Raw genomic sequence first — 144179 nt, 5'->3', positions numbered from 1 at the left:
CAGAATACAGCAACTCGGCCTAAAGGTAAAGCCTACTCCCCTGATCAATATCCATCAGGATCCGTTACGTATGGTAATTCATAACATGGTTTCCCATAGCATATCCCTACAAAAGGACACTGTAATTGGTTTGGCTATGGATTCGGAATACTACACATTTGGATTCCAAAATGATGTTATTGGAATAATTCCTGATGAATACCTGACAGAGGAACAAACAGTGGAGCAACATTTTTCCTCAACCCCTGAGGGGTTATTTAACATCCACTCTGTTTATCCTTTCAGCTCTGAAGAAGGTACATGCCACATTGAAGAATCATCATTGGTTTTCAACCATGAGGTCGATGAAAAAGAGTATGAATCGTACCAGCAAGGAAAGGATAAGGTATGCTATACCCAGAACGATTTAACTAGTGAGCTTGAAGAAGCTTACGAGTTAAGTCAGCCTGAGATTTTCCCAGAATTTCAGAAGCGGGTTGAAGAACAAATCTCCATGGCTGACGCATGCTCCGACGAGTCGAAGCGTCAACGGCTAAAGGAGCTCTTCGCAGAGTTCCAGGAGATGTTCGCAAAGGATTCTTATGACTGTGGGGAAACAGACCTACACGTTACAAGAATCCAGACAGATCCCGATGCACCCCCTGTTTTTGTCAAACAATACCGACTTCCGCTGGCGGCTTACGAGTCACTATCGGAAATCGTCAAAAACTTGGAGGAGAGGGGTATCATCCGTCCAGTACACAGTTCATTCAATCATCCGATACTTGGAGTCCTCAAACCTAACGGTCAATTTCGTCTCTGCTCGGACCTAAGACAGTTGAACAAACGTGTTTATATGTCCGGATGGCCCGTGCCATATATTGACCAGTGTTTGGCACAAATACAAGGATCCAAAATCTTCACTGCCCTTGACTGTGCACAAGGATATTGGACGATTAAGGTAGATGAAAGGGATCAGTACAAACTGGCCTTTACATTTGGCAAACGACAGTATGCATGGACCCGACTGCCCTTCGGGTACATAAATGCAGGCCATGAGTTTGCAGTGTTCATGCATAAGGCAATGCCTGATGCCACTGAACGAGGTACCTTGTCATATGTGGATGACATCCTGATAAAAAGTACAACTTTTGAGGAACATATTCAGGAGTTGAGGCATGTACTAACCCAGCTGAGGAAAGCAGGTGTAAAACTTTCTTTGCAAAAGGCTCAATGGTGCCGGAACAAGGTTAATTTCCTAGGTCATGAAGTCACTGCGGATGGAATTAACCCACAGAAAAAGAAGGTGGAAGCAGTGACTAATACAAAATCTCCTACAAATCTCAAAGAGTTGAGATCATTCCTGGGCATTCACGTAAGTTCATAGATAATTATGCCGAAATTACAAAACCTCTTTTACAGTTGCTAAAGAAAGGAGTAAAATGGGAATGGAGTGAGCGTCATGAGCAAGCTTTAACCGAGCTCAAGGCCAAACTTATCCAGGCTCCATGCCTTGCTTATCCAGAAGGGGGAAAACCTTTCTTTGTGGAAACAGGTTTCACTGATAAAAGCATAAGTGCAGTTCTTTTCCAAAAACAGGAAAACCGAAACAAGATCATCGCCTATGCCAGCAAGTCCTTGTCACCGGTTGAGGTAAAATTCAATGATTGTGAGAAAGCATTATTGTCAACTGTGTGGGCTTTGCAATATTTTAGGAGTTTCATTCAAGGCGAAAGGATCATTGTGGAGACCGCACATCAGCCACTGCAATACTTGCAGAGTGATCGTATAAGAGATGGAAACTTGTCAAACAGCAGGATAACCGCCTGGACAATGTCCTTAATGGGATGGCCATTGGAAATCAGGTACAAACAAAATAATAAAAACCCAGTTGCTCAAGGATTAGCAGACCTCCATGACTGTATCCATACGGAACGTAAAAGTGAATCAACGGAAAATGATTTCCTGGATGAACAATCATCATCACCATATAAATCCTATGAAGAGGAGTATTGCAAATTGTTATCATGTGTGTACGTAGACGGCTGCTCCTTCCATATCGATGAAGGATCCGAACGTACATTGGTTGCAGGTATTGGAGTCGTATGGAATAATACATTCCTGGATGTATCCGTTGGATACAAGATTGGTTCCAAAAGCAGCCAAGTTGCAGAACTTACTGCTGTGTACAAAGCCGTACAAATGGCTATCGAATATGATGTTAAGGAATTTGTAATCATCACAGATTCTGACTATATTCGTAACAGCTTTGTGGAGTACTTTCCCGGATGGAAAAGGTCAGACTGGATGAGAAGTAATAACAAGCCAGTGAAGCATGGTAAGATGTTTTGTAAAATTGATGAGATGATTACCGCCCACAGTCTTACTATTTATTGGAAGAAGGTAAGAGGTCATTCAAAATATCCAGGCATGGATAAAGAGGGGAATGACCTAGCGGATTCCCTTGCCAAGCAAGCAACCATTGATGGAGAAGTCTTTGACGTTGATGACCTCATGGGAACTATCCAAGTGGATGCTATGACAAGGAGTCAGGCCCAAAAGGGAGCTGAAGCCAATGTGGCGCAGTGGAGCCAAAATTCCCCTAGTGAGGATCTCATTGCAAGCCAAAAGGGGGATCCAATTATTGGTCTATTTTATAAGCACATTGAGGATCCACATAACTATCCCATAACCACGGAAGACTGTGTGGGTAAGGAGAAGTTACGAATTTTGATGAAAGGTAAGTCCCAATTCTCATTACAGGATGAACTGCTGATAAGAACCTCTAAGAATGGTATCACGCAATGGATAGTACCTGCAGCATACCGAGGTCTGATGTTACAACATGCACATGATGCCCCAACAGCTGGTCATCGAGGTGAGAAAATAACGTACGAGTTACTACGGGACTACGCTTACTGGCCACATATGCTGCAAGATGTGCGAACATATTGTCAGGGATGTCTAATCTGCCCTCAATTCCAGCCACAAGGACCCACTCATCGGGCACCGCTGATGAAAAGGGGGATGTCCATGCCATGGTCAGACATCCAAATTGACTTCATTGGACCAGTAACAACCTCATCAAGAGGCAACAAGTATATGTTAACCGTAACTTGTCTGTTCACCAAATGGGTGGAATGTTTGCCGTGCAAAACATGCAGTTCAAGCGCATGTGCATCTCTACTCATTAACCATGTATTTTCTAGATTTGGTCTTCCACAGCGCATCGAATCCGATCGTGGAAGTCACTTCACCAGTGAGGTGATGACAAAGATGTGGGAAATCCTGGGGATAAAGAGGAAGCTACATATAGCTTATCGACCAGCCTCTAGTGGTGGAGTAGAACGTTACAACCAGTCCATTGTGAACATCCTGAAAAAGTTTGTCAATGAATCTGGTAAGGACTGGGATGTCAAGTTGCCTTTGGTGCTTATGGCCATCAGAGCCACCCCAAGCACAGCAACTAAACTTTCTCCCTTCGAGATGATCACGGGAAGGAAGATGGTGTTACCCCAGCATTTACTTTACAGGACAACAGACCATAACTTGATCAATGCTACAACGTCGCATCAGTATGTGGAAAATTTACGCAAGCACCTTCAACATGCTTTTGCGTTCGTCCAGAAAAATATAGAGAAAGCCGCAGTGAGTGCTAAGACATACTATGATCTGAAGACTACACAGAAGGAGTATCAATTTTCCGATCGGGTATATCTCTATAACTTCGCTCGGGATCAAGTGAAGGAGAGAAAATTCCTACCTTCCTGGAAAGGTCCCTATGTCATCACTGACAAATTATCTCCAGTGGTCTACAAGATCAAAATCCCTAAGGGGGATGAATTTATTGAAAAATGGGTGCACATTAATCAGCTACGTGTTTGTCATCCCAGTGCACGACTTCGAGAGATTGAAGGAGTTGGATGAAAAGAGGTGAAAAGACTTTATGGTTCCAGCTAAAGACGGAAATAAGGATTGGTATCGTATGAACGGAAAAACGTTATCTGTTATTCTACATCTTTAACGCATACTAACCCATCCTGATGTATGTTTCCTCTGTAACAAAATGTCTCCTAACTCACCTCTGAAACCAGAACTTACTCTGTTCAAGAAAAGAACTTATGCCAATCAGAGGTATATGGTATTAGTAACTCTTTTCTTGCAGGATAAAGTAAAAAAAAATGTATATACTCATATGTGTCATATAATATTTTATAGGCGTAAGATGTCATCAAAGATGATTGCCATTATCTACGTCGTCCTGATCTTGGGGAAGGAGTTCCATGCTGAGCCGATTGCTGTGCCAGGTCCTTCATCGGGGATCATGCTACAAGATACAGCGGGGTTCATCTTGACGAACAAGAGGATATTATCCCAGAAGGTCTACATCAGCCTGGATCCACGCGTTTTCGTCGAAAGGCAATTCAACGTGTCCGAAATCCAGTCCCCGGAAATCCAAGCCTGGTACCAGATGCACATCGGATATTCCCAAGAACGGATTACGCAAATCCTGGAGCAAGCAAGGAAGACTTTGACCAGAGAACAGTTTTCTACAAACCAAAGTGATTCATGTTTTTGCAGTCGTAGCCGCCATAATCTTTGGCGTAGTGGGCACTGTTATTACTACCGGTATGACAGTTGCCGATTCCATCTCCATCAAGATATTGGAACTTGAAATTGATTCATTGAAAAGGAACCTATTAAACATTCACGTGGAGATGGAGAATCAAAACAAACCTTTATCGAACTTATATCCTGTTTTGCAGGATCTATGGGATGGTTGAGTTTGTTGACCATCCAAGTCATGCGTTAGATAAGGTTCTCCAGAAGAACTTTAGTCAAGCTCTGGTTAGAACATTATAAGCCAAGTCTACGCATCGAAGAAGATATATGAAAAGCCCTTTTAAGCATTCCAAATACATTCACATTTTATGGAATATTTTGGAATGAAGGGGGATTTGTTGTGCATTTTCATAAGTGTACAATGTATCTGATGATACCATATTCAATATGGATGATCATTGCCTTTAACAACATGTGATCAGCATGAACCTGAAAAAAACCAAGATGGGTTCGTAGCAAGTTCAATGTGTTAAAAGTGAATATATAGAGAAGACTATACTTTATTATTGTTTAGAGACATGGATTTATCTACACAGGTTTCTCTAAACTTGTCTGTCTGAGGAACAATGGGTGTTTCATGGCTAAACCATGATCTGATAAGAGACGTCCATAAAACACATCTGGTGTGGAACAGATATCTATTCATATATTCGCATATAGATATATTCCTGTGTGCATTTATTTAGCGTTTGAACTTATTAATGATTCATATATACTATGCAATATTGATGTATTATAACCAAATATTATTAATGTATCTTTATATGTCTATATCTCACTGAGAGGGTATATTCTAGGGGATATAAAATGTGTTTAAGTGGAAATTTCTTAAATAGGGTTTATTTTAGAGGAGCTGATGTTATTTCAAACATCATTACTCAATAGCTGAAGACAGTTAAGGTACACAAACCAGAAAAACCATCATTACTCCTATCTGCCCCATAAATTCAGGGATTAGGGAAACTTCTGATACCGCCAGTCAGTCTGAGCAAAGTGTCAGAAAGAGCCCCTCCTAATTGATTTAAGGTGTGAAAGGGCAAAGTTTAAGTAGTAATAAAACAATCTGTATATATGTTAATTCTTAAAATATTCAAAATTGTTATATGATACAACAGTGCCATCAAGTGGTAGATGGGCAGAAGTTTCTTAGGAATGTCAATTAGATGACATCATCCCCATGTTTAACATACGTCACACCCACCTTATCTAATTGGTAATCCCTAATCCAAGAGGGGATGGGCATAGATAAGGATTGGGATATCTGATCCAGTTTTTGGAAGAGCAGGGACTTCTTCAAACATTTCACAAACTTCACAAAAGGAAAAACTTCACAAGGACTTCTTCACAACGGAACTCTTTACAAAGATTTATTCATCAGCATCACTTCACACGTCAGGAACATACCATAGGACGGGACATATCTGAACCTTGGAAAGCTGGGTCCATTCTAAAAGTTCTTTATCCCAAAGCCAGGGGTAATGTATAATCTATTTCATTTGCAGTAATTATAAATCGCTCCAATTGGCATATAGTTGAGACCCCATTATTAGTGGGTCAGTAGTGTTAAAACAATAATTTTATGGGAAATTTTAATGAACGTGCACATCATTAGAATTCTTGTAATATTGCTATCAGAGTGGAATCTCTGATCGGATTTTATTATCCGTAGTTAGGCCAACGGGCGTATTTATAAGATGTCTCTTACTGCCATATTCTTTGATTGAGCATAAGGGATTTTCCACAGATTCATTTCTATTGTTTTGTTGTTATTGTTACATTATAATATTTTAATAATCGGTAATAATTTGATAATAATTTGAATAACATTGTATTGTACTTGGTGTACTAAATTAAGTAAGCCCGGCGTAAACGGCGGAGCATCATTTTGTGGTCAATTTTGATATTATCCTTGTATTCATTTGTATGCCATTTTTACTGCATGTATTTATTTGTAATAAATTATATTTTATATAATTAATTGCGCCCTGTTTCATTATCTGCACAAATTAACTTTAGATCTCATCAATAAAAGAACTGGCGTTTATATGTCCGCCAATAAAAATTTTAATTTTTAATTTTTCATATTTCATAAAAATATGAAATCATAATTTTTATGATTTCATATCTTATATGAAATAAATACCCGACACATAAACATACCGGACACAGTCACACTGTAAGGGGCACGCTCCCACATGTATCCATAAACATACCTGACAGCATCACACTGTAAGGGGCACGCTCCCACATGTATCCATAAACATACCGGGCAGCATCACACTGTAAGGGGCACGCTCCCACATGTATCCATAAACATACCGGACACCGTCACACTGTAAGGGGCACGCTCCCACATGTATCCAGAAACATACCGGACACCGTCACACTGTAAGGGGCTCAGAATAGACAAAGACGACCCTATCTGGGAAGGGTTTCTATCAATCACCATAATAAAGCCTGCTCGGGCTAATAACGACGCTTGTCCCAGATTAAAAAACGTAACTTTTACTGTCATTAGTTAAAATGCTTTCCTAAATATAAGTGATTGCGGCAAAACTAAGATTGCTGCATCTGCAGTGACAGTCGGGCGTGTCCTCCCCGGGCCTTCACATGCTGGACCTCTGCTCAGCAGACCAGTGCAGCACTGTCCTCTATGTAGCGCTTTGTGGCAGACAGTGATTCCTCAGGAACAGCTTCGCTGGTGATTTGCTGCACTGGTCGCCAGAACAGACACGGACATAGGAGTCTGAAACACTAAACGCTGCCCCCAACATGTTCCGCCAGCGATCCTGGCTTCATCAGGGGCAACGGACAGAACGGAATGGAGACGCCGTCCTCGAACCGTATAAAGACTAACTCTGCACTTACAACAGGCTGGAGGCCGATCACCACATGGAGTGTAGAAGGTGGGGTCACGCCCTCCATTATCCTGCCGGTGGAGAGGTCAGAGTCATGTTGGTGATTTATAGAAACCCTTCCCAGATAGGGTCGTGTCTTTGTCTATTGTGATCGTCCGCCCATGTGCATTGGACCCACTATTCTGTGCAGAGTTCACTGGCCAATGGCTTACGCCTCGCTTGTTCACTGCGGAAGCTGAGCACGTTTTCTCAAAGGAGAACCTACCTATTAACCCACGTGACATCAACACCGGCTGTTAGGTCATTATGTGAGATCACGAGCCTAGAGACGTATGTCCAGCAAGGTCTGGTCTACAGAGGCAGGAGAATCAACATTGTCCCAAATTTACATCAGGAAGATGCGGAACTTATAAAAGGGGGGCAACATCTACTAACAGAAAACTAACTACGAATGCTGCAGTATGTATTGGAGTACGAGAAAGGCGTCTATAGCAGGGGGGGCATACAGCCAGAGAAAGAGATTAAAACATCCGCAGAATTCTCCACCTTCGAGCAGAATCTGCAAAAAAACGGTTACAGACAGAAATAAAAGAAAGGAAACATAGGACATTTTTTAGGGATAGGCGGGATTTTGACACTGGTCAGATAGACCTTGCTAAAAATAACAACTTCCCATCTGACAAAAGGAGAGTGAACTACGGGAATACGCAAGTGTCTAACATCTCGGAATCAGATATCTCTGGCTCTGAAGATCAGCCCCCAGACAATATCCCAACAGACGAGGAGGATATAAACGCTACAACAAATACACCAAAGAAAACCCCTGTACCACAAGGACCCAGTCATAGATATCAACACAGCACGGACCAATACGTCAAGAAATACGGAGTTAGGGGCCACAGGACAAGTAGTGGGAGGAGAACAAATGCCCCCCCTCATCTACCAACATCTGGTTGGTGCCACCCTCTTATGTCTCTGTGCCTGGTATATCGGGTACAGGGACCAGCACTATTACCAGCAGCTCAGTCACAGCAACCCCCTCTTTTGTAGGACAAGGAGGGCAATTGAGAGACAGGGACAAGTGGGCCTACAGTGTCCGAACGTAATGCAATCGGATAAGTCGCAAATTATCAATCTCTCTAGTTTTAGTCTAGAGGATAAACACTTTAAGTTACTCAAAAGAGGTCCCTCGTTCACTCCTACACCCAATTTTTAGGGTTTCTCTTGGGTGAAGGATGTGAACCTTTTTGCAAGGAAATTAGCCGTGCATAAGGGTCACAAACAAAAAGAGAGAGACTGTCGAGCGTTCAAAGATAAAGATGATGAGGCCCTGGTAATCCTAGAATCTCTTGATTGTGAGAACCAACACAACCCTGAATGTATTGAGCCTCCGTTGTCGTCATTTAAACCAGGGTCCAAATTCACACATCGAGACGTTTGTGAACCTGGTGACCAATGATCTTAAGGCCATCAAAACACCTAGATCTCGATCCGGATGAAATAATAGCCCCTGCGGAACTAAGGGACAATAGTGAGCTGGTAATAAAACCGTCCGATCAAGGCACCAATATCGTAATCATGGAGAGACAAATGTAGGAGGACATGGTTAGGGTGTTGCTGAAGGACACACAGACATACAAACAATTAGACATCAACCCCACAGCGCGTTACCTTGAGGAGCTCAGAGTCATCCTGACGGCAGCCAAGAGGGATAATATCATCTCAAAGGACCAATTCTTGTGTAATCCTTGTCCAACCATTGCAACTCTTTACGCAATCCCCGAGATACACAAGCAGAGATGGCCTCTACCAGGTGGACCTATTGTATCTGGGAACAATGGTCTTACTGAAAGTATCAGTCAGTATGTAGATTGTTTTATCTCACCCTTTGTTCCCTCTTTACCGTCCTATATGAGGGACACCAAGGATGTGGTCACCAGACTACAGGAGATCCAGGACCGAGATCACACTTCTCTTGCCAGCCCGGATACTGAGGCATTATACACAAATCTTAGGCCTGACCTGGGATTACAGGCAGTATCCTCCTTTCTATCCACAAAGGGCACTCCCTTTCACGCTCACAGCGAGCTGGTACTTACACTACTACAATTCCTTCTTACACACAATTATTTTTTATTTAATGGCAATTTTTATTTACAGCAAATTGGCACAGCAATGGGCAGTAAGTCTGCACCAAATGATGCAAATTCGTTTTTAGGGTGGTGGGAGAAGACTATTGTCTTCACGGAACATTTTCAACAGTACACTGAGCACATTTTATTTTGGGGGCGCTTCATAGGTGACGTTCTGATTCTGTGGGACGGCACAGTGGCACTTTTTTTTCCACCAATTTGTGAACAGTCTAAACACAAATGATATGGGCATGAAGTTCACCTCAGAGATACATGAACACACTCTAACGTTTCTCGACCTTAGAATCTCCATTGGTCCTGGTGACATCCACACTGAAGTATACCGCAAACCCACGTCTACCAATAATCTTCTGCATTGGCAGAGTCATCACCCTCTGAGAAGAGGAATACACACTGGGCAGTACATTAGGGCAAGTCGCAACTGCTTGGATGACTCTACGTTCCTCAAGGAATGCGATACTTTACTAGAAAGGTTCCATCAAAAGGGGGTATCCTAAAAAGACTCTACATAAAGCCTTTTCCAGAGCTAGGAGCACTAATCGCTCGGACCTACTGAGTCACAAACAAAAAAATGCCACCCCTGCCACCATCAGGTGCATTGGCGCCTTTGATGTACAGCATCGCAGAGTGTTCCAGGTCTTGTAAAAGTCCTGGCACATCTTGCGAGCTGATAATGATCTCAGAGAAGTGCTTATGATTAAACCCAGTATAACCTATCGTAGAGGGAAAAACCTCAAAGACCACCTAGTTCCTAGTTTTTATGAAAAAAGACCCCCCAAAAACGATGTGGCTGAGATCCAATGTGGTGGGCAGTCACCCCTGGGAAGATGCAGCTTCTGTCCATACATTGAAAAGATTAAGGACTTCATCAATCCTGTTGATGATAGAAAATACGAGATCAGACAATTCGATAATTGCCAAACTACGGGAATAGTCTACGTGGCCCAGTGCCCCTGGTCCAAACTGTATGTGGGCGAGACCTCACAAGAATTCCGACGGCGTATCCGCCAACACATAAGCCGTATCAATACCAAATCAGATACTACGATATCCAGGCATGTCAGAACTTTCCATGGGGGAGACCCCAATTGTTTAACATTTTGGGGGTTATGTAAAAGGCCACTAGGTGTCCACGTAGGGGCAATCTTGATAGAATTCTCCTTCAGGAGGAAACTAGGTGGATCTACCGCCTTGAAAGCCTCAGCCCCAAAGGCCTGAATGAAGGCTTCACCTTCTCTTCTTTCTTAGAATAGTTCTCTGCGCAATGTGATTAATCCAACAGAAATACCGCTATGTAGCTGACTGATATAGCGATGCGCTGATGTCAGCACTACAGAACCGGATGTTTGTTACCTGTCTCCCTGCAGCACTTGATTAATATGCTGATGAGGCTCTAGGTGCTATGTGGGCGTAGAATCAGCACCTAGAGGCTCCCTCCACTCGCCCTTTATCCCGCCCAGGTCCCCTGTTCTGCCCACCCAGCTCCTCTTGATTGATGTGACGGTTCGCAGCATCGCTTCCGAAATCCCGCGCCTGCACCATTCACTTCTGCATTCGGCGCAGGCGCAGTGAGTGAAGGCCGCTCTCCTGATGCCGGCTTCCTCACTGTGACGTAGTCGGCGCAGGCGCAGTGAGGAATCCGGCACCGGGAGCGCATCATTCACTCATACAGAAGTGAACGGCACAGGCGCGGGATTTCGCCGGCGATGCTGCGAACCGTCACATCAATTAAGAGGAGCGGGGCGGGCAGAACAGGGGACCTGGGCGGGATAAAGGGTGAGTGGACGGAGCCTCTAGGTGCTGAATTTACGCCCACATAGCACCTAGAGGCTCATCAGCATGTTATACAAGTGCTGCAGGGAGACAGGTAACAAACATCCGGTTCTGTAGTGCTGACATCAGCGCATCGCTAGATCAGTCATCTACATAGCGGTATTTCTGGTGGTAGAAACCCTTTAGGTGAGCTGTAGATAATGAGACGCTGCCAAAATGTAACCCACCTCACTGTCCATGGCACTCTGGACACCACAATAGTACATGTCTAGGACTTTATCAGGTTGAGGACTCATTGTCGGCTGTAAACCAGCCTTTGGACCTTGATTAAATAGATACAAAATCTATTCCCTGAAAATCAGGGTTCTATAGGGAACGGTTCCCCAAACTCCACATATATGCACAGGGTTCTATAAGGTTCTAGGTATTTATGTCAGTAAGCCCCAGACCAATCTGTCGGTTATGATTGAGGATGGGTAACCTGGGGCAGCAGCAGTATTTTGTGCCGGGAGACCAAGTCTGTATGCAGCTATATGACTGTGCGAGACTAAGTCCGCGCGCAGCCGCGTGAAGGTGGAATGACGCGCCTAGAGCCTAAGAGTTGACGCAAGCGCATACACTTTATTGCCCAAGCTGAGAGACCAAGACTGAGCGCAGCCGCACTTGGGCAGAGAAATGAGCCCAAAGTCTAAGGCCTCTTTCACACGGGCGTCATGTTTTTGGCCCGGATAAGATGCGGGTGCGACGCGGGAAAATGTGCGATTTTTCCGTGAGAGTGCAAAACATTGTAATGCGTTTCGCACGTGTGTGAGAAAAATCTGCATGTTTGGTACCCAAACCCGAACCTGGACTTCTTCACAGAATCGGTGTTCTGTAAATTGTATTATTTTCCCTTATAACATGGATATAAGGTAAAATAATAGCATTCTGAATACAGAATATATAGTACAATAGGGCTGAAGGGGTTAAAAAAATAAAAATAGTTTAACTCACCTTAATCCACTTGTTCGCGCAGCCGGCATCTCTTCTGTCTTCTGTTGTGCCTTTTCATAGGTAAATGCATTGATATCCAATTCATTATTGTCAAAATGGATGTTCATTGCCTTTAAGAGCCATGCTCGACTATAGTTGCAATTTTGTATGTCTTGAGTAGGCCAAATTAAGGTCACACAAAGCTTAATGTTATTCTTCTCATGAATATACCAGTCTGAGAAGAAGCCTCCTTGTTTACTTACTTAAATTTATGACGGGAGTAAAAGATAAGCTCTATGCAGCTGGTGATAATTACCTATACAATTAGGCATTTATTAATGAAGCAAAATATATAATATGTATGTATTCATTTATTGAGCCTTAGTTAGTCCTTAGCATAAGACAATCAGTAGGACATATATATATATATATTTGTTTATATTATATTGTTATATGTTACGAAGACAACATGTATCCAGTATATTGTATATATTTCTCATTAGAAGAGTGTCTGTGAAGATGTGTATTTTGTAACAATTAATCACATCTTTGGTATGACAGAGGAGGTACTGATATCTCTGTGAGAAAACAAGCCATTTACGAGCCATAAATGAAGTGTGAGAAACATTCAAAAGAGACGCCTAGAGGTCTCTCTCTAATTGCTACAAGTGTCAGAATTAATCCCTATAGCTTTGAATTAAAGCTTCTAAGGTCAAAATGTATATTCAGACTTACATAAGTTAACCCTTTATACTATGATGCAGATAGCTTATACAGCAGTGCCACCTAGGTACCAGTAGGTGACATTACAACAGTAGCAAAAGTGCATTCTGGGTGAGGTTATGATGTCACATTTTTTTATCAATGGTCACGCCCATCCGACAATGATTGGAAAGTTCCAAACCAGGAAGGTGTGTCTAACTGATAAGTTTGTGATCATAAGCCATACACAGGAGGTGGAAGGTAAGAGAAAGTGAGAAAGAAAGGAGGAAGGAGAGGAGAAGTTGAGGTCTATCAAGATGAAAGCCATGGTGAGATGTGCTATGATGGACCACCCAGCTTTCCTAGGAGCAGAAGTGAGATTCCTACTAGGACTTGGTAAGAGACACAGAAAATGATATTTCATTTTATTAAGACTAATTTGATAGTGTGGGTGAAATTATACCATCTAGATTGGCGAATAAATAAATGATTAAATTAATTGATCATCTCCATATTGAGATGTAGTCTTAGGATATTGTGAGGCTTCATTCTACCTGCAGAAGAATCTAGACTCATAATCTAGCAAAGCATTAAATGATTGCTTATATATATATTTATTGATAGAACATTCTTCGCCAAGCTAAGTGATGGATTCCCACAGGAAGGACTTATATCAAATCCTTCCCATTTAAGATATGGACTAGCAAAATCCTAGATCCCTGTTATTTGTCTTAATAGTCTTACCAAAGTTATATATGTGAAAATAGTCCAGGATGGGGTGGAAGGATACAGTTGTCTCTTCTAAGTTATATCCTTGGATGGATTTGCCCATCTTGAGGTCATGTGATGTGTAGTTGGTTAGAGGGGGACAGAATGTATTTAGCATTCTATATTGATGTCTAGGATTAGACATGCCCATCCTGATATCATGAGGTTTTCTCTGAACAGAAGTAACGTATATAACTTATGTTCATATTTTGATATCCTAACCTATTAATAGCTTTGTTATAATGTGACAAGTTATTTCCACTCACATGTATTGTTAAGCTTGTAATGCTTTATATTAACGCTATATATATTCATTTGCATGTATCATTGTGTTTATTTACTTATATATGTTTATAATCTTGTAACCAATAAATCTGCATCTTTTTATAATACCTGTGTATTATTGTATAATGAAGAACTACATTTTATCATTAACATCATCTCACGTCAAAAAGAACTTATTTATCTGAGGAAATAGTCGGACTCAGATGTGAATTGTATCAATTAGGTTGTCTACAATTCACCAGGTCATGATTTTAAGAATTTATGACAAATTTTAAAAATTTAATTTTTTTATGATTAATTATTTTTATGACCATAATTAATAATTCATAATTGAATTATTACCCACCGACATAAATGGAGGCCCCAGCGAGATCTGATTGATGAGATGACATATTAATGATAAATTGTCATGTATATTGTTGCTGGCATTAGAATGCTACAGCCAGATCACGTTTACAACCCTTAGAAGGGCGTGGTATATACATAGTCATTATTAATGTCCTGGTACTGAAGGGGTTAAGCCCATACCCGAACCGCAGATGAGTTGTTGCAGTAAAGTGTTATTACACGAATGCAACCAGTGCATGACATGTAAATCAACTCAGGAGTTGTTTGTCTATGCTAAACACAATTGATGTTTTTGTATCGCCAGAAATTAATAGTAAATTGTCCCAAGATAGGGAACAGATGTAGGTCTCATTAGCCTAGGCGGTACAGGGTCCGGTTCTAGTCCTTTGTTTGACTCAGGAACCTTCCTATTAATTCCTGGCCAGTTAACTCCCATAGTTGGAGATTTACCCCCATATACAGGGAGGTTAAGTTTAGTAGCTCAGGGCGTTACAGGATAATAGAGGAACTTTATACATAAAGTCTGACCCAATGTTATTGATAAATAGAATCTATAAGAGAACGGTTTTAAACAGGATAATTGCTATGTATGCTAATGTAACCATGCTTTCTTATAGGATCCTAATGTACAATTTGCAATTGCCGCAGATATGATAATCCCCTAAGGGGGGAATTGTTTTTTATCTCACTCTGATTAATTTTTTCAGATTTTTTAGTTTTATTTGTTTGTGAATTATTATTTTTAAGCAGAGTACCTAGAACCTGCTAATTTGTTTTAGTAGTAAAGAGCGCAAAACTGTATTTAAATAGCTCTGTTAACTAACCCTAATTGCCTTAAAAAGTCTCCTAAGGGAGGGGTGAGGAGCGCATTCCTAAGTTTAGATACATGTCAGTGAAGAGGTCAGAGGTCGCAGAGCTGCCCTTCGAGCTGATTTCTTAAGTCAGCCTAATGGAAAGGAAGAGTAAGATTCTCCCAACTCCATTGAATGTAAATTCTTTATCTCATGAAGTGAATAAAGAGTAAAAGAAAAGTTGTTTAATACTTTGCTGACATATAAATGTCCAATAAACGAAGCAAACTGCTTCATTGAAATTAATTATAGCAAGTCAATAAATGATTAATGATATTGATTACTAATCAATTTTTATCCACAGGATCATTAACATAATGTTTGTGTAGAGTTTTATTTCAGTGTTAAAAACGCCAAGAGCTGAACTGAGATTGAAAAATCTAAAATTTGAAGATGGAGACACATCATAAATTTCATATTGATGATTGGTGGTGGTATCGTATGACTGAAAAGATACTGAATAGTTATACTAACCATATTGTTTGTCTATCAATTGTGACTAACTTGTCGTCACTGTATTCCATGTTGATATATGGACGCATATATATTACTCTGTTTCGAGGTAGTCTCAAAGTATTGATTGGGTTATTATCCTAAATAGGCATAACACCTAAAGCTGTATTAGCCTAGCGGAGGAAGAATAGTTATATCTATTCATGGTACCCTGTAGTTTGTTTTTCTTTGAAAAAAAAAAACAAACATAAAAGTCCTCAACTAGCTGCTGGCTAAAGTATGGCATAAGTCAAAGGTCTAAACTAGGCAGGTATATGTTTGATAAAGTTTTTGCTGCGTTGTTGCTCATACTGTCTGTTGTTTTCTTAAGCTTAGATGATGGCCCAAGATGGGATCACGTGTAGATGGAAGGACAGATGGCGGAATCCTAAAAGTCTTTATATCCGGAACCAAGAGAACCTGAGGTCAAGGCTATCCGTGACGCAAGAGACGTCCAGTCGGAGCCAACCCAGATGTATCCAAGATGTATCCAGGAGGGACAAGTGGGCAGAGCCCCAGGAGATTCGACAGCCGCTGCAAAAGTACATCACACCAATGCAACATGACAAAGTATTCGAGATCGCAGACATTAAGATATGATGCCAAGCACCGCTCACTAATTCGAGTTGCCAAGTTGCTGACAAGCCAGGAAGCTATTACTTCAAGGACCAAAGAAAGATCTTAACTAGAGACACATTTCCAGAAAGTCCAGAAAATGACCGAAACGTCTTTCTCTCTACAGTGGTCATAAAAGAAAAGAACGAAACAATTGTATAATATGCGTTCTATGCGTTTATCACTAATACAAGAACGTAACCTACTTGTAGTTTAACTAATCATAAAGTTTGTGCGTTAGACTTGTGTCGTAAAAGTACACACAAAGTTGTGATAAATTTATTCCAAGGTAAAACTTGTGTTCCCCAATCCATAATGATTTGGAGCATTTAGCCCTTTATTGCATTTCAGCCTATTCAACCTTCTAATAACGAAATTGAATATGCTGAAAAGGGGGGATTTGTTGTGCCTTTTCATAGGTAAATGCATTGATATCCAATTCATTATTGTCAAAATGGATGTTCATTGCCTTTAAGAGCCATGCTCGACTATAGTTGCAATTTTGTATGTCTTGAGTAGGCCAAATTAAGGTCACACAAAGCTTAATGTTATTCTTCTCATGAATATACCAGTCTGAGAAGAAGCCTCCTTGTTTACTTACTTAAATTTATGACGGGAGTAAAAGATAAGCTCTATGCAGCTGGTGATAATTACCTATACAATTAGGCATTTATTAATGAAGCAAAATATATAATATGTATGTATTCATTTAATGAGCCTTAGTTAGTCCTTAGCATAAGACAATCAGTAGGACATATATATATTTGTTTATATTATATTGTTATATGTTACGAAGACAACATGTATCCAGTATATTGTATATATTTCTCATTAGAAGAGTGTCTGTGAAGATGTGTATTTTGTAACAATTAATCACATCTTTGGTATGACAGAGGAGGTACTGATATCTCTGTGAGAAAACACGGCCATTTACGAGCCATAAATTAAGTGTGAGAAACATTCAAAAGAGATGCCTAGAGGTCTGTCTCTAATTGCTACAAGTGTCAGAATTAATCCCTATAGCTTTGAATTAAAGCTTCTAAGGTCAAAATGTATATTCAGACTTACATAAGTTAACCCTTTATACTACGATGCAGATAGCTTATACAGCAGTGCCACCTATGTATCAGTAGGTGACATTACAACAGTAGCAAAAGTGCATTCTGGGTAAGGTTATGATGTCACAATTTTTTTATCAATGGTCACGCCCATCCGACAATGATTGGAAAGTTCCAAACCAGGAAGGTGTGTCTAACTGATAAGTTTGTGATCATAAGCCATACACAGGAGGTAGAAGGTAAGAGAAAGTGAGAAAGAAAGGAGGAAGGAGAGGAGAAGTTGAGGTCTATCAAGATGAAAGCCATGGTGAGATGTGCTATGATGGACCACCCAGCTTTCCTAGGAGCAGAAGTGAGATTCCTACTAGGACTTGGTAAGAGACACAGAAAATTATATTTCATTTTATTAAGACTAATTTGATAGTGTGGGTGAAATTATACCATCTAGATTGGCGAATAAATAAATGATTAAATTAATTGATCATCTCCATATTGAGATGTAGTCTTAGGATATTGTGAGGCTTCATTCTACCTGCAGAAGAATCTAGACTCATAATCTAGCAAAGCATTAAATGATTGCTTAGATATATATGTATATTGATAGAACATTCTTCGCCAAGCTAAGTGATGGATTCCCACAGTAAGGATTTATATCAAATCCTTCCCATTTAAGATATGGACTAGCAAAATCCTAGATCCCTGTTATTTGTCTTAATAGTCTTACCAAAGTCATGTATGTGAAAATAGTCCAGGATGGGGCGGAAGGATACAGTTATCTCTTCTAAGTTATATCCTTGGATGGATTTGCCCATCTTGAAGTCATGTGATGTGTAGTTGGTTAGAGGGGGGGCAGAATGTATTTAGCATTCTATAATGATGTCTAGGATTAGACATGCCCGTCCTGATATCATGAGGTTTTCTCTGAACAGAAGTAATGTATATAACTTATGTTCCTACTTTGATATCCTAACCTAATAATAGCTTGGTTATAATGTGACAAGTTATTTCCACTCACATGTATTGTTAAGCTTGTAATGCTTTATATTAACGCTATATATATTCATTTGCATGTATCATTGTGTTTATTTACTTATATATGTTTATAACCTTGTAACCAATAAATCTGCATATTTTTATAATACCTGTGTATTATTGTATAATGAAGAACTACATTTTATCATTAACGTCATCTCACGTCAAAAAGAACTTATTTATCTGAGGAAATAGTCGGACTCAGATGTGAATTGTATCAATTAGGTTGTCTACAATTCACCAGGTCATGATTTTAAGAATTTATGACAAATTTTAAAAATTTAATTTTTTTATGATTAATTATTTTTATGACCATAATTAATAATTCATAATTGAATTATTACCCACCGACACTTCTTCTTTGAGAAATAGGACCTTTGATGACGTCACTGCGCTCATCACATGGTCCATCACATGATCTTTTACCATGGTGATGGATCATGTGACGGACCATGTGATAAGCGTAGTGACGTCACCACAGGTCCTTTTCCTACTGCACAGCAAAGAAGAAGACAGAAGAGAAGCCGGGCTGCGCGATCAAGTGGATTAAGGTGAGTTAAATTATTTTTAATTTTTTTTAACCCCTCCAGTGCTATTGTACTATACATTCTGTAATCAGAATGCTATTATTTTCCCTTATAACCATGTTATAAGGGAAAATAATACAGATCGGGTCCCCATCCTGATCGTCTCCTAGCAACCGTGCGTGAAAATCGCACCGCATCCGCACATGCTTGCGGATGCTTGCGATTTTCACTCAACCCCGTTCACTTCTATGGGGCCTGCGTTGCGTGGAAAACACACAAAGAGGAGCATGCTGTGATTTTCACGCAACGCACAATTGATGCATGAAAATCACCGCTCGTGTGCACAGCCCTATAGAAATGAATGGGTCCGGATTCAGTGCGGGTGCAATGCGTTCACCTCACGCATCGCACCCACGCGGAAATCTCGCCCGTGTGAACGGGGCCTAGGTGTTCACGCAGGCGCACATATCCCATAGTCCACGCTGAAAAACAAAGTGTCGACGCAGTCGCATCCACCCCAAGTCCACGGTGAAGACTAAGTCTGTGCGCAGCCGCATAAAGTTGCAGTGATGCGCCTAGAGCCCAAGTGTTGACGCAGGCGCATACATCTTATAGCTTATGCTGAGAGATGAAGTCTGTGCGCAGGCGCACTGGGGCAGAGAACTGAGCTCAAAATATAAGTGTTCGCGCATGCGCACCGGCTTGTTTTGGGCAATCCAGACTATGTCCGTGCGCAGGCGCACTGGGGGCGAAGCAGCGCGCCCTGAACCTAAGTCTTGGCGCATGCGCGTTGGCATTATCGCTTCGTGTTTCGAGGCACATGCGCACTGGGACAAGCGCCCGTCTGTGAGATTTAAGACTAAGTCTGGGCGCAGGGTAGTGGTGTTGGCAGGAGGTAAGTCCCTGCGCAGGCATTGGCAGCGCACCCTCATCACTAAGTTACACCTATCTATATGACGGCGATATGAGTCACTGTGAACTCTGACCTCTCCACCGGCAGGATAATGGAGGGCGTGACCCCACCTTCTACACTCCATGTGGGGATCGGCCTCCAGCCTGTTGTAAGGGCAGAGTTAGTCTTTATACGGTTCGAGGACGGCGTCTCTATTCCGTTCTGTCCGTTGCCCCTGATGAAGCCAGGATCGCTGGCGGAACATGTTGGGGGCAGCGTTTAGTGTTTCAGACTCCTATGTCCGTGTCTGTTCTGGCGACCAGTGCAGCAAATCACCAGCGAAGCTGTTCCTGAGGAATCACTGTCTGCCACAAAGCGCTACATAGAGGACGGTGCTGCACTGGTCTGCTGAGCAGAGGTCCAGCATGTGAAGGCCCGGGGAGGACACGCCCGACTGTCACTGCAGATGCAGCAATCGGCTCCAGAACTGACAGGGCAGCAGATACTTGTAACTTCGTTTTGCCGCATTCACTTATATTTAGGAAAGCATTTTAACTAATGACAGTAAAAGTTACGTTTTATTATCTGAGACAAGCGTCGTTATTAGTCTGAGCAGGCTTTATTTTGGTGACACTGTAAGGGGCACGCTCCCACATGGATACATAAACATACCGGACACCGTCACACTGTAAGGGGCACGCTCCCACATGTATCCATAAACATACCGGACACCGTCACACTATAAGGGGCACGCTCCCACATGCATCCATAAACATACCGGACAGCGTCACACTGTAAGGGGCACGCTCCCACATGTATCCATAAACATACTGGACAGCGTCACACTGTAAGGGGCACGCTCCCACATGTATCCATAAACATACCGGACACCGTCACACTGTAAGGGGCACGCTCCCACATGTATCCATAAACATACCGGACACCGTCACACTATAAGGGGCACGCTCCCACATGCATCCATAAACATACCGGACAGCGTCACACTGTAAGGGGCACGCTCCCACATGTATCCATAAACATACCGGACACCGTCACACTGTAAGGGGCACGCTCCCACATGTATCCATAAACATACTGGACAGCGTCACACTGTAAGGGGCACGCTCCCACATGTATCCATAAACATACCGGACACCGTCACACTATAAGGGGCACGCTCCCACATGTATCCATAAACATACCGGACACCGTCACACTGTAAGGGGCACGCTCCCACATGTATCCATAAACATACCGGACACCGTCACACTGTAAGGGACACATATCTATCTTCAAACAAATTGCTTAGTGGAATCAGGTTCAGTGCCAAGATGGAAACATTCCTTTCCCTTTATTAGGTGGACAATCCCTTGGCAGCAGATACCTTGTCTATTCCATGGAGGTTCAGGCTGGCCTACATTTTTCCTCCAGTTTCCATGATAATTATGGTATTGATGAAAATCAGGCTAGACCAGACGACAGTACAGCCATCAAACTGTTCGAGCCAGAGAGATCATCGTTCCCAACATGCAGATGAGTCAAGGGTGTTACTGAGACTTCCCCCAGTGTAGACCCTTGATATGTAGGCCACTCAACTATGACAATATCTGGAAAGATTGAGCCTGACAGCCTGAAGGTTGCTAGCCTCGATTTCTGTCTAGAGGCCTCTCTGATGTAGTCATGAAGATTAGTGATGAGCGGCAGGGGCAATATTCGAATTCGCGATATTTCGCGAATATTTTGTAGAATATTCGTCATATATTCGCGAATTCGAGATTATACAGTCAGGTCCATAAATATTGGGACATCGACACAAATCTAACATTTTTGGCTCTATACACCACCACAATGGATTTGAAATGAAACAGACAAGATGTGCTTTACCTGCAGACTGTCAGCTGTAATTTGAGGGGATTTACATCCAAATCAGGTGAACGGTGCAGGAATTACAACAGTTTGCATATGTGCCTCCCACTTGTTAAGGAACCAAAAGTAATGCGACAGAATAATAATCATAAATCAAACTTCCACTTTTTAATACTTGGTTGCAAATCCTTTGCAGTCAATTACAGCCTGAAGCTTGGAACACATAGACATCACCAGACGCTGGGTTTCATCCCTGGTGATGCTCTGCCAGGCCTCTACTGCAACTGTCCTCAGTTCCTGCTTGTTCTTGGGGCATTTTCCCTTCAGTTTTGTCTTCAGCAAGTGAAATGCTCAATCGGATTCAGCTCAGGTGATTGACTTGGCCATTGCATAACATTCCACTTCTTTCCCTTAAAAAACTCTTTGGTTGCTTTTGCAGTATGCTTTGGGTCATTGTCCATCTGCACTGTGAAGCCCTGTCCAATGAGTTCTGAAGCATTTGGCTGAATATGAGCAGATAATATTGTCCGAAACACTTCAGAATACATCCTGCTGCTTTTGTCAGCAGTCACATAATCAATAAATACAAGAGAACCAGTTCCATTGGCAGCCATACATGCCCACGCCATGACACTACCACCACCATGCTTTACTGATGAGGTGGTATGCTTAGGATCATGAGCAGTTCCTTTTCTTCTCCATATTCTTCTCTTCCCATCACTCTGGTACAAGTTGATCTTGGTCTCATCTGTCCATAGGATGTTGTTCCAGAACTGTGAAGGCTTTCTTAGATGTCGTTTGGCAAACTCTAATCTGGCCTTCCTGGTTTTGAGGCTCACCAATGGTTTCCATCTTGTGGTGAACCCTCTGTATTCACTCTGGTGAAGTCTTCTCCTGATTGTTGACTTTGAAACACATACACCTACCTCCTGGAGAGTGTTCTTGATCTGGCTAACTGTTGTGAAGGGTGTTTTCTTCACCACCACAGTTGTTTTCCGTGGTCTTCCAGGTCTTTTGGTGTTGCTGAGCTCACCGGTGCGTTCCTTCTTTTTAAGAATGTTCCAAACAGTTGTTTTGGCCGCGCCTAATGTTTTTGCTATCTCTCTGATGGGTTTGTTGTGTTTTTTCAGCCTAATGATGGCTTCACTGATAGTGACAGCTCTTTGGATCTCATCTTGAGAGTTGTCAGCAACAGATTCCAAATGCAAATAGCAGACTGGAAATGACCTCTGGACCTTTTATCTGCTCATTGTAATTGGGATAATGAGGGAATAACACACACCTGGCCATGGAACAGCTGAGAAGCCAATTGTCCCATTACTTTTGGTCCCTTAACAAGTGGGAGGCACATATGCAAACTGCTGTAATTCCTGCACCGTTCACCTGATTTGGATGTAAATCCCCTCAAATTAAAGCTGACAGTCTGCAGTTAAAGCACATCTTGTTTGTTTCATTTCAAATCCATTGTGGTGGTGTATAGAGCCAAAAATGTTAGAATTGTGTCGATGTCCTAATATTTATGGACCTGACTGTAATCTTGATTGCGAAAATCGGCAATGTATTATTCGCGTAATGCGCGCTAAATACCGGCGTGGGTCACTTATGCTACATTTTTCAAAGCTGGTATAAGTTTCCTGAGACTGGAGAAAATGGTTGACACGGCAGAACATTAGAATAGCTTTATATGCAGATAGAGGGCTCCAATATATTTGCGCTTGAGAATTTTCGGCAATTAACGATGCGCATATTTTTTTGCAATACGTGCAACTTGTGACATCACAGCACTATGTCTGTAGCATGTATGTATGGAACACTGCCTAACACCCTGCACTGGAATCAGCTACACTATAGATCAATCTAACCTACACTGACTATCTCCCCCTAACTATCTGAATTATATATATAAGTTAACTGTCTAATGTAATACAACAGAGCACGGAGCACAGCAATGACACTGCTGTCTCTTCATAACTGCAATAAACTCTAGAAAATAGCTGCTAGGGAGGTTCTTATATAGTAAGGGGTAGGCAACTTTTTTATTGGTTGCTAGGGATGTTGCTAAGCTGTAACAAAGCCTTCTCATTGGCCCACAAGCTAGAAGAAGGGAGGGATGATCACCTGATGTTTACTCTTAAAAAAAAACGAATATCCGTCATTACGAATATATAGCACTATATTCTAAATATTCGCGAATTCTCGAAGTGCCGATATTCGCGATAAAAAGTCGCTTTTCGAATATTCGCGCTAAACACTAATGAAGATCCTGCCACACTTTGGGGATCAATCTACCAAAATTTCATTTTTTCTAACTCATTCAGTTGAGTCAAGAGTATAACTTGGAGACTTCCCCCACTGCAGTTTGTGTGTCTAGGACACTGAACTATGCTGTGAGGAATATGGATTATTATTTAATGTCAGCCATGTTCCCACACCAGCCATCTGCTATCAGATAGCAGAGATAGTGAACTCCACAGGGGGCCCCATGCTTCGAAGCCCAGCCCAATGGCAGATAACTTCTAGCAGGCCACCTTTGTTTACAATTTCTCACCTTAATTCAGATAAGCAAAAAACAAAGAACGGAGCTCATAGTACCGTATATAAAAATAAAATTTTTATTGTGACATGGATTAAAATATAAAATAAAAGGGTATGCCGTTAAAAAGTGAAGTAGAGTAGTAAAAAACGCCATCCTGGCGCTGCACACATATCAAATAGAGAGATGTAATAATAAATGATACTGAATATATCCAGATGTAATATAATAACCAACTATTAAAAAATAGTATATAGCAAGTGTTAGGTGAGTCTGAAATCAAAAAATGGCTGCGCGGCTAAAGGGGAAGGGATTGCATGCAAGTGCTGTGATAACCAAATGGAGGCAATCCACATTAATAACCAGGTATCAAAAATCACCTATATCCAATGCCGTAAGAAACCAAAGAAGACAAAGACTCAACTAAGAAAATGGTGTGTTGTACTAACCAGGATGGCGCTACCCCAAAACGCGCGTCTGGGTACGGTATTCGTCACATATGCCAAGACCCAAAGAGGTTCAGTTTGACAGCCTGAAGTTTGACCAGCCTCTTTAACTATCTTGAAGCCTCTTTGATTAAATCATGAAGACCATACTCTGGTTTGCAATTCATGAAAAGTTCATTTTGATCCCAATTCATTGAAATGAGTCAAGGGTGTATCTGAAGACTTCCTCCAGTGCAAATTGGGTGTCTAAAGCACTCAGCTCTGCCATAACCTCTGAAGACTCAACCGTACAGCCACTATTTCAACCTAATAGTCTCTAAGACATAGTCCAGAAGACTTTGTCTTAGCCAGGTCTCCACTTAAAGGGCTTACACAAGGATCAAGTGAATCTATTCAGCTTGAATTCTATTATGGGGTGGATAGTTCTAAACCACAGATTATCAGCCTCTTAGGCTTCCTGCAAGACAAATTTGGAAAAGGCCTTGTATCAACCTAAAAAAAGTCTACATTTTGCCCATTCTGCAAGTTTATCCTTGTCACAATTGTCCTTGATGAAAAAGTTCCCGAAAGGTTTGGTAAGATGTAGTCTTCCATACTCTGTGTCAAAATAAGACTTGACCTTAGTCCGAAACGTTTTAAGATCATCTCCCTTTGAACCTCTGGAGGAGGGCCTACATAAATACCTAACCTAAAGAGGTTATTTCCCTCTGACCATGACATCTGCCATAAGAACAGGGAGATCCTAGCCTTGTCATCATTGGATCTGTACTTCAAATTCCTTCTTACTCCAAAGGATTGTTCTTTGGTAACTATATTCAGGTCTCCTCCTTCCAGTGTCTGTTATGAGCTTTACTGTAGTGTTGAATATCATCTCCATTCCCTAGATCTTTCCAGATGTCCTGAAATGTATTTAGCCTGGAGTAAAGAGATCAGGAAGGTTGAGGATTTATTACTTCATTTCCAGAAGGAACAATAAGCTCTCGCATGCGCCATAGCTGCCAGGTGCCTGATGTTTCATACAGCAGACACCAGCAGCTAATGTCCGTGACTGGCGGTAACAATGATCTCAGAATTTTAACCCTTCAGATGCTGTGGTCAAACATGAGGATCAGGGGAGCCGGATGCATTGTGCGGCAGCCTCAGTCCTAATGAACTGAAGCTGCCGCATGTTAGCTCCTATTAAGCCCCTGCATGTGGCAGAGCTTCATAGGAATACATTGTAACTCTCATACACCCCAATGTTGGTGAATGAGAGAAGTAATCTGATAATTACTTTTTACAGTTCCCTATGGGAACTATAAAATACTGTAAAAAAAAAAAAAAGGTTAACTTTAAAAAAATAAATAAATCAAAAACAATATCACCCCCTTTCCCAAAAATGTAAAAAAAAAATTGAAACGATAAAAAAAATACATATCATGGGTATCGTCGCATGCGAAAGCGCCTATACTATTAAAATATTAAATATTTTTCAGATATAGCAAAATGGAAAAAAAAGTCTAAAAGGTTGATTAGCCGTTTATGTTGGTCTCTTCATATCCCACAAAAAATTTCATAAAAGGTGATTAAAAAAAATACCCCAGAATGGAATGAATGAAAACTACAGATCATCCCTCAAAAAATGTGCTCTCATACAGCTCCGTACACATAAGCACAAAAAAGTTAGAGAGGTCACAATATGGCGATAAAAAGAAAAAAAATTTTTTTTCAAAGTTTCTTTTTCAGTATTAAAATGCAAGAAAAACTATACATACAGTGAGGAACAGAAGTATTTGAACATCCTGCGATTTTGCAAGTTATCCCATTTAGAAATCATGGAGGGGTCTTAAATTCACGTTGTAGGTGCATTCCCACTCTGAGAGACAGAATTAAAAAAAAAAAAAGAAAAACGGGAAATCACATTGTATGATTTTTAAAGAATTTATTTGTCTTGCACTGCTGAACATAAGTATTTGAACACCTGAGAAACAGCAAGAGTTCTGGTTCTCAAAGACCTGTTACTGTGCCTTTTAAAATTCCACCTCTACTCCACTCATTAATCTAACTTAGTAGCACCTTTCTGGGCTCTTTAAAGACCCCTGTCCACCTCACAGTCAGTCAGACACCAACTACTACCATGGGCAAGACCAAAGACCTGTCAAAAGACACCAGAGACAAAATTGTGGACCTCCACAAGGCTCGAAAGGGCTACGGGGCATTTGCCAAGCAGCTTGGTGAAAATAGATCAACTGTTTGAGCAATTGTTAGAAAAAAGAAGAGGCTAAAGACGACTGTCAGTCTCCCTCGGAGTGGGGCTCCATGCAAGATCTTACCTCGTGGGGTATCACTGATGATAAGAAAAGTGAAAAATCAGCTCAGAACTACAAGGGAGGAGCTGGTTAATGACATGAAGAGAGCTGGGACCACAGTTTCCAAGGTCACTTTCGGTAGAACACTACGCCGTCATGGTTTCAAATCATGCATTGCATGGAAGGTTCCCCTACTCCAGGCCCATCTGAAGTTTGCCAATGACCATCTGGATGATCCAGAGGAGGCATGAGAGAAAGTCCTGTGGTAAGATGATACCAAAGTAGAACTTTTTGTACTAAACTTCACTCGTCGTGTTTAGAGGAAAAAGAAGGATGAGTTGCATCCCTACTGTGAAGCATGTGGATGGTAACATCATGCTTTGGGGGTGCTTTTCTGCAAAAGGGACAGGACGACTGCACTGTATTAAGGAGAGGATGAACAACCGCCTTCACTCAGTCAGAGCATTGAAGATGGGTCATAGCTGGGTCTTTCAGCATGACAACGACCCAAAGCACACAGCCAGGATAACCAAGGAGTGGCTCCGTAAGAAGCATATCAAGGTTCTGAAGTGGCCTAGCCAGTCTCCAGACCTAAATCCAATAGAACATCTTTGGAGGGAGCTGAAACTCTGTGTTGCTCAGCGACAGCCCCGAAACCTGACAGATCTAGAGGAGATCTGTGTGGAGGAGTGGGCCAAAATCCCTGTTGAAGTGTGTGCAAACCTGGTCAAGAACCACAGGAAACGTTTGACCTCTGTAATTGCAAACAAAGGCTTCTGTACCAAAAATTAACACTGATTTTCTCAGGTGTTCAAATACTTATGTTCATCAGTGCAAGACAAATAAATTCTTTAAAAAATCATGCAATGTGATTTACTCAATTTTTTTTTTTAATTCTGTCTCTCAGAGTGGGAATGCACCTACAATGTGAATTTGAGACCCCTCCATGATTTCTAAGTGAGAGAACTTGCAAAATCGCAGGGTGTTCAAATACTTCTGTTCCTCACTGTATGTGGTATTGCCATTATTGTACTGACCTGAAGAATGAAAGTAACAAGTCAGTTTTACCGTATAGGGAACACCGTAAAAACAAAACATAAAACTGTTGCGTAATTGCGTTATTTTTACAATTTCACCCCACATTTTTTTCCCATCTCCCCACAACATTGTTTGCAATATTAAATGGTGGAATTAGAAAATGCAACTTGTCCCACAAAAAAAAAAAAAAATTGCTCATACGGCTATGTAAATGGAAAAATAAAGTCCTGGAAAGGCAGGAAGTAAAAAACGAAAATGCAAAAAACCCTCCGGGGCTGAAAGGGCTAACTTTAAGGTTTAAAATATAAGTCATGAACAGAATATATGTCTTCCTAAGCAGGATTTATCAGAGGTTTTATAGAAGCCGTTATGTGACATCAATTAAGCTTTTTATATCTAAATATACAACCTGAAATGAAAACAATGTCTATGACCCAGTGATATATTGTTACGTTATATTGTTGCCATATGGCTTCTCTCTTGTGTGACTTCACTAATGACCCCTAATTATGGCTTTAGAAAAAAAAAAACATTTTTCTCATTCTGATTGCAGCTTCTCTCATGTGTGATTCCTCTTATGTTTTATAAGACCTGATTTATCATAAAAACATTTCCCACATTCTGAACATGAATATGGCTTTTCCCCAGTGTGAATTCTCTCATGTGAATCAAGAATTGATTTCTGTATAAAACATTTCCCACATTCTGAACATGAATACGGCTTTTCCCCAGTGTGAATTCTCTCATGTGCATCAAGATATGATTTCTGTCTAAAACATTTTCCACATTCTGAACATGAATATGGTTTCTCTCCTGTGTGAAGTCTTTCGTGTTTAACAAGACCTGCTTTCCCTGTAAAACTTTTCCCACATTCTGAACACGAATACGGTTTCTCTCCTGTGTGACATCTCTCATGTCTAACTAAATTTGATTTCTGTGTAAAACATTTCCCACATTCTGAACATGAATATGGCTTCTCTCCTGTGTGACATCTCTCATGTGTAACAAGATGTGATGTTTGTCTAAAACATTTCCCACATTCTGAACATGAATATGGCTTCTCTCCTGTGTGACTTCTCTCATGTATAACAAGATCTAATTTCCGTGTATAACATTTTCCACATTCTGAACATGAATATGGTTTCTCTCCTGTGTGACTTCTCTCATGTGTAACAAGATTTGATTTCACTGTATAACATTTTCCACATTCTGAACATGAATACATTTTCTCTCCTTTGTGATTTCTTCGTTGTGTAGAAAGTCCTGAGCTGTTTGTGGATTCTTTACCACAATGAAACCTTTTAATCCTTTTCTGACTTGTACTTGCAGTAACAATCTGTGATTGGTCAGGAGAAGGTTCCTCATAATTAGGAGGATTATATGACAGATCTGTACTGTGAAGTCCTGGATGTACATTAAGGGTAATGAGGTTTTCTCCTGAAGAGTGCTGCAGGATATCTTCATCTAGTGGTAACATGACATTTTCACATTTCTTACTGGGATTTTCTGTTAAGGTAAAAAATGGAAATTTGTTTTAAAGTTGCAAACTCCAGAGTAGACAAACTTATAACATTCTAATTAGGCTGGAAGTTGGTCCAGCAGGAAGGAGAAGTGTTCATTAATTTGGAATCCATTCCTGACTTTGGCCAAAAAAACTGCACTTGTGATCCCAGCCTTACAAAGCTTCTATAACTTCCTGACAAAGTCCAGGATTCTGGTTTACACCAGGTCATGACTTTTATTACATACAGTAAATAATGACTTAACAAAACAAAAAAATTTGAAAAGCCTGATCATGTCCGGAAACGAGCCCTGCTCTCTGCCAACACATTGTGCCTATCAACGGCAACTAGACATCATTTGAATAAAACAAGGAGCATCATGGTTGGAGCTGGTGAAGTGGGGCCTAATGGTTTGTAGATGGTGAAAGGGGACATCATGGTTGGAGCTGATGAATGTTGTTTCTTTATGTGGAACCTTAAAATCCCCCCTTTTTGGACAGATTATAAGAGCAGCACAGATCAGTCACTGGTTATCTACCAGCAAGTTCACACAGAGCAGATCAGCTGCAGACATTTCTGTGACTGTCCCGCTACCCTGAATGTGGCTTGTAATAATCCATGCACCTGCTGCAGAAACAACCCAATATATGGAAATGTCTACAATAAATGTGCCCTGTGTGAACACGCTCTAATGCAGCTGGAACATTCTGGGACATGCAATTACTGCTAGAAGTCACACGTTCAGTCTGAAGGGGATGAGCAGATAATCGCTGAAGTGATGGACAACATGATCACATTTAGCAATTTAAAGCCGATGCCAGACAAGAATTTTACAACAAATCTTTTCACATTTTATTTAGACACCAACGACTTACATAACACACGCCTGTTCTACATCGATGACAAACAGTCGTACAGGGCGGACATTGCCCATAAACTCCACGTATGATCTACAATATATATACAATGCAGAATACGGATTGTACAAGACGTCTCTGTAGTATAGTCTACTATACCGGCCCGATGGAGGCCAGAAGGACACGCTCTCATCATGTGACTGGAGCCCTATGGATATGACTGACATATAAAGAGCACGTAGCCTCTAATGTAATGTGAGAAGAAACTGTGGAGCTCCTCCATTACATGTCACTGCACACACGTGTATACACTGCACATGACGGCTCTTACCCTGTGATATAAGAGGCTGGTGCTCCTCCATTACATGTCACTGCACACACGTGTATACACTGCACATGACGGCTCTTACCTTGTGATATAAGAGGCTGGTGCTCCTCCATTACATGTCACTGCACACACGTGTATACACTGCACATGACGGCTCTTACCTTGTGATATAAGAGGCTGGTGCTCCTCCATTACATGTCACTGCACACACGTGTATACACTGCACATGACGGCTCTTACCTTGTGATATAAGAGACTAGTGCTCCTCCATTACATGTCACTGCACACACGTGTATACACTGCACATGACGGCTCTTACCCTGTGATATAAGAGGCTGGTGCTCCTCCATTACATGTCACTGCACACACGTGTATACACTGCACATGACGGCTCTTACCCTGTGATATAAGAGGCTGGTGCTCCTCCATTACATGTCACTGCACACACGTGTATACACTGCACATGACGGCTCTTACCCTGTGATATAAGAGGCTGGTGCTCCTCCATTACATGTCACTGCACACACGTGTATACACTGCACATGACGGCTCTTACCTTGGGATATAAGAGGCTGGTGCTCCTCCATTACATGTCACTGCACACACGTGTATACACTGCACATGACGGCTCTTACCCTGTGATATAAGAGGCTGGTGCTCCTCCATTACATGTCACTGCACACACGTGTATACACTGCACATGACGGCTCTTACCTTGTGATATAAGAGGCTGGTTCTCTTCCATTACATGTCACTGCACACACGTGTATACACTGCACATGACGGCTCTTACCTTGTGATATAAGAGGCTGGTGCGCCTCCATTACATGTCACTGCACACACGTGTATACACTGCACATGACGGCTCTTACCTTGTGATATAAGAGGCTGGTGCTCCTCCATTACATGTCACTGCACACACGTGTATACACTGCACATGACGGCTCTTACCTTGTGATATAAGAGGCTGGTGCTCCTCCATTACATGTCACTGCACACACGTGTATACACTGCACATGACGGCTCTTACCTTGTGATATTAGAGGCTGGTGCTCCTCCATTACATGTCACTGCACACACGTGTATACACTGCATATGACGGCTCTTACCTTGTGATATAAGAGGCTGGTGCTCCTCCATTACATGTCACTGCACACACGTGTATACACTGCACATGACGGCACTTACCTTGTGATATAAGAGGCTGGTGCTCCTCCATTACATGTCACTGCACACACGTGTATACACTGCACATGACGGCACTTACCTTGTGATATAAGAGGCTGGTGCTCCTCCATTACATGTCACTGCACACACGTGTATACACTGCACATGACGGCTCTTACCTTGGGATATAAGAGGCTGGTGCTCCTCCATTACATGTCACTGCACACACGTGTAGACACTGCACATGACGGCTCTTACCCTGTGATATAAGAGGCTGGTGCTCCTCCATTACATGTCACTGCACACACGTGTATACACTGCACATGACGGCTCTTACCTTGTGATATAAGAGGCTGGTGCTCCTCCATTACATGTCACTGCACACACGTGTATATACTGCACATGACGGCTCTTACCTTGTGATATAAGAGGCTGGTGCTCCTCCATTACATGTCACTGCACACACGTGTATACACTGCACATGACGGCTCTTACCTTGTGATATAAGAGGCTGGTGCTCCTCCATTACATGTCACTGCACACACGTGTATACACTGCACATGACGGCTCTTACCTTGTGATATAAGAGGCTGGTGCTCCTCCATTACATGTCACTGCACACACGTGTATACACTGCACATGACGGCTCTTACCTTGTGATATTAGAGGCTGGTGCTCCTCCATTACATGTCACTGCACACACGTGTATACACTGCACATGACGGCTCTTACCTTGTGATATAAGAGGCTGGTGCTCCTCCATTACATGTCACTGCACACACGTGTATACACTGCACATGACGGCACTTACCTTGTGATATAAGAGGCTGGTGCTCCTCCATTACATGTCACTGCACACACGTGTATACACTGCACATGACGGCACTTACCTTGTGATATAAGAGGCTGGTGCTCCTCCATTACATGTCACTGCACACACGTGTATACACTGCACATGACGGCTCTTACCTTGTGATAAAAGAGGCTGGTGCTCCTCCATTACATGTCACTGCACACACACGTGTATACACTGCACATGACGGCTCTTACCTTGTGATATAAGAGGCTGGTGCTCCTCCATTACATGTCACTGCACACACATGTATACACTGCACATGACGGCTCTTACCTTGGGATATAAGAGGCTGGTGCTCCTCCATTACATGTCACTGCACACACGTGTAGACACTGCACATGACGGCTCTTACCCTGTGATATAAGAGGCTGGTGCTCCTCCATTACATGTCACTGCACACACGTGTATACACTGCACATGACGGCTCTTACCTTGTGATATAAGAGGCTGGTGCTCCTCCATTACATGTCACTGCACACACGTGTACACACTGCACATGACGGCTCTTACCTTGTGATATAAGAGGCTGGTGCTCCTCCATCATGGCCTCCTTGTACAGGTCCTTGTGTCCTTCTATATACTCCCACTCCTCCATGGAGAAATAGACAGTGACGTCCTGACACCTTATAGGAACCTGACAACACAATGACACCGTCATCACCCAGACCCCTCCAGTGCTGTTACTGGAGAATTTCCCAGCATTCCCAGCAGTGTCACCTCTCCAGTCAGCAGCTCCATCATCTTGTGGGTGAGTTCTAGGATCTTCTGCTCATGTATCAGGGGGTGAGGGGGAGGCTCTGTGATGGGGGGAGGGGTCCTGCTCCGCCCTCCTGACTCCTGGAGATGGATGATGGGAGTCACACAGTCCCCCGATGTCTTCTTCACTATTGTGTACTCCTGTGGATGGAGAGAGACACTTAGGGAATAAACCCTTCAGGGGCCATGTGCTCTCCTCCGGCCCTCTCCTCCTGGTACAACGTGCCTACTTACCTCCTCATGGCTCCTACAACATGACTATTGGTCACTGGTCACATGACACATCACTCACCATATTGGGGGCTGATCTTCAGGTTCTCCGTCACTTGGAAGGTCTGGAGGCCGTTCTCCAGGACCCTGGACTCTTCCTATCACTTCCTATGATGGATTCTCCTCCCCGATGTCTGACTTGTTACAGAATACAATAAAGAGGAGAGAAATCTAGAAAAGTTTACCTCTCCGCTCAGCAGGGAGATGATCTCCAAGGTGAGGTCTAATATTCTTCTGCTGATCTCCTTCCTGTCCATCCTTGGTGGTCATTCAGGAGAAGAGGAGAGAACTGGAGGAGCTGGAGGCTTCTAGTACTGCAGGCGCCTTTATGAGAAGAGGAGAGGAAATCATCCAGGGGACAAGACCAGATGTCACCTCCAGAACCGCACTTCCTGAGCCTGGAGGGGCCCCGCTTCTCAGAGCCCCCACCACATGGATTCCAGGGGCCCCAATATGGAGATTTCTGGTGGCTCCACAGGAGATAAATGTCTGATAGATGCAGGTCCCACCTCTGGGCTGTGCTCAGCTGTGTCCACAACTCCTAGAGAAGAGACTGGAGAGAGCTGAGCTCAGGCCGGGCCCCGCTCCATTCATTCTCCTCCTGGAGGCAGGGGCCCCTCACCAGGACAGTCAGGGGCCAGCGAAGGATGACAACCCCCAGCGAAGGATGACAGGAGAGGAGAAGAAAAGGCGAAGGACCTGGGGTGACGTCACCGTCATGTGATCAGTGCAGGGGGCGGGGCTCAGCAGTGGGGAGGAAAAGAGGTGGTGAAGGACCTGGGGTGACGTCACCGTCATGTGATCCGTGCAGGGGGCGGGGCTCAGGAGAGGAGAAGAGGTGGTGAAGAAGCAGTGATGTTAGTCATGTGACATGAGGGGGCGGAGCTTTCTATGGAGAAGGAACTGTAGGATTGAGTATTTTTTTTTCTCTTTACAGCCAAGGAAATGCTGGGAGTTGTAGTTCTCTGATATCCTATAATAGCAGTCTGGATGTGCTGGGAGTTGTAGTTCCCTCCTCTGTTTTCTGCACATGATTACGGGGGTGGCCATCTTTCCTGATGCTGAGAGCAGCATTTAGAGCTATGATTTATAGCAGCTGCATGGACTATGGGCACAGTAGACAGGAGAGGATTGTGGGCATGCTTTGTGAACTGAGCAGAGGTCATTGTGCAGGGAGGGGGAGGAGGTAAGCTGTGACTCCTATTGTAAATGGTGGATCCTGTGTTATCTATACTGAGGTGTTAGAAATGATAGAATTAGTCTCGCGTTGTATCTCCTCCTTCCATCCGCCCCCTCATACATATTCATGCCTCCTGCACAGCCTCCACTCCTCCTTCCATCTGCCCCCCTCATACATATTCATGCCTCCTGCACAGCCTCCACTCCTTCTTCCATCCGCCCCCCTCATACATATTCATGCCTCCTGCACAGCCTCCACTCCTCCTTCAATCCTCCCCCTCATACATATTCATGCCTCCTGCACAGCCTCCACTCCTTCTTCCATCCGCCCCCTCATACATATTCATGCCTCCTGCACAGCCTCCACTCCTCCTTCCATCCGCCCCCTCATACATATTTATGCCTCCTGCACAGCCTCCACTCCTCCTTCCATCCGCCCCTCATACATATTCATGCCTCCTGCACAGCCTCCACTCCTCCTTCCATCCGCCCCCTCATACATATTCATGCCTCCTGCACAGCCTCCACTCCTCCTTCCATCCGCCCCCTCATACATATTCATGCCTCCTGCACAGCCTCCACTCCTCCTTCCATCCGCCCCCTCATACATATTCATGCCTCCTGCACAGCCTCCACTCCTCCTTCCATCCGCCCCCTCATACATATTCATGCCTCCTGCACAGCCTCCACTCCTCCTTCAATCCTCCCCCTCATACATATTCATGCCTCCTGCACAGCCTCCACTCCTTCTTCCATCCGCCCCCTCATACATATTCATGCCTCCTGCACAGCCTCCACTCCTCCTTCCATCCGCCCCCTCATACATATTCATGCCTCCTGCACAGCCTCCACTCCTCCTTCCATCCGCCCCCTCATACATATTCATGCCTCCTGCACAGCCTCCACTCCTCCTTCCATCCGCCCCCTCATACATATTCATGCCTCCTGCACAGCCTCCACTCCTCCTTCCATCTGCCCCCCTCATACATATTCATGCCTCCTGCACAGCCTCCACTCCTCCTTCCATCCGCCCCCTCATACATATTCATGCCTCCTGCACAGCCTCCACTCCTCCTTCCATCCGCCCCCTCATACATATTCATGCCTCCTGCACAGCCTCCACTCCTCCTTCCATCCGCCCCCTCATACATATTCATGCCTCCTGCACAGCCTCCACTCCTCCTTCCATCCTCCCCCTCATACATATTCATGCCTCCTGCACAGCCTCCACTCCTCCTTCCATCCGCCCCCTCATACATATTCATCCTCCTGCACAGCCTCCACTCCTCCTTCCATCCTCCCCCTCATACATACTCATGCCTCCTGCACAGCCTCCACTCCTCCTTCCATCCTCCCCCTCATACATATTCATGCCTCCTGCACAGCCTCCACTCCTCCTTCAATCCTCCCCCTCATACATATTCATGCCTCCTGCACAGCCTCCACTCCTCCTTCCATCCGCCCCCTCATACATATTCATGCCTCCTGCACAGCCTCCACTCCTCCTTCCATCCGCCCCCTCATACATATTCATCCTTCTGCACAGCCTCCACTCCTCCTTCCATCCGCCCCCTCATACATATTCATGCCTCCTGCACAGCCTCCACTCCTCCTTCCATCCGCCCCCTCATACATATTCATGCCTCCTGCACAGCCTCCACTCCTCCTTCCATCCGCCCCCTCATACATATTCATGCCTCCTGCACAGCCTCCACTCCTCGTTCCATCCTCCCCCTCATACATATTCATGCCTCCTGCACAGCCTCCACTTCTCCTTCCATCCGCCCCCTCATACATATTCATCCTCCTGCACAGCCTCCACTCCTCCTTCCATCCGCCCCCTCATACATATTCATGCCTCCTGCACAGCCTCCACTCCTCCTTCCATCCGCCCCCCTCATACATATTCATGCCTCCTGCACAGCCTCCACTCCTTCCATCCGCCCCCTCATACATATTCATGCCTCCTGCACAGCCTCCACTCCTCCTTCCATCCGCCCCCTCATACAGATTCATGCCTCCTGCACAGCCTCCACTCCTCCTTCCATCCGCGCCCTCATACATATTCATGCCTCCTGCACAGCCTCCACTCCTCCTTCCATCCGCCCCCCTCATACATATTCATGCCTCCTGCACAGCCTCCACTCCCCCTTCCATCCGCCCCCTCATACATATTCATGCCTCCTGCACAGCCTCCACTCCTCCTTCCATCCGCCCCCTCATACATATTCATGCCTCCTGCACAGCCTCCACTCCTCCTTCCATCCGTCCCCTCATACATATTCATGCCTCCTGCACAGCCTCCACTCCTCCTTCCATCCGCCCCCTCATACATATTCATGCCTCCTGCACAGCCTCCACTCCTCCTTCCATCCGCCCCCTCATACATATTCATGCCTCCTGCACAGCCTCCACTCCTCCTTCCATCCTCCCCCTCATACATATTCATGCCTCCTGCACAGCCTCCACTCCTCCTTCCATCCGCCCCCCCTCATACATATTCATGCCTCCTGCACAGCCTCCACTCCTTCCATCCGCCCCCTCATACATATTCATGCCTCCTGCACAGCCTCCACTCCTCCTTCCATCCTCCCCCTCATACATATTCATGCCTCCTGCACAGCCTCCACTCCTCCTTCCATCCGCCCCCTCATACATATTCATCCTTCTGCACAGCCTCCACTCCTCCTTCCATCCTCCCCCTCATACATATTCATGCCTCCTGCACAGCCTCCACTCCTCCTTCCATCCACCCCCTCATACATATTCATGCCTCCTGCACAGCCTCCACTCCTCCTTCCATCCTCCCCCTCATACATATTCATGCCTCCTGCACAGCCTCCACTCCTCCTTCCATCCGCCCCTTAATACATATTCATGCCTCCTGCACAGCCTCCACTCCTTCCATCCGCCCCCTCATACATATTCATGCCTCCTGCACAGCCTCCACTCCTCCTTCCATCTGCCCCCCTCATACATATTCATGCCTCCTGCACAGCCTCCACTCCTCCTTCCATCCGCCCCCTCATACATATTCATGCCTCCTGCACAGCCTCCACTCCTCCTTCCATCCGCCCCCTCATACATATTCATCCTCCTGCACAGCCTCCACTCCTCCTTCCATCCGCCCCCTCATACATATTCATGCCTCCTGCACAGCCTCCACTCCTCCTTCCATCCGCCCCCCTCATACATATTCATGCCTCCTGCACAGCCTCCACTCCTCCTTCCATCCGCCCCCCCTCATACATATTCATGCCTCCTGCACAGCCTCCACTCCTCCTTCCATCCGCCCCCTCATACATATTCATCCTCCTGCACAGCCTCCACTCCTCCTTCCATCCTCCCCCTCATACATATTCATGCCTCCTGCACAGCCTCCACTCCTCCTTCCATCCGCCCCCTCATACATATTCATGCCTCCTGCACAGCCTCTACTCCTCCTTCCATCCGCCCCCTCATACATATTCATGCCTCCTGCACAGCCTCCACTCCTCCTTCCATCCACCCCCTCATACATATTCATGCCTCCTGCACAGCCTCCACTCCTCCTTCCATCCTCCCCCTCATACATATTCATGCCTCCTGCACAGCCTCCACTCCTCCTTCCATCCGCCCCCTCATACATATTCATGCCTCCTGCACAGCCTCTACTCCTCCTTCCATCCGCCCCCTCATACATATTCATGCCTCCTGCACAGCCTCCACTTCTCCTTCCATCCGCCCCCTCATACATATTCATGCCTCCTGCACATCCTCCACTCCTTCCATCCGCCCCCTCATACATATTCATGCCTCCTGCACAGCCTCCACTCCTCCTTCCATCCTCCCCCTCATACATATTCATGCCTCCTGCACAGCCTCCACTCCTCCTTCCATCCGCCACCTCATACATATTCATGCCTCCTGCACAGCCTCCACTCCTTCCATCCGCCCCCTCATACATATTCATCCTCCTGCACAGCCTCCACTCCTCCTTCCATCCACCCCCTCATACATATTCATGCCTCCTGCACAGCCTCCACTCCTCCTTCCATCCTCCCCCTCATACATATTCATGCCTCCTGCACAGCCTCCACTCCTCCTTCCATCTGCCCCCCTCATACATATTCATGCCTCCTGCACAGCCTCCACTCCTCCTTCCATCCACCCCCTCATACATATTCATGCCTCCTGCACAGCCTCCACTCCTCCTTCCATCCACCCCCTCATACATATTCATGCCTCCTGCACAGCCTCCACTCCTCCTTCCATCTGCCCCCCTCATACATATTCATGCCTCCTGCACAGCCTCCACTCCTCCTTCCATCCGCCCCCTCATACAGATTCATGCCTCCTGCACAGCCTCCACTCCTCCTTCCATCCGCCCCCTCATACATATTCATGCCTCCTGCACAGCCTCCACTCCTCCTTCCATCCGCCCCCCTCATACATATTCATGCCTCCTGCACAGCCTCCACTCCTCCTTCCATCCGCCCCCTCATACATATTCATCCTCCTGCACAGCCTCCACTCCTCCTTCCATCCGCCCCCTCATACATATTCATGCCTCCTGCACAGCCTCCACTCCTCCTTCCATCCGCCCCCTCATACATATTCATGCCTCCTGCACAGCCTCCACTCCTCCTTCCATCCGCCCCCTCATACATATTCATGCCTCCTGCACAGCCTCCACTCCTCCTTCCATCCGCCCCCCTCATACATATTCATGCCTCCTGCACAGCCTCCACTCCTTCCATCCGCCCCCTCATACATATTCATGCCTCCTGCACAGCCTCCACTCCTCCTTCCATCCGCCCCCTCATACATATTCATGCCTCCTGCACAGCCTCCACTCCTCCTTCCATCCGCCCCCTCATACAGATTCATGCCTCCTGCACAGCCTCCACTCCTCCTTCCATCCGCCCCCTCATACATATTCATGCCTCCTGCACAGCCTCCACTCCTCCTTCCATCCGCCCCCCTCATACATATTCATGCCTCCTGCACAGCCTCCACTCCTCCTTCCATCTGCCCCCTCATACATATTCATCCTCCTGCACAGCCTCCACTCCTCCTTCCATCCGCCCCCTCATACATATTCATGCCTCCTGCACAGCCTCCACTCCTCCTTCCATCCTCCCCCTCATACATATTCATCCTTCTGCACAGCCTCCACACCTCCTTCCATCCGCCCCCTCATACATATTCATGCCTCCTGCACAGCCTCCACTCCTCCTTCCATCCGCCCCCTCATACATATTCATGCCTCCTGCACAGCCTCCTCTCCTTCCATCCGCCCCCTCATACATATTCATGCCTCCTGCACAGCCTCCACTTCTCCTTCCATCCGCCCCCTCATACATATTCATCCTCCTGCACAGCCTCCACTCCTCCTTCCATCCGCCCCCTCATACATATTCATGCCTCCTGCCTCATATTCCTCCCCTATATTTACGCCCATAAACTCCTCCTTGCTCTATCTCCGTCATGTGCTCAGTGTTTGCAGAGCAGAGAGACAACCGGACACCGTCACACTGTAAGGGGCACGCTCCCACATGTATCTATAAACATACCGGACACCGTCACACTGTAAGGGGCACGCTCCCACATGTATCTATAAACATACCGGACACCGTCACACTGTAAGGGGCACGCTCCCACATGTATCTATAAACATACCGGACACCGTCACACTGTAAGGGGCACGCTCCCACATGTATCCATAAACATACCGGACACAGTCACACTGTAAGGGGCACGCTCCCACATGTATCCATAAACATACCGGACACGGTCACACTATAAGGGGCACGCTCCCACATGTATCTATAAACATACCGGACACTGTCACACTGTAAGGGGCACGCTCCCACATGTATCTATAAACATACCGGACACCGTCACACTGTAAGGGGCACGCTCCCACATGTATCCATAAACATACCGGACACAGTCACACTATAAGGGGCACGCTCCCACATGTATCCATAAACATACCGGACACAGTCACACTATAAGGGGCACGCTCCCACATGTATCCATAAACATACCGGACACCGTCACACTGTAAGGGGCACGCTCCCACATGTATACATAAACATACCGGACAGCGTCACACTGTAAGGGGCACGCTCCCATCTATATATATATAAACACATTTCAACCTTATATACTGACCTGGGATTCCGTTGACACCGATGTGTAACCACAGGAGAGTGAGATGCACGCCCTGCAACTCCAAAAGGAGAATGTGCAGAAAAGATTCCGTCCTGGACACAAGAACGGGGCGAGAGCAGCCGCATCACAGAAATAGGATTATCCGTTTATTTCACATCAACAAGAAGCCGACTGATTCCACGGATATTATCGGCTCTTCTTTCATCTCAACCTTTGTTTCATTATCTTCTGTTTTCCCACAATCTACAAGCCGTTGTCTACTGCAGTCAGCGGGGCCGTGTCGTCCTGTGGGGCTCTGGTGGGATTCCTCCTCTCTGAAGCCTTCTGCCCCATTAGCCAGTAATTCACATGGGAGGCGTTTTCTAGGCTCACAAGCGGCTCGCACATGGCGCCGCGCGGAAATATCACCGTGTGGAAGGGGCCTTACTGTCTGAGCGTTGATCCGAGGATCCCATATTATAAGGAAACGGTCAGGGATCCCCTGTGTTCATAGACAAGCCTGTGTGGCCCCAAATCAGAGTTATTAACCAGTTGTATCCAACGATGTTCGGGGGGTATTTCCGGGGTCTTCCAGTTCAGAAGGACGGTTTTCCTTACATAATATAAAGGCAACCTGTATAGTCGCTGTAGAGGGAAGTCATGTAGGCGTATATATATAGAGATAGATGTATAGGGCCCTTCATTGATGTATCTGTATATATATTGGCCCCATATATGGCCAGTGGGGATATATATCCCCTGTATGGAGATTGGCCCTGTATGGCCAGTGGGGGGGAGGTGTGTATATATAGGAGTGTGTATAATTTACACGCATGTCTATGTATACTTATGCCCCCCATATAGGGTGTGTGTATGTATATATATAGATTTGCCCCAATTATCTCTATATAGGTGTATATATACTTATAAATGCGGCCATCATGTCCCCCAGGTGCCCCCTCCCCAGACTAATCTCCCTGCAGCGCATACCAGCGTGGCTGCAGAAGAGAGATGCCGCCTAGATGACTGGCCAGTTGTGGCCACTTCAAAAGACTGGGGATCAATAATGATCCCCTGCCCTTTGATAACATCTCCGGAGGTATTTCCACGTACCTCCAGGAGATGCACAGTCCCTGAAAGGGCGCGCCAGGAGGCGCGGGCTGGTGCGGTGACGTCATATCACCGCACCAGCCCACGAGGACTTGGCTGCAGGTGTGCATGTGCACGTCTTCAGCGCGGGAGGTCGGGAACGAGCCCCAAACTAGAGAAGACCCCCCCCCATTGAGAAAGGAAGGAGGCAGTTAACCCGACCAGCCCCAGAAGGAGAGCGCCCCCCTCCCCCCATGGAAGTTGAGCCATGCAGCGCCAAGAGCATTGAAGCGGGAAACAACCCCTGGAGCTATCATCCCCTAGGACTGGCTGAGTAACCCTTTACCCCCCTAGACCAACGAGCATTCCCTGATATTAACCCCTGAACCAGCAATAACTCCCCTGTCATTAACCCTTTCCTACCCACTGCCACCAATATACCCTTGCCACAGTGCTGTAGTATATAACATATAATAATTGCAGGGCCATATACCCAGTAGGGACAGTGTATAGAGCCAGGAGGGTGGGTGCTGCTATTTACGTGTGTGATACATTGTATTGTAATGTGCTAGTGTAGTTAGGGTAGTGTTTATGTATTGCGGGGTGCGTGTCTATATGTATATAGATCTATAACCATTTATATAGATAGATATAGATATAGCAATAATAATTAGACTGTAAACTTGTTGTTGTGTTAATAAATATACTCTATAGTGTATAGTCATTCTGGTAGGCGCCGTAGTATATAACGTGGCGATCGCACGTAGGTCAGTTTAAAAAAAAGTGCAACAAGGAGGTTGGCGAGTAGTTCGTTAGTTAGAATTTATAGTATAAAGGCAGAGTCACCAATAGACACCTATTTATGAATATGAATTATCGATATTAGAAAAATATTAATAATTCATATTACCCTATTACAGTCCCTACCGTATTTAGTGGGGATAACATCGTTAACTAATCCCAAGAGACGGGTCCTCGGCGTGCAGACCTCTGGAAAGCCAAGTCCAGTGTTTATATAAGCGGGTACCTCTGTCCAAAGGTCCTGAATAATCGGGCACTGCCGCCCCATGTGAAAGAAGCAGCCGCAGCGGGTACATCGGGGTGTGGTTGATTTACACATCTTATATAGTCTGCCCGGTGTATAGTAGACCCTATGTATCCATTTCACCTGTATAAGGGCTCATGCACACGACCGCTGTTGTTTTGCGGTCAGTTTTTCACTGAACCGTTTGTCCGTATCTGAGATTTTTTTTTAGCTCTGATTTAAGTCCTCTTCTGTTCTGTTATTCCACAAAACACATCCGTATGGTTTCCGTATGTGATCCGTTTTTTGCGGATCGGAAAACGGAAACAGTAACTTAATCACCAAACACATGAGCAATATGGGCTGGGCATAGCATTTCTACAGTACGGATCCGCGAAATACAGATGACATACGGATGTGTTCCGTATTTTTTGCAGACCCATTGACTTGAATGGGGCCTCGGACAGAGATTTGCAGACAATAATGGGACATGCACTACTTTTTTGCAGAACGGCCATGCGGACAAATAGAAACGGAATGCACGCGGCGTAACTTCAGTATTTTCTACAGCCCCATTGAAGTTAGTGGTTCCGCATACGGTCCGCAAAAAAACAAAACGGAAGCGGAAAGAAAATACGTTCGTGTGCGTGAGCCTTAAGTTGGTCTCTGGCACCAACAACTGTGGATCTCCACGTGTGGCTCAGTTCTCTCACATGAGAGGCCTCCAGATCCTCTACATCGTGCCTCCATCAGTCGGAGAATCTTGCTCAGCCATGAGTGTTGCGTATAGAGTGGACACTGGTTTAGTTAATTGTGCTCCTCTTATCGCCGCCTCCACAGGTCCACAGTCCAGCCTCAGCGGACCCTTACCAAACTGAGCAAGGCAGACATGTCTGAGTGGGGAGTATCTGTACAGGCAATGTTGAGATAAATTACATTCTTGCTTCAGAATAGACCCTTGTCATAAAGTTGTGTGAGATACCGCAAACCTTTCTGAGGCCAAAATTCAAAGTCTGTCAGAGAAAATAATTCAGACAACTCTTTATTCCTCCATATCGGCACATACGGCGACCATCTCTCTCCACCATCCTGAACTGTATGTGTGAAGGTGGAGAAGACCCTGAGAAGGTCCACGCTGTGCTTGATTGGGAGCTTCCTGAGAATCAGAAGGCGCTGATGCGGTTTTTGGGTCTTGCCAATTATTACAGAAAGTTCATTTTGAATTATTCCTCTGTTGTTAAGCCACTCACTGATATGACTAAAAAGGGGGTAGATTTTTCCTCCTGGTCGGTAGATGCGCTTAAGGCCTTTTCTAGTATCAAAGAGAGTTTTGCTTCCGCTCCCATTTTGGTACAACCTGATGTCTCTCTACCTTTTATTGTTGAGGTGGACACTTCTGAGGTGGGTGTGGGTGCGGTCTTATCTCAGGGTCCGTCTCATGCCAAATGGCGACCGTGTGCCTTTTTCTCAAGGAAACTCTCCTCTGCAGAGAGAAATTACGATGTGGGAGATAGGGAGTTGTTGGCCATCAAATTAGCTTTTGAGGAATGGCGCCATTGGCTAGAGGGAGCCAGACACCCTATTACCGTGTTTACCGACCATAAGAATCCGGCCTACTTGGAATCGGCCAAGCGTCTGAACCCGAGACAGGCCAGATGGTCTTTGTTCTTTTCTAGGTTTAATTTTGTTGTTACGTTCCGCCCTGGGGTTAAAAATGTGAAGGCAGATGCCCTGTCACGTTGTTTTCCGGGAGGGGGGAACTTTGAAGACCCGGGTCCCATTTTGGCTGAAGGGGTGGTCGTCTCTGCTCTTTATCCTGATTTGGAGGCAGAGGTTCAGGCAGCCCAGGCAGAGGCTCCTGATCATTGTCCCTTTGGGAGGTTGTTTGTGCCTCTCGCTTTACGACACAAGGTTTTTAAGGAGCACCACGATACTGTCCTTTCTGGGCACCCGGGGAGTAGAGCCACAGTAGATCTCATTGCTCGGAGATTCTGGTGGCCGGCTCTTCGTAAGACGGTTGAGGGTTTTGTGGCAGCCTGCGAGACCTGCGCTCGTGCCAAGTCCCTCATTCACGGCCATCAGGTTCTCTCCTCCCGTTACCCATTCCTTCTCGTCCTTGGACACATCTGTCCATGGACTTCATTACGGACCTGCCTCGTTCCTCGGGGAAGACTGTGATTCTGGTAGTAGTGGACCGTTTTAGCAAAATGGCGCATTTCATTCCCTTTCCTGGGTTACCCAATACTAAGACGCTGGCACAAGCGTTTGTTGATCACATTGTTAAATTGCATGGCATTCCTTCAGACATCGTTTCTGATAGGGGCACGCAATTTTTGTTTCCAGATTCTGGAAGGCCTTCTGTTCTCGCTTGGGGGTTCGGTTGTCGTTCTCTTCTGCTTTTCACCCGCAGTCGAATGGTCAGACCGAACTGAGTTTGCTTTAAATAACCGTCGCCAGGAGTCCTCTGATAACTCACCATTTTTTGGTGCATATGGGTTTCATCCACAGTTTGGGACATTCTCTGTAGAGGGGTCTTCTGGTTTACCTGATGAGGAGAGATTTTCCTAGTTTTTGTCTTTATTTGGCAAAAGATTCAAGGTAATCTGAAGAGGATGAGTGAGAGATATAAGCGTGTGGCGGATAAGAGACGTGTGCCTGGTCCGGACCTGAATGTGGGGGATCTGGTGTAGTTGTCTACAAAGAATATCAAACTGAAGGTTCCCTTCTGGAAATTGGGTCCTAGGTTTATTGGGGCTTACAAGATCTTGTCCGTCATCAATCCCGTTGCCTTCCGTCTTGATCTTCCTCAGACTTGGAAGATCCATAATGTTTTTCATAGATCCCTATTAAAACCTTATGTCCAACCCACTGTACCCTCCTCTTTGCCTCCTCCTCCGATTGTTGTTGATGGTAATCTTGAATTTCAGGTCTCTAGGATTGTGGATTCTCGCATTATCCGCGGTTCTCTCCAGTACCTCGTTCATTGGAAGGGTTATGGTCCTGAAGAGAGGATGTGGGTAACAGTGGCGGACATTAAGGCCACTCGTCTCATCAGGGCTTTCCATAGCTCTCATCCTGAAAAGGTTGGCTCTGAGTGTCCGGAGTCCACCCGTAGAGGGAGGGGTACTGTCACCGCCAGCTCTGTGAGAAGATCTGGCAGACGTTCTTCTCTACCTGTTGTATGATGTTCTTTGTTTTGGTTTCACTTTCTAATCTCCTTTCCTTCTCCCAGTTGTCACCTATTTGCACTGATTGTCTCCCTTTATATTCCCTCCCATACTGCCTCACTTTGCGGTTTATACTTCTTCCTGGATGAGGTGTTCACTGCTGGAGGCGGCTTCTCCTGATTCCTCAGATAGTCTGTTTCCTTTATTTGTGTTTTCTTGCTGGCTTGATTGTAGGTGACCCTGACTCCGTCCGTATTAAGTGCAGGGAGTCGGTGGTCGTGTCCCCTCACTATTGTAGGGTTTTCAGGTGTCACATAGTTTAAGGTACGAGGGCATGCAATCGTCTACCATTAAGATCTTTGCATGGGCATAGCAGTCAGGGAGATCTCTAGGGGTTTTATAGGGCTCACCCATATGCTCCTTAGTTTGGGATCAAGCCAGTCGGATGTTTATTTATAAGTTCCAGCTTTCTGCAACACCATCCGTGACAGCTCCATGTTGTTTCCTGTCCCTGGAGGGTGGGATAACCTCGTGCTGGTGCTGTTGGTGAGACGTATGGAAAATCCCAGTTAGTAGATTCTCTTAACTGCTTCTTGTTATATTCATTATATTGGGGTAGGATTTGTTGGGGGAAGAGCAGCTGCAAGGTCCTATAGACTCTAGGCTGGGGGTGGACCATCCACAGTCAGGTGAGTATACCACATTGCATGCAGATAAAGCTTTTAATAATGTCAGGTGGGGCTGACTGGGGAAGCTTGAAGACAAGATGGTTGCTCAGGAGTGTTCAGTTCAGATCTTTTTGAAAATCCTACAGATGGAATCTATACTCAAGGGAATGACTCAGGGCTGTTCCCTGTCACCCTTACTACTAGCCTTAAAACCACTGATTTCTTATCTCGAGGACTCATCCCTTTATCAAGCAATTAAAATTGGGTCCAGTAAATCTAAAATAGCATTGATCACCAATGACATCATACGCATTCTTGAGACCAAGACCAAAACTAATAATGTACGTTCAGAAATTGTTGGGTCTAGAGAGAACATACATGGAACGTCACAAAAAAGCACCAAAAATTATTTGACAAATGAAACCCTTTATTATCAAAAGAGTTATCATTGAAAAGATAATGATGACCTATCCTCAGGATAGATGGTTCACAGAAGATATCACAGCAGCATGTCCAGTGTGACTTTTATTGGGAACCAGAGTGCACACACAAGTACGACGTTTCGGCTACGCAGTAGCATTTGTCAAGTATTGAGTGGTGCTGATGGGAGACAACGGGAGTCCGATCCCTCTGTCACCACCTACATGCAGTGGGTGCCATTGCCTGCAGCATGTAAAGGGTTAAACAGCCTGAATCTGCACTCCTGCCGGTCCAGCCTGTTAGAAAAGGAGCGCGGCTGTCATGTCACCTGCCTTTTCACAGCGGCCCAGCCTAAGGCCCCTTAGTGACCACCATAAAAAGATGTATTGGTGGTCGCTAAGTGACATTTTCAGTTGGCAGCACATGGAGCAAGTCCGAGCAGTAGATAGTCACCAGGATTTCACTTTAAATGACGTTATCTTCAATATCAATAAAAGAGCAAATTGCTTAAAGGGGTGTTGCCTTACATCCTAACCAGCTGCACTATGGTCTTGTATTCAAGCCCCGTCTACAAGTAGGACAGATGAATTTTTTTTTATTTTTTTTAATACTGGGTTCTGAACCTTGGAAGTTGCTTCATATCAGATATGAAATGATCATTATAGCGGTCCTTCTGGCTAAATAGATACCCTCCTGAGGTCAATACCAAGACAAGAAGATATAAAACCTTGAGAGAGTCAGTCGGGATGGCTGCATATTTTATAGTCTCAGCTAAGGTAGTACTACTCCTCAGTGAGGAGCAAGGCTTCTGCTCCTGCTATACCTGGATGATTGGCTATCTTCAGGCTACTAGACAGTTATTTCAACACCTGTGCTGGGGAAAGCATCATGTAAGAAGTTGCAGAGGTAGCTTTTTGAGTTTTATGACACCTATGCCCGCTATAAGGAGAAGAGATCCTAAACCTGTGGAAGCCTAGCCTAGAGGGGTTGACCAGTAGGTGCACTCTGTCGTTTCAAGTTTGTCAATCCTTCAGATGGTAGAACCATTTCAGCAACAAGTGTTTTGTTTTCCAACCGATCAGGAATCTGCTGACTACTAATGGCTCTCAACTAGGTTGAGAACTGCACCTAGAGGGGCATACAGTCAGTGGGCTATTAGAGTCCTTTGAGAGGTCTCTCTCCTCAAACCTCAAAGAATTTAATTCTATAGAAGATCCTGTTTGACTTGCCCCACAGACTGTTGCTTGTTGCTGACCGACAGAGTGAAAGCCTCGCAGTTCCAGGGGAATGGTCTCCGAATCCAGAGATCTTTAAAAAAAATTGCCAAGATGTGGGAAGTACTACTTATCTTGGGGCAGTTAGGTTCAGTGCCAAGTTGGGACATTCCTTTCCCTTTATAAGAAGGACAATCCCTTGGCAGCGAATAACCTGTTAATTCATTGGAAGTTTTGCCTCAAGTTTCCATGATACCTATGGTGTAGATGAAAATCAGGCAAGACCAGGCCATGGTTCAGCCATCATATCGTACAAGCCGATTAGGTCATGGTTCCCAAGTCATGCAGATAAGTCACGGGTGTTACTAAGACTTTCCCCAGTGCACATCCTGGGTGTCTAGGGCAATCAACCTTGCTAAGATCTGGAAAGATTCAGCCTGACCGCGTGAAGGTTGACCAGCCTCTATTTCTATCTAGAGGCCTCTCTGATGTACAGGGAGTGCAGAATTATTAGGCAAGTTGTATTTTTGAGGATTAATTTTATTATTGAACAACAACCATGTTCTCAATGAACCCAAAAAACTCATTAATATCAAAGCTGAATATTTTTGGAAGTAGTTTTTAGTTTGTTTTTAGTTTTAGCTATTTTAGGGGGATATCTGTGTGTGCAGGTGACTATTACTGTGCATAATTATTAGGCAACTTAACAAAAAACAAATATATACCCATTTCAATTATTTATTTTTACCAGTGAAACCAATATAACATCTCAACATTCACAAATATACATTTCTGACATTCAAAAACAAAACAAAAACAAATCAGTGACCAATATAGCCACCTTTCTTTGCAAGGACACTCAAAAGCCTGCCATCCATGGATTCTGTCAGTGTTTTGATCTGTTCACCATCAACATTGCGTGCAGCAGCAACCACAGCCTCCCAGACACTGTTCAGAGAGGTGTACTGTTTTCCCTCCTTGTAAATCTCACATTTGATGATGGACCACAGGTTCTCAATGGGGTTCAGATCAGGTGAACAAGGAGGCCATGTCATTAGATTTTCTTCTTTTATACCCTTTCTTGCCAGCCACGCTGTGGAGTACTTGGACGCGTGTGATGGAGCATTGTCCTGCATGAAAATCATGTTTTTCTTGAAGGATGCAGACTTCTTCCTGTACCACTGCTTGAAGAAGGTGTCTTCCAGAAACTGGCAGTAGGACTGGGAGTTTAGCTTGACTCCATCCTCAACCCGAAAAGGCCCCACAAGCTCATCTTTGATGATACCAGCCCAAACCAGTACTCCACCTCCACCTTGCTGGCGTCTGAGTCGGACTGGAGCTCTCTGCCCTTTACCAATCCAGCCACGGGCCCATCCATCTGGCCCATCAAGACTCACTCTCATTTCATCAGTCCATAAAACCTTAGAAAAATCAGTCTTGAGATATTTCTTGGCCCAGTCTTGACGTTTCAGCTTGTGTGTCTTGTTCAGTGGTGGTCTTCTTTCAGCCTTTCTTACCTTGGCCATGTCTCTGAGTATTGCACACCTTGTGCTTTTGGGCACTCCAGTGATGTTGCAGCTCTAAAATATGGCCAAACTGGTGGCAAGTGGCATCTTGGCAGCTGCACGCTTGACTTTTCTCAGTTCATGGGCAGTTATTTTGCGCCTTGGTTTTTCCACACGCTTCTTGCGACCCTGTTGACTATTTTGAATGAAACGCTTGATTGTTCGATGATCACGCTTCAGAAGCTTTGCAATTTTAAGAGTGCTGCATCCCTCTGCAAGATATCTCACTATTTTTGACTTTTCTGAGACTGTCAAGTCCTTCTTTTGACCCATTTTGCCAAAGGAAAGGAAGTTGCCTAATAATTATGCACACCTGATATAGGGTGTTGATGTCATTAGACCACACCCCTTCTCATTACAGAGATGCACATCACCTAATATGCTTAATTGGTAGTAGGCTTTCGAGCCTATACAGCTTGGAGTAAGACAACATGCATAAAGAGGATGATGTGGTCAAAATACTCATTTGCCTAATAATTCTGCACGTAGTGTAGTCATGAAGACCCTGCCATACTTTGGGTCTTAGTCTACCAAAAAGTCATTAGTAAATATGACTGGCTCTCAACAGTTTACTTACGTTTTATTGATCCGTAATTTATTCATACACAAAAACAATTATTGTATCCCTATTCATATAAAAAACCTAATTTACTTTCAATTCATGCAATTAACGAAAGATCTTATGTTAAAATACATACAAATTCTATCCGGTAATTGAATGACCCAGGTACCCAATGCGGAGCTCTCGCATGTACAATCATACAATTAAAAACAATTGGCTGAAGAAATGTTAGGCTGTGTGTTTAGACGGCGTTCAGGATATGTCATAATCCGTATGTTAATATAGAGGACACTTTAGCCGCAGCTGGTCCAACTTCCACGGGACTCATGCGTTCTCTGCAGTTATATCTATGTTTAGCACTATGTGCCACAGGGGTTTTATGTTTGTCCCACGTTTTCAATATAGAGTGTCCGTGTTTGGTTTAATTCCAATGCTGGCCGACACCTCTATGGCGTTAGATTAGTTTGAATTTAGATTACAGTCATTGGATGATAGAGAGCCCGGATAGCTCAGTCGGTAGAGCATCAGACTTTTAATCTGAGGGTCCAGGGTTCAAGTCCCTGTTTGGGCGTCAGCTTTTACGACAAAGGTGGGAGGAAAATGGCAGTGCGTCTTATGGGGCGAAGGCTGCCATTTTTCAGCGAGGGAGGAGAAGGGGCTGGGGTCACTGTATTCTATTGCACCGGGCCCCGCTCAATGTACTAATGGTATCTACTGTAACTGCAGGCAATGTTTAACTATAGATATGTTCGATCCAGCAGCCTGTACTTACAATCATAGCAGGCAGGAGGCTGGGCGGGCGGGCACTGGCAGCATAACTTCCTACGTCACGTGCCTGCGCTGCCTGCTTCATTTATAAAGTGGGCGGCGCAGGCACGTGATGTAGGAAGTTATGCTGCCAGTGCCCGCCCGCCCAGCCTCCTGCCTGCTATGATCATAAGTACAGGCTGCTGGATCGAACATATCTATAGTTAAACATTGCCTGCAGTTACAGTAGATACCATTAGTACAGTGAGTAGGGCCCTGTGCAATAGAATACAGTGACTGCACTGGGCCCCCGCTGCCATTTAAAAACTAGTGTAGATGCCAGCCCCCACCCCCTGTATTGGGGGTCATTCACAGTGGCTGACACTGTTATGGGGGGGGGGATCTGTGGATGTCAAATAGCATAAGATGCTATTTATCTGTCATCCACAGATCCCCCCATAGCAGTGTCATGCTATCCACAGATGCCCCCATAACAGTGCCATCCACAGATGCCCCCATAACAGTGTCAGCCACAGACCCCCATAACAGTGTCAGCCACAGACCCCCATAACAGTGTCAGCCACAGACCCCCATAACAGTGCCATCCACAGACCCCCATAACAGTGTCAGCCACAGACCCCCATAACAGTGTCAGCCACAGACCCCCATAACAGTGCCAGCCACAGACCCCCATAACAGTGTCAGCCACAGACCCCCATAACAGTGTCAGCCACAGACCCCCATAACAGTGTCAGCCACAGACCCCCATAACAGTCCCATCCACAGACCCCCATAACAGTGTCAGCCACAGACCCCCATAACAGTGTCAGCCACAGACCCCCATAACAGTGTCAGCCACAGACCCCCATAACAGTGCCAGCCACAGATGCCCCCATAACAGTGTCAGCCACAGACCCCCATAACAGTGTCAGCCACAGACCCCCATAACAGTGCCAGCCACAGACCCCCATAACAGTGCCATCCGCAGACCCCCATAACAGTCCCATCCACAGACCCCCATAACAGTGTCAGCCACAGACCCCCATAATAGTGTCATTCACAGGCTACCATTAGTTCAAAGCCCACCTTTTGGTTAAAAATATTTTTTTTCTTATTTTCCTCCATGAGCCGGTGCGTCTTATAGGGCGAAGAATACGGTAGGTTGGATCGACCCATTTGGAGATCATGACAAAAGCTAATTTAGGAGCTAAATCCAATCTAGTCGTTTATCTCATCACTTTTGATGCTTTGCCTCACGTACCTTACTATCTTACTATCATGGCAATAACGCGTTGGAGTTTTTTTTTTTTTATGTGTTTGATTCCTTATCCTAAAAGCTGACGCCCGAACAGGGACTTGAACCCTGGACCCTCAGATTAAAAGTCTGATGCTCTACCGACTGAGCTATCCGGGCTCTCTGTCATCTAACACTCCTCTATTTCTTGTTACGGTGCTCAGCGGTAATTGTGGTAATAGTAAAATGGAAATGACCACGGCCCTCGTTTTATAGTTGAATTAATAATGCTAGATACACATGATTTGCACTGGGGAGAATCTTCAGATATATATACCCTTGACTCATTTGAATGAGTTGGGAAGAAAATGATCTTATTGAAAACCAGACTATGGTAAGGTCTCCATGACTGAATCAGAGAGGCCTCTAGATAGTTATAGAGGCTGGTCAACCTTCAGGCTGTGAGACTGAAGTTCTTCAGGTCTTGGCAGAGTTCAGTGCCCTAGGCCAGTGATGGGCAAACTGCGGCTCTCCAGCTGTTGTAAAACTACAAATCCCATCATCCCCTGCTGTAGGCAGACTGGGCATACTGGGAGTTGTAGTTTTACAACAGCTGGAGAGCCGCAGTTTGCCCATCCCTGCCCTAGGCCCACACGATCTATAGTGGAGGAAATTTCCAGTTACAACCTTGATTCATATGAATGAGTTGGTAAACATGACTTTTTGGTAAATTAAATATTACTAGCTTGAGGAAGTGTCTGTGGATGACATTTCTAAAGAATGCTATCAGCACCTTGTGGAATCAATGCCACGTAGAATTAAGGCAGTTCTGAAGGCAAAAGGGGGTCCAACACCGTATTAGTATGGGGGCACTAATAATTCTTTAGGTGAGTGTTTATATATACACCAAAAACAGGACTTCTATTCTTCTATTATTGAATCTAGAGGCTTACTAATACTTCTTATACTCTGCAGGTCTGACTATATGTAGCAGGAATCTTCTGCAACTTGTGTTACACTGTGACCTCACCTAGACCTATGTTTTTACGTATATACCTACCTTTATGGCTAATAATCTCTTGGAGACTCTTTATATACTGACAGATCTCCTCTGTCCATTATGTTCTATACTCTGTGTACTAAATCTAATATCCGATTTGCACTATGTACCCTGACATATATTATTCATATCTGGGAATATTGTTTTCCTATGTATGTATCCTCATATGTACCGTATTTCCTATTTTGCCTCAGGCCGTGAACAAGGTCTTGTGATAAGACCGAAACGTTGGCCAGTATTAATTATTACTTCCTGGATGGATAATAAAGAAGCATTATTAATTCAACTATAAAACGAGGGCCGTGGTCATTTCCATTATACTCTGTCATCTAATGACTGCCATCTAAATTCAAACTAATCTAACGCCATAGAGGTGTCGGCCAGCATTGGAATTAAACCAAAAACGGACACTTCCTCAAGCTAGTAATATTTAATTTACCAAAAAGTCATGTTTACCAACTCATTCATATGAATCAAGGTTGTAACTGGAAATTTCCTCCACTATAGATCGTGTGGGCCTAGGGCAGGGATGGGCAAAATGCGGCTCTCCAGCTGTTGTAAAACTACAACTCCCAGTATGCCCAGTCTGCCTACAGCAGGGGATGATGGGATTTGTAGTTTTACAACAGCTGGAGAGCCGCAGTTTGCCCATCACTGGCCTAGGGCACTGAACTCTGCCAAGACCTGAAGAACTTCAGTCTCACAGCCTGAAGGTTGACCAGCCTCTATAACTATCTAGAGGCCTCTCTGATTCAGTCATGGAGACCTTACCATAGTCTGGTTTTCAATAAGATCATTTTCTTCCCAACTCATTCAAATGAGTCAAGGGTACATATATCTGAAGATTCTCCCCAGTGCAAATCATGTGTATCTAGCATTATTAATTCAACTATAAAACGAGGGCCGTGGTCATTTCCATTTTACTATTACCACAATTACCGCTGAGCACCGTAACAAGAAATAGAGGAGTGTTAGATGACAGAGAGCCCGGATAGCTCAGTCGGTAGAGCATCAGACTTTTAATCTGAGGGTCCAGGGTTCAAGTCCCTGTTCGGGCGTCAGCTTTTAGGATAAGGAATCAAACACATAAAAAAAAAAAACTCCAACGCGTTATTGCCATGATAGTAAGGTACGTGAGGCAAAGCATCAAAAGTGAAACTTTTGTCGTGATCTCCAAATGGGTCGATCCAACCTACCGTATTTTTCGCCCTATAAGACGCACCTAGGTTTTTGAGGAGGAAAATAAGAAAAAAAATATTTTGAACCAAAAGGTGTGCTTTTGGTGGGCTTTGAACTAATGGTAGCCTGTGAATGACACTATTATGGGGGTCTGTGGATGGGACTGTTATGGGGGTCTGTGGCTGGGACTGTTATGGGGGTCTGTGGCTGGCACTGTTATGGGGGTCTGTGGATGGCACTGTTATGGGGGTCTGTGGCTGGCACTGTTATGGGGGCATCTGTGGATGGCACTGTTATGGGGGTCTGTGGATGGCACTGTTATGGGGGCATCTGTGGATGGCACTGTTATGGGGGCATCTGTGGATGGCACTGTTATGGGGGCATCTGTGGTTAGCATGACACTGCTATGGGGGGATCTGTGGATGACAGATAAATAGCATCTTATGCTATTTGACATCCACAGATCCCCCCCCCCCATAACAGTGTCAGCCACTGTGAATGACCCCCAATACAGGGGGTGGGGGCTGGCATATACACTAGTTTTTAAATGGCAGCGGGGGCCCAGTGCAGTCACTGTATTCTATTGCACTGGGCCTCGCTCACTGTACTAATGGAATCTACTGTAACTGCAGGCAATGTTTAACTATAGATATGTTCGATCCAGCAGCCTGTACTTACGTCCACAGCAGGCAGGAGGCTGGGCGGGCGGGCACTGGCAGAGTAACTGCCTGCGCCGCCTGCTTCATTTATAAAGTGGGCGGCGCAGGCACGTGACGTAGGAAGTTACGCTGCCAGTGCCCGCCCGCCCAGCCTCCTGCCTGCTATGATCGTAAGTACAGGCTGCGGGATCGAACATATCTATAGTTAAACATTGTCTGCAGTTACAGTAGATACCATTAGTACATTGAGCGGGGCCCGGTGCAATAGAATACAGTGACCCCAGCCCCTTCTCCTCCGTCGCTGAAAAATGGCAGCCTTCGCCCCATAAGACGCACTGCCATTTTCCTCCCACTTTTGGGGGGGGGGGGGGGGGAGTGCTTCTTATAGGGCGAAAAATACGAGTAGTTTCTCAGTCACTTTCATGGCAATAACGCGTTAGAGTTTGTTTCTTTTCCTTTTTGATTCCTTATCCTAAAAGCTGACGCCCGAACAGGGACTTGAACCCTGGACCCTCAGATTAAAAGTCTGATGCTCTACCGACTGAGCTATCCGGGCTCTCTGTCATCCGATGACTGTAATCTAAATTCAAACTAATCTAACGCCATAGAGGTGTCGGCCAGCATTGGAATTAAACCAAACACGGACACTCTATATTGAAAACGTGGGACAAACATAAAACCCCTGTGGCACATAGTGCTAAACATAGATATAACTGCAGAGAACGCATGAGTCCCGTGGAAGCTGGACCAGCTGTGGCTAAAGTGTCCTCTATATTAACATACGGATTATGACTAGAGATGTCCCGAACTATTCGCCGGCGAATAGTTCCCGGCGAAAATCGCTTGTTCGCGTTCGCCGCGGCAGGCGAACATATGCGATGTTCGGTCCGCCCCCTATTCGTCATCATTGTGTAAACTTTGACCCTGTACCTCACAGTCAGCAGACACATTCCAGCCAATCAGCAGCAGACCCTCCCTCCCAGACCCTCCCACCTCCTGGACAGCATCCATCTTAGATTCATTCGGAAGCTGCATTCTTAGTGAGAGGAGGGAGACTGTAACTGCTGCTGCTGATTTAATAGGGAAATCGATAGCTAGGCCAGTGTATTCAGTGTCCACTCCAGTCCTGAAGGACTCATCTAATCTCTGCTGTAAGGACAGCACCCCAAAAAGCCCTTTTTAGGGCTAGAACATCAGTCTGCTTTTTATTATTTTTTCCCTGTGTAATCTAATTGCAGTTGCCTGCCTGCCAGCGTGTGTGTCAGGCTCACAGCGTGTACTGTGCCCACTTGCCCAGTGCTTGCATTTAAAAAAAATATATATATAATAGCAGTCAGTTTACGGCACGCGCGTGTGTTTCATGCCCTGCAAGTGCTCAGTGTCACCAGCGCAACTCATATCTGGTGTCACATTCGATCCCATTTAAAGAAAAACAACAATTTTGACTGAATAAATAGCAGTCAGTTGCCTGCACGTGTTTGTGTGTTTAAGGCCCAGCTGCAAGCGCATAGTGTCACTTCAGCGCAACTCATATCTGGTGTCACATTAGATTGCACGCGCAGTGCCCCAAATTTGAAGTAGGAGGACCGACCAAGCATCTTTTTCCATCTCCCGGTTCCTGAAATCGATTCTATATACACGTCCCCTGATAGGGGACGTAACAGGGATTAAACTGATAGGAATAGTACTACTTAACACACAGTACTGTGTTACTTTATGTTGTATTGCTAGAATTGACGAATATAGCACTATATTCTCAATCTTCGTTATATTCTAGCAATACAACCATTAGGAACTCAGATCTAAGTGGTAATCGCAATGCTATTAATACAGGTTATATTAATCGCATTGCGAATTTAACTTACCACACTCTGCGTCAACTACGTAATTTTCCATGGGAGTTTTGCCATGGATCCCCCTCCGGCATGCCACAGTCCAGGTGTTAGTCCCCTTGAAACAACTTTTCCATCACTATTGTGGCCAGAAAGAATCCCTGTGGATTTTAAAATTCGCCTGTCTATTGAAGTCTAAGGTGGTTCGCCCGGTTCACCTGTTCGCGAACATTTGCGGAAATTCGCGTTCGCCAACGGAAAATTTTATGTTCGTGACATCTCTAATTATGACATATCCTGAACGCCGCCTAAACACACAGCCTAATATTTCTTCAGCCAATTGTTTTTAATTTTATGATTGTATATGCGAGAGCTCCGCATTGGGTACCTGGGTCACTCAATTAACGCATAGAATTTGTATGTATTTTAACATAAGGTCTTTCATTAATCGCATGAATTGAAAGTAAATTAGATTTTTTTATATGAATAGGGATACAATAATAGTTCCCTTACATCCTACCAGCAGCACAGATGGGGTTAACTGCCCCTGTGGACTGGTAGGACCGGCGGAATTTTAAGGAGCCCAAGAACCAATAAACGATCTTCAGCTCCCTGAAAGGGAGGAGATCACCCCCCAGCCCACCGTGTTTTTTTTCTGTCCTTTGGACAGGTGGACTGGCGTGTCTCTCCGCCTCAGGGAGCTGAAGAGTGCTTAGGGGCTCTTTTTTTCCTTAATCTAGGATCGCCCTTTCTTTGCTCTTATTGCCTTTATTATAGGCCTTATCGCGGCGATTTTTCTCTCTACGGTACCGTCGGGGGTGTCCCCTCCCCTCCTCTTCCTCTGGGTTGCGGTGTCCCGTTCTCTCCATTGCCGCATGTGTGCGGTGCCATGGGCGCCGCCATCTTCCGGAAGTGGCGCGCACCAGGTGCGCTACGTCACTTCCGGTTTTTCGTATCGTTGCGGTAAGGTTTCTAAACCTCACCGCTCTATTTAATTTGTCTCCTTATGGACATCCTGGACTCCAGGATTGATTGGGGGAGACACATAGGTCAAGCTGAGCCAGTATAGGCTCTGTTACCTCTCTGGGCTGGTCTCGAGCGCCCAGAGCCTGTCATTCAGTGCTCTGGTTGCATCGCTTTCACAAGCTAGCTCCAGAGTTCCCTGTGCCTTGATATATTGATATTGCTTGGCTCGGGTTGTTTTTCTTCTTCCACAGCTCTAATTTCTTCAGTGCTGGTGGGCGCCCATATGGTCTTGTTTCACCACCTCCAGGTGTTTGTAGGTGTTATGACCTGTTTATTCTTTCTAATTACAGAATTATGGCTTCCCCTAAGGATTCGGATCAGCGGAAGTCTGGGGCCAAGAGGAAGCATTTGGCTTGTTACGAGTGTAACACACCTCTAGACGAATACTGTCCTTACTCCAGGTGTGAGAGTTGTCGCACGGCATCCACGGAACCCACGATGCAAAAAATGTTCCAGTGGACAAAAACCTACGTGGATGATTCCATTAAGGGAGTGGTGCGTCTGCTTAATGAGAGGCTACCAGGATCCTCACAGACTCCCATGGAAGTGGTCGCACCGGTCGAGAGACCTACCCCCTGTTCTGTGGGGTCTTCTTCTGACGAAAAAGAATTAACTTCTTGCTTTTTTCCTCCAGAGAAAACGCAGAAGTTGCTGAAGTCCATCAGGTCGGGGGACCAGGATGTTGACATGGGGGAGTCCTCCGATCTCGCCGGACGGACACAGCGTGTCTTTAGAGCGGATGAGACCCTCCTCTCTGTAATGCGTACAGAGTGGAGAAAGCCTGAAAAAGGCCCAGTCCTCACTAGGAAATTCAAGCTCATGTACCCGATGGCTAAACCCTTGGTGGAATCGTGGGGTTCCATTCCCAAGGTGGACATGGCTATAGCCAAGTTGTCCAGGCGCACTCTAGTCCCTGCAGATGATGGGTCTAGTCTGCAGGACCCTCTAGACCGGATGGCAGAGTGCACCCTCAGAAGGGGTTACGCGGCGGCTGCTGCCTCCGCATCAACTTCAATTGTGGCCACTGAAGTAGCCTCCTTTCTACGCTCCAAGCTTAACCAGATCCAGACGGACGTGGACCAGAGCGTTTCGAGAGATGATATCCTGGCAGCCTTCAAATCAGCCAATCTGGCTATGGATTTCCTGGTCGATTCCACCCAGATGCAGCTGAAGCTGGCCGCCAAAACTATGGCCCTAGTTTCAGCTGCCCGCAGACCACTTTGGCTGAAGCCATGGATCGCGGACAACGCGTCCAAGTTCAATCTTTGTGGGCCCCCCTTCGAACCGGATAGGCTGTTCGGGTCCGAATTAGACAGGATAATGGAGGGACTCTCCGACAAGAAAGGGAAGAGTCTCCCCCAGCAGCCCTTTCGGGGACGCCCCAGACAAGAGAAGAAAGGCGGAGGTCGTCCAGGGCAGCAGGCTAGGCGCAGAGATTGGGGGGGGCCGTCTCGTAAATTTTCGAGACGCTCCCGCAAACCCACCAGGGAGGCAAAACCCTCCTGACTATGGGCCTCTTCGAGGCTCTTGGATAAGCCCTGCTGCCCCTGCAGTATCTCCTCTAGATTTTCCCGTACCCCTCCCCCAGATTCCCGTGGAGGGCCGTCTCTCCCATTTCAAAGACCCTTGGGCCCAGTTGATCGCAGACCCCTGGGTTCAGGACATAGTTTCTGCCGGGTACCGGGTAGATCTTATATCTCTCCCCCCAGAGAGATTCATCGCCACGCGAAACTTCGGGTCTGCCAAACAAAAGATCCTAGAATTTTATATTCAGGACTATATCTCCAAAGGAGCCCTAGAGGAGGTGCCGGCAGGGGAGAGAGGCCTAGGGATTTATTCTCCAGTGTTCCTGGTTCCCAAGAAGACGGGAGATCTCCGGATGATCATCGACTTGAGATTTCTCAATCGATTTATAAGGAAAACCAGGTTTCGCATGAAAACCATAAGGTCAGTCAGCCATATCCTCAACCCTGGGGACGTCATGGCTACTCTGGACCTCAAGGATGCGTATCTTCACATCCCGATCCATTCCGCTTCCCGGAAATTCCTCAGGATCGCGGTCCAGATTTTAGGGGTTCGCAGGCACTTTCAGTTCACCGCGCTTCCCTTCGGAATCTCTTCCGCCCCCCTTATCTTCACCAAGGTTGTGGTGTCGGTGGTGGCGGCTTTGAGACTTCAAGGACTGACTATTATTCCTTATCTGGACGATTAGCTCTTCATAGCCTCTTCAGTTCCGGTTCTTACCCACCATCTTCAGATCGCAATCTCCTTTCTCCTCCGGCTAGGCTGGATTATCAACTGGCAGAAGTCGAATGTGAGCCCATCGACTTCAATCCATTATTTAGGATTCGTGGTCGACTCTGTGGAGATGTCCCTCCGGTTGACTCTAGAAAGGAGAGCGTGGATTCAGGACCTAGCAAGAGTCCTTTTTCTCCCTCGTCGAGTCTCTATCCGGACTCTCATGAAGATGCTGGGGCTCATGTCAGCGGCTGACATGAGCCCCAGCATCTTCATGAGAGTCCGGATATAGACTCGACGAGGGAGAAAAAGGACTCTTGCTAGGTCCTGAATCCGCGCTCTCCTTTCTAGAGTCCCTTGGGCGTTATGGCACCTCCATCCTCTTCAATCGGAGGTCTTACACTTATGGAACGGCAGCCCTGCGGGGCTAGATTCCCTGTGCTCCCTGTCCGGTCAAACCCGGAATTCCCTCAGATGGTGGTTTCAGCTACCAGCAGGGAAGTCTATGACCCGACCAGCTTGGGTCATATTGACTACAGACGCGTCCCTTGTAGGCTGGGGCGCTCACCTGGACGGATCCCCAGTACAGGGATCTTGGTCCCCTCTCGAGCGGCGTCTTTCTTCCAATCTTCGCGAGATGCGAGCTATCCGGCTAGCCCTCCTTCACTTCGCCCCTCAGATCCGGGGCAAAGCAGTGAAAGTCCAGTCAGAAAATATGACTGCGGTTCTCTATATAAACAAGCAGGGAGGCACAAGATCATTGCCCCTTCTGTCAGAGATCGGGGTAATTCTTCGGTGGGCAGAGACGAACCTTTCCCATCTATCTGCCATTCATATTCGAGGCTCCCTCAATATGATAGCGGACCACTTAAGTCGAGGATTACCGACCATGGAGTGGTCTCTGCATCCGGAGATCTTCAGGCAGTTAGTTCACAGATGGGGTATGCCAGAGGTAGATCTCATGGCAACCGGGTTCAACGCCAAGGTGCTGAGGTTCTGTTCCCTGTACAGGGAAGACAACCCCCTGGTGATAGATGCTCTGTCGATACCGTGGAGGTTCAGGCTGGCTTACATCTTCCCTCCGTTTTCCATGATACCGAGGGTATTGATGAAAATCCGTCAGGATCAGGCCTCGGTAATAGCCATCATACCGTTCTGGCCCAGGAGATCCTGGTTTACCCAGCTCATTCAGATGAGTCGGGGACAATACTAGAGACTCCCCCTGGAGCAGACCCTGGTGTCGTGGGACACTCACCTCTGCCCAGATCTGCACAGGTTCAACCTGACAGCCTGGAGGTTGATCAGTCCCTTCCCAACATAGTGTCACGGCTGAGGATGGGGGAAATCCTCAGCCGTGTGAAGCCTGTAGATGTTATGGCTGCTTGACCAAGAAGACAGGATTAGGGAGCAGGTCACCTCCTAAAGGCATCCCTAACCTGACCCTGACTCCTAGCTACATGAGCCATCCTTGATAGTAGGAGGGCTCATGCTCCCGAACCTAGAAGTCCCTGCTAGCCCTCAAGATGGCCCTAAACTAGGAGCTGAGTAAGACAACCCACTCCTCCTAGACACGGAGGAGCAGGAGTCTCAACGGCCAAGCTGCTGGGAAAAGGGGAACAATTGCCAGCCAATGTATATGGCAGGTGCTGCACTAGTTCCAGCCACCTGCCACAGCCCTGCTGACTGGATCCGTGTGCAGGAAAGCTGAAGTCCACAAATAGCAGACAGACGTCAGCACAAACTCATCCACACACCGGAACCCAGATACATGGCAGCACTAAATAGTACAGGAAAACAAAACACAGACTTAGCTAAACATAAACTTAATGAGACATCAAACCTATGACCACAGTGGTGGCTCTCACAGACGGATGGAAAACACAGGAGGCTGCTTCAGCTAGCAAGACTGAAGCAACCTACTGAGCCCTGCTAGAGAGAGGGTCTATATAGGCCTAAGTGGCCACACCCAAAGGTTAGACACACCCAGTGACATCACACACACACTGGGAAGGAAGTTAACCCTTCCACTACCACAGAAGGGAAAGACACATAAAGGGGAATAGCACACAATACATACAACGTGCATAACATACACACACCTAACATAAAGGTTGCCAGGTGTGACCGCATGCCAGGGCAGCAAGCTGCCTAGCGACGCTCAGGCTGCTCCGCTGCCAAAAACAACACTGGTTGCCCGCGGCAACCACAAGTGAGGCCACAGACAAGCGGCCCTCACCCGTGGTTGAAGACCCATACAAAACCGCGGGCAACTGCATGCGGTAAGAAGTCACGGTCATGGGCCTGGCCGTGACAGCTGCCTAGCGACGCTCAGGCTGCTCCGCTGCCAAAAACAACACTGGTTGCCCGCGGCAACCACAAGTGAGGCCACAGACAAGCGGCCCTCACCCGTGGTTGAAGACCCATACAAAACCGCCGGCAACTGCATGCGGTAAGAAGTCACGGTCATGGGCCTGGCCGTGACACATAGAAGGGCTTTCCGAGTCGGTCCTGAAAACTTTGTCGCATTCCAGAGCAGAGTCTACAAAGAAGGCCTACTCCAGGATCATGAGAATCTTCATGTCATGGTGTGATTCCAAGCAGGTGGCGTCCGCAGATCCGCCCCTTCTGCGATACTACAGTTCCTTCAAGATGGATTAGATAGGGGTCTTTCTCCAGCTACCTTGAAGGTGCAGATTTGTGCCATCTCGGCCTGCCTCAACAGGCCACATTCTCGGGACCCACTCATCAAACGCTTCATAAAGAGAGCTGAAAGACTAAAGCCTACTATACTGAAACCTATCCCCCAGTGGGATCTTTCAGTAGTGCTCAGGGGGCTAGCATCTCCCCCCTTCGAGCCCTTGGAGGAGGTGGAATTAAAATTTTTGACTTTAAAGTTGGTTTTTCTTCTGGCTGTAGCTTCAGCCAAAAGAATCTCTGAATTGCAGGCTTTCTCTGCAATCCACCCGTATATTATCTTTTTACAGGACAGAGTACTCCTGAAGTTTTTACCCTACTTCAGGCCTAAGGTGCCTACTTTCCAAAATATCAACCAGGTAATCTCTTTACCAGTTTTGTTTTCAGCCTCCTCCTCTGATGCTCCAGCAAGAGACCCGCTGGATATTTCAAGATGCCTCCAGGTCTATGTGGATAGATCCAGAGAGTTCAGGATAGACGAGAATCTCCTTATCCTGTTTGCCGGTAAGTCTAAAGGCCGTAAAGCGTCTAAAGCCACCATTAGTCGCTGGATCAAGGAGGCCATTAGGGAAGCTTTCGTCTCCCAATCCCTAGATCCTCCGGAGTTTGTGAGAGCCCATTCTACTAGGGCTGTCTCCACATCCGTTGCGGAGAGAAGACTTCTCCCCTTAGAGTTGATCTGTAGGGCGGCCTCCTGGAGCTCTGAGTCAACCTTTATCTCCCATTATAGGATAGATGCTAGGATGGCAGAGTTTTCGGCTTTTGGGCAGACAGTTCTTAGTTCTGCCAGGCATGAGGACCCTCCCTAGGGGATTCTTCTTGCTATCTCCCCATCTGTGCTGCTGGTAGGACGTAAGGGAATCGTTAATTTCTAACGATAATTTGTTTTCCCTTAGTCCTAACAGCAGCACACAAATATCCCACCTTAAATACATTATGCTTGTTAAAGACACGGTGGGCTGGGGGGTGATCTCCTCCCTTTCAGGGAGCTGAAGATCGTTTATTGGTTCTTGGGCTCATTAAAATTCCGCCGGTCCTACCAGTCCACAGGGGCAGTTAACCCCATCTGTGCTGCTGTTAGGACTAAGGGAAAACAAATTATCGTTAGAAATTAACGATTTTTGTGTATGAATAAATTACGGATCAATAAAACGTAAGTAAACAGTTGAGAGCCAGTCATATTTACCAATATACAAGCATTTTTTAACTGAAGGGTGAACAGTGGGCCAGGCTCCATAATTGTTGGTGAGCTTCCTCAAGCTAGTAATATTTAATTTACCAAAAAGTCATGTTTACCAACTCATTCATATGAATCAAGGTTGTAACTGGAAATTTCCTCCACTATAGATCGTGTGGGCCTAGGGCAGGGATGGGCAAAATGCGGCTCTCCAGCTGTTGTAAAACTACAACTCCCAGTATGCCCAGTCTGCCTACAGCAGGGGATGATGGGATTTGTAGTTTTACAACAGCTGGAGAGCCGCAGTTTGCCCATCACTGGCCTAGGGCACTGAACTCTGCAAAGACCTGAAGAACTTCAGTCTCACAGCCTGAAGGTTGACCAGCCTCTATAACTATCTAGAGGCCTCTCTGATTCAGTCATGGAGACCTTACCATAGTCTGGTTTTCAATAAGATCATTTTCTTCCCAACTCATTCAAATGAGTCAAGGGTACATATATCTGAAGATTCTCCCCAGTGCAAATCATGTGTATCTAGAGCCCTCCGTTTTGCCAGGACCTGGGGAGACTCAACCAGACAGCCACTTTAGCAACCTAGTGACCTCTAAGACATAGTCACGAAGACCTGTGTAGTAACCAGTTACAGGCCTTACACAAGGATCGAGTGAGTCTATTCAGCTTGAATTCTACTCAAGGAGTGGATAGTTCTAAACCACAGATTACCAGCCTCTTAGGCCTCTTTCACACGGGCGTCATGTTTTTGGCCCGGATAAGATGCGGGTGCGTTGCTGGAAAATGTGCAATTTTTCCACGCGAGTGCAAAACATTGTAATTCGTTTTGCACGCGCGTGAGAAAAATCGCCATGTTTGGTACCCAAACCCGAACTTCTTCACAGAAGTTCGGGTTTGGGATCGGGGTTGTGTAGATTGTATTATTTTCCCTTATAACATGGTTATAAGGGAAAATAATAGCATTCTTAATACAGAATGCTTAATACAATAGGGCTGGAGGGGTTAATTAAAAAAAATAATAATTTAACTCACCTTAATCCACTTGTTCGCGCAGCCCGACTTCTCTTCTGTCTTCTTCTTTGAGGAATAGGACCTTTGATGACGTCACTGCGCTCATCACATGGTACATCACATGATCTTCTACCATGGTGATTGATCATGTGACAGACCATGTGACGAGCGTAGTGATGTCACCACAGGTCCTTTTCCTGAGCACAGGAAAGATGAAGACAGAAGAGAAGCCGGGCTGCGCGAACAAATGGATTAAGGTGAGTTAAATTATTTATAAAAATTTTTTAACCCCTCAAGCCCTATTGTACTATACATTCTGTATTAAGAATGCTATTATTTTCCCTTATAACCATGTTATAAGGTAAAATAATAAAGATCGGGTCCCCATCCCCATCGTCTCCTAGCAACCGTGCGTGAAAATCGCACCGCATCCGCACTTGCTTGCAGATGCTTGCGATTTTCACGCAGCCCCATTCACTTCTATGGGGCCTGCGCTGCGTGGAAAACGCACAAAGAGGAGCATGCTGAGATTTTCACGCAACGTACAAGCGATGCGTGAAAATCACTGCTCATCTGCACAGCCCTATAGAAATGAATGGGTCCGGATTCAGTGGGGGTGCAATGCGTTCACCTCACGCATTGCACCCGCGCGGAAATCTCACCCGTGTGAAAGGGGCCTTAGGCTTCCTGAAGAAACACTTTCAAAAAGGCCTGAGTGTATTGACCTAAAAAGTCCTTGAAAAGGATCCTGAAAGGTTTGCTAAGATGTGGCTTTCCATTGTAAGAATCTGTGTCAAAATAGGACTTGCCCTTAGTCCTTAATGTTTTAAGATCATTCTTCTCACTTTAAATTTCGGGATGAGGTCTGACATACAGACCTAGTCCAAAGAGCTTAGTTCCAAAGGGAAATCCTAGTTTTGTCATCAGTTGATCTGTACAGTCGTGGCCAACAGTTTTGAGAATTACATAGATATTGGAAATTGGAAAAGTTGCTGCTTAAGTTTTTATAATAGCAATTTGCATATAATCCAGAATGTTATGAAGAGTGATCAGATGAATTGCATAGTCCTTCTTTGCCATGAAAATTAACTTAATCCCAAAAAAACCTTTCCACTGCATTTTCAGGAAAGAGGTTCAATTCTTGTTAAGAAGGCTTCAGGGCGTCCAAGAAAGTCCAGCAAGCGTCAGGATCGTCTCCTAAAGAGGATTCAGCTGCAGGATCGGAGTGCCACCAGTGCAGAGCTTGCTCAGGAATGGCAGCAGGCAGGTGTGAGCGCATCTGCACGCACAGTGAGGCGAAGACTTTTGGAAGATGGCCTGGTGTCAAGAGGGCCAGCAAAGAAGCCACTTCTCTCCAAAAAAAACATCAGGGACAGATTGATCTTCTGCAGAAAGTATGGTGAATGGACTGCTGAGGACTGGGGCAAAGTCATATTCTCCGATGAAGCCTCTTTCCGATTGTTTGGGGCATCTGGAAAAAGGCTTGTCTGGAGAAGAAAAGGTGAGCGCTACCATCAGTCCTGTGTCATGCCAACAGTAAAGCATCCTAAGACCATTCATGTGTGGGGTTGCTTCTCATCCAAGGGAGTGGGCTCACTCACAATTTTGCCCAAAAACACAGCCATGAATAAAGAATGGTACCAAAACACCCTCCAACAGCAACTTCTTCCAACAATCCAACAACAGTTTGGTGAAGAACAATGCATTTTCCAGCACGATGGAGCACCGTGCCATAAGGCAAAAGTAATAACTAAGTGGCTCGAGGACCAAAACGTAGACATTTTGGGTCCATGGCCTGGAAACTCCCCAGATCTTAATCCCATTGAGAACTTGTGGTCAATCCTCAAGAGGCGGGTGGACAAACAAAAACCCACTAATTCTGACAAACTCCAAGAAGTGATTATGAAAGAATGGGTTGCTATCAGTCAGGAATTGGCCCAGAAGCTGATTGAGAGCATGCCCAGTCGAATTGCAGAGGTCCTGAAAAAGAAGGGCCAACACTGCAAATACTGACTCTGCATAAATGTCATGTAATTGTCGATAAAAGCCTTTGAAACGTATGAAGTGCGTGTAATTATATTTCACTACATCACAGAAACAACTGAAACAAAGATCTAAAAGCAGTTTAGCAGCAAACTTTGTGAAAACTAATATTTGTGTTATTCTCAAAACTTTTGGCCACGACTGTACTTCTGATTCCTCCCTGACAAGGTTTTTTGCTAATGGTATTAAAAGACTTTACTCCAAAGGATTGTTCTTTGGTTCTCCTCCTTCCACTCTCTGTTATGAGCTTTCCTCTAATGAGGAATATAATCTCCATTCCTTAGACCTTTCCGGATGTCCTGAGATCTATTTAGCCTGCAGGAAAAGAGATCAGGAAGGTTGAGAACAATAAGCTTAAAGGGGTTGTCCGGGATTGGGGACATGGTTGCAATAGTACTATAGTGACATACATATTACAGACATGCATGTCCTACCCTTGACAGATATTTGTGAAGCCCAGTTTTCATATATGAAATTATTAGCCGGAAGTGATTGTTTTGTTAGACCCGGTGACGTACCGGGTCCCTTGCAGGCGATCGCAGCCTCTTCTTCCGGCTGCTCAGGGAGCCCGGTGACGTCACCGGCAGCCTAAGTAATTATGCAGAGTTGAAGAAGGGGCAGTAACAAGGCTGGCCTACATAGCGCTAAGCCACGCCCCTCCAGTCCGGTGACGTCACCGGCAGCCTAAGTAATTATGCAGAGTTGAAGAAGGGGCGGTAACAAGGCTGGCCGACATAGCGCTAAGCCACGCCCCTCCAGTCCGGTGACGTCACCGGTCATGCAGCTTTCTATAAGGGGGCGGATAGATGGAGGAGTGGACGATATGAGGGGGGCGGGTGCAGGGACGAGATGTTAGACTGTAGAAAGTGGGAGATGCCGTGCTGCGCTGGGACCCACACTGCAGTGCGGCAGGAAGTGATCGCACAGATAAACAACTATGTCAACAATCTGTTAGGGACCGTAGGAGCCATGCAGCAGTGTAAAAACGACCTAAATACATCTGGGGAACCTTGACTCGGCTAGTAATAGTGAGTAAACAGTTTTTAAAAAATAATTTTGATCTCGGACAACCCCTTTAAGAGCCGCCATACATACCCTGGATAGATATGTTATGGCTGTTATTAGACTTGATCACTTTGTTCAGAATTTGAATCTGCCTAATTCGTTTATAGCCCCTATTAGAGCAGTGTCCACGTATTGGGCTGATGAAGTCTGACCCTGCTGGATCAGATTTATACAAGTAGTATGGAGCTTGCACTGTCTGTTATATTTATAGTTCTCAGGGAGACTACTCTGTGGCTGTCTATTTGAGTTCCACAACATGGGAGGGCCCTCCCTATGGGTATAGTGCTTGTTCATTCCCCATTATTGTGCTTCTGGTTGATTCTGTTTTCCTTTAGTCCTAGCAGCAGCACAAACACCCTGCCCTTAGTAAGTTACTTCTTTATCATTAACACCGGGTAGGAGGGGTTAGGTATCCTTATATAGGCTCAGGGGTCTCAAATTCCATCTGTTCTACTAGAACACAGGACCAGAGGGGGCATAAAACCCCATTATTGTGCTGCTGTTAAGGGAAAACAGATTAATGTTAGAAATCAAGATTTTTTTTACAAGAAGAACCCAAAACCTTTGCTTTGCTGTTGAGGGCTTGATTTTTGTAGAACAACTTGTAGTTTTCATTGGTATAATTTTGGGGTACATAACACCTTTTGATTGATGTTTATTCTTTTTGTTTTTGCAACAATTCTGGCATTTTTTTACGGCGTTCACTGTACGGGATAAATTACATGATAATTGTATAGTGCGGGTCATTATTAACACAGTGATACCAAATATGAGATTTTTATATATTTTTTATTTTCTTTTAACCATTTAAGTCCTACAGGATGACAATAGCCAATATTTTGCTTGCTTCTAAAATACATTGCAGTAGTCCTTTAGTAAAAGTCCTTTAGTGCAATGTATTTTAAAGTCAGTGTTATACTGACATTGACTCGCAGGCTTCCCCAGAGAGGTGCAGCATGCTGGGAAACGCTGGAGGCACACTAGGCCCCGGCCTGCCTGCATTGATAATGGCATCTCATTTTCAGGGTGCTGATGGGATAAGGGGAGTCTGCTCCCTCTGTAACCGCTTACATGCCACAAGCGCTATTGCCCACGTTAAACAGCTTGAATCAGCGCTTCTTCCGGGCCATTAGAACAGTATGTATCAGCCGTGCCCTCGCTGCATGGCAGCCCAGTCTAATGCCTCTTACTGACCACTGTAAAAAGGAGAATGGAGCATTACTATTTTTTGCACCAGGTTATTTTATTCTATGTGCATGTATTCCATCTAAAGTAAATGACAATGTGAATTTATGACATGTATTACACCTGGTTCACCAGTGGATGGAGAGTGCCTGGCCATGTTCTGCATAGGAATGGAATTTACCATTCCATTCCTCCCCCTTTGGTAGAAGTAGGCTAGGCCGACTTGCTGCCAAGGGTGGGGGGTTCAGCTAGTCCAGTCAGTGGAGAGTGAGGAAGAGAGGGGTATCTGTGGCCCCTCTCCAGTCAGAAGGAGTGTGGAAGCAGCTCGTAGAGCACCCACTCCCTGAATATACAGAGAGGGAAAATGGGCCAAGGACACCCTCATCATCATCAAGCCACTATTAGGCCAGTGTTAGCTAAGTGCAGAGATCATCATCTAGTCAGCCTGCCACCGCACCTCCTCCACTGGTGCCAGAAGGAATCTGCACTAAAGCCTGCTGAAAACCAGTAATACAAAACCATACAGTAACAGGTAAGTTAGTTCCTAAACCTAAAACTCCCTATAAAGCAACAATGTACCGTACAAAATAAATGCTATTAATTCATACACCATTTGTGATATTTAACTATTTATGATTATGGATTAATAAAAGTTGTTTTGTATGATATATTGTGGCTCTATTATTTGTAGGTTTATTGCACTGGGTATCAAAGTATCAATCAGTTTGGTTGGATAATGTCAGTTTTTCAATACTAAGCTGCACAAATTAGGAGAAGTTCCGATTAGGCACATGTACAACACAGCGCACGCCATGTTCTCACCAGCAGCTGCACATAGAGAAGGACGGAGAGCATCAGGGAGGGTGGAAAATCACTGACACATCCAAGAGGAGGGTTCCTCTTGCTTCTGATGATACAGCCAGCAGCACAGAGGAACACTGGGGGTTAATATGACCCATCAACCCCAATATTGCCATTATGTGAGCTATATGACAGAGTAACTTATTATTAATGTGAGGCATTGACCACGTGGTGTTATTATTTTAGTACCTCCATATGCCTCACATTAGTAAGTAACCCCATTGTCTACCTCCTCATATAATGGGCAACATGTGAGGTACATGATGAGGTTATTTACTATGAATATGAGGCACATAGAGTGCCGGTGTGTGTGAAGGCTGCCTGGGGTCTGATGTAGGCCCCAGACCAGCCTTCAGTAATTTCCAGCAGGCTGCGCCTCTCTGGCACAGCCTGCTGGTCAATGTCAAAATAGCATTGCCATTAAAATGCAATGCACTATAAGGATAATGCATTGCATTTTAAAATGAATCAAAAAGCCCCCCAATGGGATTATTAAGTGGTAAAAAAGTAAAAAAAAATATAAAAAATGTATTTAACAAAAAATCCCATAAAAAAATTACGCTTTTTTTTCATTAAATATACGCTTTTCAATGAAAAAAAATAGCAAAAAAAACCTCTCCCCATATGTTTGGTATTGCCACGTCCGTAACGACCCGAACTACATAAATATTATGTAAATTACAACCCTACGGTGAATGCAATTTGACCGAATTGCAAAATTTATTCTTAGCTGCCACCGAAAAAACGTAATAACAAGCAATCAAAAAGCACCATTTACTCTAAAAGGATACCAATGAAAAATACAAGTCGTCCTGCAAAAATGAAGCCCCCACACAAATCCATAGAAAGAAAAAAGATAGAAAAAGAGTCTTGGGAAGTGGCAATGCAAAAACATTTTTTTTCTTTTAAACAAAGGGGTTTTATTGCATAAAAGTAGTAAGATGTAAAACAACTATATGTATTTGGTATCACTGTAATCGTACTGACCTAGAGAATAAAGATATTATGTTATTTATACCGAAAAATTAACGCCATAAAATTTATAACGTGAAAACGCAGTGGTAGTATTGCTGTTTTTCCCATCTCCCTCCCAGAAAGAGTTAATAAAAGCTAATCAGAAAGTTATGTGTACCCCAAAATGGTGCCATTAAAAACTACAATTTGTCCCACAGAAAACAAGCCCTCATAAAGCTATATAGACAGAAAAATAAAAAAGTTATAGCTCTTGGAATGAGACCAATGAAAAAGGAAGAAAAACGCTTGGTCAGTAAGGCCCTAAACATGCTGGTAACTAGGGGGCTAAAGAAGTTGTGCAGCAATATATATTGATGACCTATGCTCAGGATAGGTCATCAATAGATCAGTGGTGGTTTGACTCCTGGCACCCCCGCAGATCAGCTGTTTGAAAGGTTGGCGGTGCTCCATGTGAGCTCTACTTCCTGTTCGTTACACTGCACGTCGTCTCAGAAATCTTGGCAAATCAGAAAATGACAAGAACTCACTCCATTCACTTGAACTAGTGTAACTATTGGGTTATTACTGTAATGTAAATGAAGCAGCGCCCTCATGGAGCACTGCCTCCACTTCAAACAGCTGATCACCAGGGGTGCCAGGAGTTGGGCCCCTGTCTATTTAATATTAATGTCCTATCCTGAGAATAGCTTATCAATATTAAAAGCCCAAACAACCATTTTATCCCTGTTACCCATTATGTGTGCAAAGGATCAGTTTGGTATTCAGTAACGTCATTCTTTAATTGGAATCAAAATCAAAGTCTAAATTCTGGAATTGTGATCGTATCCTTACTCTTCTGTGATTTCTCTCATGACTAACAAGATCTGATTTTTGCGTAAAACATTGCTCACATTCTGAACATGAATATGGCTTCTCTACTCTGTGACTTCTCTGATGTGCAACAAGACTTGGTTTCTGTGTAAAACATTTCCCACATTCTGAACATTTATATGGCTTCTCTCCTGTGTGGATTCTCTCATGTGTAACAAGATATGATTTAGATGTAAAACATTTCCCACATTCTGAACATGAATATGGCTTCTCTCCTGTGTGACTTCTCTGATGAACAACAAAATGTGATTTCACTGTAAAACATTTCCCACATTCTGAACATGAATATGGCTTCTCTCCTGTGTGATATCTCTGATGATTAGCAAGATTTGATTTCACTGTAAAACATTTCCCACATTCTGAACACGAATATGGCTTCTCTCCTGTGTGGCTTCTCTTATGTATAACAAGATATGATTTTTTTCTAAAACATTTCCCACATTCTGAACATGAATATGGCTTCTCTCCTGTGTGACATCTTTGGTGATTAACAAGATGTGATTTCACTGTAAAACTTTTCCCACATTCTGAACACGAACATGGCTTATCTCCTGTGTGACATCTTTGATGATAAACAAGATCTGATTTCACTGGAAAACATTTCCCACATTCTGAACACGAATGTGGCTTCACTCCTGTATGACATCTCTGATGTTTAACAAGAATTGATTTCACTGTAAAACATTTCCCACATTCTGAACACGAATATGGCTTCTCTCCTGTGTGACATCTCTGATGTTTAACAAGAATTGATTTCATTGTAAAACATTTCCCACATTCTGAACACGAATATGGCTTCTCTCCTGTGTGACTTCTCTCATGTATAACAAGATTTGATTTAACTGTATAACATTTCCCACATTCTGAACACGAATATGGCTTCTCTCCTGTGTGACTTCTCTCATGTATAACAAGATTTGATTTCCATGTAAAACATTTACCACATTCTGAACATGAATATGGCTTCTCTCCTGTATGATTTCTCTCATGTGAAACAAGATATGTTTTAGCTGTAAAACATTTCCCACATTTTGAACATGAATATGGCTTCTCTCCTGTGTGACTTCTCTGATGAACAACAAATTGTGATTTCACTGTAAAACATTTCCCACATTCTGAACATGAATATGGTTTCTCTCCTGTGTGACATCTCTGATGAATAACAAGATGTGATTTCACTGCAAAACAGTTCCCACATTCTGAACATGAATATGGCTTCTCTCCTGTGTGACTTCTCTTATGTATAACAAGATATGATTTTTTTCCAAAACATTTCCCACATTCTGAACACAAATATGGCCTCTCTCCTGTGTGACATCTCTGATGTTTAACAAGAATTGATTTCATTGTAAAACATTTCCCACATTCTGAACACGAATATGGCTTCACTCCTGTGTGATATCTCTGATGTTTAACAAGAATTGATTTCATTGTAAAACATTTCCCACATTCTGAACACGAATATGGCTTCTCTCCTGTGTGACTTCTCTTATGTATAACAAGAATTGATTTCACTGCATAACATTTCCCACATTCTGAACACGAATATGGCTTCTCTCCTGTGTGACATCTCTGATGTTTAACAAGAATTGATTTCACTGTATAACATTTTCCACATTCTGAACATGAATATGGCTTATCTCCTGTGTGACTTCTCTCATGTATAACAAGATTTGATTTCACTGTATAACATTTTCCACATTCTGAACATGAATATGGCTTATCTCCTGTGTGACTTCTCTCATGTATAACAAGATTTGATTTCACTGTATAACATTTCCCACATTCTGAACATGAATACATTTTATCTCCTTTGTGATTTCTTCGGTGTGTAGAAAGTCCTGAGCTGTTTGTGGATTCTTTACCACAATGAAACCTTTTAATCCTTTTCTGACTTGTACTTGCGGTAATAATCTGTGATTGGTCCGGAGAAGGTTCCTCATAATTAGGAGGATTATATGACAGATCTGTACTGTGAAGTACTGGATGTACATTAAGGGTAATGAGGTTTTCTCCTGAAGAGCGCTGCATGATATCTTCATCTAGTGGTAACATGACCTTTTTACATTTCTTACTGGGATTTTCTGTTAAGATAAAAATAAATATTTATTTTAAATATTTTTTATTTTTTTTGCAAACTACAGCGTAGACAAACTTATAACATTCCAATTAGGCTGGAAGTCGAACCAGCAGGAAGGAGAAGTGTTCATTCAGTTGGAATCCATTCCTGACTTTGACCAAAAAAACTGCACTTGTGATCCCAGCCTTACAAAGCTTCTATAACTTCCTGACAAAGTTCAGGATTCTGGTTTACACCAGGTCATGACTTTTATTACATACAGTAAATAATGACTTAACAAAACTAAAAAATTTGAAAAGCCTGACCATGTCAGGAAACGAGCCCTGCTCTCTGCCAACACATTTTGCCTTTCAACGGCAACTAGACATCATTTGAATAAAACAAGGAGCATCTTGGTTGGAGCTGGTGAAGTGGGGCCTAATTATTTGAGGCTGGTGGAGGGAATATCATGGTTTGGATCTGGTGAAAGGGGCATCATGATTTGGGGCTGGTGGAGGTAACATCATGGTTTGGAGCTGGGGGAGGTAACATCAGGGTTTGGAGCTGGTGGAGGTAACATCATGGTTTGGAGCTGGTGGAGGGAACATCACTGTTTGGATCTGGTGACGGGGCCATTATGATTTGGGGCTGGTGGAGGGAACATCATGGTTTGGAGATGCTTTGCTGCCTCATGGTCTGGACACCCTGCAACCATTGGGTAAACAACTGGGCAGATTTACTAATCCAGTTTAACCCCTTCATGACCCTGACATTTTTCAACTTAAGGACCTGGCCATTTTTTTTGCAAATCTTACATGTGTCACTTTATGTGGTGATAACTAAAACGCTTTTACTTATCCAGGCCATTCTGAAATTGTTTTCTCGTCGCATATTGTACTTCATGACAGTGGTAAATTTGATAGCAGGAAGAAAGGACCGGCACTTGCTGTTGGTATATAGTATTACTGTATTTTATTGCCACATTACAGTGACGCGTTTCGGCACACTATGTGCCTTTCTCAAACTGTCCGAAACGAGTCACTGTAATGTGGCAATAAAATACAGCAATACTATATACCAACAGCAAGTGCCGGTCCTTTCATCCTGCTATCTACATGGGACACCTGCCTTAGGACACGTGCACCGCCACTCAATCCTTGTCGTTGTTCCGATCGATATATGGTATACAGTGGTAAAGTTGAGTCAAAATATAAAAATTTTATTTATAAAAAAATACTATTTGCAAATTTCAATTTCTCTACTTTTATAATAGATAGTAATACCTCCAAAAATAGTTATTACTTTACATTCCCCATATGTCTACTTCATGTTTGGATCATTTTGTGAATGCCATTTTATTTTTTGGGGACGTTACAAGGCTTAGAAGTTTAGAAGCAAATCTTGAAATTTTTCAAAAAATTTACAAAACCCACTTTTTAAGGACCAGTTCAGGTCTGAAGTCACTTTGTGAGGCTTACATAATAAAAAAAAACACCCAAAAATGACCCCATTTTAGAAAATACACCCTTCAAGGTATTCAAAACGAATTTTTACAAACTTTGTTAACCCTTTAGGTGTTCCACAAGAATTAATGGAAAATGGAGATGAAGTTTCAGAATTTCACTTTTTTGGCAGATTTTCCATTTTAATAAAAAAAATTTCCAGGAGCAAAACAAGGGTTAACAGCCAAACAAAACTCAATATTTATTGCCCTAATTCTGTAGTTTACAGAAACACCCCATATGTGGTCGTAAACTGCTGTACGGGCACACGGCAGGGTGCAGAAGGAAAGGAACGTTTTTGGAGGGCAGATTTCACTGGGATAATTTTAAGCTGCCATGTCACATTTGAAGACCCCCTGATGTAGGGTTGTTGCAGGTATCAAAATTTTCGATACCCAATCGATACTTTTGTCCGGGTATCGATATGATACTGGGATTTCCATTTTTTCTCTCGATACTGGCCTGCGCTGCTGCGCAGTCTAGTATCTCTGAACATGAGCGCACTGCTGTCAGCGCGCTCATGTTCTCTCGGCAGCACGGGGGAGAAGGGAGCAGTATCTCCCTCCCCTTGTGCTGCCACCAATGGAGAGAGAGGGGCGGAGGAGGGGCAGGCGCACTGCGCCACAAATGATAGGACGACCTTTTTTATGAGTTCGGACTTAGTTAAGTTAGCAGGACATGTAGAGCGGCGCCCAGGGATCTCCCTGCACTTACTATTATTCCTGGGCGCCGCTCCGTTCGCCCGCTGTGCCCCAGTTACAGTCTCCTGCTCCGTATGCTAATTACTACTATCGGAGCGATGGGGAGGAGACATCAGCTTCTCTCCTGGGCGTTCCTTCTCTCTGGCTGTGACGTTCTGCGCTGCGATTGGACAGCGCTACAGCATGGAGAAGGAACGCCCAGGAGAGAAGCTGATGTCTCCTCCCCATCGCTCCGATAGTAGTAATTAGCATACGGAGCAGGAGACAATTTACTGCTCCTCCGCCCTCATTGACAGCCACTCCCCCCCATCCCCTTGATTATTAGGGCCAGGGATCTCGCCCGTCCTTGTAATCTTGTGTCTGTGAAGTAGTTTCCATTTCGCAGAAGCGCAATACATCTGCCTCTGCTTCCCCAGTAGATATCTACTGCCCATGCGCGGATGCAAACCACTGCACATGTGCAAGATTGCAGGGATAGATTAATAGATTTGATCCTGCTAACATACCCTAGCCTGAGTTACCGGGGAAGAGGGTTCCTCATTCAGGACGCAGCTAGAAACTCAGGACTCAGTACATTTATGCATTACACAAACAGACTATTGATTTGAAAGGTGGTCTTTAACTTCTAATACAGGAGGCAGGTGCCGGCAGCAGAATCACATTGCCGGCACCTGCCTCTGACAGGGAGCTGCGATCAGCGGCAGTTAATCCCTCAGGTGCGGCACCTGAAGGGCTAAGTGCCGCTGATTTGCTGCCAGTACCCGCCTGTATTAAAGCTTAATTATCATTGGTGGCGCAGTGCGCCCCCCCCCCCCCCCCCCCCCAACTATTAAAATAGAAAAGTCCAAACTATTAAAATAGAAAAAAAAAATCTATGTGGTGAACGCCGGAACAAAAAAAAAAAAAAAAACTGTGCGATTCGCCATTTTTTCAAAATGCGGAATGCACGTGCCTTTTTTGGTTTATTTTTTCGCGTGGTATCGAATATATCGAGTATCGCAATACTTTTTTATGATATCGAAATCTAATTAAAAAATTTGGTATCGCAACAACTCTACCCTGATGCACCCCTAGAGTAGAAGCTCCAAAAAAAGTGACCCCATTTTAGAAACTACGCCCCTCAAGATATTCAAAACTGATTTTACAAACTTTGTTAACCCTTTAGGGATTCCACAAGAATTAATGGAAAATGGAGATGAAATTTAAGAATTTGACTTTTTTGGCAGATTTTCCATTTAAAAAAAAATTATTTCAGTAACAAAGCAAGGGTTAACAGACAAACAAAACTCAATATTTATTGTTCTAATTCTGTAGTTTACAGAAAAACCCCATATGTGGTCGTAAACCGCTGTACGGGCACACGGCAGGGCGCAGAAGGGAAGGAACGCCGTGTGGTTTTTGGAAAGCAGATTTTGCTGGAATGGTTTTTTGACACCATGTCCCATTTGAAGCCCCCCTGATGCACCCCTAGAGTAGAAACTCCATAAAAGTGACCCCATTTTGGAAACTACGGGATAGGGGGGCAGTATTGTTGGATATAGTTTAGGGTACATATGATTTTAGGTTGCTCTATATTACAGTTTTTGTGAGGAAAGGTAACAAGAAATAGCTGTTTTGGCACCGTTTTTATTTTTTGTTATTTACAGCGTTCATCTGACAGGTTAGATCATGTGGTATTTTTATAGGGCAGGTTGTTACGGATGCGACAATACCAAATATGACTTTTTTGGGGGTATACGCCTTTTTGATTGCTTAGTGTTGCCATTTTAGTTATGTAAGGTGACAAAAAAAGTTTTTTTTTAAGCACAGTTGTTATTTTTTTGACAGTGTTCACCTGAGGGACACAGCGATATCTAATGTCTACTTTTCTTTTTTTTTAACTTTATTTTGGGAAAAGGGCGATTTTTTTTTTTACTAGAAACTTAAATTTTTTTTTTGTAAAACTTTATTTTTTAACTTTTTTTCACACTTCATTTATCCCACTCTGGGACTTCAACTTTTGGGGGTCTGATCCACTTTACAATGTATCACAATATTTCTGTATTGTGATGCATTGGCTGTAAGTGTATTACACAGTGTAATACAGGGGGCTGGATCTCACAGACTGTCACGTATGGCATCGGCCTGTCTTCTATGCCATTGGGTCCCCCTCACAGCAGCACGGGGACCCGATGGAAGCTCTGAGCGCTGACCGCGGCACATCAAGGGTTAATACGCAGGCATCAGTGATTTCACCGATGCCGATGCATGCAGCAGGGGTCTGGCTACGAGTGACTGACGGACCTCTGACGCGGATCGGGCGTGCGCGTCTACTGCACCCGCCCGATCACAGCGCCATACATGTACGGTGCTGGTCCTTAAGTCACGGACATCTACCCATAAACTCCATGTATAATCTACAATATATATACAATGCAGAAGACGTCTCTGTAGTATAGTCTACTATACCGGCCCGATGGAGGCCAGAAGGACACGCTCCCATCATGTGACTGGAGCCCTGGATATGACTGACATATAAAGAACACGTAGCCTCTAATGTAATGTGAGAAGAAACTGTGGAGATCCTCCATTACATGTCACTGCACACACGTGTATACACTGCACATGACGGCTCTTACCTTGTGATATAAGAGGCTGGTGCTCCTCCATTACATGTCACTGCACACACGTGTATACACTGCACATGACGGGTCTTACCCTGTGATATAAGAGGCTGGTGCTCCTCCATTACATGTCAATGCACACACGTGTATACACTGCACATGACGGCTCTTACCCTGTGATATAAGAGGCTGGTGCTCCTCCATTACATGTCACTGCACACACGTGTATACACTGCACATGACGGCTCTTACCTTGTGATATAAGAGGCTGGTGCTCCTCCATTACATGTCACTGCACACACGTGTATACACTGCACATGACGGCTCTTACCCTGTGATATAAGAGGCTGGTGCTCCTCCATTACATGTCAATGCACACACGTGTACACACTGCACATGACGGCTCTTACCTTGTGATATAAGAGGCTGGTGCTCCTCCATTACATGTCACTGCACACACGTGTATACACTGCACATGACGGCTCTACCTTGTGATATAAGAGGCTGGTGCTCCTCCATTACATGTCACTGCACACACGTGTATACACTGCACATGACGGCTCTTACCTTGTGATATAAGATGCTGGTGCTCCTCCATTACATGTCACTGCACACACGTGTATACACTGCACATGACGGCTCTTACCTTGTGATATAAGAGGCTGGTGCTCCTCCAGTACATGTCACTGCACACACATGTATACACTGCACATGACGGCTCTTACCTTGGGATATAAGAGGCTGGTGCTCCTCCATTACATGTCACTGCACACACGTGTATACACTGCACATGACTGCTCTTACCTTGTGATATAAGAGGCTGGTGCTCCTCCATTACATGTCACTGCACACACGTGTATACACTGCACATGACGGCTCTTACTCTGTGATATAAGAGGCTGGTGCTCCTCCATTACATGTCACTGCACACACGTGTATACACTGCACATGACGGCTCTTACCTTGGGATATAAGAGGCTGGTGCTCCTCCATTACATGTCACTGCACACACGTGTATACACTGCACATGACGGCTCTTACCCTGTGATATAAGAGGCTGGTGCTCCTCCATTACATGTCACTGCACACACGTGTATACACTGCACATGACGGCTCTTACCTTGTGATATAAGAGGCTGGTGCTCCTCCATTACATGTCACTGCACACACGTGTATACACTGCACATGACGGGTCTTACCTTGTGATATAAGAGGCTGGTGCTCCCCCATTACATATCACTGCACACACGTGTATACACTACACATGACGGCTCTTACCTTGTGATATAAGAGGCTGGTGCTCCTCCATTACATGTCACTGCACACACGTGTATACACTGCACATGACGGCTCTTACCCTGTGATATAAGAGGCTGGTGCTCTTCCATCATGGCCTCCTTGTACAGGTCCTTGTGTCCTTCTATATACTCCCACTCCTCCATGGAGAAATAGACAGTGACATCCTGACACCTTATAGGAACCTGACAACACAATGACACCGTCATCACCCAGACCCCTCCAGTGCTGTTACTGGAGAATTTCCCAGCATTCCCAGCAGTGTCACCTCTCCAGTCAGCAGCTCCATCATCTTGTGGGTGAGCTCTAGGATCTTCTGCTCATGTATCAGGGGGTGAGGCTCTGTCATGGGGGGAGGGGTCCTGCTCCGCCCTCCTGACTCATGGAGATGGATGATGGGAGTCACACAGTCCCCCGATGTCTTCTTCACTATTGTGTACTCCTGTGGATGGAGAGAGACACTTAGAAAATAAACCCTTCAGGGGCCATGTGCTCTCCTCCGGCCCTCTCCTCCTGGTACAACGTGCCTACTTACCTCCTCATGGCTCCTACAACATGACTATTGGTCACTGGTCACATGACATCACTCACCATACTGGGGGCTGATCTTCAGGTTCTCCGTCACTTGGAAGGTCTGGAGGCCGTTCTCCAGGACCCTGGACTCTTCCTATCACTTCCTATGATGGATTCTCCTCCCCGATGTCTGACTTGTTACAGAATACAATAAAGAGGAGAGAAATCAAGAAAAGTTTACCTCTCCGCTCAGCAGGGAGATGATCTCCAAGGTGAGGTCTAATATTCTTCTGCTGATCTCCTTCCTGTCCATCCTTGGTGGCTCGTTCAGAAGAAGGCTCGTATTGCTGGTTTTCTTTATGATGCCTCCAAAATAAAAGAATTGAAATTAAAACTATGAGCTCCGTGTGTATCTAAGCTCCTGGCAGTGCAGTGTGTGGAGGCAGGAGACATGTCCTGAGTATCTCGGCCCCCCGGTCTGGTGCTGCTCGGCGCACAGAACACTGCACACACGGAGGAGAATACACGTGTTTAAATCAGGCCTAAAACGGCCGTACACCTTCAATATCGGTCAGATTACCTCTTCTTCTCCTGGAAGCTCTTCTCTCATAAAAATACTGCGGCGTCAGCTTCTATGTCTTCTGGATGGGGGGGCAGCGAGGAGTGAGTATGCTGAATTCATCGTGCCCAGTGCCGAGAGTCCGCCAGTGGAAGTGATTCTGGGGGACACCAATACTTACCAACGTCGTAGTTGCTAAATTTTGGGCGTGTATACCCTCCATTACATGTCACTGCACACACGTGTATACACTGCACATGACGGCTCTTACCCTGTGATATAAGAGGCTGGTGCTCCTCCATTACATGTCACTGCACACACGTGTACACACTGCACATGACGGCTCTTACCCTGTGATATAAGAGGCTGGTGCTCCTCCATTACATGTCACTGCACACACGTGTATACACTGCACATGACGGCTCTTACCCTGTGATATAAGAGGCTGGTGCTCCTCCATTACATGTCACTGCACACACGTGTACACACTGCACATGACGGCTCTTACCCTGTGATATAAGAGGCTGGTGCTCCTCCATTACATGTCACTGCACACACGTGTACACACTGCACATGACGGCTCTTACCCTGTGATATAAGAGGCTGGTGCTCCTCCATTACATGTCACTGCACACACGTGTACACACTGCACATGACGGCTCTTACCCTGTGATATAAGAGGCTGGTGCTCCTCCATTACATGTCACTGCACACACGTGTATACACTGCACATGACGGGTCTTACCTTGTGATATAAGAGGCTGGTGCTCCTCCATTACATGTCACTGCACACAAGTGTATACACTGCACATGACGGCTCTTACCCTGTGATATAAGAGGCTGGTGCTCCTCCATTACATGTCACTGCACACACGTGTATACACTGCACATGACGGCTCTTACCCTGTGATATAAGAGGCTGGTGCTCCTCCATTACATGTCACTGCACACACGTGTACACACTGCACATGACGGCTCTTACCCTGTGATATAAGAGGCTGGTGCTCCTCCATTACATGTCACTGCACACACGTGTATACACTGCACATGACGGCTCTTACCCTGTGATATAAGAGGCTGGTGCTCCTCCATTACATGTCACTGCACACACGTGTATACACTGCACATGACGGCTCTTACCCTGTGATATAAGAGGCTGGTGCTCCTCCATTACATATCACTGCACACACGTGTACACACTGCACATGACGGCTCTTACCCTGTGATATAAGAGGCTGGTGCTCCTCCATTACATGTCACTGCACACACGTGTACACACTGCACATGACGGCTCTTACCCTGTGATATAAGAGGCTGGTGCTCCTCCATTACATGTCACTGCACACACGTGTACACACTGCACATGACGGCTCTTACCTTGTGATATAAGAGGCTGGTGCTCCTCCATTACATGTCACTGCACACACGTGTATACACTGCACATGACGGGTCTTACCTTGTGATATAAGAGGCTGGTGCTCCTCCATCATGGCCTCCTTGTACAGATCCTTGTGTCCTTCTATATACTCCCACTCCTCCATGGAGAAATAGACACTGACATCCTGACACCTTATAGGAACCTGACAACACAATGACACCGTCATCACCCAGACCCCTCCAGTGCTGTTACTGGAGAATTTCCCAGCATTCCCAGCAGTGTCACCTCTCCAGTCAGCAGCTCCATCATCTTGTGGGTGAGTTCTAGGATCTTCTGCTCATGTATCAGGGGGTGAGGGGGAGGCTCTGTGATAGGGGGAGGGGTCCTGCTCCGCCCTCCTGACTCCTGGAGATGGATGATGGGAGTCACACAGTCCCCCGATGTCTTCTTCACTATTGTGTACTCCTGTGGATGGAGAGAGACACTTAGGGAATAAACCCTTCAGGGGCCATGTGCTCTCCTCCGGCCCTCTCCTCCTGGTACAACATGCCTACTTACCTTCTCATGGCTCCTACAACATGACTATTGGTCACTGGTCACATGATACATCACTCACCATACTGGGGGCTGATCTTCAGGTTCTCCATCACTTGGAAGGTCTGGAGGCCGTTCTCCAGGACCCTGGACTCTTCCTATCACTTCCTATGATGGATTCTCCTTCCCGATGTCTGACTTGTTACAGAATACAATACAGAGGAGAGAAATCTAGAAAAGTTTACCTCTCCGCTCAGCAGGGAGATGATCTCCAAGGTGAGGTCTAATATTCTTCTGCTGATCTCCTTCCTGTCCATCCTTGGTGGTCAGTCAGGAGAAGAGGAGAGAACTGGAGGAGCTTGAGGCTTCTAGTACTGCAGGCGCCTTTATGAGAAGAGGAGAGGAAATCATCCAGGGGACAAGACCAGATGTCACCTCCAGAACCGCACTTCCTGAGCCTGGAGGGGCCCCGCTTCTCAGATCCCCCACCACATGGATTCCAGGGGCCCCAACATGGAGATCTCTGGTAGCTCCACAGGAGATAAATGTCTGATAGATGCAGGTCCCACCTCTGGGCTGTGCTCAGCTGTGTCCACAACTCCTAGAGAAGAGACTGGAGAGAGCTGAGCTCAGGCCGGGCCCCGCTCAATTCATTCTCCTCCTGGAGGCAGGGGCCCCTCACCAGGACAGCCAGGGGCCAGCGAATGATGACAACCCCCACTATCCCCACTACTCCTCCCCCATCATACTAAGCTGAGGAGCGGAGAAGGATTCCTTGTGTGTAATGGAGGAGAATCTCCAGAGGTGACATGTCTGAGCTCTCCACCACACTGTCTCCTCACATCTCATCTTACCTGCAGGCTGGAGGAATGGCTGATACCAGAGAGAACAAGAGCCCTGACTACCGACCAGGACCTGCCCAGTATCTGCTGCACTGCCGGAGCTGAAGGACCTGCGGTGACGTCACCGTCATGTGACCAGTGTAGGGGGCGGGGCTCAGCAGTGGGGAGAAGAGGTGGTGAAGGACCTGGGGTGACGTCACCGTCATGTGATCAGTGCAGGGGGCGAGGCTCAGCAGAGAAGTGGTGAAGGACCTTGGGTGATGTCACCGTCATGTGATCAGTGCAGGGGGCGGGGCTCAGCAGTGGAGAAGAGAAGAGGTGGTGAAGGACCTGGGGTGATGTCACTGTCATGTGATCAGTGCAGGGGGCGGGGCTCAGCAGTGGAGTGGAGAAGCAGTTGTGAAGGACCTGGGGTGACGTCACCGTCATGTGACCCTTGCAGGGGGCGAGGCTCAGCAGTGGAGTGGAGAAGAGGTGGTGAAGGACCTGGGGTGATGTCACTGTCATGTGATCGGGGCGGGGCTCATGATAGTCTAAGAGGTTTTGAAGAAGCCGAGATGTTAGTCATGTGACATGAGGGGGGCGGAGCTTTCTATGGAGAAGGAACTGTAGGATTAATGAATTTTTCCTCTATACAGCCAAGGAAATGCTGGGAGTTGTAGTTCTCTGATATCCTATAATAGCAGTCTGGATGTGCTGGGAACTATAGTTCTCGCCTTTGATTTCTTATGATAACAGCCCGGACAGGCTGGTAGTTGTAGTTCTTTTCTCTAATATAATGACAGCCTGGACATGTTGGGAGTTGTAGTTCTCGGATATCCTATAATGACAGCCTGGACATGCTGGGAGTTGTAGTTCTCTCCTCTGTTTGCTGCACATGATTACGGGGGTGGCCATCTTTCCTGATGCTGAGAGCAGCATTTAGAGCGATGATTTATAGCAGCTGCATGGACTATGGGCACAGTAGACAGGAGAGGATTGTGGGCATGCTTTGTGAACTGAGCAGAGGCCATTGTGCAGGGAGGGGGAGGAGGTAAGCTGTGACTCCTATTGTAAATGGTGGGTCCTGTGTTATCTATACTGAGGTGTTAGAAATGATAGAATTAGTCTCGCGTTGTATCTCCTCCTGTGAGCGCTGCAGGTCCCTCGTGAAGTGGGTTCAGTTCACACCAGACATAAAAAGCAAGAAGAACGGACGGCGCTGCTCCTCTAGGATCCACAAGCAGATTAGATCCTAGACGGCTCCTCCTCCGCTCCTTCTCCGTGCTGCCAAACACTGCTTCTCGTGTGGATTGCGGTACGGCTTCTACACGTTCCGCGTCCTCAGCTTCCCTCCAGGCTCTTCTCTTCCCCTCCAGACTTCTCTGCCCCTCCAGATCCCTCGATACCATTCGGACCCCTCTAGACTCCTCTGTTCCCCTCCAGACTCCTCTATTCCCCTCCAGACTCCTCTGTCACCTCCAGGCTCCTCTGTTCCCCTCCAGACTCCTCTGTTCCCCTCCAGACCCCTCTGTCACCTCCAGACCCCTCTGTCACCTCCAGACTCCTCTGTTCCCCTCCAGAGTCCTCTGTTCCCCTCCAGAGTCCTCTGTTCCCCTCCAGAGTCCTCTGTTCCCCTCCAGAGTCCTCTGTTCCCCTCCAGAGTCCTCTGTTCCCCTCCAGAGTCCTCTGTTCCCCTCCAGAGTCCTCTGTTTCTCTTCAAACTCCTCTGTTCCCCTCCAGATTCCTCTATTCCCCTCCAGACCCCTCTATTCCCCTCCAGACCCCTCTATTCCCCTCCAGACTCCTCTGTCACCTCCAGACTCCTCTGTCACCTCCAGGCTCCTCTGTTCCCCTCCAGACTCCTCTGTTCCTCTCCAGGCTCCTCTGTTCCCCTCCAGACTCCTCTGTCACCTCCAGACCCCTCTGTCACCTCCAGACCCCTCTGTCACCTCCGGACCCCTCTGTCACCTCCAGACTCCTCTGTTCCCCTCCAGACTCCTCTGTTCCCCTCCAGAGTCCTCTGTTCCCCTCCAGAGTCCTCTGTTTTTCTCCAAACTCCTCTGTTCCCCTCCAGATTCCTCTATTCCCCTCCAGACCCCTCTATTCCCCTCCAGACCCCTCTGTTCCCCTCCAGACTCCTCTGTCACCTCCAGACTCCTCTGTCACCTCCAGACTCCTCTGTCACCTCCAGGCTCCTCTGTTCCCCTCCAGACTCCTCTGTTCCTCTCCAGGCTCCTCTGTTCCCCTCCAGACTCCTCTGTCACCTCCAGGCTCCTCTGTTCCCCTCCAGACTCCTCTGTTCCCCTCCAGACTCCTCTGTTCCCCTCCAGACTCCTCTGTTCCCCTCCAGACTTCTCTGTTCCCCTCCAGACTCCTCTGTTCCCCTCCAGACTCCTCTGTTCCCCTCCAGACTCCTCTGTTCCCCTCCTGGCTCCTCTGTTCCCTTCCAGACTCCTCTGTTCCCCTCCAGACTTCTCTGTTCCTCTCCAGGCTCCTCTGTTCCCCTCCAGACTCCTCTGTCACCTCCAGACCCCTCTGTTCCCCTCCAGACCCCTCTGTCACCTCCAGACCCCTCTGTCACCTCCAGACCCCTCTGTCACCTCCAGACTCCTCTGTTCCCCTCCAGACTCCTCTGTTCCCCTCCTGAGTCCTATGTTCCCCTCCAGAGTCCTCTGTTCCCCTCCAGAGTCCTCTGTTCCCCTCCAGAGTCCTCTGTTCCCCTCCAGAGTCCTCTGTTTCTCTCCAAACTCCTCTGTTCCCCTCCAGATTCCTCTATTCCCCTCCAGACCCCTCTATTCCCCTCCAGACCCCTCTATTCCCCTCCAGACCCCTCTGTTCCCCTCCAGACTCCTCTGTCACCTCCAGACTCCTCTGTTCCCCTCCAGACTCCTCTGTTCCTCTCCAGGCTCCTCTGTTCCCCTCCAGACTCCTCTGTCACCTCCAGACCCCTCTGTCACCTCCAGGCTCCTCTGTTCCCCTCCAGACTCCTCTGTTCCCCTCCAGACTCCTCTGTTCCCCTCCAGAGTCCTCTGTTCCCCTCCAGAGTCCTCTGTTCCCCTCCAGAGTCCTCTGTTCCCCTCCAGAGTCCTCTGTTTCTCTCCAAACTCCTCTGTTCCCCTCCAGATTCCTCTATTCCCCTCCAGACCCCTCTATTCCCCTCCAGACCCCTCTATTCCCCTCCAGACCCCTCTGTTCCCCTCCAGACTCCTCTGTCACCTCCAGACTCCTCTGTTCCCCTCCAGACTCCTCTGTTCCTCTCCAGGCTCCTCTGTTCCCCTCCAGACTCCTCTGTCACCTCCAGACCCCTCTGTCACCTCCAGGCTCCTCTGTTCCCCTCCAGACTCCTCTGTTCCCCTCCAGACTCCTCTGTTCCCCTCCAGACTCCTCTGTTCCCCTCCAGACTTCTCTGTTCCCCTCCAGACTCCTCTGTTCCCCTCCAGACTCCTCTGTTCCCCTCCAGACTCCTCTGTTCCCCTCCTGGCTCCTCTGTTCCCTTCCAGACTCCTCTGTTCCCCTCCAGACTCCTCTGTTCCTCTCCAGGCTCCTCTGTTCCCCTCCAGACCCCTCTGTCACCTCCAGACCCCTCTGTTCCCCTCCAGACCCCTCTGTCACCTCCAGACCCCTCTGTCACCTCCAGACCCCTCTGTCACCTCCAGACTCCTCTGTTCCCCTCCAGACTCCTCTATTCCCCTCCAGACTCCTCTGTTCCCCTCCAGAGTCCTCTGTTCCCCTCCAGAGTCCTCTGTTTCTCTCCAAACTCCTCTGTTCCCCTCCAGATTCCTCTATTCCCCTCCAGACCCCTCTATTCCCCTCCAGACCCCTCTGTTCCCCTCCAGACTCCTCTGTCACCTCCAGACTCCTCTGTCACCTCCAGACTCCTCTGTCACCTCCAGACTCCTCTGTCACCTCCAGGCTCCTCTGTTCCCCTCCAGACTCCTCTGTTCCTCTACAGGCTCCTCTGTTCCCCTCCAGACTCCTCTGTCACCTCCAGACCCCTCTGTCACCTCCAGGCTCCTCTGTTCCCCTCCAGACTCCTCTGTTCCCCTCCAGACTCCTCTGTTCCCCTCCAGACTCCTCTGTTCCCCTCCAGACTTCTCTGTTCCCCTCCAGACTCCTCTGTTCCCCTCCAGACTCCTCTGTTCCCCTCCAGACTCCTCTGTTCCCCTCCAGACTCCTCTGTTCCCCTCCTGGCTCCTCTGTTCCCCTCCTGGCTCCTCTGTTCCCCTCCAGACTCCTCTGTTCCCCTCCAGACTCCTCTGTTCCCCTCCAGACTCCTCTGTTCCCCTCCAGACTCCTCTGTTCCCTTTATGGAAGCTTCTAAAAGGTTCCCTTTAAAAAATGTCATGCTCATGGAAACCAAGCCCTGCAGGACTAGGTAGGATTGAAGTGGCTTCTGCTTGTCCCTGGTCTTCTTCAGGACTCGGGAACGAGAAGGATGGGAGAAAAAATGTGGACAAATATTATCCAGCAGGTAATGGATAGACCGTCCAGCTCCTCAGGATAATCAGCCGTCAGACTTCTCTCACATCACCATCACACCCATATCTGGAGCTCTCAGTTTCTGAATGATTTGGAGAAGAAGATGAGTATTTAACCCTTACCCCGCTGAGTGGATTGTCTTGCAGATGAGCAGATTGGATTTGCCATTGCCTCTGATATGAACTGTAGAAATGCTTCTCAAGGTGACCTCCGCCCAACACACAATCTGTCTCCGTTCTTATGACCGAGAAAGGCGTCTGTTTCCATCTTGTTTATGGGGAGAAGAACATCCCCCGTGTTGTCCGTCTGAATCAGAATCCGTCTGAATTAAAGGGAACCTGTCACCAGTTTTATGGTGTCCTAACTAAGGGCAACATAAATTAGTGACTGATTCTCTTAGCACAATGCTGGCTCACTTTCTTTACATGACCCAGTCAATCTGCCAACATCTTGTATTGAAAAGCTCCAGCTCATAATGAGGAGTCCTGAATATTCATGAGCTCCTGACTCTCCCCGCCCACCTGCTGCTGAGTGACAGTTTGTTTCCATATGAACCAGCAGCAGGTGGGCAGGGGAGTGGCTATAGCTCTGAATTAAAAATACGCTGGACTCACTGACATCACGCTGGACTCAATTTAGCTTATTAGCATGCAGCATCTTTGTGTGTATATTATGAGGTAACCATCTGTCACACCAGTAAGTGAATACATCTAAGGCACTTTTTAGTAGTTAATGATTGTATATAATTAGTTAGATTATAATCAAATATCCACATGACAGGTTCCCTTTAAGGGCTGAGAAATGAGTAAGGCCGATGTGATTGCCCTGAGTTCCTTCAGGTTTGATGACAGGAGATCTGATGACGGGCACTTCTTTTCTACCCAATGATTCTTGACATGGGCACCCCAACCTGAGCCTGAAGTATCTGTGGTGAGGAGGAACTTCTCCAGATGAACCAAACATTTCCTTGCAGACAAGTGGTCTTCTGCTACATCAGTTCAGATCTTTGTAATCACATAGAAGGATTCTGAAATGACTGTCCAGAGAGTTTGGATTCTTGTCCCAGACACAGAGGAGGTTACAGTGCAGAGATTATGTCAGATATGGCCCAGTGGACCTCCTGGATTGGTGACCAGGTCTACAATTCTTATTGAACTGTACAGTTTGACAGGCTGAAGAAATGACTTACCTCCTGGTGAATGGTAGTTATCCTGTATTTTTATTACATTTTAAAGAGTACAACAAACTCTTCAGGTAAAACAATCCCTAGACAGTCCCACCAGCACAGTTAGTCCATTAGTCTCCCCTGAGCAGAGTCCGTATCGCTGGACAGCGTTACATTTACATAAGACATCGGTCCGAGAAAACTCAAAATCCCAATAGGAAATACAAAGTGCACAACACGGTCATTCATCCACACCGACACTCGGACACACCGACACTCGGACGCACCGACACTCGGACGCACCGACACTCCCCTTTAGTAGCCGAGTCTATGTTCCCAAGGTGGTTTGAGGCGTCTCTTACAGTCCGAAACAGATGGTTTACATATCAGTTATCTGTTATTTCACTTCCTGCCGCGCTGCGCTGTGGGTCCCAGTGCTTCTCCTGTCTAACATCGAGTCCCTGCACCCGCCCCCCTCATACATATTCATGCCTCCTGCACAGCCTCCACTCCTCCTTCCATCCGCCCCCCTCATACATATTCATGCTTCCTGCACAGCCTCCACTCCTCCTTCCATCCGCCCCCTCATACATATTCATGCCTCCTGCACAGCCTCCACTCCTCCTTCCATCCGCCCCCCTCATACATATTCATGCTTCCTGCACAGCCTCCACTCCTCCTTCCATCTGCTCCCTCATACATATTCATGCTTCCTGCACAGCCTCCACTCCTCCTTCCATCCGCCCCCTCATACATATTCATGCTTCCTGCACAGCCTCCACTCCTCCTTCCATCCGCCCCTCATACATATTCATGCCTCCTGCACAGCCTCCACTCCTCCTTCCATCCGCCCCCTCATACAGTACAGACCAAAAGTTTGGGCACACCTTCTCATTCAAAGAGTTTTCTTTATTTTCATGACTATGAAGGCATCAAAACTATGAATTAACACATATGGAATTATATACATAACAAACAAGTGTGAAACAACTGAAAATATGTCATTTTCTAGGTTCTTCAAAGTAGCCACTGTGCCGGCATACATACATCATTCCTCTGGGTAGCCATTTTGTATGCTTCTGGCCTATGTAAAAGAACAGTGAACTCTCATCTTCCTGAAGCCTGGGTCAAGTATGATATAGATGGACACTTTTATTACCACTACTCTGTGAGGCCGGCTATAAAAGGTCATAAAGGCTATACCAGGCCCAGCTCATCCTGTCCTATAAGATAAAGATCAGCTCGCTGTCAAGCCTGGCTGGAGCGTGACGTCATTAATTTCCAGGTCTGGTTTGAGGAGAGCTAATAGCCCTTAATTAGCTCTGGGCATAAAACCAGTCCACTTTCATATTTCAGTTATGAATCAACTTATGCCCTTTCTGACACCAGATCCAGGCTCTACAGAGTATTGTGGTTAATTGGGTATCAAATATGACCAGAGGATGTGATTCTGTTGCTCACCTATGGGTGGTAGAAGAACTACAGGTCCCAGCATTACCGTGTGTGGTCCCATTCTGTATGTAAATAAATAAGGATCGCAAATATGTATTCTGTATAAAAATATGCCGATGTATCAGGGAGAGACAGGCTTAAGTATAATCCTCATTGTAGAAACTGAACTTTATGGGGTCATAAAACCCTTGGAGGCCAATCCCTAGGCTTCACAGTCACTCTGCTGCCATTGGCTGACAGGAGTAAGTCTCCTGCCCATGGGAGAGTTTATAAAAATCTGTGCACAAGGACAGAGGAGAGAGACCCATGGAACATCACCAGACACTTAATTGGACATTGATGGCATATCCCTGTATCAGAAGAACTTTGAGGGTCCCCCCTTGATACATACTGAACTGGGTTTGCAAGGATTCAAAAAGGACATATGAACGACCATCTGAAACCCCCCAGAGAAACTAAGTATTCTTTCATCTTTTTCCCTTTCATTTGAACTGTCGTGATTATTTATATTGTTATTATTATTCTGTAGATTTATAGTCATTTTCATTAGACTTGTATGCACTGCTTTTTACCTCTTATTAAAGATTATAAAATCTAAGTGGCCAAGTCTTCCATATTCTAAGCTGCTGAACAATGTACCTTGCCTTTGAAGAGACGTTACCAGGTAGTTAGTTAAAATTGCATTTAGGAATTGTAGCTGGGGGTGATTGACTGCGGTTGGTCAGTAAGTGATATCCGGTTCATCCACTGATCTGTGTGATAGTGAATGACCCGGATAGTCGGCTCGTGGACCGGGAACCCACGTGGTGGCAGTTACCGAAGTGTAGTGGGGGGGTGTTAGCCGGATGGTAATACCCCGGCCACGTGAGGTCTCTGTGTGTGCGCAGACTCCGTCACAGACCACTACGTCAGAGCTGTGGGATCCGGAGCGATCGGATCCATAGTTCGTGACATTTTCTGGTGGCAGCGGTGGGATTCTGTATGCTTAGAATATTAGTGCATGAAGTTATGTCCATAACTCTGTACTAAAGGATTGAAAAAATTCTGGAAGACGAAGCACAGTGCATTAGTTTTGATAGAATAATAATTCACGACAGTACCCTCCCCTCTCTCTTGTTTTCTGTCCTATCTTTTATTTGGCAATAATGTCCGAATCCGTGAATTATGACGCCATGAGCGTGTCTGATATCACAGCTCTGTGTGAGCACAAAGGCATCCAAGTATATGGGAAAAATAAGACTGTTCTTATCCAGGAGTTATGTGCACGGAGGAGTCAAGAGTCATCCCTGCAGGATTCAGAGAATGGAGGACACTCAGGGGCCCCTGAGCCAGGTGACCCCTTCCAGAATGAGGATGATGAACTGGGAGGAGGACAGCCTGCTGGGGCTTGCAGTCCTCTAGCTGGACATAACTCTGTCTCTATGCCATCCCAAAATGGTCTGGACCAACTAATGCTCAGTAACCCGGACTTATATTTTCGGCTGCTGGAGGCACGTCGGGCAGAGCGCCAGGCTGAGCGCGAGGCTGCAGAACGGGAAGCTGTCCGCAGGCATGAACTGGACATGGCCCGAGTACAGCTTCAGGGGTCCGACCGGCATGCTACATCCACAGGCCCATCCCTGATGGTCAAGCCAAAACTGCCTGTGATGGAGTCTGAGAACTGTGACATTGATCTTTTCCTGCATGCTTTTGAAACCTCATGCCAGCAGTACCAGGTACCAGAGCCGCAGTGGGCGGGACATCTAATGTCCGCACTGAAGGGCAAAGCTATGGAGGCCCTGGTCGGACTACCATTAGCAGAGCGTACCAGTTACACGGTCATCAAAAAGGCTATTCTGGTCAAGTACCAGTTGACTCCAGAGACTTACCGTTTACGGTTCCGGTCCCTGCGTAGAGGGCCCGGAGATACTTTTATGGACCATCTGGGCAAGTTGCAGACCACCTTCCAACAGTGGTCTGATCCCCTCACAGAGGACACCAAGCAGTCCCTGGCGGATCTGATGGTCCGAGAGCAGTTTGTCTCCAATTGCCCCACGGATGTGCAAAAATATGTATGTGAGCATAAGCCGAAGAGTGCGCGAGAGGCGGCCGAGCTAGCCGATGAATACGTCGCCATGCCCAGCACTCGGGCATTCAAAGACACTCTGTCCCGCCTGGGAGGAACCTCTTCATCTGCTTCTTCTTCCCGGCCAGCTTTGTCGGTTCCTGTCCAGCGACCCTTTCACAGGCCTGCACAAAGACCCGAAGGAGTCAAGCCAGCACCGACAGACGTGCGCAAGTGCTATGCATGCGGCAAGCCAGGACACCTCAGCCACTCGTGCCCGGAGAAGAAGACAGCACCCCCTGGCAAGCTTGCCCGCAACCCATCATCTGTGCTGTTGGTGAATGGAGCTGCAAGACACACCGCAGACAACCTACAGTTGGTTACTGTGGGCAACCGGTGCACCACAGGCTTCCGCGATACAGGAGCCGAAGTCACACTAGTTCGGCCTGAACTAGTGGATGACGCAGACCTTATTCCCGGCAAAAGCCTCACCATCACGGGAGTTGGGGGGGTGAGCCCTAATGTTCCCCTAGCTCGTGTTTTCCTTGATTGGGGGGCTGGGAGTGGAGTAAGGGAGGTGGGAGTCTCTGCGGAGATCCCTACAAAGGTCTTATTAGGCACTGACCTAGGACGATTGGTCTCGTGCTACGTGCCCCCTGGAAGCACACAGGACTCACCCGTCCCTATGGAGGTCCCTGGACATACTGAGGTACTGTGCAAGGATGTTTGCGTAACATCAGAAAACCTTGGGGATGGACCGCGGGATGTGGGAGGTGGGGTGTGTGGGAGCAGTTCTCCTACGACAGGAGATGTAGAGGGGATGGCGGGTGTATGTACACAGGTAGCGGACATGTGTTTAACTGATTCAAGTTGTGCAAATGTTAAATGTGATGACATTATTGTGCCTGTGTTTCCCGTCACTCGCAGGGCTGCAAAAGCCGCAGCGGAACGCTCCATTGGGGAAAAGCAAGTGGAAGTGTCCCCTTCCACTGGTTCGGACCCCGTGGACTTAACCGCGTCAGAGCCTCAGCCACTGTCCCTGTTCGCCACAGGACAGCTGGCTGGGACTTGTAGTGCCGCCTTTGAGCAGGCCCTGCGAGATGACCCTACCTTGGAGCAGCTAAGAGGGTTAGCTGCCAGCCCTCCCACTGAGGGAGACAAATACTGAGTGTGTTGGGACAATGGGAAACTGTATAAGGAGGACATCTCCCACAGTGACAGTAGGGTGGGGCCACTCAAGAGGCAGCTCATTGTACCTGTGCAGTTTAGGGAACAATTACTGCAAGTGGCTCATGAGATCCCCTTAGCTGGTCACCTGGGAATAACCAAAACAAAGTCCCGGGTGATGCAGAATTTTTTCTGGCCTGGCCTCGGGGCAGATGTCGCCAAGTACTGCAGGTCATGCGACACCTGTCAGCGAGTTGGCAAAGCAGGAGACCGTCACCGAGCTCCATTGAATCCCTTACCGATAATTGATGAACCCTTCAGGAGGGTGGCCGTGGACATCATTGGTCCACTGGCCATCCCCAGCAGTTCGGGTAAACGGTTCATATTAACCCTGGTGGATTACGCGACGCGCTACCCGGAAGCAGTGGCGTTATCCTCCATTAGGGCGGACAAGGTTGCAGACGCCCTGCTGGGGATCTTCACGAGAGTGGAGTTCCCAGCTGAGCTTCTCAGCGACCAAGGACCTCAGTTTATGTCTGAACTAATGCAGGGGCTCTGTAGGAAAATACAGGTGAACCATATCGTAGCCAGCCCTTACCACCCACAAACAAACGGCCGCTGTGAGCGCTTCAACGGGACGTTGAAGCAGATGCTGAAGACGTTCGTGGAGGCGCAAGGGACGGACTGGGAACGATATCTACCTCACCTGCTATTTGCCTACAGAGAGGTTCCCCAGGCGTCAACCGGGTTTTCGCCCTTCGAACTCCTGTACGGTCGACGAGTAAGAGGTCCCCTAGACCTAATCAGAGAGTCTTGGGAAGGCAAGGTTGCCGGAACGGAAGTCTCTGTAGTAGACTATGTCCTCAGGTTCCGAGACAAAATGGAGTCGCTTGTAGGTCTGGTACAGGAGAATATGGTGCAGGCCCAAAGCAAACAGAAGCAGTGGTATAACCGCACTGCCCGAGAGAGAATCTACCAGGAGGGGCAGAAGGTCTATGTCCTGCTGCCGATGCGGCAAAACAAACTGCAAGCTGCATGGGAAGGGCCGTACCCCATTGTCAAACGTCTGAGTAAGGTAAATTATGTGGTGGGCCATGGAGAGGGAGGTAGGAGACAGAAGACGTTTCACGTCAACATGCTCAAGGAGCATCACGAGAGAACGCCACATGTTATGCCGGTTTGCAGCCTGCCCGAAAGGGAGGAGGCCGACCCCCTACTAGATCTGCTAGCTGACACTCGAGAGTTGGAGGTGGACTTAACCCTCAACCCTCAACTCTCGTCCCAGCAGAGATCTCAGCTCTTAGAAGTGTTGACGGCTCACCGTGACACTTTTACAGGGAAACCCGGGAGAACACACCTTGCAGTCCATCATGTGGACACAGGTACACATGCTCCCACAAAGCAGTCCGCCTACCGAGTCTCAATGGAGGTCCAGGCAGACCTCAGGAGGGAGATCGAAGAGATGAAGCAGCTCGGGGTCATTCAGAAATCCCACAGCGCTTGGGCCTCACCGGTGGTTCTGGTCCCGAAGAAAGATCAGACAACCAGGTTCTGTGTGGATTATCGGAAACTGAATGCCATCACAACCTCGGATGCTTACCCCATGCCCAGGATTGATGAACTGTTAGATAAGTTGGCAGGAGCCAGCTACCTGACAATCATGGACCTGAGCAGGGGGTATGGCAGATTCCCCTGACCTCGGAGGCTCAGGAGAAGTCGGCCTTCATCACCCCTTTCGGCTTACACGAATTTACTGTAATGCCGTTTGGGATGAAGAATGCGCCAGCCACCTTTCAAAGGCTTGTGAATGACTTGCTGGAAGGACTAGAAGAATGTGCTGTCGCCTATTTAGACGACATTGCCGTGTATAGCCCCACGTGGAAGGAGCACCTGGTGCACCTGTCGCAAGTATTGGACAAACTTGCTGCGGCTGGACTAACTGTTAAGCCTAGCAAGTGCCAGCTGGGCATGAATGAGGTCACTTACTTAGGCCACAGAGTAGGAGCAGGCACACTGGGGCCTGAAATAGAGAAGGTGGAAGCCATTACGAGATGGCCAACACCCCTCACCAAGAAACAGGTCATGTCTTTCTTGGGAACGGCCGGGTACTATAGGAAGTTCATCCCGAACTATAGCACCCTGGCCAAGCCTCTGACAGACTTGACCAAGAAGAAGCTGCCCAGGATGGTGTCATGGACGCCGGAATGCGAGCAAGGCTTCCAGGCCCTGAAGGATGCACTAGCCAGTTCTCCTGTGCTTCAGGCCCCAGATTTCACTCGGAAGTTTGTGGTCCACACGGATGCTTCCGCCTTTGGTCTGGGTGCAGTCCTGAGTCAGGTGAACCAGGCCGGGGAGGAGCATCCTGTACTATACCTGAGCCGTAAGTTACTGGCCAGGGAGACCAGCTACTCCACAATAGAGAAGGAGTGTTTAGCTATTGTGTGGTCCCTGCAAAAGCTACAACACTACCTGTATGGACGCAATTTCACAGTGATCACCGATCACAATCCCCTCAGCTGGTTGGCACGTCTCGCAGGAGACAATGCGAAACTGCTGAGATGGAGCCTGATTTTGCAGCAGTACAACTTCACCGTGCAGCACAGAAAAGGTAGTTTACATGGAAATGCCGACGGGTTGTCACGGCAGGGAGAATCGGCCGGAGACGGCTGGGTTGCTGTAGAATAGGCTTGTGGCCATTTCCCCAGGCAACCTTTTAAAAGAGGGAGGTGTGCCGGCATACATACATCATTCCTCTGGGTAGCCATTTTGTATGCTTCTGGCCTATGTAAAAGAACAGTGAACTCTCATCTTCCTGAAGCCTGGGTCAAGTATGATATAGATGGACACTTTTATTACCACTACTCTGTGAGGCCGGCTATAAAAGGTCATAAAGGCTATACCAGGCCCAGCTCATCCTGTCCTATAAGATAAAGATCAGCTCGCTGTCAAGCCTGGCTGGAGCGTGACGTCATTAATTTCCAGGTCTGGTTTGAGGAGAGCTAATAGCCCTTAATTAGCTCTGGGCATAAAACCAGTCCACTTTCATATTTCAGTTATGAATCAACTTATGCCCTTTCTGACACCAGATCCAGGCTCTACAGAGTATTGTGGTTAATTGGGTATCAAATATGACCAGAGGATGTGATTCTGTAGCTCACCTATGGGTGGTAGAAGAACTACAGGTCCCAGCATTACCGTGTGTGGTCCCATTCTGTATGTAAATAAATAAGGATAGCAAATATGTATTCTGTATAAAAATATGCCGATGTATCAGGGAGAGACAGGCTTAAGTATAATCCTCATTGTAGAAACTGAACTTTATGGGGTCATAAAACCCTTGGAGGCCAATCCCTAGGCTTCACAGTCACTCTGCTGCCATTGGCTGACAGGAGTAAGTCTCCTGCCCATGGGAGAGTTTATAAAAATCTGTGCACAAGGACAGAGGAGAGAGACCCATGGAACATCACCAGACACTTAATTGGACATTGATGGCATATCCCTGTAGCAGAAGAACTTTGAGGGTCTCCCCTGATACATACTGAACGGGGTTTGCAAGGATTCAAAAAGGACATATGAACGACCATCTGAAACCCCCCAGAGAAACTAAGTATTCTTTCATCTTTTTCCCTTTCATTTGAACTGTCGTGATTATTTATATTGTTATTATTATTCTGTAGATTTATAGTAATTTTCATTAGATTTGTATGCACTGCTTTTTACCTCTTATTAAAGATTATAAAATCTAAGTGGCCAAGTCTTCCATATTCTAAGCTGCTGAACAACGTACCTTGCCTTTGAAGAGACATTACCAGGTAGTTAGTTAAAATTGCATTTAGGAATTGTAGCTGGGGGTGATTGACTGCGGTTGGTCAGTAAGTGATATCCGGTTCATCCACTGATCTGTGTGATAGTGAATGACCCGGATAGTCGGCTCGTGGACCGGGAACCCACGTGGTGGCAGTTACCGAAGTGTAGTGGGGGGGTGTTAGTCGGATGGTAATACCCCGGCCACGTGAGGTCTCTGTGTGTGCGCAGACTCCGTCACAGACCACTACGTTAGAGCTGTGGGATCTGGAGCGATCGGATCCATAGTTTGTGACAGCCACCTTTTGCTTTGATTACTGCTTTGCACACTCTTGGCATTCTCTTGATGAGCTTCAACAGGTAGTCCCCTGAAATGGTCTTCCAACAGTCTTGAAGGAGTTCCCAGAGATGCTTAGCACTTGTTGGCCCTTTTGCCTTCACTCTGCGGTCCAGCTCACCCCAAACCATCTCGATTGGGTTCAGGTCCGGTGACTGTGGAGGCCAGGTCATCTGGTGCAGCACCCCATCACTCTCCTTCATGGTCAAATAGCCTTTACTTTCAAAGTTTTCTAAATTTTTCGGCTGACTGACTGACCTTCATTTCTTCATTTCAGCGAGGGAGGAGAAGGGGCTGGGGTCACTGTATTCTATTGCACCGGCTCAATGTACTAATGGAATCTACTGTAACTGCAGGCAATGTTTAACTATAGATATGTTCAATCCAGCAGCCTGTACTTATGATCATAGCAGGCAGGAGGCTGGGCGGGCGGGCACTGGCAGCATAACTTCCTACGTCACGTGCCTGCTCCGCCCACTTTATAAATGAAGCAGGCGGCGCAGGCAGTTACGCTGCCAGTGCCCGCCCGCCCAGCCTCCTGCCTGCTATGATCGTAAGTACAGGCTGCTGGATCGAACATATCTATAGTTAAACATTGTCTGCCTGCAGTTACAGTAGATACCATTAGTACAGTGAGTAGGGCCCTGTGCAATAGAATACAGTGACTGCACTGGGCCCCCGCTGCCATTTAAAAACTAGTGTAGATGCCAGCCCCCACCCCCTGTATTGGGGGTCATTCACAGTGGCTGACACTGTTATGGGGGGGGGGGGGGAATCTGTGGATATCAAATAGCATAAGATGCTATTTATCTGTCATCCACAGATCCCCCCATAGCAGTGTCATGCTAACCCTGGACCCTCAGATTAAAAGTCTGATGCTCTACCGACTGAGCTATCCGGGCTCTCTGTCATCTAACACTCCTCTATTTCTTGTTACGGTGCTCAGCGGTAATTGTGGTAATAGTAAAATGGAAATGACCACGGCACTCGTTTTATAGTTGAATTAATAATGCTAGATACACATGATTTGCACTGGGGAGAATCTTCAGATATATGTACCCTTGACTCATTTGAATGAGTTGGGAAGAAAATGATCTTATTGAAAACCAGACTATGGTAAGGTCTCCATGACTGAATCAGAGAGGCCTCTAGATAGTTATAGAGGCTGGTCAACCTTCAGGCTGTGAGACTGAAGTTCTTCAGGTCTTGGCAGAGTTCAGTGCCCTAGGCCAGTGATGGGCAAACTGCGGCTCTCCAGCTGTTGTAAAACTACAAATCCCATCATCCCCTGCTGTAGGCTGATAGCTGTAGGCAGACTGGGCATACTGGGAGTTGTAGTTTTACAACAGCTGGAGAGCCGCATTTTGCCCATCCCTGCCCTAGGCCCACACGATCTATAGTGGAGGAAATTTCCAGTTACAACCTTGATTCATATGAATGAGTTGGTAAACATGACTTTTTGGTAAATTAAATATTAGGGTTAAAGTCCTGTTTTTGGTGTATATATATATACACATTCCATGCAGCACCAGAAAAATATAGAGACTGCCATAAAGTAAGACATTTGCCATAGGGAGGTTCCAATCACATTGGAACCGCCCAATGAGACATACCTTAGTATTGAGGGCATCTTGTTTGCTGGATGGCTTAGGCCAAATAAGCAAGGCCGCAATAATATACGCGGTTCTCAGTGTGTACGGTGGGTGCCGCCGTGCGTCTGACATCAGCGCGCCACTGTGCGAGACGCCACAGATCGCGTGACGTCATCGCGCATGCACGGATGGCAGAAGAACGCTAGTGAGGGCACTGGAAATGCACTTAGTGGGAAATGCATAGGAAAATAGAAGTGGTAACATAACTTGGTTCAGAATTATCATATATTGCTTAGTGATGCATAAATATGTATGGCACAACAATATGGGGAAAATTATAAATGGCAGTTAGACTTTAACCTAAAAACACTATATCCTGATGGGTTGTGCATAGATTATGTCAAGTACGGCAATGTAAAGGATATACAGTTGCAAGAAAAAGTATGTGAACCCTTTGGAATTATATGGATTTCTGCACAAATTGGTCATAAAATGTGATCTGATCTTCATCTAAGTCACAACAATAGACAATCACAGTCTGCTTAAACTAATAACACACAAAGAATTAAATGTTACCATGTATTTATTGAACACACCATGTAAACATTCACAGTGCAGGTGGAAAAAGTATGTGAACCCCTAGACTAATGACATCTCCAAGAGCTAATTGGAGTGAGGTGTCAGCCAACTGGAGTCCAATCAATGAGATGAGATTGGAGGTGTTGGTTACAGCTGCCCTGCCCTATAAAAAACACACACCAGTTCTGGGTTTGCTTTTCACAAGAAGCATTGCCTGATGTGAATGATGCCTCGCACAAAAGAGCTCTCAGAAGACCTACGATTAAGAATTGTTGACTTGCATAAAGCTGGAAAGGGTTATAAAAGTATCTCCAAAAGCCTTGCTGTTCATTAGTCCACGGTAAGACAAATTGTCTATAAATGGAGAAAGTTCAGCACTGCTGCTACTCTCCCTAGGAGTGGCCATCCTGTAAAGATGACTGCAAGAGCACAGCGCAGACTGCTCAATGAGGTGAAGAAGAATCCTAGAGTGTCAGCTAAAGACTTACAAAAGTCTCTGGCATATGCTAACATCCCTGCGAATCTACGATACGTAAAACACTAATCAAGGATGGATTTCATGGGAGGATACCACAGAGGAAGCCATTGCTGTCCAAAAAAAACATTGCTGCACGTTTACAGTTTGCACAAGAGCACCTGGATGTTCCACAGCAGTACTGGCAAAATATTCTGTGGACAGATGAAACCAAAGTTGAGTTGTTTGGAAGAAACACACAACACTATGTGTGGAGAATAAGAGGCACAGCACACCAACATCAAAACCTCATCCCAACTGTGAAGTATGGTGGTGGGGGCATCAGGGTTTGGGGCTGCTTTGCTGCGTCAGGGCCTGGACGGATTGCTATCATCAAAGGAAAAATGAATTCCCAAGTTTATCAAGACATTTTGCAGGAGAACTTAAAGCCATCTGTCCACCAGCTGAAGCTCAACCGAAGATGGGTGCTGCAACAGGACAACGACCCAAAGCATAGAAGTAAAGCAACAACAGAATGGCTTGAACAGAAGAAAATACGCCTTCTGGAGTAGCCCAGTCAGAGTCCTGACCTCAACCCGATTGAGATGCTGTGGCATGACCTCAAGAAAGCGATTCACTCCAGACATCCCAAGAATATTGCTGAACTGAAACAGTTCTGTAAAGAGGAATGGTCAAGAATTACTCCTGACCGTTGTGCACGTCTGATCTGCAACTACAGGAAACGTTTGGTTGAAGTTATTGCTGCCAAAGGAGGTTCAACCAGTTATTAAATCCAAGGGTTCACATACTTTTTCCACCTGCACTGTGAATGTTTACATGGTGTGTTCAATAAAAACATGATAACATTTAATTCTTTGTGTGTTATTAGTTTAAGCAGACTGTGATTGTCTATTGTTGTGATTTAGATGAAGATCAGATCACATTTTATGACCAATTTGTGCAGAAATACATATCATTCCAAAGGGTTCACATACTTTTTCTTGCAACTGTATATGGAGATATAAGAGCATGGCTAGGCAACTATATATACATATATCAGGCTTGTTGTACTATATGATATTACATATCATTACATACAAATAGATCTTACTATACTATATGATGTCACGTACTATCTGTCATGGTTGGACTTTAGGAGTCATTTTGTCTGTAGGGAGTAGAAGGAATAGAAGAATAAATGCAGTACATCATTTTATCATCAAACAAATGTACAAAATATGTAGATGTAATTACAATTGAGTCCACAATGATCACAGTAGTGTAATATTAGTCCATATGTAGCAAAGTGAGGTATTATAAGTAAGGTTTTATACAACACAAAAATCTAAATCTCTGTTCATCCCATATGGTGACAGAGTATTCAGTTCAAAGACCCAGAAGGATTTACGTTGTTTAAGACGTGCAATCCGGTTGCCTCCTCTTCTTGCCATGGGTACGTATTCCAAGACTTGAAATCGAAGTTGGTTAATTTGGTGCTTTGCGGAAATGAAGTGGCATGGAATAGGTAGTTCTATTTTTTGGCATCAAATGTCGGATTTATGTTTCGAGATGCGGTCCCGTACGTTCTGAATAGTCTCGCCCACATATGCTAAGCCGCACGGGCATTTGATCAAGTACACCACAAAAGAGGAATTGCATGTGTATAGGTCTCTGGAGTAGCACACTTTGCCTGAATGTGGATGTATAATTCTGTTTCCTTTGATCACATTGGTGCATTGGGCACAGTTAAGGCAAGGGTACGTGCCTGTTTTTTTGGTGCTAGGGTAGTTTGTGTTAGTCTAGGTTTAAGTGGACTTATATCAGCGTATACTAATTTGTCTTTTAAGTTTGCTGGTCTTTTGTAGCACATGCGGACAGGGTATTGGAATTCTGTAACACTTGGGTAGGATTGTTGGAGAATGGACCAGTGTTTTTTAACCACTTGCCATCTGGGCCATTTGCCCCCTTCCTGACCAGGCCTAATTTAGCAAAACTGACATATCTCACTTTATGTGGTATTAACTTTGGAACGCCTTTACTTATCCAAGTCATTCAGAGACTGTTTTCTTGTGACATATTGTACTTCATGATAGTCATAAATTTGAGTCAATATATTTCACCTTTATTTATGAAAAAATCCCAAATTTACCAAAAATTTTGAAAAATTCGCAATTTTCTAAATTTCAATTTCTCTGCTTTTAATTACTTAACATATGTCTACTTTATGTTGGCATCATTTTGGAAATGTAATTTTATTTTTTTAGGACATTAGAAGGCTTAGAAGTTTAGAAGCAATTCTTCAAATTTTTAAGAAAATTGCCAAAACCCACTTTTTAAGGACCAGTTCAGGTCTGAAGTCACTTTGTGGGGCCTACATAGTGGATACCCCCATAAATGACCCCATTGTAGAAACTACACCCCTCAAGTTACTTAAAACCGATTTTACAAACTTTGTTAACCCTTTAGGCGTTCCACAAGAATTAAAGGAAAATGGAGATCAAATTTTAAATTTCACTTTTTTGGCAGATTTTCCATTTTAATCCAATTTCTTCTTTAACACATCGATGGTTAACAGCCAAACAAAACTCAATATTTATTACCCAGATTCTGCGGTTTACAGAAACACCCCACATGTGGTCGTAAACTGCTGTATGGGCACACGGCAGGGCGCAGAAGGAAAGGAACTCCACATGGTTTTTAGATGCCATGTCCCATTTGAAGCCCCCTGATGCACCCTTACAGTAGAAACTCCCAAGAAGTGATCCCATTTTGGAAACTAGGGGATAAGGTGCCAGTTTAATTGCTACTATTTTTGGGTACATATGATTTTTTAATCATTCATTATAACACTTTATGGGGCAAGGTGACCAAAAAATTGGTTGTTTTAGCACAGTTTCTATTTATTTTTACAGCGTTCACATGAGGGGTTCAGTCAAGTGACATTTTTATAGAGCAGATTGTTACGGACGTGGCGATACCTAATATGTATACTTTTTCTTATTTATTAAAGTTTTACACAATAATAGCATTTTTGAAACAAAAAAATAATGTTTTAATGTGTCCATGTTCTGCGAGCTATAGTTTTTTAATTTTTTGAGAGATTTTCTTATGTTGGGGCTCATTTTTTGCGGGATGAGGTGACGGTTTTATTGGTACCATTTTGTGGGACATACGCGTTTTTGATCACTTGGTGTTGCACTTTTTGTGATGTAAGGTGACAAAAATTGCTCGTTTTATAGAGCTGCAATACCAAATATGTCTATTTTATTATATTTTTTCTATTTTTAACATTTTTTTTTTATTCCTTACTTGGGGAATTTTATTTTTTACATGTGAAACCTTTTTTGACATAATCTATGCACAACCCATCAGGATATAGTGTTTTTAGGTTAAAGTTCAACTGCCATTTATAATTTTCCCCATAATGTTGTGCCATACATATTTATGCATCACTAAGCAATATATGATAATTCTGAACCAAGTTATGTTACTACTTCTATTTTCCTATGCACTTCCCACTAAGTGCATTTCCAGTGCCCTCACTAGCGTTCTTCATGCGCAATGACGTCACGCTTTCTGTGGCACCACGCGCAGTGGCGCGCTGATGTCAGACGCACGGCGGCACCCACAGTACACACTGAGAACCGAGTATATTATTGCAGCCTTGCTTATTTGGCCTAAGCCATCCAGCAAACAAGATGCCCTCAATACTAAGGTATGTCTCATTGCGCGGTTCCAATGTGATTGGAACCTCCCTATGGCAAATGTCTTCCTTTATGGCAGTCTCTATATTTTTCTGGTGCTGCATGGAATGTGTATATATATATATATATATATACACCAAAATCAGGACTTCTATTCTTCTATTATTTAATCTAGAGGCTTACTAATACTTCTTATACTCTGCAGGTCTGACTATATGTAGCAGGAATCTTCTGCAACTTGTGTTACACTGTGACCTCACCTAGACCTATGTTTTTACGTATATACCTACCTTTATGGCTATTAATCTCTTTGAGACTCTTTATATACTGACAGATCTCCTCTGTCCATTATGTTCTATACTCTGTGTACTAAATCTAATAGCCGATTTGCACTATGTACCCTGACATATATTATTAATATCTGGGAATATTGTTTTCCTATGTATGTATCCTCATATGTACCGTATTTCTTATTTTGCCTCAGGCCGTGAACAAGGTCTTGTGATAAGACCGAAACGTTGGCCAGTATTAATTATTACTTCCTGGATGGATAATAAAGAAGCATTATTAATTCAACTATAAAACGAGAGCCGTGGTCATTTCCATTATACTCTGTCATCTAATGACTGCCATCTAAATTCAAACTAATCTAACGCCATAGAGGTGTCGGCCAGCATTGGAATTAAACAAAAAACGGACACTCTATATTGAAAACGTGGGACAAACATAAAACCCCTGTGGCACATAGTGCTAAACATAGATATAACTGCAGAGAACGCATGAGTCCCGCGGAAGTTGGACCAGCTGCGGCTAAAGTGTCCTCTATATTAACATACGGATTATGACTAGAGATGTCCCGAACTATTCGCCGGCGAATAGTTCCCGGCGAACATCGCTTGTTCGCGTTCGCCGCGGCGGGCGAATATATGCGATGTTCGGTCCGCCCCCTATTCGTCATCATTGTGTAAACCTTGACCCTGTACCTCACAGTCAGCAGACACATTCCAGCCAATCAGCAGCAGACCCTCCCTCCCAGACCCTCCCACCTCCTGGACAGCATCCATCTTAGATTCATTCGGAAGCTGCATTCTTAGTGAGAGGAGGGACAGTGCTGCTGCTGATTTAATAGGGAAATCGATAGCTAGGCCAGTGTATTCAGTGTCCACTACAGTCCTGAAGGACTCATCTGATCTCTTCTGTAAGGACAGCACCCCAAAAAGCCCTTTTTAGGGCTAGAACATCAGTCTGCTTTTTATTATTTTTTCCCTGTGTAATCTAATTGCAGTTGCCTGCCAGCGTGTGTGTCAGGCTCACAGCGTATACTGTGCCCACTTGCCCAGTGCCACCACTCATATCTGGTGTCACAGTAGCTTGCATTTAATAAAAATATATATATTTTGGACTGTAATATAATAGCAGTCAGTTGCCGGCACGCGCGTGTGTTTCATGCCCTGCAAGTGCACAGTGTCACCAGCACAACTCATATCTGGTGTCACATTCGATTCCATTTAAAGAAAAACAACAAATTTGACTGTGAATAAATAGCAGTCAGTTGCCTGCACGTGTTTGTGTGTTTAAGGCCCAGCTGCAAGCGCATAGTATCACTTCAGCGCAACTCCTATCTGGTGTCACATTAGATTGCACGCGCAGTGCCCCAAATTTGAAGTAAGAGGACCGACCAAGCATCTTTTTCCATCTCCCGGTTCCTGAAATCGATTCTATATACACGTCCCCTGATAGGGGACGTAACAGGGATTAAACTGATAAGAATAGTACTACTTAACACACAGTACTGTGTTACTTTATGTTGTATTGCTAGAATTGACGAATATAGCACTATATTCTCAATCTTCGTTATATTCTAGCAATACAACCATTAGGAACTCAGATCTAAGTTGTAATCGCAATGCTATTAATACAGGTTATATTAATCGCATTGCGAATTTAACTTACCACACTCTGCGTCAACTACGTAATTTTCCATGGGAGTTTTGCCATGGATCCCCCTCCGGCATGCCACAGTCCAGGTGTTAGTCCCCTTGAAACAACTTTTCCATCACTATTGTGGCCAGAAAGAGTCCCTGTGGATTTTAAAATTCGCCTGTCTATTGAAGTCTATGGCGGTTCGCCCGGTTCACCCGTTCGCGAACATTTGCGAACGGAAAATTTTATGTTCGCGACATCTCTAATTATGACATATCCTGAACGCCGTCTAAACGCCTAACATTTCTTCAGCCGATTGTTTTTAATTTTATGATTGTATATGCGAGAGCTCCGCATTGGGTACCTGGGTCATTCAATTACCGCATAGAATTTGTATGTATTTTAACATAAGTTCTTTCATACAATAATAGTTTTTGTGTATGAATAAATTACGGATCAATAAAACGTAAGTAAACTGTTGAGAGCCAGTCATATTTACTAATATACAAGCATTTTTTAACTGAAGGGTGAACAGTGGGCCAGGCTCCATAATTGTTGGTGAGCTTCCTCAAGCTAGTAATATTTAATTTACCAAAAAGTCATGTTTACCAACTCATTTATATGAATCAAGGTTGTAACTGGAAATTTCCTCCACTATAGATCGTGTGGGCCTAGGGCAGGGATGGGCAAAATGCGGCTCTCCAGCTGTTGTAAAACTACAACTCCCAGTATGCCCAGTCTGCCTACAGCAGGGGATGATGGGATTTGTAGTTTTACAACAGCTGGAGAGCCGCAGTTTGCCCATCACTGGCCTAGGGCACTGAACTCTGCCAAGACCTGAAGAACTTCAGTCTCACAGCCTGAAGGTTGACCAGCCTCTATAACTATCTAGAGGCCTCTCTGATTCAGTCATGGAGACCTTACCATAGTCTGGTTTTCAATAAGGTCATTTTCTTCCCAACTCATTCAAATGAGTCAAGGGTATATATATCTGAAGATTCTCCCCAGTGCAAATCATGTGTATCTAGAGCACTCCGTTTTGCCAGGACCTGGGGAGACTCAACCAGACAGCCACTTTAGCAACCTAGTGACCTCTAAGACATAGTCACGAAGACCTTGTAGTAGCCAGTTACAGGCCTTACACAAGGATCGAGTGAGTCTATTCAGCTTGAATTCTACTCAAGGAGTGGATAGTTCTAAACCACAGATTATCAGCCTCTTAGGCCTCTTTCACACGGGCGTCAAGTTTTTGGCCCGGATAAGATGCGGGTGCGTTGCTGGAAAATGTGCAATTTTTCCACGCGAGTGCAAAACATTGTAATACATTTTGCACGTGCGTGAGAAAAATCGCCATGTTTGGTACCCATACCCGAACTTCTTCACAGAAGTTCGGGTTTGGGATCGGGGTTGTGTAGATTGTATTATTTTCCCTTATAACATGGTTATAAGGGAAAATAATAGCATTCTTAATACAGAATGCTTAATACAATAGGGCTGGAGGGGTTAATTTAAAAAAATAATAATTTAACTCACCTTAGGGCTCTTTCACACCTGCGTTATTGTCTTCCGTCATAGAGTTCCGTCGTCGGGGCTCTATGCCGGAAGAATCCTGATCAGGATTATCCTAATGCATTCTGAATGGAGAGAAATCCGTTCAGGATGCATCAGGATGTCTTCAGTTCCGGAACGGAACGTTTTTTGGCCGGAGAAAATACCGCAGCATGCTGCGCTTTTTGCTCCGGCCAAAAATCCGGAACACTTGCCGCAAGGCCGGATCCGGAATTAATGCCCATTGGAAGGCATTGATCCGGATCCGGCCTTAAGCTAAACGTCGTTTCGGCACATTGCCGGAGCCGACATTTAGCTTTTTCTGAATGGTTACCATGGCTGCCAGGACGCTAAAGTCCTGGCAGCCATGGTAAGTGTAGCGGGGAGCGGGGGAGCAGTGTACTTACCGTCCGTGCGGCTCCCCAGGCGCTCCAGAGTGACGTCAGGGCGCCCCAAGCGCATGGATCACGTGATCGCATGGATCACGTCATCCATGCGCATGGGGCGCTCTGACGTCATTCTGGAGCGCCCGGGGAGCCGCACGGACTGTAAGTATACCGCTCCCCCGCTCCTACTATGGCAACCAGGACTTTAATAGCGTCCTGGGTGCCATAGTAACACTGAAAGCATTTGGAAGACGGTTCCGTCTTCAAATGCTTTCAGTACACTTGCGTTTTTCCGGATCCGGCGGGCACCTCCGGCAACGGAAGTGCTTGCCGGATCCCAACAACGCAAGTGTGAAAGAGGCCTTAATCCACTTGTTTGCGCAGCCCGACTTCTCTTCTGTCTTCTTCTTTGAGGAATAGGACCTTTGATGACGTCACTGCGCTCATCACATGGTACATCACATGATCTTTTACCATGGTGATTGATCATGTGACAGACCATGTGACGAGCGTAGTGACGTCACCACAGGTCCTTTTCCTGGGCACAGGAAAGATGAAGACAGAAGAGAAGCCGGGCTGCGCGAACAAATGGATTAAGGTGAGCTAAATTATTTATTAATTTTTTTTAACCCCTCCAGCCCTATTGTACTATGCATTCTGTATTAAGAATGCTATTATTTTCCCTTATAACCATGTTATAAGGTAAAATAATAAAGATCTGGTCCCCATCCCCATAGTCTCCTAGCAACCGTGCGTGAAAATCGCACCGCATCCGCACTTGCTTGCAGATGCTTGTGATTTTCACGCAGCCCCATTCACTTCTATGGGGCCTGCGTTGCGTGGAAAACGCACAAAGAGGAGATTTTCACGCAACGCACAAGTGATGCGTGAAAATCACTGCTCATCTGCACAGCCCTATAGAAATGAATGGGTCCGGATTCAGTGGGGGTGCAATGCGTTCACCTCACGCATTGCACCCGCGCGGAAATCTCGCCCGTGTGAAAGGGGCCTTAGGCTTCCTGAAGAAACACTTTCAAAAAGGCCTGAGTGTATTGACCTAAAAAGTCCTTGAAAAGGTTCCTGAAAAGTTTGCTAAGATGTGGCTTTCCATTGTAAGAATCTGTGTCAAAATAGGACTTGCCCTTAGTCCTTAATGTTTTAAGATCATTCTTCTCACTTTAAATTTCGGGATGAGGTCTGACATACAGACCTAGCCCAAAGAGCTTAGTTCCAAAGGGAAATCCTAGTTTTGTCATCAGTTGATCTGTACAGTCGTGGCCAAAAGTTTTGAGAATTACATAGATATTGGAAAAGTTGCTGCTTAAGTTTTTATAATAGCAATTTGCATATAATCCAGAATGTTATGAAGAGTGATCAGATGAATTGCATAGTCCTTCTTTGCCATGAAAATTAACTTAATCCCAAAAAAACCTTTCCACTGCATTTTCAGGAAAGAGGTTCAATTCTTGTTAAGAAGGCTTCAGGGCGTCCAAGAAAGTCCAGCAAGCGTCAGGATCGTCTCCTAAAGAGGATTCAGCTGCAGGATCGGAGTGCCACCAGTGCAGAGCTTGCTCAGGAATGGCAGCAGGCAGGTGTGAGCGCATCTGCACGCACAGTGAGGCGAAGACTTTTGGAAGATGGCCTGGTGTCAAGAGGGCCAGCAAAGAAGCCACTTCTCTCCAAAAAAAACATCAGGGACAGATTGATCTTCTGCAGAAAGTATGGTGAATGGACTGCTGAGGACTGGGACAAAGTCATATTCTCCGATGAAGCCTCTTTCCGATTGTTTGGGGCATCAGGAAAAAGGCTTGTCCGGAGAAGAAAAGGTGAGCACTACCATCAGTCCTGTGTCATGCCAACAGTAAAGCATCCTGAGACCATTCATGTGTGGGGTTGCTTCTCATCCAAGGGAGTGGGCTCACTCACAATTTTGCCCAAAAACACAGCCATGAATAAAGAATGGTACCAAACCACCCTCCAACCGCAACTTCTTCCAACAATCCAACAACAGTTTGGTGAAGAACAATGCATTTTCCAGCACGATAAAAGCCTTTGAAACGTATGAAGTGCGTGTAATTATATTTCACTACATCACAGAAACAACTGAAACAAAGATCTAAAAGCAGTTTAGCAGCAACCTTTGTGAAAACTAATATTTGTGTCATTCTCAAAACTTTTGGCCACGACTGTACTTCCGATTCCTCCCTGACAAGGTATTTTGCTAATGGTATTAAAAGACTTTACTCCAAAGGATTGTTCTTTGGTTCTCCTCCTTCCACTCTCTGTTATGAGCTTTCCTCTAATGAGGAATATAATCTCCATTCCTTAGACCTTTCCGGATGTCCTGAGATCTATTTAGCCTGCAGGAAAAGAGATCAGGAAGGTTGAGAACAATAAGCTTAAGAGCCGCCATACGTACCCTGGATAGATATGTTATGGCTGTTATTAGACTTGATCACTTTGTTCAGAATTTGAATCTGCCTAATTCATTTCTAGCCCCTATTAGAGCAGTGTCCACGTATTGGGCTGATGAAGTCTGACCCTGCTAGATTAGAGTTATGCAAGTAGTATGGAGCTTGCACTGTCTGTTATATTTATAGTTCTCAGGGAGACTACTCTGTGGCTGTCTATTTGAGTTCCACAACATGGGAGGGCCCTCCCTATGGGTATAGTGCTTGTTAATTCCCCATTATTGTGCTTCTGGTTGATTCTGTTTTCCCTTAGTCCTAGCAGCACAAACACCCCGCCCTTAGTAAGTTACTTCTTTATCATTAACACAGGGTAGGAGGGGTTAGGTATCCTTATATAGGCTCAGGGGTCTCAAATTCCATCTGTTCTACTAGAACACAGGACCAGAGGGGGCATACAACCCCATTATTGTGCTGCTGTTAAGGGAAAACAGATTAATGTTAGAAATCAAGAATTTTTTAAAGAACCCAAAACCTTTTTATTTTACTTGCTACAGAGCCGTTGAGGGCTTGATTTTTGTAGAACAACGTGTAGTTTTCATTGGTATAATTTTGGGGTACATAACACCTTTTGATTGATGTTTATTCTTTTTGTTTTTGCAACAATTCTTTTTTTTACGGCGTTCACTGTACGGGATAAATTACATGATAATTGTATAGTGCGGGTCATTATTAACACAGTGATACCAAATATGAGATTTTTATATATTTTTTATTTTCTTTTAACCATTTAAGTCCTACAGGATGACTATAATAGCCAATATTTTGCTTGCTTCTAAAATACATTGCACTAGTCCTTTAGTAAAAGTCCTTTAGTGCAATGTATTTTAATGTCAGTGTTATACTGACATTGACTCGCAGGCTTCCCCAGAGAGGTGCAGCATGCTGGGAAACGCTGGAGGCACACTAGGCCCCGGCCTGCCTGCATTGATAATGGCATCTCATTTGCAGGGTGCTGATGGGATAAGGGGAGTCTGCTCCCTCTGTAACCGCTTACATGCCACAGGCGCTATTGCCCACGTTAAACAGCTTGAATCAGCGCTTCTTCCGGGCCATTAGAACAGTATGTATCAGCCGTGCCCTCGCTGCATGGCAGCCCAGTCTAACGCCTCTTACTGACCACTGTAAAAAGGAGAATGGAGCATTACTATCTTTTGCACCAGGTTATTTTATTCTATGTGCATGTATTCCATCTAAAGTAAATGACAATGTGAATTTATGACATGTATTACACCTGGTTCACCAGTGGATAGAGAGTGCCTGGCCATGTTCTGCATAGGAATGGAATTTACCATTCCATTCCTCCCCCTTTGGTAGAAGTGGGCTAGGCCGACTTCCTGCCAAGGGTGGGGGGTTCAGCTAGTCCAGTCAGTGAAGAGTGAGGAAGAGAGGGGTGTCTGTGGCCCCTCTCCAGTCAGAAGGAGTGTGGAAGCTGCTCATAGAGCACCCACTCCCTGCATATACAGAGAGGGAAAATGGGCCAAGGACACCCTCATCATCATCAAGCCACTATTAGGCCAGTGTTAGCTAAGTGCAGAGATCATCATCTAGTCAGCCTGCCACCGCACCTCCTCCACTGGTGCCAGAAGGAATCTGCACTAAAGCCTGCTGAAAACCAGTAATACAAAACCATACAGTAACAGGTAAGTTAGTTCCTAAACCTAAAACTCCCTATAAAGCAACAATGTACCGTACAAAATAAATGCTATTAATCCATACACCATTTGTGATATTTAACTATTTATGATTATGGATTAATAAAAGTTGTTTTGTATGATATATTGTGGCTCTATTATTTGTAGGTTTATTGCACTGGGTATCAAAGTATCAATCAGTTTGGTTGGATAATGTCAGTTTTTCAATACTAAGCTGCACAAATTAGGAGAAGTTCCGATTAGGCACATGTACAACACAGCGCACGCCATGTTCTCACCAGCAGCTGCACATAGAGAAGGACGGAGAGCGTCAGGGAGGGTGGAAAATCACTGACACATCCGAGGGGAGCGTTCCTCTTGCTTCTGATGATACAGCCAGCAGCACAGAGGAACACGGGGTTAATATGACCCATCAACCCCAATATTGCCATTATGTGAGATATATGACAGAGTAACTTATTATTAATGTGAGGCATTGACCACGTGGTGTTATTATTTTAGTACCTCCTTATGCCTCACATTAGTAAGTAACCCCATTGTCTACCTCCTCATATAATGGGCAACATGTGAGGTACATGATGAGGTTATTTACTATGAATATGAGGCACATGGAGTGCCGGTGTGTGTGAAGGCTGCCTGGGGGTCTGATGTAGGCCCCAGACCAGCCTTCAGTAATTTCCAGCAGGCTGCGCCTCTCTGGCACAGCCTGCTGGTCAATGTCAAAATAGCATTGCCATTAAAATGCAATGCACTATAGGGATAATGCATTGCATTTTAAAACGAATCAAAAAGCCCCCCAATGGGATTATTAAGTGGTAAAAAAGTAAAAAAAAAATATATAAAAAATGTATTTAACAAAAAAATCCCATAAAAAAATTACGCTTTTATTTCCATTAAATATACGCTTTTCAATGAAAAAAAATAGCAAAAAAAAAACTCTCCCCATATGTTTGGTATTGCCACGTCCGTAACGACCCGAACTACATAAATATTATGTAAATTACAACCCTACGGTGAATGCAATTTGACCGAATTGCAAAATTTATTCTTAGCTGCCACCGAAAAAACGTAATAACAAGCGATCAAAAAGCACCATTTACTCTAAAAGGATACCAATGACAAATACAAGTCGTCCTGCAAAAATGAAGCCCCCACACAAATCCATAGAAAGAAAAAAGTTATGAGTCTTGGGAAGTGGCAATGCAAAAACATTTTTTTTCTTTTAAACAAAGGGGTTTTATTGCATAAAAGTAGTAAGATGTAAAACAACTATATGTATTTGGTATCACTGTAATCGTACTGACCTAGAGAATAAAGATATTATGTTATTTATACCGAAAAATGAACGCCATAAAATTTATAACGTGAAAATGCAGTGGTAGTATTGCTGTTTTTCCCATCTCCCTCCCAGAAAGAGTTAATAAAAGCTAATCAGAAAGTTATGTGTACCCCAAAATGGTGCCATTAAAAACTACAATTTGTCCCACAGAAAACAAGCCCTCATAAAGCTATATAGACAGAAAAATAAAAAAGTTATAGCTCTTGGAACGAGACGATGAAAAAAGGAAGAAAAACGCTTGGTCAGTAAGGCCCAAAACATGCTGGTAACTAGGGGGCTAAAGAAGTTGTGCAGCAATATATATTGATGACCTATGCTCAGGATAGGTCATCAATAGATCAGTGGTGGTTTGACTCCTGGCACCCCCGCAGATCAGCTGTTTGAAAGGTTGGCGGTGCTCCATGCGAGCTCTGCTTCCTGTTCGTTACACTGCACGTCGTCTCAGAAATCTTGGCAAATCAGAAAATGACAAGAACTCACTCCATTCACTTGAACTAGTGTAACTATTGGTTTATTACTGTAATGTAAATGAAGCAGCGCCCTCATGGAGCACTGCCTCCACTTCAAACAGCTGATCACCAGGGGTGCCAGGAGTTGGGCCCCTGTCTATTTAATATTGATGTCCTATCCTGAGAATAGCTTATCAATATTAAAAGCCCAAACAACCATTTTATCCCTGTTACCCATTATGTGTGCAAAGTATCAGTTTGGTATTCAGTAACGTCAGTAACAATTCAGTAACATTCTTTAATTGGAATCAAAATCAAAGTCTAAATTCTGGAATTGTGATCGTATCCTGTGATTTCTCTCATGACTAACAAGATCTGATTTTTGCGTAAAACATTGCTCACATTCTGAACATGAATATGGCTTCTCTACTCTGTGACTTCTTTGATGTGCAACAAGACTTGGTTTCTGTGTAAAACATTTCCCACATTCTGAACATGTATATGGCTTCTCTCCTGTGTGGATTCTCTGATGATTAACAAAATGTGATTTCACTGTAAAACATTTCCCACATTCTGAACATGAATATGGCTTCTCTCCTGTGTGATATCTCTGATGATTAACAAGATTTGATTTCACTGTAAAACATTTCCCACATTCTGAACACGAATATGGCTTCTCTCCTGTATGACATCTCTGATGTTTAACAAGAATTGATTTCATTGTAAAACATTTCCCACATTCTGAACACGAATATGGCTTCTCTCCTGTGTGACTTCTCTCATGTATAACAAGATTTGATTTAACTGTATAACATTTCCCACATTCTGAACACGAATATGGCTTCTCTCCTGTGTGACTTCTCTCATGTATAACAAGATTTGATTTCCATGTAAAACATTTACCACATTCTGAACATGAATATGGCTTCTCTTCTGTATGATTTCTCTCATGTGAAACAAGATATGTTTTAGCTGTAAAACATTTCCCACATTTTAAACATGAATATGGCCTCTCTCCTGTGTGACTTCTCTGATGAACAACAAATTGTGATTTCACTGTAAAACATTTCCCACATTCTGAACACGAATATGGCTTCTCTCCTGTGTGACATCTTTGATGAATAACAAGGTTTGATTTCACTGCAAAACAGTTCCCACATTCTGAACATGAATATGGCTTCTCTCCTGTGTGACTTCTCTTATGTATAACAAGATTAGATTTTTTTCCAAAACATTTCCCACATTCTAAACACAAATATGGCTTCTCTCCTGTGTGACATCTCTGATGTTTAACAAGAATTGATTTCATTGTAAAACATTTCCCACATTCTGAACACGAATATGGCTTCTCTCCTGTGTGACTTCTCTTATGTATAACAAGATTTGATTTCAGTGTATAACATTTCCCACATTCTGAACATGAATACATTTTATCTCCTTTGTGACTTCTTCGGTGTGTAGAAAGTCCTGAGCTGTTTGTGGATTCTTTACCACAATGTGACCTTTTAATCCTTTTCTGACTTGTACTTGCGGTAATAATCTGTGATTGGTCCGGAGAAGGTTCCTCATAATTAGGAGGATTATATGACAGATCTGTACTGTGAAGACCTGGATGTACATTAAGGGTAATGAGGTTTTCTCCTGAAGAGCGCTGCATGATATCTTCATCTAGTGGTAACATGACATTTTTACATTTCTTACTGGGATTTTCTGTTAAGATAAAAATAAATATTTATTTTAAATAATTTTTTATTTTTTTGCAAACTACAGCATAGACAAACTTATAACATTCCAATTAGGCTGGAAGTCGATCCAGCAGGAAGGAGAAGTGTTCATTCAGTTGGAATCCATTCCTGACTTTGACCAAAAAAACTGCACTTCTGATCCCAGCCTTACAAAGCTTCTATAACTTCCTGACAAAGTCCAGGATTCTGGTTTACACCAGGTCATGACTTTTATTACGTACAGTAAATAATGACTTAACAAAACTAAAAAATTTGAAAAGCCTGACCATGTCTGGAAACGAGCCCTGCTCTCTGCCAACACATTTTGCCTTTCAACGGCAACTAGACATCATTTGAATAAAACAAGGAGCATCTTGGTTGGAGCTGGTGAAGTGGGGCCTAATTATTTGAGGCTGGTGGAGGGAATATCATGGTTTGGATCTGGTGAAGGGGGCATCATGATTTGGGGCTGGTGGAGGTAACATCATGGTTTGGAGCTGGTGGAGGTAACATCAGGGTTTGGAGCTGGTGGAGGTAACATCATGGTTTGGAGCTGGTGGAGGTAACATCATGGTTTGGCTCTGGTGAAGGGGCCATCATGATTTGGGGCTGGTGGAGGGAACATCATGATTTGGAGCTGGTGAAGGGGCCATTATGATTTGGGGCTGGTGGAGGGAACATCATGGTTTGGAGCTGCTTTGCTGCCTCATGGTCTGGACACCCTGCAACCATTGGGTAAACAACTGGGCAGATTTACTAATCCAGTTTAACCCCTTCATGACCCTGACATTTTTCACCTTAAGGACCTGGCCATTTTTTTTGCAAATCTTACATGTGTCACTTTATGTGGTGATAACTAAAACGCTTTTACTTATCCAGGCCATTCTGAAATTGTTTTCTCGTCGCATATTGTACTTCATGACAGTGGTAAATTTGATAGCAGGAAGAAAGGAACGGCACTTGCTGTTGGTATATAGTATTACTGTATTTTATTGCCACATTACAGTGACGCGTTTCGGCACACTATGTGCCTTTCTCAAACTGTCCGAAACGAGTCACTGTAATGTGGCAATAAAATACAGCAATACTATATACCAACAGCAAGTGCTGGTCCTTTCTTCCTGCTATCTACATGGGACACCTGCCTTAGGACACGTGCACCGCCACTCAATCCTTGTCGTTGTTCCGATCGATATATGGTATACAGTGGTAAAGTTGAGTCAAAATATTAAATTTTTATTTATAAAAAAATACTAAATTTACCAAACATTTTGAAACATTTGCAAATTTCAATTTCTCTACTTTTATAATAGATAGTAATACCTCCAAAAATAGTTTTCTCGTGCTTTTTTCCATTGGGGGACACAGACCATGGGTATAGCTTGAGGTATTAGTAGGAGGGACACTATGCAAATGAAAGAGCTCCTCCTCCTCGGGCTATACCCCCCGACTCCACCAGGAGGAACTCAGTCTTTGCTTAGTGTCTGGTGAAGGAGGTTGACACTCTCTGATTCTACTCCCTTTTGTTATTTTTATTCTAGATGGGGACACAGGTCGGCATGGCGCCTTCCTGGTCCCCCGTGGAGTGCCCGCCGCCGTCTTTGGGACGTTGCCTGGCTGCCTCCATTTCCCCCCAAGAAGATAAGTGGAACCGGGCTCGACCTGTTAGCTCCGGCATCCCACCAGCTCCTGGGTCACCTGCTGCTGCCCTCCTCCCAGAGCACTGCACTCCTGGAGTCAGACGTCTGAAGAGGTGAGCCCTGCTGGTCCTGAACGGAGGGAGAAGACTGCAGGAGCAGATAAGTATAACGGCGTGGCTGTTACTGCAATCGCTCTGCTTCCCCTCCCCTCCCTGTCTTATGTCTATGGGCCGCCTGGGTGATCTGAGGATGTTCTCTGTCCGGGGGTTCTGGGGCATGGAGGCACTATACTGGCTTATCTCCCTGCTGGGACTCTCTGCTCCCCCTTTATGAGGCATGACTTTTCCCTGGCGGCGCCAGCTAACCTTGGACAGAACAAGGATTTTGGGCTGCAACTGCAGGCAGGCGTGCGTTCCTTGTTAACCCCCGCTTTGCTGTGTCGGCACTGGGGGACATGTTTCAGGAAGCACAGGGAGTGGAGCGCGCGATTTTTTCGCGCTTCTATGATGCGACCGGGGGGGCGGAGCCTGACGCGGCCGGGGGCGGAGCCTAGCGCTTCGCTCCGGCATCTTCCTCCGTCTGCTACAAAGGTTCCCACGCTCCTATCCGCTCCCCTGCTTCTCTCTGAACATGGATTAAGGGTGTCAGCCTAAATGGGCTGTGTCTTTTTACCATTTCTTTTTCATGTGCAGCACCATACTGGTCCACAAGGGTATGTGTGGTATGGCATTTTAACCCTATTCAATCTGCTTCTCTCTGAACAGCTGTCTAGCTGTGTATGTGTGTGTATAAATGCCTTGCTTCTGATGTGAACGATCTGTAGTTCGATTCCCAGAAGACACTTTTAAGGTTTCTTTTCTCTAACTGCAACTGTATCTTGCATAGTTGTTATCATGCCTAAGCCAAGTCACCTTCTCAGGCTCCAATGGGGTCCTGTTAGACCACTGGTGTTTGTGCCTCCTGCCCTGGCCCTGGACAGGATCTCCTTCCTGCCCAACCCAGCTCCTAAGGCAAGCTGGTATCTCAGTGATAAGGCTGTTGCCCCAGTCCAGGCTTTCTGAGTTCAAACCACTTTCAGCCTTTAAAAAAAAAAAAAAAAAAAAAGTGGGAAAAATGCTTATTTCTGTCCCAGCAGAGCTGGCGGTACCCGCCTGGGCATCTGCCAGGTCCTGCGCGGCCGCTGATTTGGCCTGAGTCGCCAAGGCAGCCATGTCCTTTTTGGACCGTATGGCAGTTGCCAATCCAGTGGCCCCTACCACTCCGTCTCCCCGCAGTGGTTCCCGCTGAGGTCGCCTGACTAATAAGAGGCAGCGCGAGCGGTAGCATCCATCTTGGATGACTCCGTTTTCCCCCCTCGTCTAGAGGTGTGTTCAGACGACTCTCCCCCCCTAAGAAGCGCAGGTCTGAAGGGGGATTGTCCGGCTAGGACGAGGTCATGGAGCGGGTCCCTCCGCCTAAGCTCCCCACGTTTGGCGGACTTAGTAGCGGCTGTCCGTGACACCTGTAATCTCCAAGGGGATTCTCCTCTACGCGGGAGTTCCCCCCTTTTTTGGTTTTCTGTCCAAGAAGCCATAGGTTGCCGCATTTTTTCCTATCCATGAGGAATTTCCGCAGTCATACCCAGAACCTGGGACAGGATCCTCCTTTTACGACTGAGCAGTGTGGAGGGCTGGTCTTCTCCCCTAGGGTGGATCCCCCAGTGTCCAGGATCACTGCCTTCCCTGTCCTTACCGGCTCCTCTCTGCAGGACGTTCTGGACAGGCGCCTAGATTCTCTCTCAAGAGCCATTTATCTCTGGCGGGCACGTTAGGTCAGTGTTCTCCCCAAGTGTGGTTGCAGCGCCACCACCTGAACCTGGCGGAACATGATGCGTCTACTGACACACCAGATTTGGTTCTCCAGGTGTCTCAGTCTTCCAAATTCCTTTGCAAGGCTTCCATGGGCATTGATTCCCTCTTTACCCGCATTGCAGCCCTCTCGGTCATTCTGCACAGAGAGGTTGGGTTAATAGTGTGGGACGCTGACGCTTCTCCAAGTGTCCCCTTACTAACCTCCCCTTTGAGGGTTCCAGGTTTTTTAGGGCTCAGCTGGACGAGTTCTTCCCTACCGCTATCTGGGGGCAAGAACTCTTACATTCCACACCTACGTCCTAACGTCCTTTTCGAACCGGGTCCTCCGGTTCCAGTACCAGTTCTTTCGCTGCCCCGCCGCTGGGGGGGCTACAGGACTCCCGCAGGAACCTCCCCCCTTCAAGCCCCAGCCGTCATGGTGTCCAAGGACGCAGTCGGCCTCCCTGCTACTTCCACAGGTTTGGAGGGCTCATGTTCAGGAACGCCTGGGCTCTAAGAATTGTAATGTCGGGTTACAAGATAGTTTACATCCAGCGTTTCGGGGGATCCGTTCCGCGCCTCGGATCTCTGGATGGCAGTTTCTTCCCTTCTGGACCAGGGGTATTATTACCCCGGTTTCTCCAGAGGAACAGGGCACGGGTTTCTTTTCAGACCTGTTCATCGTTCCAAGGAAGGAGGGGTCGGTGCGTCCGACCCTGGATCCGAAGCTGCTCAAATTTCTTCCTCCGGATAAGGTTTCAATTGGTATCCCTCCGCTCCGTTATTTTTTCTCTTCTTCAGGGTAATTCCTCGCGTCCGTAGACTTCCAGGACGCCTGTCCGCATGGCCCGATCACAGAATCTCACAACGATTCCTGCGCTTGCCATGGGTGGCCGACTCTATGTATTTTTTTCGCCCTCCCTTTCGGGTTAGCGACTGCCCCTAGGGTCTGTACCATGATCCTAGCGCCTTTGATGGCTCTTCCTCGCACCAAGGACATTTCTTGGCGTCCGGATCACTGTTCAAATTAAACAGCTCGGATGGTTGATCGACTTCCACGATCCTTCTCCTCCCGTCCCTGAAGCTCTCCTTCTGGGGATATTTTTGGATGCCTTGACCAAGAGATTTTTTCTTTCAGACAACTAGGTCTTCTGGATCCAGATGGCGGTGTCGCACCTTCTGCACTCCCTGTGTCTCTCCTTTCGGGGGTACCTGCGGGTCCTCGGTCTTGTGGTGGCCTCTTCCGAGGCCGTACCATATGTCCAGTTTTTTTTCTCACACTCTGTCGCCGCGACAGGAGATCTTTTCCTCTGGGACGAGCCCTATCGTGGTCTGTATGCTTACATCTGCAGGTGGCGCGTTCTTTCTACAGAACCTGACGGCGGGAAGATCGTTACTCCCGTTCTTTTCCTGGACCACTGATGCCTGCCTCTGGCGGCGTTCTCCGGTCCCACTCGATTCTGGGGATTTGGTCGGCGACGGAATAGTTTTCCCTATCAACATCCTTGAGCTGAGAGTGAATTACTTCAGCCATCAAGGTGGGACCACAGCCGGACAGTGATGCGGGAAGTAAAAAATAAATAAATAATAAAAAAAAAAAGATAAATAAATAAATAAAATATTCTGCTGTGGGCAGAGTCGCACGTTCCGGTGTGGCCAGCAGTATTCCTTCCGGGAATAGGCATCTGGGCTGCGGACTTTCTAAGTCGAAACAAGGTGGAGCCAGGCGAGGGTCTCTGCATCCGGGTGTCTGCGATGACGTGCGTGGCAGGTGGTGCCGTCCGGATGTGGATCTGATGTCGTCATAGGTTCAACAACAAGCTCCCAGGTCTCCGACTCGCGCCCGTGGTCCGAAGGCGTATGGCGTGGACGCGCTGGTGTCTCCGTGGCAAGTCTTCAGCCTCCTCTATGTCTTCCTTCCGCTTCTCTTCTGTCGAGGGGTCTACGCAAGATTGCGGTGGATGGGATTCGACCGTCCTCATCACCCCAGATTGACTTAACCGCGCATGGTTCTCGGACGTGGCTCGGATGCTGGCGGATGCCCCATGGCTTCTTCCCGACAGGGAGGTTCTACTGTCTCGGGGTCCTCTCTTCCTCCGGAATCTACGGTCTCTTCGTTTAACGGCGTGGCTGTTGAAACCGCCATCCTGAAGAAGAGGGGATTCTCGGATTCGGTGGTTAGAATCATGATCAGGGGAAGCCGGCTTCCTTCCGGATTACTATCGTACCTAGTAGGCCTTCATGACTTTTTGTGAGAACTCGGGGTTCCCTCCCCTCACTTTTCCATCCCGATGGTGCTGTCTTTTCTTCAGTCCGGACTTGAGATGGGACTGTCGCTGAGTTCCCTGAAGGGTCAGGTTTCGGCGCTGCCGTCCTTTTTCAAGGGTCCCTTGCTCTTATGGGTCCTGTGAAGTTCTTTCTTCAGAGGGTGGCACATTCGGTTTCCGTATGTTCCCCTTTTGTCTCCTTGAGATCTCAATTTGGTCCTGCGCGCTCTGCAGACGGCCCCTTTCGAACCTCTGAGAGAGGTCTCCCTGACCTTTCTCACCTGGAGAGTGGTCTTCCTTGTGGCCACATCTCCCATCAGACGGGTGTCGGAGCTGGCCGCTCTTTCCCGCCAGGAGCCCCTTTCTAGTTTTTCTCCAGGATTCGGTTGTGTTCCGTCCGGTTCCCTCCTTTTTGCCCGAGGTGGTCTCTTCTTTCCACATTTAGCAAGGATCTTGTCCTGCTCTCCTTTTGCCCTTCTCCGGCAAACTCCAGGGAACGCGCTCTACACTCCCTGGCTGTCGTCCGGGCCTTGGAAGTGTATCTCACGGCTACCACTAACGTCCGCAGTTCTGATTCCTCCTTGTGGTTTCTGAGGGACCTCGTAGGGGTCTGGCGGCCTCCAAGGTCACTGTGGCGCGATGGATCCGCTCTGCTGTTGTCGCGCTCGTGTTAGGGTTCCCCCGGCACGAAATGCTGCTCACGCCACTAGGGTGGTGAAGGCTTCCTGGGCAAGGCGCAATCGTGCCTCTGCGTCTAAGCTGCGTAAGGCGGCCACCTGGTCGTCCTTACGTTCCTTTACGAAGTTTTATTAGCTTCATCCCTGATGCTGTCTTTGACCGCAGGGTTTTACAGGCTGTGGTTCCTGTTTGACCGTTGGACGTTCCTCCTGGCGGTGCTGAGATTTTTTCCCACCCCATGGACTGCTTTAGGACGTCCCATGGTCTGTGTCCCCCAATGGAAAAAAGCACGAGAAAAGGAGATTTTTGTGAAACTCACCTGTAAAATCTTTTTCTCGTCTTTTCCATTGGGGGACACAGCTCCCACCCATTCTGTCTGTTGCAGGAGGGGTCTTCAATTCAGTTTTTGCTTATGGTTGGACCTTATGGCTTGGTCAGATGGTTTCCATAATTTTTTCTTGCTCCTTCTCCTACTGCTTGTGCAACGCCTGAGTTCCTCCTGGTGGAGTCGGGGGGTATAGCCGAGGAGGAGGAGCTCTTTCATTTGCATAGTGTCCCTCCTACTAATACCTCAAGCTATACCCATGGTCTGTGTCCCCCAATGGAAAAGACGAGAAAAAGATTTTACAGGTGAGTTTCACAAAAATCTCCTTATTACTTTACATTCCCCATATGTCTACTTCATGTTTGGATCATTTTGTGTATGCCATTTTATTTTTTGGGGACGTTACAAGGCTTAGAAGTTTAGAAGCAAATCTTGAAATTTTTCAGAAAATTTACAAAACCCACTTTTTAAGGACCAGTTCAGGTCTGAAGTCACTTTGTGAGGCTTACATAATAAAAAAACACCCAAAAATGACCCCATTTTAGAAAATACACCCTTCAAGGTATTCAAAACGGATTTTTACAAACTTTGTTAACCCTTTAGGTGTTCCACAAGAATTAATGGAAAATGGAGATGAAGTTTCAGAATTTCACTTTTTTGGCAGATTTTTCATTTTAATATTTTTTTTTTCCAGTAGCAAAACAAGGGTTAACAGCCAAACAAAACTCAATATTTATTGCCCTGATTCTGTAGTTTACAGAAACATCCCATATGTGGTCGTAAACTGCTGTACGGGCACACGGCATTGCGCAGAAGGAAAGGAACGTTTTTGGAGGGCAGATTTTACTGGGATAATTTTAAGCTGCCATGTCACATTTGAAGACCCCCTGATGTAGGGTTGTTGCGGGTATCGAAATTTCGATACCCAATCGATACATTTTTCCCGGTATCGATACGATACCGGGATTTCCATTTTTTCGATACTGGCCTGCGCTGCTGCGCAGTCTAGTATCTCTGAACATGAGCGCACTGCTGTCAGTGCGCTCATGTTCTCTCGGCAGCACAGGGGAGAAGGGAGCAGTGTCTCCCTCCCATTGTGCTGCCACCAATGGGGAGAGAGGGGCGGAGAAGGGGCAGGCGCACTGCGCCACCAATGATAGGACGACCTTTTTTATGAGTTCGGACTTAGTTAAGTTAGCAGGACATGTAGAGCGGCGCCCAGGGATCTCCCTGCACTTACTATTATTCCTGGGCGCCGCTCCGTTCGCCCGCTGTGCCCTAGTTACAGTCTCCTGCTCCGTATGCTAATTACTACTATCGGAGCGATGGGGAGGAGACATCAGCTTCTCTCCTGGGCGTTCCTTCTCCCAGGCTGTGACGTTCTGCAATGCGATTGGACAGCGCTACAGCATGGAGAAGGAACGCCCAGGACAGAAGCTGATGTCTCCTCCCCATCGCTCCGATAGTAGTAATTAGCATACGGAGCAGGAGACAATTTACTGCTCCTCCGCCCTCATTGACAGCCACTCCCCCCATCCCCTTGATTATTAGGGCCAGGGATCTCGCCCGTCCTTGTAATCTTGTGTCTGTGAAGTAGTTTCCATTTCGCAGAAGCGCAATACATCTGCCTCTGCTTCCCCAGTAGATATCTACTGCCCATGCGCGGATGCAAACCACTGCACATGTGCAAGATTGCAGGGATAGATTAATAGATTTGATCCTGCTAACATACCCTAGCCTGAGTTACCGGGGAAGAGGGTTCCTCATTCAGGACGCAGCTAGAAACTCAGGACTCAGTACATTTATGCATTACACAAACAGACTATTGATTTGAAAGGTGGTCTTTAACTTCTAATACAGGAGGCAGGTGCCGGCAGCAGAATCACATTGCCGGCACCTGCCTCTGACAGGGAGCTGCGATCAGCGGCAGTTAATCCCTCAGGTGAGGCACCTGAAGGGTTAAGTGCTGCTGATTTGCTGCCAGTACCCGCCTCCTGTATTAAAGCTTAATTATCATTGGTGGCGCAGTGCGCCCCCCCCCCCCCAAACTATTAAAATAGAAAAGTCCAAACTATTAAAATAGAAAAAAAAATCTATCTGGTGAACGCCGGAACAGAAAAAATTAAAATAAAAACTGCGCAATTCGCCATTTTTAAAAAATGCGGAATGCACGTGCCTTTTCTGGTTTATTTTTTTTCACGTGGTATCAAATGTATCGAGTATCGAAATCGAATCAAAAATTTGGTATCGCAACAACTCTACCCTGATGCACCGCTAGAGTAGAAGCTCCAAAAAAGTTACCCCATTTTAGAAACTACGCCCCTCAAGATATTCAAAACGGATTTTACAAACTTTGTTAACCCTTTAGGTGTTCCACAAGAATTAATGGAAAATGGAGATGAAGTTTCAGAATTTCACTTTTTTGGCAGATTTTCCATTTTAATAAATTTTTTCCAGTAACAAAGCAAGGGTTAACAGCCAAACAAAACTCAATATTTATTGATCTGATTCTGTAGTTTACAGAAACACCCCATATGTGGTCGTAAACTGCTGTACGGGCACACGGCAGGGCGCAGAAGGAAAGGAACGCCATATGGTTTTTGGAAAGCAGATTTTGCTGGACTGTTTTTTTGACACCATGTCCCATTTAAAGCCCCCCTGATGCACCCCTAGAGTAGAAACTCAAAAAATGACCCCATTTTGGAAACTACGGGATAGGGTGGCAGTTTTGTTGGATAGAGTTTAGGGTACATATGATTTTTGGTTCCTCTATATTACAGTTTTTGTGAGGAAAGGTAACAAGAAATAGCTGTTTTGGCACCGATTTTAATTTTTTGTTATTTACAACATTCATCTGACAGGTTAGATCATGTGGTATTTTTATAGGGCAGGTTGTTACGGATGCGACAATACCAAATATGACTATTTTGGGGACATACGCCTTTTTGCTTGCTTAGTGTTGCCATTTTAGTGATATAAGGTGACAAAAAATGTTTTTATTTAAGCACAGTTGTTATTTTTTTGACAGTGTTCACCTGAGGGACACAGCGATATCCAATGTCTACTTTTCTTTTTTTTCCCTATTTTTTTTCTTTTTTAACTTTATTTTGGGAAAAGGACGATTTTTTTTTTTTACTTGAAACTTAATTTTTTTTGTAAAACTTAACTTTTTTTCACACTTAATTTGTCCCACTCTGGGACTTCAACTTTTGGGGGTCTGATCCCCTTTACAATACCACACGTATGGCATCGGCCTGCCTTCCATGCCATTGGGTCCCCCTCACAGCAGCACGGGGACCCGATGGAAGCTCCGAACGCATCAAGGGTTAATGCGCCGATGCCGGCGCATGCAGCAGGGGTCTGGCTATCAGTGACTGACGGACCTCTGCCGCGGATCGGGCAGGCGCGTCTCCTGCACCCACCCGATCACAGCGCCATACATGTACGGTGCTGGTCCTTAAGTCACGGACATCTACCCATAAACTCCATGTATAATCTACAATATATATACAATGCAGAAGACGTCTCTGTAGTATAGTCTACTATACCGGCCCGATGGAGGCCAGAAGGACACGCTCTCATCATGTGACTGGAGCCCTGGATATGACTGACATATAAAGAACACGTAGCCTCTAATGTAATGTGAGAAGAAACTGTGGAGACCCTCCATTACATGTCACTGCACACATGTTTATACACTGCACATGACGGCTCTTACCTTGTGATATAAGAGGCTGGTGCTCCTCCATTACATGTCACTGCACACACGTGTATACACTGCACATGACGGCTCTTACCTTGTGATATAAGAGGCTGGTCCTCCATTACATGTCACTGCACACACGTGTATACACTGCACATGACGGGTCTCACCTTGTGATATAAGAGGCTGGTGCTCCTCCATTACATGTCACTGCACACACGTGTATACACTGCACATGACGGCTCTTACCTTGGGATATAAGAGGCTGGTGATCCTCCATTACATGTCACTGCACACACGTGTATACACTGCACATGACGGGTCTTACCTTGTGATATAAGAGGCTGGTGCTCCTCCATTACAAGTCACTGCACACACGTGTATACACTGCACATGACGGGTCTTACCTTGTGATATAAGAGGCTGGTGCTCCTCCATTACATGTCACTGCACACACATCAATACACTGCACATGACGGCTCTTACCTTGTGATATAAGAGGCTGGTGCTCCTCCATTACATGTCACTGCACACACGTGTACACACTGCACATGACGGGTCTTACCTTGTGATATAAGAGGCTGGTGCTCCTCCATTACATGTCACTGCACACACGTGTACACACTGCACATGACGGCTCTTACCTTGTGATATAAGAGGCTGGTGCTCCTCCATTACATGTCACTGCACACACGTGTACACACTGCACATGACGGCTCTTACCTTGTGATATAAGAGGCTGGTGCTCCTCCATTACATGTCACTGCACACACGTGTATACACTGCACATGACGGCTCTTACCTTGTGATATAAGAGGCTGGTGCTCCTCCATTACATGTCACTGCACACACGTGTACACACTGCACATGACGGCTCTTACCTTGTGATATAAGAGGCTGGTGCTCCTCCATTACATGTCACTGCACACACGTGTATACACTGCACATGACGGCTCTTACCTTGTGATATAAGAGGCTGGTGCTCCTCCATTACATGTCACTGCACACACGTGTATACACTGCACATGACGGGTCCTACCTTGTGATATAAGAGGCTGGTGTCCTCCATTACATGTCACTGCACACACGTGTACACACTGCACATGACGGCTCTTACCTTGTGATATAAGAGGCTGGTGCTCCTCCATTACATGTCACTGCACACACGTGTACACACTGCACATGACGGCTCTTACCTTGTGATATAAGAGGCTGGTGCTCCTCCATTACATGTCACTGCACACACGTGTATACACTGCACATGACGGCTCTTACCTTGTGATATAAGAGGCTGGTGCTCCTCCATTACATGTCACTGCACACACGTGTATACACTGCACATGACGGCTCTTACCTTGTGATATAAGAGGCTGGTGCTCCTCCATTACATGTCACTGCACACACGTGTACACACTGCACATGATGCCTCTTACCTTGTGATATAAGAGGCTGGTGCTCCTCCATTACATGTCACTGCACACACGTGTATACACTGCACATGACGGCTCTTACCTTGTGATATAAGAGGCTGGTGCTCCTCCATTACATGTCACTGCACACACGTGTATACACTGCACATGACGGGTCCTACCTTGTGATATAAGAGGCTGGTGTCCTCCATTACATGTCACTGCACACAAGTGTACACACTGCACATGACGGCTCTTACCTTGTGATATAAGAGGCTGGTGCTCCTCCATTACATGTCACTGCACACACGTGTACACACTGCACATGACGGCTCTTACCTTGTGATATAAGAGGCTGGTGCTCCTCCATTACATGTCACTGCACACACGTGTATACACTGCACATGACGGCTCTTACCTTGTGATATAAGAGGCTGGTGCTCCTCCATTACATGTCACTGCACACACGTGTATACACTGCACATGACGGCTCTTACCTTGTGATATAAGAGGCTGGTGCTCCTCCATTACATGTCACTGCACACACGTGTACACACTGCACATGATGCCTCTTACCTTGTGATATAAGAGGCTGGAGCTCCTCCATTACATGTCACTGCACACACGTGTACACACTGCACATGACGGCTCTTACCTTGTGATATAAGAGGCTGGTGCTCCTCCATTACATGTCACTGCACACATGTGTATACACTGCACATGACGGCTCTTACCTTGTGATATAAGAGGCTGGTGCTCCTCCATCATGGCCTCCTTGTACAGGTCCTTGTGTCCTTCTATATACTCCCACTCCTCCATGGAGAAATAGACAGTGACGTCCTGACACCTTACAGGAACCTGACAACACAATGACACCGTCATCACCCAGACCCCTCCAGTGCTGTTACTGGAGAATTTCCCAGCATTCCCAGCAGTGTCACCTCTCCAGTCATCAGCTCCATCATCTTGTGGGTGAGTTCTAGGATCTTCTGCTCATGTATCAGGGGGTGAGGGGGAGGCTCTGTGATGGGGTGAGGGGTCCTGCTCCGCCCTCCTGACTCCTGGAGATGGATGATGGGAGTCACACAGTCCCCCGATGTCTTCTTCACTATTGTGTATTTCTGTGGATGGAGAGAGACACTTAGGGAATAAACCCTTCAGGGGCCATGTGCTCTCCTCCGGCCCTCTCCTCCTGGTACAACGTGCCTACTTACCTCCTCATGGCTCCTACAACATGACTATTGGTCACTGGTCACATGACACATCACTCACCATACTGGGGGCTGATCTTCAGGTTCTCCGTCACTTGGAAGGTCTGGAGGCCGTTCTCCAGGACCCTGGACTCTTCCTATCACTTCCTATGATGGATTCTCCTTCCCGATGTCTGACTTGTTACAGAATACAATAGAGAAATCTAGAAAAGTTTACCTCTCCGCTCAGCAGGGAGATGATCTCCAAGGTGAGGTCTAATATTCTTCTGCTGATCTCCTTCCTGTCCATCCTTGGTGGCTCGTTCAGAAGAAGGCTCGTATTGCTGGTTTTCTTTATGATGCCTCCAAAATAAAAGAATTGAAATTAAAACTATGAGAACCATCTGTATCTAAGCTCCTGGCAGTGCAGTGTGTGGAGGCAGGAGACATGTCCTGAGTATCTCGGCCCCCCGGTCTGGTGCTGCTCGGCGCACAGAACACTGCACACACGGAGGAGAATACACGTGTTTAAATCAGGCCTAAAACGGCCGTACACCTTCAATATTGGTCAGATAAACCCTTCTTCTCCTGGAAGCTCTTCTCTCATAAAAATACTGCGGCGTCAGCTTCTATGTCTTCTGGATGGGGGGGCAGCGAGGAGTGGGCATGCTGAATTCATCGTGCCCAGTGCCGAGGGTCCGCCAGTGGAAGTGATTCTGGGGGACACCAATACTTACCAACGTCGTAATTGCTAAATTTTGGGCATGTATACCCTCCATTACATGTCACTGCACACACGTGTACACACTGCACATGACGGCTCTTACCTTGTGATATAAGAGGCTGGTGCTCCTCCATTACATGTCACTGCACACACGTGTATACACTGCACATGACGGCTCTTACCTTGTGATATAAGAGGCTGGTGCTCCTCCATTACATGTCACTGCACACACGTGTATACACTGCACATGACGGCTCTTACCTTGTGATATAAGAGGCTGGAGCTCCTCCATTACATGTCACTGCACACACATGTATACACTGCACATGACGGCTCTTACTTTGTGATATAAGAGGCTGGAGCTCCTCCATTACATGTCACTGCACACACGTGTATAGACTGCACATGACGGCTCTTACCTTGTGATATAAGAGGCTGGTGCTCCTCCATTACATGTCACTGCACATACGTGTATACACTGCACATGAGGGCTCTTACCTTGTGATATCAGAGGCTTGTGCTCCTCCATTACATGTCACTGCACACACGTGTATACACTGCACATGACGGCTCTTACCTTGTGATATAAGAGGCTGGAGCTCCTCCATTACATGTCACTGCACACACGTGTATACACTGCACTTGATGGCTCTTACCTTGTCATATAAGAGGCTGGTGCTCCTCCATTACATGTCACTGCACACACGTGTACACACTGCACATGACGGCTCTTACCTTGTGATATAAGAGGCTGGTGCTCCTCCATTACATGTCACTGCACACACGTGTATACACTGCACATGACGGCTCTTACCTTGAGATATAAGAGGCTGGTGCTCCTCCATTACATGTCACTGCACACACGTGTATACACTGCACATGACGGCTCTTACCCTGTGATATAAGAGGCTGGTGCTCCTCCATTACATGTCACTGCACACACATGTATACACTGCACATGACGGCTCTTACCTTGTGATATAAGAGGCTGGTGCTCCTCCATTACATGTCACTGCACACACATGTATACACTGCACATGACGGCTCTTACCCTGTGATATAAGAGGCTGGTGCTCCTCCATTACATGTCACTGCACACACGTGTATACACTGCACATGACGGCTCTTACCTTGAGATATAAGAGGCTGGTGCTCCTCCATTACATGTCACTGCACACACGTGTATACACTGCACATGATGGGTCTTACCTTGTGATATAAGAGGCTGGTGCTCCTCCATCATGGCCTCCTTGTACAGGTCCTTGTGTCCTTCTATATACTCCCACTCCTCCATGGAGAAATAGACAGTGACGTCCTGACACCTTATAGGAACCTGACAACACAATGACACCGTCATCACCCAGACCCCTCCAGTGCTGTTACTGGAGAATTTCCCAGCATTCCCAGCAGTGTCACCTCTCCAGTCAGCAGCTCCATCATCTTGTGGGTGAGCTCTAGGATCTTCTGCTCATGTATCAGGGGGTGAGGGGGAGGCTCTGTGATGGGGGGAGGGGTCCTGCTCCGCCCTCCTGACTCCTGGAGATGGATGATGGGAGTCACACAGTCCCCCGATGTCTTCTTCACTATTGTGTACTCCTGTGGATGGAGAGAGACACTTAGGGAATAAACCCTTCAGGGGCCATGTGCTCTCCTCTGGCCCAGGTTGGGGGACACCTGGGAAATAGTGACCATAAAGTAATAACCTTCCAATTATCATTCAAAAGAGCGTTTCTACAGGGAGGAACAAAAATACCAAACTTCAAAAAAGCTAAATTTAGCCAACTAAGAGAGGCCATAGGCCTAACTAACTGGGACAAAGTCCTCACAAATAAAAATACAGCCACAAAATGGGATATCTTTAAAAACATCCTAAAATCTCATTGTGAGAGGTACATACCGTATGGGAATAAAAGGTTAAGGAACAAAAAGAAACCAATGTGGATAAACAGAACTGTAAAGAAAGCAATAAATGACAAAAAGAAAGCATATAAATCACTAAAACAGGAGGGTAGCACGGAAGCACTGAAAAACTATAAGGAAAAAAATAGAACATGTAAAAACAAATAAAAGCGGCCAAACTAGAGACCGAGAGATTAATTGCCAAAGAGAGTAAAACTAACCCTAAAATGTTCTTCAATTATATAAATGTTAAAAAGTATAAATCTGAAGGTGTCGGCCCTTTAAAGAGTAATGAGGGGGGAGTCGCAGAGAGCGACGAGGAGAAAGCAAAGCTGTTAAATATTTTTTTCTCCAATGTATTCACTGAGGAAAATAAACTGTCAGATGAAATGCTGAATGTAAAAATAAATTCCCCATTAAAAGTGCCCTGTCTGACCCAGGAAGAAGTACATCAGCGGCTTAAAAAGATTAAAATAGACAAATCGCCAGGACCAGATGGCACACACCCCCGTATCCTAAGGGAATTAAGTAATGTCATAGCCAGACCCTTATTTCTGATATTAGCGGACTCTATACTGACAGGGAATGTCCCACAGGATTGGCGCATGGCAAATGTGGTGCCAATATTCAAAAAGGGTCCAAAAACAGAGCCTGGAAACTATAGGCCGGTAAGTTTAACATCTGTTGTGGGTAAACTGTTTGAAGGTTTTCTGAGAGATGCTATCTTAGAGCATCTCAACGGAAATAAGCAAATAACGCCATATCAGCATGGCTTCGTGAAGGATCGGTCATGCCAAACTAATTTAATCAGTTTCTATGAGGAGGTAAGTTCTAGACTTGACAGCGGCGAATCAATGGATGTCGTATATCTGGACTTCTCCAAAGCATTTGACACTGTACCACATAAAAGGTTAGTATATAAAATGAGAATGCTCGGACTGGGAGAAAACATCTGTATGTGGGTAAGTAACTGGCTGAGGGATAGAAAACAGAGGGTGGTTATTAACGGTACACACTCAGATTGGGTCACTGTCACTAGTGGGGTACCTCAGGGGTCAGTACTGGAGGGGTCACTGTCACTAGTGGGGTACCTCAGGGGTCAGTATTGGGCCCTATTCTCTTCAATATATTTATTAATGATCTTGTAGAAGGCTTGCATAGTAAAATATCAATTTTCGCAGATGACACTAAACTGTGTAAAGTAATTAACACTGAAGAGGACAGTATACTGTATATATACTACAGAGGACAGTATACTGTATATATACTACAGAGGACAGTATACTGTATATATACTACAGAGGACAGTATACTGTATATATACTACAGAGGACAGTATACTGTATATATACTACAGAGGACAGTATACTGTATATATATACTACAGAGGACAGTATACTGTATATATACTACAGAGGACAGTATACTGTATATATACTACAGAGGACAGTATACTGTATATATACACTACAGAGGACAGTATACTGTATATATACACTACAGAGGGCAGTATACTGTATATATACTACAGAGGACAGTATACTGTATATATACTACAGAGGACAGTATACTGTATATATACTACAGAGGACAGTATACTGTATATATACTACAGAGGACAGTATACTGTATATATACACTACAGAGGACAGTATACTGTATATATACACTACAGAGGGCAGTATACTGAATATATACTACAGAGGGCAGTATACTGTATATATACTACAGAGGACAGTATACTGTATATATACTACAGAGGACAGAATACTGTATATATACTACAGAGGGCAGTATACTGTATATATACTACAGAGGACAGTATACTGTATATATACTACAGAGGACAGTATACTGTATATATACTACAGAGGACAGTATACTGTATATATATACTACAGAGGGCAGTATACTGTATATATACTACAGAGGACAGTATACTGTATATATACTACAGAGGACAGTATACTGTATATATACTACAGAGGGCAGTACACTGTATATATACTACAGAGGACAGTATACTGTATATATACTACAGAGGACAGTATACTGTATATATACACTACAGAGGACAGTATACTGTATATATACACTACAGAGGACAGTATACTGTATATATACACTACAGAGGGCAGTATACTGTATATATACTACAGAGGACAGTATACTGTATATATACTACAGAGGACAGTATACTGTATATATACTACAGAGGGCAGTACACTGTATATATACTACAGAGGACAGTATACTGTATATATACTACAGAGGACAGTATACTGTATATATACACTACAGAGGGCAGTATACTGTATATATACTACAGAGGGCAGTATACTGTATATATACTACAGAGGGCAGTATACTGTATATATACTACAGAGGGCAGTATACTGTATATATACTACAGAGGACAGTATACTGTATATATACTACAGAGGACAGTATACTGTATATATACTACAGAGGACAGTATACTGTATATATACTACAGAGGGCAGTACACTGTATAGATACTACAGAGGACAGTATACTGTATATATACACTACAGAGGACAGTATACTGTATATATACACTACAGAGGACAGTATACTGTATATATACACTACAGAGGGCAGTATATATACACTACAGAGGACAGTATACTGTATATATATATACTACAGAGGGCAGTATACTGTATATATACTACAGAGGACAGTATACTGTATATATACTACAGAGGACAGTATACTGTATATATACTACAGAGGGCAGTACACTGTATATATACTACAGAGGACAGTATACTGTATATATACTACAGAGGACAGTATACTGTATATATACACTACAGAGGACAGTATACTGTATATATACACTACAGAGGGCAGTATACTGTATATATACACTACAGAGGGCAGTATACTGTATATATACTACAGAGGGCAGTATACTGTATATATACTACAGAGGGCAGTATACTGTATATATACTACAGAGGGCAGTATACTGTATATATACTACAGATGACAGTATACTGTATATATACTACAGAGGACAGTATACTGTATATATACTACAGAGGACAGTATACTGTGTATATATATATATATATATATACTCTACAGGGGACAGTCTACTATTAATATACTAAAGGGGACAGTATACTGTATATATACTACAGAGGACAGTATACTGTATATATACTAAAGAGGACAGTATACTGTATATATACTACAGAGGACAGTATACTGTATATATACTACAGAGGGCAGTATACTGTATATATACTACAGAGGACAGTATACTGTATATATACTACAGAGGACAGTATACTATATATACTACAGAGGACAGTATACTGTATATATACTACAGAGGGCAGTATACTGTATATATACTACAGAGGACAGTATACTGTATATATACTACAGAGGACAGTATACTATATATACTACAGAGGACAGTATACTGTATATATACACTACAGAGGACAGTATACGGTATATATATACTACAGAGGACAGTATACTGTATATATATACTACAGAGGACAGTATACTACTACAGAGGGATCTGGATATAATTGGAGGCTTGGGCAGATAAGTGGCAGATGAGGTTTAACACTGACAAATGTAACGTTATGCACATGGGAAGGAAAAATGCAAGTCACCCGTACATACTAAATGATAAAACACTCGGTAACACTGACATGGAAAAGGATCTAGGAATTTTAATAAACAGCAAACTAAGCTGCAAAAAACAGTGTCAGGCAGCTGCTGCCAAGGCCAATAAGATAATGGGTTGCATCAGAAGGGGCATAGATTCCCGTGATAAGAACATATTCCTACCTCTTTACACATCACTAGTCAGACCACACATGGAGTACTGTGTACAGTTCTGGGCTCCTGTGAACAAGGCAGACATAGCAGAGCTGGAGAGGGTCCAGAGGAGGGCAACTAAAGTAATAACTGGAATGGGGCAACTACAGTACCCTGAAAGATTATCAAAATTAGGGTTATTCACGTTAGAAAAAAGACGACTGAGGGGAGATCTAATTACTATGTATAAATATATCAGGGGTCAGTACAGAGATCTCTCCCATCATCTATTTATCCCCAGGACTGTGACTGTGACGAGGGGACATCCTCTGCGTCTGGAGGAAAGAAGGTTTGTACACAAACATAGAAGAGGATTCTTTACGGTAAGAGCAGTGAGACTATGGAGCTCTCTGCCTGAGGAGGTGGTGATGGTGAGTACAATAAAGGAATTCAAGAGGGGCCTGGAGGTATTTCTGGAGTGTAATAATATTACAGGCTATAGCTACTAGAGAGGGGTCGTTGATCCAGGGAGTTATTCTGATGCCTGATTGGAGTCGGGAAGGAATTTTTTATTCCCTTAAAGTGGGGAAAATTGGCTTCTACCTCACAGGTTTTTTTTGCCTTCCTCTGGATCAACTTGCAGGATAACAGGCCGAACTGGATGGACAGATGTCTTTTTTCGGCCTTATGTACTATGTTACTACTATGTAAACCCTTCAGGGGCCATGTGCTCTCCTCCGTCCTCTCCTTCTGGTACAACGTGCCTACTTACCTCCTCATGGCTCCTACAACATGACTATTGGTCACTGGTCACATGACACATCACTCACCATACTGGGGGCTGATCTTCAGGTTCTCCATCACTTGGAAGGTCTGGAGGCCGTTCTCCAGGACCCTGGACTCTTCCTATCACCTCCTATGATGGATTCTCCTTCCCGATGTCTGACTTGTTACAGAATACAATAAAGAGGAGAGAAATCTAGAAAAGTTTACCTCTCCGCTCAGCAGGGAGATGATCTCCAAGGTGAGGTCCAATATTCTTCTGCTGATCTCCTTCCTGTCCATCCTTGGTGGTCATTCAGGAGAAGAGGAGAGAACTGGAGGAGCTGGAGGCTTCTAGTACTGCAGGCGCCTTTATGAGAAGAGGAGAGGAAATCATCCAGGGGACAAGACCAGATGTCACCTCCAGAACCGCACTTCCTGAGCCTGGAGGGGCCCCGCTTCTCAGAGCCCCCACCACATGGATTCCAGGGGCCCCAACATGGAGATCTCTGGTGGCTCCACAGGAGATAAATGTCTGATAGATGCAGGTCCCACCTCTGGGCTGTGCTCAGCTGTGTCCACAACTCCTAGAGAAGAGACTGGAGAGAGCTGAGCTCAGGCCGGGCCCCGCTCCATTCATTCTCCTCCTGGAGGCAGGGGCCCCTCACCAGGACAGTCAGGGGCCAGTGAATGATGACAACCCCCACTATCCCCACTACTCCTCCCCCATCATACTAAGCTGAGGAGCGGAGAAGGATTCCTTGTGTGTAATGGAGGAGAATCTCCAGAGGTGACATGTCTGAGCTCTCCACCACACTGTCTCCTCACAGCTCATCTTACCTGCAGGCTGGAGGAATGGCTGATACCAGAGAGAACAAGAGCCCTGACTACCGACCAGGACCTGCCCAGTATCTGCTGCACTGCCAGAGCTGAAGGACCTGCGGTGACGTCACCGTCATGTGATCAGTGCAGGGGGCGGGGCTCAGCAGTGGAGAGAGGAGGTGGTGAAGGACCTGTGATGATGTCACTGTCACGGGGCTCAGGAGAAGAGGTGGTGAAGAAGCAGAGATGTTAGTCATGTGACATGAGGGGGCGGAGCTTTCTATGGAGAAGGAACTGTAGGATTAAAGCGAACCTTTCACCTGGATTTCACTTAATAAACTATCACCAGTACCTTATAGATCATCCTCATTGTGTTAGCACACGGTCTTGTCCCGCTTTTCTGCCATGTATATGCATGAAAAAATCGCTTTATAAAGTACTCTTCTCCAGCTCCACAAGTTACGGTAGAAGTCAAGGGGGTAGCCCTTCCCTCACTCCAGGCTGTAACTCCCCTGCCCTAACCCCGCCTCTATGCAGTCTAATTGACACCCGGCTCAGTCGCCGGGACCACGCTTGTACAGGCGGCGCATGCACCGTCGGACTCAAGCGCGATCCTGTAACTGAATCGCGCATGCGCCGTCCCCGATGCCTGCCTGTCTTCTCTTCCTCACGCGCGATTCAGTTACAGGATCGCGCTTGAGTCCGACGGCGCATGCGCCGCCTGTACAAGCGTGGTCCCGGCGACTGAGCCGCGTGTCAATTAGACTGCATAGAGGCGGGGTTAGGGCAGGGGAGTTACAGCCTGGAGTGAGGGAAGGGCTACCCCCTTGACTTCTACCGTGACTTGTGGAGCTGGAGAAGAGTAATTTATAAAGCGATTTTTCCATGCATATACATGGCAGAAAAGCGGGACAAGACCGTGTGCTAACACAATGAGGATGATCTATAAGGTACTTTTGATAGTTTATTAAGTGAAATCCAGGTGAAAGGTTCGCTTTAATGAGTTTTTTCTCTATACAGCCAAGGAAATGCTGGGAGTTGTAGTTCTCTGATATCCTATAATAGCAGTCTGGATGTGCTGGGAACTATAGTTCTCTTCTTTGATTTCTTATGATAACAGCCTGGACATGCTGGGAGTTGTAGTTCTCTCCTCTGTTTTCTGCACATGATTACGGGGGTGGCCATCTTTCCTGATGCTGAGAGCAGCATTTAGAGAGATGATTTATAGCAGCTGCATGGACTATGGGCACAGTAGACAGGAGAGGATTGTGGGCATGCTTTGTGAACTGAGCAGAGGCCATTGTGCAGGGAGGGGGAGGAGGTAAGCTGTGACTCCTATTGTAAATGGTGGGTCCTGTGTTATCTATACTGAGGTGTTAAAAATGCTAGAATTAGTCTTGCGTTGTATCTCCTCCTGTGAGCGCTGCAGGTCCCTTGTGAAGTGGGTTCAGTTCACACCAGACATAAAAAGCAAGAAGAACGGACGGCGCTGCTCCTCTAGGATCCACAAGCAGATTAGATCCTAGACGGCTCCTCCTCCGCTCCTTTTCCGTGCTGCCAAACACTGCTTCTCGTGTGGATTGCGGTACGGCTTCTACACGTTCCGCGTCCTCAGCTTCCCTCCAGGCTCTTCTCTTCCCCTCCAGACTTCTATGCCCCTCCAGATCCCTCGATACATTCGGACCCCTCCAGACTCCTCTCTGCTCCTCCAGGCTCCTCTATTCCCCTCCAGGCTCCTATATTCCTCTCCAGACTCCTCTCCGCTCCTGCAGACTCCTCTGTTCCCCTCCAGGTTCCTCTGTTCCCCTCCAGACTCCTCTGTTCCCCTCCAGACTCCTCTCTGCTCCTGCAGACTCGTCTGTTCCCCTCCAGACTCCTCTGTCACCTCCAGTCTCCTCTGTTCCCCTCCAGGCTCCTCTGTTCCCCTCCAGACTCCTCTGTTCCCCTCCAGACTCCTCTGTTCCCCTCCAGACTCCTCTGTCACCTCCAGAGTCCTCTGTTTCTCTCCAGGCTCCTCTGTTCCCCTCCAGACTCCTCTGTTCCCCTCCAGACTCATCTGTTCCCCTCCAGACTCATCTGTTCCCCTCCAGACTCCTCTGTTCCCCTCCAGACTCATCTGTTCCCCTCCAGACTCATCTGTTCCCCTCCAGACTCATCTGTTCCCCTCCAGACTCCTCTGTTCCCCTCCAGGCTCCTCTGTTCCCCTCCAGGCTCCTCTGTTCCCCTCCAGGCTCCTCTGTTCCCCTCCAGGCTCCTCTGTTCCCCTCCAGACTCCTCTGTCACCTCCAGACTCCTCTGTTTCTCTCCAGGCTCCTCTGTTCCCCTCCAGACTCCTCTCTGCTCCTGCAGACTCCTCTGTTCCCCTCCAGACTCCTCTGTCACCTCCAGAGTCCTCTGTTTCTCGCCAGACTCCTCTGTTCCCCTCCAGACTCCTCTGTTCCCCTCCAGGCTCCTCTGTTCCCCTCCAGACTCCTCTGTTCCCCTCCAGACTCCTCTGTTCCCCTCCAGACTCCTCTGTTTCTCTCCAGGCTCCTCTGTTCCCCTCCAGACTCCTCTCTGCTCCTGTAGACTCCTCTGTTCCCCTCCAAACTCCTCTGTCACCTCCAGACTCCTCTGTTCCCCTCCAAACTCCTCTGTCACCTCCAGAGTCCTCTGTTCCCCTCCAGACTCCTCTGTTCCCCTCCAGGCTCCTCTGTTCCCCTCCAGACTCCTCTGTTCCCCTCCAGACTCCTCTGTTTCTCTCCAGGCTCCTCTGTTCCCCTCCAGACTCCTCTCTGCTCCTGTAGACTCCTCTGTTCCCCTCCAAACTCCTCTGTCACCTCCAGACTCCTCTGTTCCCCTCCAAACTCCTCTGTCACCTCCAGAGTCCTCTGTTTCTCTCCAGACTCCTCTGTTCCCCTCCAGACTCCTCTGTTCCCCTCCAGGCTCCTCTGTTCCCCTCCAGACTCTGTCATATATCTTCTATATGAAAGAATCTTCATATAAAAGAGAGGATAAAAAAAATATATACAAATTATATTATCCTTCAGGCGGACATAATCGCCTCTAAGTTCTTTTTATCAAGTATCTTAATTTGATTTGTGCAAGCAGTAAAACAAAGGGACAATTGTATATGCAAAAATATCTAATCGTTTATTATAAAAACAAAGAATATAAAAACAATACAACTGCAAAACAATTGATGAAGTTACAAAGTAACACCCAAAATGTACCACACAGTGGTGTTATCACACCCCTATCTGATCAGCACAGTACGATTTAGTGATTTATGACAACCAGTGTCATACTTTTAACAAACGGACTCATATACCAAGAGAAACTTTGGATCTTCTGTTTATCAAACAGGCTATAACATAAAAACACGTTTATACAGGAAATTAACTGTTATCCCTTGACTCTGTTTTCCTATGACCAATCAAAAATATATGATATTAATATGATAAAATATTCAGGTCGGCAATCAGACAAAGGAAAATAACTTTCCAAGGGTTTAGTCCTCTTTTCAAATGTCAGATCTTCCATCGAGAATATGCATCTTTGCTAAGAGAATAATCAGCATTATGGAGGCACCTAACACTATATATTCCCACAGTATGGGAACTCCTGGCTATATACCGAGAGAAATATCTTATTAATATCACGAGTAGTAGACAAAATATACGTTACCGGGTCAAAGGTAGACAGAGTTCAGATGGGATCAGTTCTAAAGAACTTTCCTAGTAATCCAAAAAAATAATCCAAGTTTCTTCTGGTAAAGTTTTCTTTTTGAATGGATGGATGGATTAATGGATATATGGATCTTTATGGCTTTTTTTTTTGGATCCCTGGATCTAATATGGATCTCTATGGATTTTTGGCTCTCTGGATCTTTGGATCTCCCTTGCTACTCCGCACACGAGTAATTATTCCCCCCCTTATCTAAGAATCATCCCCTTTAGATTAGGGATTCCCAATCAGGTAAGGTGGGTGTATTCGCATGCTAATAACACCATGATGTCATATCAACTCCTAATATGGTATAGAACAAATAATGAAATAATATAATATTGTCCATCTGCCTCCAGATGGCACTGCGGTACTGCAGATGAACATCACAACTTTTAAGCATTAAAATTAAATATCTAATAATATGTTCTCATGACTTGCTTGACCTATTAACATACATCATTGAGGAAGGTCTTTTCCTGACACTTTTAATTACCTATATCCTGGACTTGTTGGAGTTGGCTGTCTTCTCCTATCTTTTTGAAATATAGGTTGACTTGATGAAAATTTTATATAGCGGCTTTGATGCTTGGCATCGGAACTTGTACATTTCACTTATCTACATCCATGAATAACTATTGTTTTGAAATAACATCTACCCTTCTAAGAAATCCAATTAACATAAACTTACTTCAATGTTTCTGTACCTTCTACATTACCTTTTAAATGATAAAATACATGGTATAACATATATATAAATCGATACATTGTTACACATAGATAACACATTATATAAATTATTGATTAACATATGTTGTAAACTAAATATACCATACAGAGATATATATAATATAATTATGAATATATAAATTGAACATCATACAGCAGGTGTGCCTCAAGGATATGAATCCTTATCAAGTCATTGCTTATCCACCAAATAACCTAGTTCTCCCCAGACAGACATGTCTTAGGGCTCTTTCACACTTGCGTTGTCCGGATCCGTCGTGCACTCCATTTGCCGGAGGTGCCCGCCGGATCCGTAACAACGCAAGTGAACTGAAAACATTTGAAGACGGATCCGTCTTCAAAATGCGTTCAGTGTTACTATGGCACCCAGGACGCTATTAAAGTCCTGGCTGCCATAGTAGTAGTGGGGAGCGAGGGAGCAGTATACTTACCGTCCGTGCGGCTCCCAGGGTGCTCCAGAATGACGTCAGGACGCCCCATGCGCATGGATGACGTGATCCATGTGATCACGTCACCCATGCGCGTGGGGCGCCCTGACGTAACTCTGAAGCGCCCTGGGAGCCGCACGGACGGTAAGTATACTGCTCCCCCGCTCCCCACTACACTTTACCATGGCAAACAGGACTTTAGTGGGAGCCATGGTAACCATTCAGAAAAAGCTAAACGTCGGATCCGGTAATGCGCCGAAACGACGTTTAGCTTAAGGCCGGATCCGGATTAATGCCTTTCAATTGGCATTAATTCCGAATCCGGCCTTGCGGCAAGTGTTCAGGATTTTTGACCGGAGCAAAAAGCGCAGTATGCTGCGGTATTTTCTCCGGCCAAAAAACGTTCCGTTCCGGAATTGAAGACATCCTGATGCATCCTGAACGGATTTCTCTCCATTCAGAATGCATTAGGATAATCCTGATCAGGATTCTTCCGGCATAGAGCCCCGACGACGGAACTCTATGCCGGAAAAGAACAATGCTTGTGTGAAAGAGCCCTTAGGAAGTTGGCTTACTCCTTACAGATAATCCCATATCTTTATTAATAACTTTTAAATACAATGTCCGTTTATGTTCACAATTATTTTTATATAAACTGAACTTGCCATGAATTCATCTTGGCTTCCTCAGCCATATAATAGAACTTTGGTTCAGGTCAGGCTGTTTTTTTTTCTTAAAGGCAATGAGATGAGCATACATTTTGATTATAATGTCATTTGATAATATTGTATACGTATGAAAATGCACAACAACTCCTCTTCGCTCCTGCAGACTCCTCTGTTCCCCTCCAGACTCCTCTGTCACCTCCAGAGTCCTCTGTCACCTCCAGGCTCCTCTGTTCCCCTCCAGACTCCTCTGTCACCTCCAGAGTCCTCTAATCCCCTCCAGGCTCCTCTGTTCCCCTCCAGACTCCTCTCCGCTCCTGCAGACTCCTCTGTTCCCCTCCAGACTCCTCTGTTCCCCTCCAGACCCCTCTGTTCCCCTCCAGGCTCCCCTGTTCCCCTCCAGACTCCTCTTTCACCTTCAGAGTCCTCTGTTCCCCTCCAGACTTCTCTGTTCCCCTCCAGACCCCTCTGTTCCCCTTCCAGACTCCTCTCCTGCAGACCCCTCTGTTTCCCTCCAGACTCCTCTGGTACCTCCAGACTCCTCTGTTCCCCTCCAGACCCCTTTGTTTCCCTCCAGACCCCTCTGTCCCTCTTCCAGTCTCCTCTTTTGCA

At 45.6% G+C, this 144179-nt stretch overlaps 1 protein-coding gene, 1 long non-coding RNA gene and 4 other non-coding genes across 6 annotated transcripts; 2 read left to right on the top strand and 4 right to left on the bottom strand.

Annotated features, from left to right (window-relative positions):
* Nucleotides 1–51359: 51359 nt before the first annotated feature.
* TRNAK-UUU lies at nucleotides 51360–51432 on the top strand. The gene has a single exon. It is a non-coding gene; the product is annotated as a tRNA-Lys (tRNA).
* Nucleotides 51433–52949: 1517 nt separating this feature from the next.
* On the bottom strand, nucleotides 52950–53022 carry TRNAK-UUU. Its single transcript has one exon. It is a non-coding gene; the product is annotated as a tRNA-Lys (tRNA).
* A 1865-nt stretch (nucleotides 53023–54887) lies between these two features.
* Nucleotides 54888–54960, top strand: TRNAK-UUU. The gene has a single exon. It is a non-coding gene; the product is annotated as a tRNA-Lys (tRNA).
* A 1263-nt stretch (nucleotides 54961–56223) lies between these two features.
* On the bottom strand, nucleotides 56224–56296 carry TRNAK-UUU. Its single transcript has one exon. It is a non-coding gene; the product is annotated as a tRNA-Lys (tRNA).
* Nucleotides 56297–72619: 16323 nt separating this feature from the next.
* On the bottom strand, nucleotides 72620–116945 carry LOC120992026 (zinc finger protein 585A-like). Its single transcript, XM_040420789.1, has 2 exons — nucleotides 115703–116945; nucleotides 72620–74570 (listed from the first exon to the last, which is right to left on the bottom strand). Exons 1-2 carry the CDS (start codon nucleotides 116922–116924, stop codon nucleotides 72637–72639), a joined length of 3156 nt encoding a protein of 1051 aa, XP_040276723.1. The 5' UTR covers nucleotides 116925–116945; the 3' UTR covers nucleotides 72620–72636.
* LOC120992067 lies at nucleotides 81281–83476 on the bottom strand. The gene is made up of 3 exons (XR_005776911.1): nucleotides 83419–83476; nucleotides 81645–81769; nucleotides 81281–81332 (listed from the first exon to the last, which is right to left on the bottom strand). It is a non-coding gene; the product is annotated as an uncharacterized LOC120992067 (long non-coding RNA).
* Nucleotides 116946–144179: the final 27234 nt, after the last annotated feature.

This window comes from Bufo bufo, chromosome 2 (genome assembly GCF_905171765.1).
Source record: "Bufo bufo chromosome 2, aBufBuf1.1, whole genome shotgun sequence".
Lineage (NCBI taxonomy): Eukaryota > Metazoa > Chordata > Amphibia > Anura > Bufonidae > Bufo > Bufo bufo.
This window is presented reverse-complemented; position numbering and strand designations above follow the sequence as displayed.

Coding starts and splice junctions, on each gene's coding strand:
- LOC120992026 (XM_040420789.1), bottom strand. CDS start 116,924: ATGTTACCACTAGATGAAGATATCATGCAGCGCTCTTCAGGAGAAAAC. Junction 74,571..115,702: donor ATGTTTTACACAGAAACCAA/GTCTTGTTGCAC, acceptor CAAACAGCTCAG/GACTTTCTACACACCGAAGA.